The sequence below is a fragment of the Malus domestica genome, chromosome 07 (genome assembly GCF_042453785.1).
Source record: "Malus domestica chromosome 07, GDT2T_hap1".
Classification (NCBI taxonomy): Eukaryota; Viridiplantae; Streptophyta; class Magnoliopsida; order Rosales; family Rosaceae; genus Malus; species Malus domestica.
This window is the reverse complement of record NC_091667.1, coordinates 20,203,646-20,345,971: the sequence shown is the minus strand read 5'-3', so window position 1 is coordinate 20,345,971 and position 142,326 is coordinate 20,203,646. Positions and strand designations below refer to the sequence as shown.

The 142,326-nt window shown below is 39.7% G+C and overlaps 12 protein-coding genes, 1 long non-coding RNA gene and 3 other non-coding genes across 23 annotated transcripts; 7 read left to right on the top strand and 9 right to left on the bottom strand.

The window, feature by feature from the left end:
- Positions 1-35,947: 35,947 nt before the first annotated feature.
- Positions 35,948-36,568, bottom strand: LOC139197748 (uncharacterized). Its single transcript, XM_070825704.1, has one exon. The coding sequence runs from the start codon at positions 36,566-36,568 to the stop codon at positions 35,948-35,950; it is 621 nt and encodes a 206-aa protein (XP_070681805.1).
- Positions 36,569-37,779: 1,211 nt separating this feature from the next.
- Positions 37,780-42,321, bottom strand: LOC103401918 (AT-hook motif nuclear-localized protein 9). Of its 2 annotated transcripts, XM_008340644.4 has the most exons (6): positions 41,532-42,321; positions 40,560-41,088; positions 39,916-39,983; positions 39,017-39,148; positions 38,521-38,682; positions 37,780-38,199 (listed from the first exon to the last, which is right to left on the bottom strand). In XM_008340644.4, the coding sequence occupies exons 2-6, from the start codon at positions 40,978-40,980 to the stop codon at positions 37,969-37,971; spliced, it is 1,014 nt and encodes a 337-aa protein (XP_008338866.3). In that variant the 5' UTR covers positions 40,981-41,088; positions 41,532-42,321; the 3' UTR covers positions 37,780-37,968. The 2 variants fall into 2 exon arrangements, with proteins under 2 accessions (XP_008338866.3, XP_008338865.3); XM_008340643.4 differs by having other exon boundaries at positions 40,560-42,299.
- A 1,134-nt stretch (positions 42,322-43,455) lies between these two features.
- On the top strand, positions 43,456-45,382 carry LOC139197882 (uncharacterized). Its single transcript, XR_011583258.1, has 4 exons — positions 43,456-43,824; positions 43,925-44,014; positions 44,312-44,378; positions 45,196-45,382. It is a non-coding gene; the product is annotated as an uncharacterized lncRNA (long non-coding RNA).
- Positions 45,383-50,865: 5,483 nt separating this feature from the next.
- LOC103401917 (uncharacterized) lies at positions 50,866-53,697 on the top strand. Its single transcript, XM_008340642.4, has 2 exons — positions 50,866-51,175; positions 51,270-53,697. Exon 2 carries the CDS (start codon positions 51,579-51,581, stop codon positions 53,475-53,477), a length of 1,899 nt encoding a protein of 632 aa, XP_008338864.3. The 5' UTR covers positions 50,866-51,175; positions 51,270-51,578; the 3' UTR covers positions 53,478-53,697.
- A 5,410-nt stretch (positions 53,698-59,107) lies between these two features.
- Positions 59,108-62,407, top strand: LOC103425256 (receptor-like protein EIX2). 2 transcript variants are annotated; one of them, XM_029105704.2, is made up of 2 exons: positions 59,108-62,053; positions 62,187-62,407. In XM_029105704.2, the coding sequence occupies exon 1, from the start codon at positions 60,965-60,967 to the stop codon at positions 62,030-62,032; it is 1,068 nt and encodes a 355-aa protein (XP_028961537.2). In that variant the 5' UTR covers positions 59,108-60,964; the 3' UTR covers positions 62,033-62,053; positions 62,187-62,407. The 2 variants fall into 2 exon arrangements, 1 of the variants encoding a protein (XP_028961537.2); XR_011582775.1 differs by having other exon boundaries at positions 59,155-62,053.
- A 1,676-nt stretch (positions 62,408-64,083) lies between these two features.
- On the bottom strand, positions 64,084-67,358 carry LOC103425257 (uncharacterized). Its single transcript, XM_029105705.2, has 3 exons — positions 66,989-67,358; positions 65,156-65,210; positions 64,084-64,668 (listed from the first exon to the last, which is right to left on the bottom strand). The coding sequence occupies exons 1-3, from the start codon at positions 67,202-67,204 to the stop codon at positions 64,349-64,351; spliced, it is 591 nt and encodes a 196-aa protein (XP_028961538.2). The 5' UTR covers positions 67,205-67,358; the 3' UTR covers positions 64,084-64,348.
- Positions 67,359-74,497: 7,139 nt separating this feature from the next.
- LOC103431698 (uncharacterized) lies at positions 74,498-75,912 on the top strand. The gene is made up of 2 exons (XM_008369877.4): positions 74,498-74,752; positions 75,607-75,912. Exons 1-2 carry the CDS (start codon positions 74,639-74,641, stop codon positions 75,727-75,729), a joined length of 237 nt encoding a protein of 78 aa, XP_008368099.3. The 5' UTR covers positions 74,498-74,638; the 3' UTR covers positions 75,730-75,912.
- Positions 75,913-77,225: 1,313 nt separating this feature from the next.
- Positions 77,226-80,002, top strand: LOC103401948 (voltage-dependent chloride channel 1, chloroplastic). Its single transcript, XM_029105703.2, has 4 exons — positions 77,226-78,052; positions 78,397-78,564; positions 78,784-78,990; positions 79,564-80,002. Exons 1-4 carry the CDS (start codon positions 77,303-77,305, stop codon positions 79,738-79,740), a joined length of 1,302 nt encoding a protein of 433 aa, XP_028961536.2. The 5' UTR covers positions 77,226-77,302; the 3' UTR covers positions 79,741-80,002.
- Positions 80,003-80,422: 420 nt separating this feature from the next.
- Positions 80,423-80,496, bottom strand: TRNAV-CAC (transfer RNA valine (anticodon CAC)). Its single transcript has one exon. It is a non-coding gene; the product is annotated as a tRNA-Val (tRNA).
- A 10-nt stretch (positions 80,497-80,506) lies between these two features.
- Positions 80,507-92,639, bottom strand: LOC103431696 (serine/threonine-protein kinase 12-like). 2 transcript variants are annotated; one of them, XM_008369876.4, is made up of 13 exons: positions 92,503-92,639; positions 92,357-92,402; positions 91,824-92,057; positions 83,080-83,154; positions 82,831-82,911; positions 82,553-82,647; positions 82,224-82,344; positions 82,068-82,147; positions 81,857-81,919; positions 81,637-81,749; positions 81,468-81,553; positions 81,232-81,350; positions 80,507-80,878 (listed from the first exon to the last, which is right to left on the bottom strand). In XM_008369876.4, exons 2-13 carry the CDS (start codon positions 92,381-92,383, stop codon positions 80,737-80,739), a joined length of 1,236 nt encoding a protein of 411 aa, XP_008368098.4. In that variant the 5' UTR covers positions 92,384-92,402; positions 92,503-92,639; the 3' UTR covers positions 80,507-80,736. The 2 variants fall into 2 exon arrangements, with proteins under 2 accessions (XP_008368098.4, XP_028961535.2); XM_029105702.2 differs by lacking the exon at positions 92,503-92,639 and having other exon boundaries at positions 92,357-92,495.
- Positions 92,640-95,752: 3,113 nt separating this feature from the next.
- LOC103451739 (cytochrome P450 CYP749A22-like) lies at positions 95,753-99,304 on the top strand. Its single transcript, XM_008391162.4, has 5 exons — positions 95,753-96,096; positions 96,187-96,413; positions 97,153-97,385; positions 98,108-98,483; positions 98,570-99,304. Exons 1-5 carry the CDS (start codon positions 95,811-95,813, stop codon positions 98,996-98,998), a joined length of 1,551 nt encoding a protein of 516 aa, XP_008389384.3. The 5' UTR covers positions 95,753-95,810; the 3' UTR covers positions 98,999-99,304.
- A 19,533-nt stretch (positions 99,305-118,837) lies between these two features.
- On the top strand, positions 118,838-121,655 carry LOC103401911 (uncharacterized). The gene is made up of 2 exons (XM_008340637.4): positions 118,838-119,228; positions 121,263-121,655. The coding sequence occupies exons 1-2, from the start codon at positions 119,030-119,032 to the stop codon at positions 121,445-121,447; spliced, it is 384 nt and encodes a 127-aa protein (XP_008338859.3). The 5' UTR covers positions 118,838-119,029; the 3' UTR covers positions 121,448-121,655.
- A 1,844-nt stretch (positions 121,656-123,499) lies between these two features.
- On the bottom strand, positions 123,500-123,602 carry LOC114826211 (U6 spliceosomal RNA). The gene has a single exon (XR_003775132.1). It is a non-coding gene; the product is annotated as a U6 spliceosomal RNA (small nuclear RNA).
- Positions 123,603-123,736: 134 nt separating this feature from the next.
- On the bottom strand, positions 123,737-123,809 carry TRNAK-CUU (transfer RNA lysine (anticodon CUU)). The gene has a single exon. It is a non-coding gene; the product is annotated as a tRNA-Lys (tRNA).
- A 410-nt stretch (positions 123,810-124,219) lies between these two features.
- LOC139197747 (F-box/kelch-repeat protein SKIP4-like) lies at positions 124,220-124,894 on the bottom strand. Its single transcript, XM_070825703.1, has 2 exons — positions 124,497-124,894; positions 124,220-124,328 (listed from the first exon to the last, which is right to left on the bottom strand). The coding sequence occupies exons 1-2, from the start codon at positions 124,754-124,756 to the stop codon at positions 124,220-124,222; spliced, it is 369 nt and encodes a 122-aa protein (XP_070681804.1). The 5' UTR covers positions 124,757-124,894.
- Positions 124,895-125,487: 593 nt separating this feature from the next.
- LOC103401914 (beta-amylase 7) lies at positions 125,488-130,894 on the bottom strand. Of its 5 annotated transcripts, none has more exons than XM_070824765.1 (11): positions 130,441-130,894; positions 129,713-130,234; positions 129,220-129,501; positions 128,653-128,730; positions 128,240-128,443; positions 127,740-127,934; positions 127,323-127,487; positions 126,979-127,239; positions 126,456-126,674; positions 126,056-126,275; positions 125,488-125,814 (listed from the first exon to the last, which is right to left on the bottom strand). In XM_070824765.1, the coding sequence occupies exons 2-11, from the start codon at positions 130,169-130,171 to the stop codon at positions 125,777-125,779; spliced, it is 2,121 nt and encodes a 706-aa protein (XP_070680866.1). In that variant the 5' UTR covers positions 130,172-130,234; positions 130,441-130,894; the 3' UTR covers positions 125,488-125,776. The 5 variants fall into 5 exon arrangements, with proteins under 5 accessions (XP_070680866.1, XP_070680864.1, XP_070680865.1 ...); XM_070824763.1 differs by having other exon boundaries at positions 130,458-130,894; XM_070824764.1 differs by having other exon boundaries at positions 129,713-130,353; positions 130,466-130,882.
- Positions 130,895-142,326: the final 11,432 nt, after the last annotated feature.

Here is a 142,326-nt window from a genome sequence, read left to right as displayed (position 1 = left end):
CCAATCACAACACGACACGTGTCAATGTCAGAATGAAACTAGAAACTCTCTTCAATAAATAGAGATCATTCTCTCACAGTATTTCCTAATGTCATTTGTACTAAATCATTCACTAGTACTCACTAAAGGAGAGCTTGAACCTATGTACTTGTGTAAATGCTTCACAATTAATAAGAACTCCTCTACTCCGTGGACGTAGCCAATCTGGGTGAACCACGTACATCTTGTGTTTGCTTCCCTGTCTCTATCCATTTATATACTTATCCACACTAGTGACCGAAGCAATCTAGCGAATGTCACAAACTTAACACTTTCTGTTGTACCAAAGTCCTCACCGATTTTGTGCATCAACATTTGGCGCTGTCTGTGGGAACGACACTTATTCCCACTCTCTTCAGCTTTGTTAAGGTGGTTTCCACCATTCGTACACTCTCTTTTGACCAGGCATCCCTCTCCAACATAGGGAGCGAAGGAAGCCACAGCACGCAGAATGACAACCCTCTTGCACTTGGTGCGAGGCAACGAAAGAATGAAGGAAAGAGGGTTGCTCTTCAAGCTAAAGTCAATGAGCTAGAAGCTCAGAACAACAAGATAGCAATGAAGAATGAGGTCCTCTAGGAGCAGTATGAGAAGCTCTTTTAAACGCCCAACGAAACTAGGCGTACTCAAACACGCGAACTCGTTACCCTTGTGGACATCAACCATCATCTGGGTGCCCCCCAACATGAAGGGTCACCTTCCTTCGACATGGGTATCCCTGATGAGGAGCGAGCTAATCATCAGAACATTGATCAACATGAGACTTCTCTCAATCCAGTTACTTCGACCCGAAACAAGAGAAGTGAGGGAAGACACCTCTTTACAGAAGGAGTGGAAGGATCGAAAGCCATCTTTTGTGACTGTCGAGAATTCCTAAAGCAACGTCATGCGAAAATTACTTAACACACAAATTAAACCCTCTTGTATCAATTGTAATAAAGAATGTAAGTAGGGATCGTTCTGGACTGGGGATTATGAGAGCTAGCTAATAACCTCTAAACTAACTTAAAAACATAAAATTAAGTTTAAAACACCAAACTAGACTCAAAAGATGCAATACAAACTAAAAAGACTCAAAACTAGTTTAAAAGACTCAAAACAGCTTATAACAATGAATTAGACTCTAAACTGACCCTAGGGATGGTTTTGGACGAAATTAGGTTCTAACTTGACTCAAGACACTTAGAAACACAAATCAAAACAGATTTTGACTAATAAAACACTTTAAAGTAAAGGGGGATTTGATTTTGACGAATTTGAAAACAAAACAAACAGATTGTAAACTAAAACAGATTTTGGACGAATTTGGGTAAACTATGGATGATGGGCTAGCTAGAGGGTTCTTCTCCACACATGACATACTTGCACATAAACCAATTTTCAATTGTTCTTTCAATAAATCATGAAACTCAACACCCCAGGTTAATTAAGTCTGCTTAAATTAACCTTCAAGTTCTCCTTAAGTTATTGAATTGGATGGGAAAGCGCATACAACAATTCAAGCATTCATCAAAAGTCCTTTTCGTGAACAGCACAATAAAGATACAATTAAAGATCATTAAGCATTATGAGAACTTTAAGTATTGACGAGGCATTCGTTATAATGATGAGCATGAAACTCCTACCAAGAATTCATTTAACGCGATCGTTTATAAGCTACCTCCACTACTTGTGAATATAAGTTTGTAACTATTAGGTGAAACTCCTTTATACTCTAGCATCATATTCATGCATGCAAACTAAGTGTGCACTCTTAATAAACATACACGAATAAGTTATCAATCAAGTAGTTAAACAAATTGAATTCACAACTTATGAAACCACAACTGAAGGTAATCAATTCATATTGCAAGTATGTTCATGGCTTTGAATTCCCCCTAGCTAAGGGGGATTTAGTTCCTCATACTCACAAAGCAAAGATAAACAAATTTAGACATTGAAAACAAAAGAATGAAAACACCTAAAAACGCTCCAACAATCCAACTTGAATGGCAAGCACGTCCAAGGGTCCTCATTCTTCTCTTTGTTGTGGCACAAGGTGTGGTTTGATGGATGCATATGGATATATGGAAGGGAATGGCTGAATGTGTTCAGGTTGGATGGAGGTCACGGCAAGGAAAGGGAAATGAAGGTGCATGGAATTGTGTTTTTGTTGTGGGATTGTGTAGAATGGTTAAGAAGAAAAGACTATGCCTTGTGCCAGAATGTGTCTTCCTCCCTTCTCCCTAAACTGCCCCCCCAATGTGTCTTTGGATGGATATATTTATAGGCTAGGGAGAGGATGTAGTGGGTGGTGGTAATAAGTGGATGTAGTGGTAGGTGAATTTGTTGGGTGGTTGAAATGAGTGGATGTATTGGTAGGTGAATGGATGTGTTTGGTGAAATGAGTGGATGTAGTGGTAGGTGAATGTGTTGGGTGGTTGTAATGAGTGGATGTGTTGGGTGAAATGAGTGTGCTAAAATGGTTATTTATAGGGAGAGGATGATGCACAAACTTCAAAAATGGTTATTTATAGGGAGAGGATGATGCACAAACTTCAAATTTCGTCCATTCCTTTTGCTCCAAGCTTATGCTATCCATTCCATGCCCAAAAATGATCCAAAATGCACTTCTTTGCCATATTAACCCTTTGGACCTACAAACACACGAAAATAGCTTAAAATACTATAATAACTACGAACTAACAACATAAATGCCAAGAAACAAGCTAACTAAGTCTCATAAATATGCTCCTATCAAATTCCCCCACACTTAGCTTTTGCTAGTCCTCGAGCAAAACAAAACAAACAAAACAAAACACAACCTAGACCTTCATTCCCACATATTTTGGTCATCCTTACACTTGAGCACATACTTAATCACAGTCTACACTTACTAGTTCACAATTAACCAATTAAAACGATGTTTTGAATGTAGTAACATGCCTTAGAGAATTTGCTCAATTCCTTACAAGATACTCTCTATTTTCACACATATTTTCTGACTACACACCCTACACTAGTATATGTGTGAAGATTGATGTAAACACGAAAGATTAGGACTCACATATGTTATAACAAAGAAAGCAATTTTCTGGAGTTATTAAGCATGTTTAGATATGATCTCGTGAATGGAATGCTACTACTTAGATGCGAGAACCAGTGACACCATATGCTCATACCAATTTCGAACTCCACAAATTGAAACACACAACACTCAAGATTGAAGTCAAGGGTTGTAACAGGGCTTGGGGGTAATGGCTAACAAAGAAATGATAGGGATAATAAACGTTCTTAAAGCGATAGCAAGCAAAGCAATGAAATAGACACTTGGAAATCACTTTAGAATGTAGAATCAACTTTTAATTACAAAGGGAAGATTTATGCAACACTTAGGGCCGAATTCAATCTTTTGAACCCTTTCTTTAACAAACAACACTTTAGAGCTCTTTTTCATACTTTTTTTTTTCAATTCTTTTTTTTTTCTTTTCTACCCGTGCTTTATTAAGGACTTTGGCACACACGCACACACAAGAATCACTTCCCCCACACTTGCTTTCTGCAATACATTGATAAAAAAGGAGTTCATTTTAAGTCATGCTTTACTATGCTTCAAGAACAAGGGTATGGATGGTCCTAACACTAGGCTAGGTAAGGATAGTGTGGGTTAACAAAGAACATAGGCTTAACAAGGCTCAACGGGGCTAAACTTAAACACATAATGAAATAGGGGCACGGCAATTTGGCTTTGGTGGTCACTACACAATTTCTTCTTGAATATGTGTTATGCAAATCAATAGCATGCTTTGAATGAAATAGGCATGAGTTCTAGCATTTGGAACTAAATGATGAAACGTCTTCTAAGTAGCAACCAAGCAAAGAATAATGAGATCATACAACGACTTTAGAAAACAATGATGCACAGATTATTGACTCTCCAAATAAACATTTAGGCTCAAGTTTCACAAGGTTGTAGCGTTCATTTGAGTTCCTTCTTTCAAGCATGTTACAAAATCTGATTTTTCCTTTATGATTGCATGTGAATTCATAAATTATAACCACAACCAAGCATACACCAAAAAGTAAATCAAATTTTCATCCATGTTTATAACTCTCTTTAACAGTCATGTAATTAAAAACCAAATCTTCATCATTGTGTGGGAAGGTACCCTAAGACAAACAAACACACAAAAACAACTCTTTTTGGGTTTTTCAAAACAATTTTTCAAATTTTTATGAGATTTTCGGATTTTTATGTCAAAACACACTAAAACACTCCAAAACAGCATAAAAACACTTAAAAACAGCAAGGAACAACACTAGAAGTAATGGGTGATAAACTCCTACGAATTTCATGCAAAACAACTTGGTTACCCCCCCCCAACACTTAAATCGAACATTGTCCTCAATGTTTCAAGCATAAACTCACACAAACACAAGCATACAATCAAACAGACAGAGTGGAGTTTAAGAACGCAAATCTGGTTTTGGAGATAGATGATCTTGTTGTCTTTCACAGCTTTGATCTCGAACTGGTTCGGAATTTTGAGTGAGAGTTCCTTGGTTTCAAATCAGACTCCTTCTGCTGGGTTGATTTGATTGTGCAATCTGCATTCTTTTCTGCTTGTTTCTTCTGCACGGTAGGCAGGCACGAGGTAGAAGTGATGGTCTGTTTCTTTCTTCAATCTTTCCAAGTACCCACCTCTTGCTTTCTTTCTCCTTGTCCTTAGCTAAGGATGAATTAGCACATTGTCTCCACATGCTTCGAGGTATCATTTTCACTTCCCTTATCTGTTCCTCAGGCAGATGTGGTAGACGAAGAGGAAGCATAAGATGTTGAAGATGAGTACTCGAGAGCAGGGCTAGGTAAGCAATCAGGAAGGGGTTCCAGGCAGTCGGTTCCAGATCGGAAGATTGATACCAAGTGCTGGCTGATTGCTCTCTTTCTCCTTGTCCCATAGATGAAAACAATGACAATGAGAAAGACAGGAAGAAAGCATGATATGAGATACTCTTGCTTTCAACCTTCATGATATGAAATACTTTTGCTTTGGATGAGTTGTTTGCAGAGGTACCCCAAGGAATAAGGAACACTGAGTGACTCGAGAGTAGACCTGTAAACGGGTCGGGTTTATTGGGTTTGGGTCGGGTTCAACCCGACCCGTTAAGTTAAAGGGTCACCCGAACCCAACCCGTTAAGCTAACGGGTCACCCGAACCCGACCCGTTAAGCTAACGGGTCACCCGTTTCACCCGTTAACAATTATTTTTTTTTTTTTTTGCATAAAGTTTATTTTTTGTTATCAAGACTTTACTAAAATTACTAAAATATCCTCAACTAACGGATGCTAACGGGTGTTAACGGGTCCTAACGGGTCTAACGGGTTGACCCAAAGTGACCCGTTATTTAACGGGTTGTTAACGGGTTCACCCGTTAGCGACCCGACCCGTTAAGCATCCACCCAAATACAAATATTAACGGGTCGGGTCGGGTCGGGTTAACGGGTTGGGTCCAAAATGCCAGGCCTACTCGAGAGGCTTCGTTGGGAAGGCATTCTCAGAGATGACGGAAGGTTATTTATGTCTGCCTTGCTATGGAGGGTGAAGGTCGACATTTATAGGAAATAATAACCGGTACTATTCTTTCACTCTTGTTAACAACCGTTGGACAATTGAACAGTAAACTTCACGTGCTTTCTACTTCACCAGAAATCTTCGACAGATTGCCCATAATTTCCGCAAGGCTGAGTGTGTATGTGACAGGCGCTGACACATATGGAAAAGCAGATGCCTCTTCGATTTTTGAGCTTGCCTCTTCAAGTTCTGAGCTCGCCTCTTTGAGTTCTGAGCTCCATCGAATGCAGAGGTTGCATGTGACAAGTGTGGACAAATCTGGAAAAAAAGATTGGCCCGTGATTTCTGAGCAAGCCCAGCTTTTGTGAAAACTAGCACCTCTTCGATTTTTGAATTGGCCTCTTCGATTTCTGACCTCGCCTCTTCGATCTCTGAAATCACGTCGAGTGCTGATTTTTATAGAGGTATGCAGTACGTTTCAAAGAACACTTGAATTTCTGCTTGTAGAAACTCCCTTCTTGCACTTCTACGATCTTGACTTGTCCGACCTCTTCTTTCTTCAACACCTTTGAAAATGTCTGGCCCTTCCAACCGTCGTTTTGACTTGAACCTTGGTGAAGAGGCATCCATGCCTTCTCCAGACAACATATGGCGCCCATCCTTCATATCCTCTATTGGTCATCTTACCGTTGGGGATTCGGTAATGAAGAATGATATAACCGCTGCGGTGGGGGCCCGGAGCCTTGTCACTCCCAAAGATAACAGACTGTTTTTCAAACGGTCTGATGAGTTGGCTATTAAGGATTCTCTGGCTCTCAGTGTGCAGTGTGCAGGTTCTGTGTCTAATATGGCACATCGCTTATGTGCTCGAACCCGTCAAGTTGAATCATTGGCGGCTGAGTAATGAGTCTTAAACAGGATATTAGAGGGCTCAAGCATGAGAATAAACAGTTGCACAGGCTCGCACATAACTATGCTACAAACATGAAGAGGAAGATTGACCAGATGCAGGAATCTGATGGTCAGATTTTACTTGATCATCAGAGGTTTGTGGGTTTGTTCCAACAGCATTTACCTTCGTCTTCTGGGGCTGTACCGCATAATGAAGCTCCAAATGATCAACCTCCGATGCCTCCTCCTTCTGGGGCTCCGCCGACTGCTGAGGCTTCGCCGACTACTGAGACTTCTCCTAAGCAGCCTTTGTGAAGGCTCTCTCTTGTATTTTTCTGCTTAATGTTCCATTTTTTTATGAAAATGAATGTAAAATACCTTGCATATCTGTCAATGTTTCAAAAATAAACCCACACCAAAAACAATTAAACAAGCAACAAATAAAAATGACAATCATGGCAAAATAAAACTGCAGAAAATGGAAGGTTTTTAGGAACGCAAAACCAATCGTGGAGCAATTCAAAAATCTTCCTTATTTGAATACATGGGTTGCCTCCCAAGAAGCGCTTTCTTTAACGTCTTCCAGCCAGACGAAACTTCCTTCTAAACTTGGATAGGGCCCATAGCATGGAATTGATCCTTGAATGGAAGGTGATACTTGACGTGATCCGGCAATGATTTAAATTCTAGTGTAGGTGCCTGAATCATCAAAATCAGCAAGTTAGTATATAATAAAATCGAAGTTGGAGAAGATGGCTTACTTGTTTGCTCCAACACAAACTCAATTACGAACACCACATCAAGGATATGGGACTTGGCCAGATTTGGTGTTTTGAGAGTTATGACTTTTCCCGTGTCATAAAATCCAACTTCTTTGGGAATTTTCGTCTCAAGTGTATCTTCTTTGATGAATTCTAGACATTCCCCATCCACTTCTTGCTCTTGATTCTTTGGAAAGGTTTCGAATATGCCTTTCTCACCCTCTTCTTCCTTAGATTGCATGATCCTGCAAGGAATAAGGACATTTGGTGAAACGGGGTCAGGACAAATTGAATTTAGGCTCACCTTAGTTGTAGTGGATGGCATAGAGGGCATATGGGGCTGTGGCAAGGGTGGTTCTTCCCTTACCGTGGCCTTGTTATTCTCTTCTTCTTCAAGCAGCAGTTGTTCATCCATGTTTTGGCTTGGTTTGGATGTCTTGGGTTCACCTCCAACCTCCATAGCACTTCTTAAAGTGATAGCATCATGGATTTCAAAATCTTCCTTCAAATTTTCAATAGTTGAGTTGGAGAGTTCACTGTGCTCTTGAATTTGTGCCATGAACTTCATAATCTGCCCAATTTGCTTCTCCAATTCACCCGTCTTCTTGGCTTGATTTTGCATCTCTTTGTTTCGATTTTCTACTTCTTGGTTCAAAGAGGTGAGTAACTTATTAAACATATCATTATCCAAAGACGTACCTGAATTGAATTGGGCAGATTATTATGGTGGCTATGATGGTTCATATGGCCAGTGATAGAACTCATCTGATGGTGGCAAATATTCTTCTTGTTGTGAGCCCTGTGTCAACGAGGTTAGTACATCAAGAATTTCATCATAACTCATAGGCATACTTGAATTTGATTGGAATTGTTATGGAGGAGGTTGTGGTGGCTACATAGGTCTTGAATAGAACTCCTCTTCTTGCTGTCAATATCCATCTTGTTGGAATTGTTGAGGTTCTCCCCACATGTAATCTGAATAATTTCTCCAATCCAAATTGTAAGCGTTGGAAAACATGTTATCCCATGATTGGCTATGTCCTTGATAACCCCAAGCATCTTCATTCGCAACGAATTGAGAACATTGATGAGTTGGATATCCTTGCCCATAGGACACACCATATGTAGGGACACTTTGCATTGTGGTCCTTTCGGGATATTATGACAATTGAGAAATAAGTTTCGCCAATTGAGCTTGAATGGTAGCAAAATCCATGTCTTACTTCTCTAGTACCTGAAATCAAGGAAACAAAACTAAATCAAATATCAAAAGTAAAATAAACAAAAAAAAAAAAAACACAAACAGAAACAAAGTCAGTAACTAAAAACAAAAGACATGAAAATATACAAAAAGAAATAACAAGGGATTAGCAAAGTTGCTAATCCCCATACGGCGCCAAAAACTTGATGCGAAAATTACTTAACACACAAATTAAACCCTCTTGTATCAATTGTAGTAAAGAATGTAAGTAGAGATTGTTCTGGACCGGGTATTAGGAGGGCTTGCTAATAACCTCTAAACTGACTTAAAAACATAAAATTAAGTTTGAAACACCAAACTAGACTTAAAAGATGCAATACAAACTAAAAAGACTCAAAACAGCTTATAACAATGAATTAGACTCTAAACTGACCCTAGGGATGGTTTTGCACGAAATTAGGTTCTAACTTGACTCAAGACACTTAAAAACATAAATCAAAACAGATTTTGACTAATAAAACACTTTAAAGTAAAGAGGGATTTCATTTTGACGAATTTGAAAACAAAACAAACATATTGTAAACTAAAACAGATTTTGGATGAATTTAGGTAAACTATGGATGATGGGCTAGCAAGAGGGTTCTTCTCCACACATGACACACGTGCACATAAACCAATTTTCAGTTGTTCTTTCGATAAATCATGAAACTCAACACCCCAGGTTAACTAAGTCCGCTTAAATTAACCTTCAAGTTCTCCTTAAGTTATTGAATTGGATGGGAAAGCGCATACAACAATTCAAGCATTCTTCAAAAGTCCTTTTCGTGAACAGAACAATAAAGATACAATCAAAGATCATTAAGCATTATGAAAACTATAAGTATTGACGAGGCATTCGTTACTATAATGAGCATGAAACTCCTGCCAAGAATTCATTTAACGCGATCGTTTATAAGCGACCTCCACTGCTTGTGAATATAAGTTTGTAACTATTAGGTGAAACTCCCTTATACTCTAGCATCATATTCATGCATGCAAACTAAGTGTGCACTCTTAATAAACATACACGAATAAGTTATCAATCAAGCAGTTAAACAAATTGAATTCACAACTTATGAAATCACAACTGAAGGTAATCAATTCATATTGCAAGTATGTTCATGGCTTTGAATTCCCCCATAGCTAAGGGGGATTTAGTTCCTCATACTCACAAAGCAAAGATAAACAAATTTAGACATTGAAAACAAAAGAATGAAAACACCTAAAAACGCTCCAACAATCCAACTTGAATGGCAAGCACGTCTAATGGTCCTCATTCTTCTCTTTGTTGCGGCACAAGGTGTGGTTTGATGGATGCATATGGATATATGGAAGGGAATGGCTGAATGTGTTCAAGTTGGATGGAGGTCATGGCAAGGAAAGGGAAATGAAGGTGCATGGAATTGTGTTTTTGTTGTGGGAATGTGTAGAATGGTTAAGAAGAAAAGACTCTGCCTTGCGGCAGAATGTGTCTTCCTCCCTTCTCCCTAAACTGCCCCCCCCTAATGTGTCTTTGGATGGATATATTTATAGGCTAGGGAGAGGATGTAGTGGGTGCTGGTAATGAGTGGATGTAGTGGTAGGTAAATGTGTTGGGTGGTTGAAATGAGTGGATGTGTTGGGTGAAATGAGTGGATGTAGTGGTAGGTGAATGGATGTGTTGGGTGAAATGAGTGGATGTAGTGGTAGGTGAATGTGTTGGGTGGTTGTAATGAGTGGATGTGTTGGGTGAAATGAGTGTGCTAAAATGGTTATTTATAGAGAGAGGATGATGCACAAACTTCAAATTTTGTCCATTCATTTTGCTCCAAGCATATGTTATCCATTCCATGCCCAAAAATGCTCCAAAATGCTCCAAAATGCACTTCTTTGCCACATTAACCCTTTGGACCTACAAACACACGAAAATAGCTTAAAATACTAAAATAACTACGAACTAACAACATAAATGCCAAGAAACAAGCTAACTAAGTCGCATAAATATGCTCCTATCACAACGTCAAGACAATCCCATCCATGTAAACTTGAAAATCAATGACCCAAGGGTCTCTGAAAGACTCGATCCCTCCTATGTCCCAGGCCGGCTGCCAATTTAGGGAAGGGGCAAGAAGTTCTAGAGAAACACGAAGGTATAAGGACTTAGAGATGTTCCGACAAACATACCTTGGAAGTCAGTACGGCAAGTCCAGGGAAAAATCACATGTTCTTGATAAAACCTTCATACTTCCAAAAGGAGATGGAAATTTACGAAAGAAAGCTCCAGTGGTACATGACTTCACTCAAGACCCTCTTGTCCTACAGCTTCTTAAGGAAGTAAACAAGTTGAAGGCCGAACGACAAGTTAAGATACCTGATTGGGACCAACCTAGGCCTGGCCCTCTTACAAGGAGGATCCTCGACACCCCCCTCCAAGCTAAGACAAAGCAGAAGATTGGCTTGCAACTTTATACTGGAAAGGAAGACCCGATTGAACACCTTAACCTTTTTAAGTCCATCATGGCATACCAGATGCACACCGACAAAGAGCGATGTCTTATCTTCCCCTCTACCCTCTCTAGTGGAGCTCTAAACTGGTATTGTCGTCTTCCACCTGAGACGGTAGACTCATTTGAGGAATTAAGGAAACTATTTGTCTCTCAACACATTTTCCAGACCGATCGCTTGCACTCTGCAGATGACTTGTACACTATTCGCCAGAAGCCAGACGAGTCATTACATATGTATGCTGGCCGCTTCAGCTATGAGTATTCCCATTGTGCCCAGTCAGACGACAAGACTACCCTCAAAACCTTCACGGCAGGCCTACGTGACTGTTTCTTTAAGTACATGATCAATGCCAACACTTGGAAGACTTGCTCTGAGGTGATGGCACAGGCTTACAACCATGACTCTGCCGAGGCAAGGATATATCAAGGGAAACCCCTCACAGCCACCCCTTATCAGCAAGTAGGGAGTGGAAGTCAGATCCAACCAAATGAGAAGACCTCGACCTTCTAAACGGCAGTGGTGCATCCCCCTGCCTTACTTAATACTTCGCCAAGTCAATAGACATATCAACCTCAGGGCAAAAGGAAAGATTTCCATCCTCACCAGTCTCATTTTAGTAAAATGAGTAAAGGACACTATCGCGATAACCAAGGGTATCGCCACGATAATTCCCGCCCCCAGGCAATCAACACAGTGGGCCAAGCACGTGTTAGGACAGGCCCTACCCCGAGATATGAGACATACACACCTTTGAACACTACATGCGTGGCCACTTACCCCAGCATAGCATACCTAATACCTAAGCCAATGCTGAGCCAGTCGGGTTACAAGCCTATGAAGAACGCAGGCACGTTTCGCTGCTACCACAAGTATAACGGTCATGACGGTAAGAAGTGTATCACCATTCATGATCATATTGAAGTTTTGGCGCGTGAAGGAAAAATTGATCAATTCTTCCTTCACCCTTCAAGGGATAACCGTAACCAACGCCACATGAATGGGATATATTCCATAAGCGACGGCACACCCATATCTGAATCTTCCAACAGAGCCATGAAAAACAGCGAACGAGCTTGAAGGCCTAGTCACCAAGTGTTTCACGTGGAAGACATCAAGGGTGGCAAGTATCAAAAGCCTAACTAGGATCCAATATGTTTCTATCCTAAGGAAGAAAGAGGTATCATATACGATCATAATGACCCACTGATCGTGGAAGCTCACATAGCCAACTTTGAAGTACGACGAATCCTGGTAGACACGGGGGTTTCGGTCAATATCATGTTTGCTGAAGCTTTCAGGGCACTTAGGGGTGGTTTGGGAGTGAGGTGCTTAAAAAAAAAACACCCATGAAAAAAAGCTGTGAGGGTTTTAGGTGTTTGGTAAACCCAAAAAAAAGGGCTTACTTTGGAAGCTGCTGTGAGAATAAGCTGAAATCGAAGGAAAAAGCTGAAGCTGCTATTTGCAGCTTTAGAAAACTGGTTTTTTTTCAAAGCACATAGAGCTACAGTGCTCCTTTAATGAAAAGACCCACTATCAGACTGCTTTTTTTTTCAAAAGCACTTCTACAAAAAAGTTTACCAAACACTCTGCTGATTTATTTCACATCCGCTTATTCTCACAACACAGCCGCTTAATCTCACAACAGCTTTTTTTCAAAGCACAGCAATACCAAACCAGCCCTTAATGTAGCTGAACACTTGCTCGATCGCTCGATTTCTCCTCTAATAAGCTTTTCTGGTGATATCATGCAACCTTTGGGGAGCATACATTTACCTTTCACCATTGGTACAGGCCCTTATACAGCTACCATTACGACTAACTTCCTGGTGGTTAATTGCCCAACGGCATACAATGTCATCTTGGGACGCACAGGCATCAATGATCTCAGGGTCATGGTATCAACACATATGTTGTTGATGAAATTTCCAACCCCCTATGGCAATGGTTACATCAGAGGAGATCAACTTAGTGCACGATCATTGTGGATGTAAATTTCTTCCTCCTTGATCTTGGACAATTTTGCACCTACAAAACAATTAACACCTTAGGTTAAGGCCAAGAGCCTCACGCGCCCACGATGAATGGGGGGGCTTTGGCCGAAGAACCTCCGATGCCAAAGTTAGAATTTAGAGAGAAAGAGTGTTTAGAGAATTTTGAGATTTTTGCCAAAGTGTTGGAATTGGCTTTTTTGGTGAGAATGAGAGTATATTTATAGGGATAGGAGGTGGATAGGGTTTTTTTAGTTTAATTTAGGTTTAATTAGGAGTTACAAAATTGATTATTTGTATAAATGGGGTAATAAAATGGAGAAAGGTGAAAAAGGTTAGGAAAAGGGAGGTGGCCGGCCTCTTAGTAGTTTTAGGTGTGAATGGGTGTTTTAATTGATAATTAAGGGATTGATTAGGTAATTAATCCCTTAATTAATCAATTTTTAGGGAACATGAAAGGAAAATATCATTTAGCTAATTGATTAGCTAAATAATGGAATACAAAATATATAGAATAAATTAGGTTTTAGGAATTACCTTATAGAAAGGATTTGATGAAATAGGCTTTAAATTGTTACCTATTTTGGGCACTTTTGACTTGGTTTAGGGATGATTGCCCGCTGCTCGCGCGTAGGAATCCCAGTATGCCTCAAGGGTATTTTTGTCCTCTTTTACCCAAGAATCCATGTGTCGCCTTGCGATTATTTTTGGCTCCACAAATGCCCCCACACCTGTTGGGCTGCTCGTAGGAAAGGGCAGCAGGTGTAGAGATCATCTTGCTTTAGGAAACGTGGGACTGCTTCCTATTTTGATGTAGATTATCTCTTTAATAGGAAATTAGATCCTTCTAGGAAAGGGAAATAAATTTCTCTCAAAGCCTATTTAAGTCTACCTTAAGTGGGTTATTAATCAACTTTGGAGAGCAATTTATTCTACCCTACAAGAGAGAGATAGCTTAAAGGATATTTGTTCCCCTCCTCTAGCAATTTTCTACATCTTACCCGTGCAAATGACCGTCTTTCGTTGCTTTCTTCGTCTTCTTCATGTCGCACTAAGGTAAGAAAAAATTAATTTTCCTTGTCTTCTTCTTGGATGGTGCTACATCGTGGCAGCCGTCGAGATGGTGCGGCATGTCGGCTGGCATGGGCCAAGAGTCGGCTCGGCATGGGTCGATGAGGTATTGTGGCAGGGACCACTGCTTTAAGCTGCTCAACTTAGCTAGAACCAAAGGCAGCTTGTATGGCTGGGGCCACGGATTATGGCGATATGCCGCAGTGCTAGCTGAGTCACATGGCTCATGTCTTTTTGGGCTTTTAGACATGACGCGAGCTAGGCAGGTGATTGAGAGAAATGAAGAGGTTGCGGGCCTCATGAGCTGCTGGAATGTTGGGTTGAACTCCTCTGCTGGGTACCACGAATGGCATTGGCTACTTTAACTCTCTTCGTTAGGAGAAACATGGGCTACTCCCAAAATAAGAGGTGAATAGGATCAAGGCGGATGCATTGGCTCGTCCAATCACCGTTGTGGATCCTGTTGCAAGTAAAGGTGGGAAAAGGGATCTTCCCTGCCTGCTCAAAAGATGCCGGCTGAGAAAAAACCAAAGACTTCTTTCGCTGCTTATGCAAAGGATGAAAAGTTGATTGCTGCTTATAATCAAGTGATCCACTTCAAGAGAATCGTCGATAGGCTTGAACCCCAAGTGTTGGAACTTCAAGGTGTACTGAAGATCAACGAAAGTTTGAAGAAAGAAGTGGATGAGCTGCAGCGCGTCCATGTTGGTATTGGTGAAGTAGTTAGAGAAGTTGGTGCTCAGGCTGGAGCAGTCGGGGGTGATGCCGCTGCTAAGAGCTTCGCGGCTGCTGAAGGTGTGGCGACCGAATAGTCGTGGGATGTCCAGGCTGCTAAAGTGTAGTCATCTATGTAGCCTTTAAGATTTTCTTTGTTTTTCCTTATAGCTCTTGTTTTGCTTGAACTCATTCGGCCTTTGCTAGTCGTTTATAAACATGTTTTCCTTAGCTTTTCTTCATTTTTGCTTCTTTTGTTCATGCCCTAACCTTTAGACTTGATAGACCAGTGGCAAGCATGCTACTTTTTTATAAGCAGACAAGCTCGCGTAACCTATGAAGCCGTAGGTGTTGGTGTAGAACTTTGCAAAGTTGTTAGCCATTGGGTTGGCAGCCGGATGCCTTCCTTACAGAAGCAGATAAGTCCGCGTAACCATTAGGCTGTTAACCTTGACTTTCTCCAATTCCGTAGGTTGCGTAGTAAGTATCACAACCCTTTAGGACTTGGTGTAGGTTGTTCCACGCTTGGCAGAGGTGAAGCTTATCGACTACGTAGCATGTCGGCAATGGATAAAACTTCGTATATGCGTGCTAGCTTGTTTAACCTTTCACAAAAATGTGTGGTTGTATAAGTCTAGTGCGGCTTTACTGCTCGAAGGGCAAGCCGTAAGCAGTCTTCCGGAATCCGTAGGCTACCTTAGTGCACTCGGTAGCAGCTTTAGGATTCCAGGGCAGCCGTCCATCGGATGTACTGCGTAATGTGCCCTCTCCGTCTCTAGGGCCCGGTTCCCTACGGATTAGGCCAAGAGACCCAAAATCCTTCAGTTAGCTAAGCCTTGAAAAAGACCATTGCGACTACTTCTAGGAATCCCGGCGCAAGCCATCGTGCATCTAGTTATACTAGGGCAGCCCGGCTCATCCACGTCTGGATATTCGGAGTGTAGAGTTTATCCTCCCGTTCTTATAGAGCTGACCCATGTGGGTGTCGGGGAATTGGTTTACCCTCTCGCATTGGAGAGCAATTAGTTTACCCTCCCGCACTGGAGAGCATGGTTGGTCCTTCTGGGGGCGCAATTCCTACAGTAAGTCCCTAAGAAAGGCGCGGTCTTCTTTTGAAGTGCAGGAGTGATCAGTTGTTGTAAGCATGCAGCCAAGCCAAGTCGTGATTACTTCTGAATTCCTCATTGAAAAACGAGTTAAACGAACGAGAACTTATATATAAGGTAAGAACTGCATAACAACTGGATAATCCTCGGCTGGTAAGGTAGTGCCCTTCGAGCTGCTTGAGTCTTTAGGCTTTGATGTAGCGAGAGGTCACACATGGTACTTCCTCAGATTGTAGGCGTTCCACTGTTTTTCGATCTTTTTGTCGTTTTATGGTGGCGAGGGTGTAATTGTTCTTGCCACCTACTCTGCTGATCTTATACGGACTTTCCCAGATGGGATCCATATTTTTTTAGCCTTTTCTGCTGGCAGTGATGAAGGTTTTTCTTATAACCAGATCTCCGGGCTGGAACTGCCGGATTTTGGCCCTTTTGTTGTAGCTGGAGAGGAGCTGATGCTGGTAAGCTGCAATGCGAGTGATAGTCTGCTCACGCCTCTCTTCTGCCAGATCTAAGCTTGTGGCCATCTTCTTTCGGTTACTCATCTTTTGGTTGTGCGATACGCCCATAGACATCCTTGGAGTTCGTCTGGCCATTTTCTTTTCTTAATGGTGGGGGATTTCTTATGGCAGTCGAGGATCATCTTAGTGGATGCTTTGGCCCGCCTATTGCCTTGAAGATATCTTGGTGTAGACATGTGCTGCTTGATGCCATATTTTTTGAAGAACTTCGCCAAATTTTTGCCCACGAATTACGGGCCGTTGTCGGTGACCATGGATTAAAAGATGCCAAATCGGCAAATGATACTCCTTCATATGAAGCGCTCTATGTTCGTCTGAACCATGATCATCATGGGCTCTGCTTCTACTTATTTGGTAAAGTAGTCGGTTACCACGATCATCATGCATTTGCCCCTGGTAGTCTGGCTGGTGATTAGCTTGGACTCGGAATGAATAGAAAGCTTTTTCACCACCAAGTCTTTTGTCATTCGAAGGCCTGCTAATGGGGCTTCGTACTCTGCTTTGTTGTTAGATGCTTTGAAGTTTAGAATGATCGCCTGCTTGAGCATTGAAACGTCTGGGGTGGCAAGAACCACGACTGCTCACGAGCCTTCGTAGTTGGATGCGCCGTCGACATGCAAACGCTAGAAATCTCCATTGAGGGAGCAGGTGTGGCTAAAGTGTGCTCGGTTGCCTTCGGGGCATCGTTGGGCCGAGTTGTTGCGTTCATCAGAAAACTTTGCATCTACCAAGGTCTACGCCTTTATCATCGCCGGTTTGGATTCGGCGGAATAGTGCGTCATGATGATGACTGCTTGCGTTTGAAGGTAAAACTTAAGCTTTTAGGTTACAACAATTATCGCCAAAGTTAGCTTTTGAATTTTTAATAGCATCGAGGAAAGCTTTTGAACTGTAGAATACAGGTAGTCAGGCCCCCAGCTCTTCTTGCATGATGGTAGAGCTTATTGCTACTTTAGATACCATCAAACATGCGAATAAGTCATCCGCTGCTTCTAGGGAGGTGATGTCAGGTACTTCTTCAAGTTCTTGAATGTGCATTGGCAAGCCTCATCCCAAAGTGCATGCTTCTCTGCCAAAGAAAAAGAGTTTGCTAGAGTTAGATCTTCTTTCATGATCAATTTTTCGAATAGCGGGTGGCCTGCTGGAAGTCCTTTTTGGAAGGCTGCTCTAGCTATCGAGTCGTTGCGTCCGACTATTTTTGCCTTCTCTACTTTGAACCTCCTCACATAGTCATGAAGCCATTCCTTTAGGTTCTTCTTGACGTCGAACAAATGGTCAGACTTCTTTTTGATCGAGCGATAAGATGAATATTCTTTGGTGAAAACTAAAGAAAGTTCGTAGAAATTCCGGATGGATTGTGGCAGCAGGGTGTAGAACCAATCTTGCGCCTCGCCTTGTAGAGTGGTGGTGAATATCTTGCACATGAGATCATCGTTGTTTCGATAAAGGATCATTGCGCTTCGGTAGCGCTTTAAGTGTCTCTCCAGGTCTTCAACCCCTTTGAAAGATGTGAAATGTGGCATGCTGAACTCGCGTGGAAGCTTTGCCTGCTCGATCTCGTCCGTGAAGGGTAACCTGCTTATGTTGGTCATGTTCCGTCGTAGTGCCTCGTCGGTGACCTCGTTGCGTTGGAAATCATGCAATCACTTGGTCAATAGTCTCTCTACTTCTTCCTGAATTTGCCTTTGTTGAGGTAGTGGAGCTCTCGGCTGCCCCCAGCCATGACTTGCTGGTCTAGGCTGCTCTTCCATGTGTTTGGCTCATCTATGCCGTGGATGCAATGCATGTGGTGCGTTCCTAGCAGGCGAACGAGTTCTTCGCAGGCTGCCGGTTGAACTTGAGCTGGATTGAGTGACTGCTTATCTCCGTCCGTCGTGCTGCCTACTCTGATATGAGGTGGATGATGCTCCTTGTGGGCTTAGCAGCGAATTGACAATTTGTCCGGAAGGTTGCTCATGTTGACTATCGGAGTATGACCCCAACCGTGAATGTATGCTCATCCGTGGGCCTAGTCGAGAGTGCATGTTCCTCTGCGCGCTAAGACGGGAATGTACACTGCTCAAACGTTCGACTCGTGGCTGGTCGAGTAGCTGCTTACCGGGACGCTGCTGGAACGGTTCGTCTGCCCTTGTCCTACTTCGGGATACCTCGTCCGGGGCACGTTGGATCTTGATGCGTTGTAAAAGTTGATTCACCAAGGTTGTCGGTTGTGCAAGGGCGCTCGTCAACTCTATGACTTGTCGAGACAAGTGTTGTTCGCCATTTGGATTGGAAGAGCTTGGAAGGAATGCGCCTCCTTGGGAAGTGGAAGGGTGGTAGACTCCGGGCACGAGATTTGAGTTTGGAAATGTCCAATCCGTGAAAAAATATGGTGAGAATGCCCCCGGCTCGATGGTAGGTCCGGATGGTTAAGATAGTCTTGGGCTGACTTGGGCTGCTTGGAAAGCTACTGGAGCAGGATGGGCTGTGAGAGTGGGCTGCTCGACTGGAGCTGGCTGGGCCATGGGAGTGGGCTGCTCGTCGGGAGCTGGCTGGGTCACGAGAGCAGACTACTCGACAGGAGCAAGTTGGGCCGTGAGAGTGGGCTGCTCGACAGAAGCAGGCTGGACCACGAGAGTGGGCTGCTCGTCGGGAGCAGGCTGGGTCACGAGAGCAGGCTGCTTAGTAGGAGCAGGCTGGGCCACAAGAGTGAGCTGCTCGACGAAAGCAGGCTGGACCACTGGAGTTGGCTGCTCGTCGGGAGCAGGCTGGGTCACGAGAGCAGGCTACTCGATGGAAGCAGGCTGGACCACGGGAATGGGCTGCTCGTCGGGAGCAGGCTGGGTCACGAGAGCAGGCTGCTTGGCAGGAGCAAGCTGCTTAGTATATGATGCATGCGAATGCGAGGACCTCGCCACGGGTGGCTACCGAGGTAGCCATTGTGGTGGTTCCCATGGTGGAAACTCATGGTGGTGGTGCTGCTCCACTTATTGTCGCATTTAGCCTCACGGATCTCCGCAATCCCATTTCTTGAACATTAGAATTTTCACTTGTGGAATTTTCTAAATTTCTAGCCATTATATTTTGCTTATACGTTTTATCAAAGAACCTTTGCAAGTAAAAAATTCTAATAATAAGAACGTATGAAAAATATTCAAATGGACTAGAAAATAAAGAAAAAACCTTTTTGTGCGAGATTCTTCTACGAGTATGGATTTCAACTCTCAATGAAAGCATCAATTTGTGGATGCAAATTTCTTCCTCCTTGATCTTGGACAATTTTGCACCTACAAAACAATTAACACCTTAGGTTAAGGCCAAGAGCCTCATGCGCCCACGATGAATGGGGGGGCTTTGGCCGAAGAACCTCCGATGCCAAAGTTAGAATTTAGAGAGAAATAGTGTTTAGAGAATTTTGAGATTTTTGCCAAAGTGTTGGAATTGGCTTTTTGGTGAGAATGAGAGTATATTTATAGGTATAGGAGGTGGCTAGGGTTTTTTGGGTTTAATTTAGGTTTAATTAGGAGTTACAAAATTGATTATTTGTATAAATGGGGTAATAAAATGGAGAAAAGTGAAAAAGGTTAGGAAAAGGGAGGTGGCCGGCCTCTTAGTAGTTTTAGGTGTGAATGGGCGTTTTAATTGATAATTAAGGGATTGATTAGGTAATTAATCCCTTAATTAATCAATTTTTAGGGAACATGAAAGGAAAATATCATTTAGCTAATTGATTAGCTAAATAATGGAATACAAAATATATAGAATAAATTAGGTTTTAGGAATTACCTTATAGAAGGGATTTGATGAAATAGGCTTTAAATTGTTACCTATTTTGGGCACTTTTGACTTGGTTTAGGAATGATTGCCCGCTGCTCGCGCGTAGGAATCCCAGTATGCCTCAAGGGTATTTTTGTCCTCTTTTACCCAAGAATCCACGTGTTGCCTTGCGATTATTTTTGGCTCCACAATCATGTTACAACACTTCGGTCAAGCAACAGCACCTGCATGTGCCCAAGGAAACCCTTTCTATACATGACCAAGTCATAAAGACCAACATAGACGAAACCAACTTGGATCTTCACGGTGGCAATAGTCAACCCAACGATCCTCGAGATGACTTTTTCACCCAGCAAGCACAACCCGCTGAAAAGTTAGAGAATATCTCTATCTCAAAAGATTATCCGGATCGCATGGTGAAGATTGGCACCACCTTGTCACCACCCATTCGGTTGGCATTAATCTTTTTTTTACAGGAGAACACTGAGGTCTTCGCCTGGTCATACGAGGACATGCCAGGCATCTCTCCCGATATCATCTATCATCGCTTAAGTATTGACCCCAAGACCAAGCCAGTGAGACAGAAGTGAAGATCCTATGACGCTGAACGGTACGAGGCAATGAAGGCAGAAGTTGAAAAACTCAAAGGCATAGGCTTCGTCCGTGAAGTCAATTACCCAACGTGGGTAACAAATGTTGTCATTGTTAAGAAGAATCTGACCAAGGAAAGTCTCCTACTCCAAAAGGTCTTGTGGAGAATATGTGTCGATTACACCGGCCTAAACAAAGGATGCCCGAATGATAGCTTTCCTAGATAGACTTATAAACTCTACGGCAGGGTATGAACTCCTGAGCTTCATGAATGCTTACTTTGGATACAACCAAATCCTCATGAACCCTCCGGACCAAGAACACACAACCTTCACTGTTGACAGATGACTATATTGCTATAAAGTCATGCCCTTTGGCCTAAAGAATGTAGGAGCGACTTATCAAAGACTGGTCAATTCAATGTTTGTCGAACAGATTGGGAAGAGCATGGAAGTTTACGTTGATGATATGCTAGTCAAGAGCGAACACGCTGACCAACACATCACCAACCTATCTGAAACTTTCACCATTCTGAAAAGGTATCGAATGAGGTTGAACCCCAACAAATATGCCTTCGGCATAGACTCTGGCAAATTCTTAGGCTTCATGATAAGCCAACGAGGCATTAAGGCTAATCCTGAGAATATCAAAGCAATCCTCGACATGAAGGAACCGATAACTTCAAAATACATCCAAAGCCTTACTGGCAAAATGGCAGCCTTAACTAGGTTCATCTCTAAGGCCACAGACAGATGTGCTCCTTTCTTCAAAGCACTTAAGGGAAGTAAGAAGTACATTACATGTACTGATGAATGTGCTGAGGCATTCAAGAATCTCAAAGACTACATGAGTAAAGCCCCTCTGTTCTCCAAACCTGAGGTTGGTGACACTCTCATTATCTATCTGTCGGTATCGGCTTTAGCAGTAAGTTCCGTTCTCATTTGAAATTATGGTAATGTCGAACGGCCTGTCTACTACGCTAGCAAGGCCTTAAAAGATGCGGAGACACGATACTCCAACATTGACAAATTGGCTCTAGCATTGGTCATATCTACTCGAAAACTTTGCCCTTACTTCCAAGCACACTCCATCATCGTGCTTACCAATCATTTTCTTCGACAGATACTCCAAAGTCCTGACACTTCCAGGCGAATGATCAAATGGGCGATGGCATTGGGCGAGTTTGACATCTCCTACCAACCAAAGCTAGATGAGAAGGGCCAAACTGTGGCAGACTTCATCGCTGACTTCACATATCATGTTGACATTGTTTCTACGCCTAAAGAAGTGGTTTTATTACACTTGGAAGCTTAAAAAATAGAACCAACAGCCCCAGTATAGAGTCTATATGTTGATGGCTCGTCCAACTAACAGGGTTGTAGAGCAGGACTAGTCCTTACGACCCCTGACAAAGTGGCGATGGAGTATGCTCTTCGTTTCAAATTCAAGGCGTCGAACAATGAGGCTGAATATGAAGCCCTCCTAGTAGGCTTACGTTTGGCCAAACACCTTGGGGTTAAACGAATTGATATCTTCAGTAACTCCCAATTGGTGGTTAACCAGGTCACCAACAACTTTAACGCTAAGGATAGCTCCATGGCAGCATATCTGGCACGAACACAATTGTTGGTCAAGCACTTCCACTACCAGATCACCCAAATTCCTCAAGCGGCAAACAGTCATGCAGATGCTTTGGCTCGCCTCGCCTCAACCATGGAAGACAAGATTGGGAGAAAAATTCAGGTCGAATTGTTGGCAGCACTAAGCATCATGGCTGCGGAAGTGTGCAACTTACAACAGGGGGATAGTTGGATTACCCTGATTTATAGATTTCTTACTCATGGCACCCTTCCAAATGACAAAGTCCAAGCTAAGTAGATTCAATACAAGGCTACCCGTTACTTGATCATTAATGACCAACTTTACAAGCGGGGTTTTAACCTACCATACCTAAGATGCCTTACGCCTGCAGAGGCGGAAACTGTCATTCGGGAAAAACATGAAGGAGTCTGCGAAGATCATGCTGGATCTTGATCCCTAGCACACAAGGCTTTTCGCCAAGGATATTACAGGCTAACACTCCACCAAGATGCTATTAGAATATCCCGCTCATGTGATAAGTGTCAACGCTACGTAACTATTCCTCACTCCCCTCCCGAGCCGCTCACTCCTATGATCAGCCCTTGGCCCTTCGCCCAATGAGGACTTGATTTGATCGGCCCAATGCCTGCAGGGAAGGGCAAGGTTCGCTATGCAATCATTACAGTTGACTACTTCACAAAGTGGGCCGAAGTAAAACCCTTGGCAACCATTACTGAGGTAAAAATAAAAGACTTCGTATGGAAGAACATCCTTTGCAGATTCGGCATTCCCAATGCGATAGTCACTGACAATGTGCGACAATTCGACAATAATAAGTTCAGGATGTTCTGCTCTAAGTTCAACATCAACTTATGTTTTGCCTCCCCAGCTCATCCCCTGTCTAATGGACAAGTTGAAGCCATCAACAAAATAATCAAGCGAACTTTGAAAACCAGTTTAGACAAGGCTAAAGGTTGTTGGCCATAAGTTGTACACCAAGTTCTTTGGTCATACCGCATTTCGTATCGGACATCAACATGAGAAACCCCATTCTCACTTACCTTTGGTATAGAGGCAGTTGTCCTAGTTAAGCTTGAGCAAGCAACGTTTCGAGTCCAGAACTATGTGCAAAGCGAAAATGACAAACAACTTACCCTCAACTTAGATCTAGTCGAGGAACACAGAACCAAGCTCACTTAAAAAATGTCGCCTACAAGCAGCGCATCTCCAACTACTATGACTCAAGGGTCAAACCTCGTTCTTTCAAAGTGGGAGACTGGGTATTGAAGAAAAGATTACTCTGCGACAAAGTCCCGAGTGAATGAACACTTAGTCCAAACTGGGATGAACCGTTTGAAGTTGTTAACATCAGTCGCCCTAGCTCTTACAAGCTTAGAAGCTCCGATGGCAAGACCCTTGGCCATCCATGGAACGTTGATCACTTGAAATACTATTACAAGTAAACTCACATTGTACAGGTGTTAAGCTTCAGCCGTTCGACATCCTATGTAACGAAGACTATTTGGCATGAATTCAATAAAGAGGTGATTTAGACAACTCAGTCCTAATCCTCTTACATTCCTAGCAATGAAACACTCGGGTTCAAAGTTTCAACATGAATGCTTCCAACATGAAACAAAGTCTAAGTATATGTCAACAAGACTATACAAATAAACAAACAGCTGCACTGTATATTCGTTCAATCATACATTCCAACACATTCATACATAAGCCAACTGTGCTTTGAAAGGGTTACATACTTTGTGTCATTCAACACTTGCTACAATATGCCTAGACACATTGCCCTTATTCTCACCAACCAGGTAATGAAATGTGAAGAAGGAACTCATCTTTATGCCACCAACCAGGTGATGAAATGTACAACCCGTACTCTCCTTCATGCCACTAACCAGGTGATGAAATGTACAACCCGTACTTTCCTTCATGCCACCAACCAGGTGATGAAATGTACAACCCGTACTCTAATATCATTTGGCAACTTGCCATTCATGCCACCAACCAGGTGATGAAATGTACAACCAATACTCTAATATCATTTGGCAACTTGCCATTCATGCCACCAACCAGGTGAAGAATGAACTCATTTTCATGCCATCAACCAGGTGATGAAATGTACAACCCGTACTCTCCTTCATGCCACCAACCAGGTGATGAAATGTACAACCCGTACTCTAATATCATTTGGCAACTTGCCATTCATGCCACCAACCAGGTGATGAAATGTGATGAAAGGTGATGAAGGAACTCACCTTCGTACCACCAACCAAGTGATGAGTGGTACAACTTGTACATGTGAACTCTTAACATTCATAAATAATCAAAAACTCTCAAGCTTGACAACTCAACTAGGGGAGCACTTATGCCCAACAAGAGTTATAGTCACCAACAAAGTCTTATTGCAAGCCAACAAAAACTTCAGTGCATGGCATACGAAGATCAAGCTATTCAACCCTCTTGCATCTACTTTAGACATTTCCCCTCTGTAACAATGCAAACACCACAACTCGTACAAAAGCTTCATACACTCTTGATCAAGACAGTGTGAAGCAAAACCAATTTATGGTGTCAACAAGAGCTTCATCAATGAAGGGCAACCACAACTCTCAAAAGCTTCACACACTCTTGATCATGACAGTGTGAAGCAAAACCAATTTATGGTGCCAACAAGAGCTTCATCAATGGAGGGCAACCACAATTATCAAAAGCTTCACACACTCTTGATCAAGATAGTGTGAAGCAAAACCAATTTATGGTGCCAACAAGAGCTTCATCAATGGAAAATAACCATAATTCTCAAAAGCTTCACACACTCTTGATCAAGACAGTGTGAAGTAAAACTAATTTATGGTGCCAACAAGAGCTTCATCAAAGGAGTTCAACCACAATCCTCAAAAGCTTCACACATTATTTATCAAGACAGTGTAAAGCAAAACCAATTTATGGTGCCAACAAGAGCTTCATTAAAGGAGTTCAACCACAATTCTCAAAAGCTTCACACACTCTTGATCAAGACAGTGTGAAGCAAAACCAATTTATGGTGCCAACAAGAGCTTCATCAATTGAGGGCAACCACAATTCTCAAAAGCTTCACGCACTCTTGATCAAGACAGTGTGAAGCAAAACCAATTTATGGTGCCAACAAAAGCTTCATCAATGAAGGACAACTACAACTCATAAAAAGCTTCACACATTCTTGATCAAGACTGTTCGAAGCAAATTCCATTTTTATGGTTCATCCAAACCTTCGACTACTACAAGGTGTGGCTTACATCACAATCTCTTGCTCAACAGTGTGGAAGCAAAATTTGTATATGTTGTCTCTCTCCCACATTTTCAAATTTCTAGTTTCCAACAAAAAAAAAAAGAAATTGAGAAATTCAACAAAGCTTCATCAATGGAGGACAACTACAAATTCTCAAAAGCTTCACACTATCTTGATCAAGATAGTGTGAAGCAAAATCAATTCATGGTACCCAACAAAAGCTTCAACTCCAAAGCTTCACTTACAAAGCTTCAACTCCAAAGCTTCACTTACAAAGCTTCAACTCCAAAGCTTCACCTACAAAAGTTTCACCACAAAAGCTTCACCAACAAAAGTTTCATCAATGGAGGACAACTACAAATTCTCAAAAGCTTCACACTATCTTGATCAAGATAGTGTGAAGCAAAATCAATTCATGGTACCCAAAAAAAGCTTCAACTCCAAAGCTTCACCAACAAAAGCTTCATCAATGGAGGACAACTCCAAATTCTCAAAAGCTTCACACTATCTTGATCAAGATAGTGTGAAGCAAAATCAATTCATGGTACCCTACAAAAGCTTGACCCACAAAAGCTTGACTCACAAAAGCTTCACCCACAAAAGCTTGACCCACAAAAGCTTCACCTACAAAAGCTTGACCCACAAAAGCTTCACCTACAAAAACTTCACCCACAAAAGCTTCACCTACAAAGCTTCAACACAAAAGCTTCATCTACAAAAGCTTCACACTATCTTGATCAAGATAGTGTGAAGCAAAATCAATTTATGGTGCCCAACAAAGCTTCACCAACATAAGTTTCCCCCACAAAAGCTTCACCCACCACAAAAGCTTCACCCATAAAAGCTTCACCAACAAAAGCTTCACCCATAAAAGCTTCCCCCACCACAAAAGTTTCACCCACAAAAGCTTCATCTACAAAGCTTCAACACAAAATCTTCACCTACAAAAGCTTCACACTATCTTGATCAAGATACTGTGAAGCAAAATCAATTCATGGTACCCAACAAAGCTTCAACATCAAAGCTTCACCTACAAAGCTTAAAATATATATATATATATATATATATATATATATATATATATATATATATATATATATATATATTCTTTAGAAAATCAAAAATTCAAAATTCAAAAATTCAAAAAAAAAAAACAAAATTGCCTAGGCCTCATCTTCTTTGGGCCTAACAACTTTCATAACAAATATATATGAAGAACGAGTTTTGGGTTACCACTTAGAAAGGAAATGCCTCATTAGTCAACTCCCTCGACCGGAGACTTGAGGGACTCCTACCATATGCTACTGCACCTTAATACTCAGAAGTCTCACGACCACTCAGTGACTTGGATTTTTCAAGTCTCCAACAGAGAAGTTTTCCTCACTCGGGAAATTAAGGGAGCACTACCTCAACATACATGCTTCACTTTCAAAGCTTCAACATACAAGCTTCAACAAAAGAAAAAATTCAAAGAACTTAGTGAAGAAGGCCTTGGTGTATTTAACACAATACGTTGAAATGAAGCAAAGCTTGTTTATTAATATTTCCGATAAGTTACAAATATGTACATATACATGAATCAAAATAAACAAACAAGAGGGAGCCTTCACAAAGATTGCTCATGAGAAGTCTCAGCAGTCGGCAGAGCCCCATAAAGAGTAGGCACCGGAGGGTGATCATTCGGAGCCTCAGCACTAGGCAGAACCCCAGAAGGATGAGGTACCGAAGGTTAATCATTTGGAGCTTCATTACGCGGTACAGCCCCAGAAGACGAAGGCAATAAATGCCTTTGGAACAAACCCACAAACCTCTGATGATCAAGTAAAATCTGACCATCAGATTCCTGCAGCTGGTTAAGCTTCATCTTCATGTTTGTGGCATAGTCATGTGCGAGCCAATGCAACTGTTTATTCTCATGCTTGAGCCCTCTGATCTTCTGTTTGAGACTTATCATTTCAATCGCCAATGATTCAACTTGGTGGGTTCGAGCAAATAGGCGTTAGGCCATATTAGACACAGAACCTACACACTGAAAACTGAGAGCCAGAGAATCCTTAACAGCAAACTCATCAGACCGTTTAGAAAGTAGTCTGTTATCTTTAGGAGTGAGAAGGTTCCTGGCCACCAGTACAGCGGTCATATCATTCTTCATCACAGAGTCCCTAACGGTAAAATAACCAGCAGGGGATAAGAAGGATGGGCGTCATATGTTGTCTTGAGAAGGCATGGCTGCCTCTTCACCAAAGTTCAAGTCAAAAGGACGGTCGGATGGGCCAAACATTCTCATAAATGATGAAAGAGAAATGAGGTGCAATAAATCTCTGAAGTAAGGACAAAATTCCTACAAGCAATAACTCTTTGAATGTACTTCTTTACACAATTGGTGCCCTTATAAAAGAAAAGGCAATAGTTGGTTCAAAAATCGAAGAATCATCATTCTCCGGATTCCGAAGAGGCACCACTTTCCACACGCAACATCAGCTCCTCGGGTACCACAGATAACTTTGCCAAAGATCTCTGACAAAGTTTAGACACATAAATTTTGAAGGTCCAGCCACCCTACTATTACCCACAAGGGTAAAGGAACAGCACCACTGCTTAATAACTAGAAAATCCCAATGTGTGTCAACCTCCGTGCTCCGTGGCAAGGCAGACTGGCAAAAATGCCCAACCTTTACTCACATTCAAGAAAACACTCCCAACAAGATTGCTTGCTCAAAAATCAAAAAGGCACAGCTCTCCGAATCTCGAAAGCCAGACTCCCAATAGGATTACTTTCTCAAAAATTGAAGAGACACTGCTCTTCGAATCTCAAAAGTCAAACTCCGAACAGGATTGCTTTCTCAAAAATGGAAGAGGCACCGCTCTCTGAATCTCGAGAACCAGACTCCCAACAAGATTACTTTCTAAAAAATCGAAGAGACATTACTCTCCGAATCTCAAGAGTCAGACTCTTAACAGGATTGCTTTCTCAAAAATTGAAGAGGCACCGCTCTCTGAATCTCGAGAGCCAGACTCCCAACAGGATTACGTGCTCAAAAATCAAAAAGGCACCACCCTCCGAATCTCGAGAGCCAAACTCCCAACAGGATTACTTTCTCAAAAATCGAAAAGACACTACTCTCCGAATCTCAAAAGGCAGACTCCTAACAGGATTGCTTTCTCAATAATCGAAGAGGCACCGTTCTCTGAATCTCGAGAGCCAGATCCCCGACATGATTGCTTGTTCGAAAATCGAAGAAGAACCGCTCTCCGAACTTCGAGAGCCAGATTTCCTTAGATAAAGCTTGTCTGCAATCTTCACACGCAACATCAGTTTTCCAGAGACCACAGACCATTTTTTCAAAGTGCTCTGACAAAGTTAAAACACGTGAAGCTTGCAGCTCCAACTACATTGCTATAACCAAGAAAGGTAAAAGAATAGCACTACTACTTGTTGTTAGAGAGACTCCTATATATGTCAACCTCCATCCTCCACAGCCAGGCAGACCTGTAAATAAAAAAAAATGCTCAACTTTTATTCACATCCGAGAGGGCACTCTCAGCAGAGTTTCTCGAAATACTCAGCTTCTTTTCCTCCCGATAATACCTCTGCAAACAAGCCACACCAGAGCAAGAGTATCTCATATCATCAGGGTTAAAAGCAAGAGTATCACATATCATGCTTTTTCCCTGTCTTTTCCTTTGGCCTTGTTTTTACCTGTAAGACAAGGAGAAAGAGAGCAATCAATCAACACTTGGAATCAAGCTTCTAGTCAGGAACAGACTGCCTGGAACCCTTTGTCTGATTACTTACCTGGCATTGCTCTTGAGTACTCATCTTCAACATCTTATGCTTCCAGAAAAGATACCACATCTGCCTGAAGAACAGATAGGGCAAGTGAGAAGGATACAAGGAAGCATGTGGAGACAAGCGTAACAGTACACGTGTCGATACATCCACTACTTTGTCAACAGCAAAAGTATAAAATATCATCAGGGTCAAACGTACTCTAGATTTGATGGACTTGTTTTGACCCTCAAATTCTTGAGTCAGCCTTATACTCTGGAGGAAACCAGAAAACCCTCCAACCCAGTTTAAGAATAAGCCTGTGGAAAGTTACTTCTTCAAAAGCAAAAGTATATCATACCATCTCTTCTCCATTTGCTTCTGCTTATCCTTGTTGCTGTTTACGACACAAGGAGAATGCGAACAATCAACCGGAAGCCGAAGTCGAACCTCTAATCCAGGTTACTTGCTTGGAAGTCTGATTGCTTACCTTGTCTGTTACCTCCTTCGGCAAATCTCCTAGCTCGGCGACTTGGGGGACTCCTACTATAGAGTTTGTATCGCACTTGACCAAGCCCGAAACTACAAGTAAGCTTCAAGTGAAATTGATACATTACCTTGTGCATCTTCATCGGTTAAAGATACCACCCCTGGATGGAGGAAAAGTACTTCCAGAGAAGATGCCACATCTACATATGAGACAGATAAGGCAAATGAAAATGATACCATACTTCGGTACTTAGAAGTTTCGTGATTACTCAATGGCTTGGATCTTGCAAGTCCTCAACCGAGGAGCTTCCCTCACTCGGGAACTTAGGGGAGCACTGTTTCTACCATACTTGACAAATCCCGAAACTACTGAGCACCGGTCAACGTTATACTGTCAAGGACCCAGAAGAGTTTCCCTCCAACCAGGAGGCCAATCACAACGCGACATGTGTCGACATCAGAAGCCAATCATAACGCGACACGTATCAACATCAGAATCCAATCACAACACAACACGTGTCAATATCAGAATGAAACTAGAAACTCTCTTCTATAAATAGAGATCATTCTCTCACAATATTTCCTAATGTCATTTGTACTAAATCATTCACTAGTACTCACTAAAGGAGAGCTTGAACCTATGTACTTGTGTAAACCCTTAACAATTAATGAGAACTCCTCTAATCCGTGGACGTAGCCAATCTGGATGAACCACGTACATCTTGTGTTTTCTTCCCTGTCTCTATCCATTTACATACTTATCCACACTAGTGACCGGAGCAATCTAGTGAAGGTCACAAACTTAACACTTTCTGTTGTACCAAAGTCCTCACTGATTTTGTGCATCAACAGACTTATTTGTTCACAAGTGAATAACAAGCATCCTATTTATAATAAACTAAACCCTAATCTCTAAGCGAAAACCCAACTCTACTAGGTTGGGCTCAAATCCAAAATTTATTAGGTCATATTCAACCGAAAGGGGCTATGTTTAGCCCTTGTCAGATTATAGTCCTGCAAAAAATTATTTTTTAGTGAACAGTGTCACTCCATATTTATATACCATCTCCAACTGAAGAGGGCTAATTTTTTAACCCCTTTAATAATTTATTATTTTTGGTTTGTTTGGTTAATTGAATTGAACTACCATACTAAAATAAGGATTCCAAATATATTTTGAGCGCTACTTGAAGATGTGGCCATTTGAAAATTATTGAAAAAATTAAAGGAAATATTATTGGAAGAGGTAAGAGAGATGTGTGTATGAAAATAGTGTCTGAGGTGAATAGAATGTGAATAATTGAAATAAAATGAGATAAGATAATATGAGAGGGTGAAAAGAATGTGAGAAATGGTGTAGAGTCTTAGGTATTTATAGGAAAAACAAAATTAGAATTTAAATAATTTTTTTTAAATTTCATCTAAGAGAATAAAAAACCCAGATGGGCCCAACTGAATTGACTGACTAGCTAGCTAAGGATGACTAGTCTGTTGGTCATATGGCTACATTTTGCCCAGTGGATCTCAAGGTTTTGTGTCAAAAAGAGCTATCATTAAGCCTATGGCCCTATGGCCAGCCTGATTGGAGATGACCTTATTTTCCAACTCCACTCATCAAACTCATGTCGGTAACCAACATGAGTTTGCCAACAAGTAGATGTGGGTGTAGGCTCTGATTGTCAGACGAACATGCAGGCTCTGCTACGTGGACAGATAGACAGGCAGGCTCCGCTACGTTAGATCTGGCAATTTTTTACACAACTCGTTAACATGACACGTAAATGACACGAAAATAAGAGGTTTCGGGTCAACACGATAACTAATCGGGTCATTATCGGATCACACGATAATAACCCGCTAATAACGGGTCCTTAATAGGTTTACACGAGAATGACACGTGGGTAACCTATTTTGACAAGATAAGAAAAAAGTTATGATTTTAATTTTTTAAACTACTAAAAAAAACTTATTATAAAATACAATAGATATAATGAATATGTATATATTGTTTATTAATTATTATTCTGTTTAAGTTTTATTTAATTAATTATTTTTATAGTATATTATAGGCAAAAATTGAGATTAAAAATCATAAAACACATTAAAAATAAAAATATCAAGTAATTTAAAAATACCAAACACATTAAAAATAGTTATAATAATTAATTTACATGTGCAAAAAATATGAAAAAAATATGCAAACGCTCGTAGTCGCATCCTCTACCCTATGAGGATGGGTATATAATCGTTTGAATTTTTAAAGCCACACAAATTCTCATGAATAGTATTTTAAAGGGAGTTCAAAATAAACAGAATTCATTATCATTAATTTATAAGTCTGAAATATATGAAAGCATAATAAACATTCATAATTGCATCATCAACGCTTAGATGATGGTTACATGGTCGTTTAGATTTTTAAAACCCTCCAAATCTCATGAACAATGTTTTTTATTTGAGTGCAAAATTAATAATAATTATTGTAGAAGTGTGAAAAATGTAATCACTCGTAATGAAAAGCTTTACAACTTTCATGAAGGGGTCAACTTTGAAATTTAGTATGTATATACTAATTTAGTATTATATTTTACATTTTTTGGGTCAAATTATGTTTTTCATTTTCATTTTTATTGATTTAAAATATATTTTTCTTAACGGGTAACGGGTCGGGTCATATTACCTGATAATATTAACGGGTTGATTTCGGGTCGTGTCATATTACCTGTTTACTTTAATGGATATTACACGACACAACTCGTTAAGCTATCAGGTATGACACGAAAATGACATGAACACAAGAAACATGATATGAATGTCAGGTCTACGCTACGTGAATAGGCAGGTAGATTTCATATTCAAACACATGACAGATGGATACAGATTCAGATGACGGTTGGCAGAAAGATTCAAACAGGCAGGCAAATTTTGTTAGGCGGACATACTCTATTGCAGATTTTATTCAGTAGACAAATCCTAATTGTTGGAACCTCCAATTTCTCACATCGGCCATGAGGGAAGAAGAGAACCCATTTATATAGAATTACCCCACTCTAACTAACACCAAGACCTTTTGTGATAAAACCCCACATCTAAAGATTGGGCAAGTGCTAAAGTGAGGACTTTATCGGTGTTATTGGAATGGACCATCGGCCCATCGACTTGAAAAATTCTACATGTAGGCCAAACAAACGAGATTTCTATATCTCAACTACAGCAACGAACATATAGAAGCAAACACTATCACTCGAGTGGACACAAGTCCAAATACTCAAATGACATTCACAAGAAAGTTCCAAACCGATCACCAACACATGTGGGTGACGTTGGACAAATCGGCTATGGAAGCTGGTGGTTTGGTGCGTAATGGTGGTGTTGCGCAACAAGTCTGTTGTGGGCGAGAGTAACTGTTAAACAAGATCATTGATCTATGAGCGGGTAGCAGCAAGCGGATTTGTCGGATTTCTAGGCTGATTTAGGCAAGGTGTTGCAGGCTAAGGCGCAGCGCGGTTCTTCAAGCCTGAGTTTATGGTTCTCAGTCGTAGTTATGGTGCACCAAGCTTCGAGCAGTGGTGAGCAACGATTTGGTACTATTGCAGGTTGTCAAGCGTGGCGGGACGCGCCGGAGGTTTAGGGCTTTAGTTAAATCTCGGCAAATAGCAGACGATGGCTTGGTTTGGTGCAGCGTTAGCGTGGCTTGGTTGTAGCTTCAATTTTAGAAACTTTTTTTAAAATATTAAAAACTAATGACAACTAAATTAATTGACAAATCTAAACTAGACAAAAACAACCACAGGCAAAGCGTACGAATTTCAAATATAAGCCGATTAAATCTCAAAAAATAAAACATGCCCTGATACTAAGTTAAAAATAAACGAATGGACAAACAAACAAATATAATTAAGAATATTAATGAATTAAACCCTAATCTCCAAATGAAAACTTAATTCTAACAAGGTAGACTCCCACCAAAAAAAAAAAAAAAAAACCAATGTTAAATTTGTCCGTACACAACAAGCCTCTACCTCTCTTTTGACATCTTTAAGGTAGGCGGCGATGTGAGCGGTCCTTCAGAATGACAGAAAATACACAATGATAACATCCCTTTTGTGGCATTGTGCACTGGATGACGACGGTACAACACTGGAGGACCCTTCCCAACATCACAATTAGCGGTAACAGTTGCAGTGTGGTGGTCATGGGGGTGGATGAATGTGACTCGATTGAGGAATGTGACATGGCCATGACTATTAATCATCTTGTGTTAACATTACGGTCTAGTAGTATTCCTCTTCACTTGTAAGTAAGAGGTCTTAGACTCGATTCTCGCCAAAGATGAATTTGAACCGCATTATTATGGCTAACCTAGTGTGAGGCATAACTCACCCCCACCCCCCCCCCCTCAATGTAGATTATATCGTTTATCAAAAAAAAACATGTCGACAGCTCAAAGGTTGTTTGGAGCATTGGTGTTCCTCAAAACAATGGTGTGCCCTTAGAATAGTTCCACCCCATGCTATTAGGTTGGCACCCAACTTGAAAAATGAACCGACCTCCCCTTTTTTTGCTCCACCCCAGCCTAATAGGCTAGCACCCAGCCCAAGCCAAGCCATAGGCCAGCCCATAATCAATAGACCCATAGGACGGCCCATTTGACACCAGCGTGGCGTTTGAGGGCATTTGAAATTTGTTTTGCACCAGGCACATGAGAAGCACGCGCGACTAGGCGTGCATCGCTGATAAGAAATCAGAGGTGGGGCCCGCATGCACAGGCGCACTCAGAGAACAGATGGGGAGACTATATGGCCCATCCTAGGTTGTTGGATTTCCAACGGCTAGTTTTCTGAACTGTTGGATTTCCAACGGTAAAAAAATTTTGAATTTGACATCCAACGGCTAGTGACGTAGGCATAGCCTGTTCGATTTGAATCTTTTTCAAATCCAACGGGCCAGATTAATTAACTAAATTAAAATTTATAAAAAATTAATTAAAAATTATTAAAAATTGTTAAAAAAATACATAATTTTTTTTTTCTATAAATACCTAACCCTTATCATCCCCCTTACACCACATTTCAACATTTTCAAAACTTTCTACCAAAGCTTTCATATAATTTTTTAGAGAAAAAAATGACTACATGGAAGCTCATCAAAGATGTTACGTTGTGTGAATGCTGGGTTCACACTACTCATGACCCAATTACAGGTAATGAGATGGATAAGCAAGAAATCTGGAGTAAAATTACAAAAGCGTTTTGTGATGTACATGGAAAAGACGCCAGAAGTAGTCAAGGTCTTCAAGGTCGTTGGAAAAAACTCAATGCATCCCTTACTTGTTGGAAAAACGTTATCTCTCATGCTTCTAGTAATCTGAATAGTGGGACAAGTTTAGCGGATTAGGTAACAATATTTTTATTTATTTATATGTATTCCACTCGCATCAATATTTTAATTTATTTATTTATGTTACACCAGCATTTTATAATACTATCTTATCCCACATTTATAGACACTACAAGCACAAGCATTCTATAATGCGAAGAACCACAACAAATCATTCAACAAATGGGAATGTTGGTAAATTGTCAAAGATTGCCTCAGATATAGAATTGTGGCGAACAATACACATCATCATGATGGACTGAAGAGTCTCAACATCAAACATTCTAGCAGCAGCCCTGACAATCGTCTAACGAGCTTGCAGGATATCAAAACAACACTCCACATCCTTCCTACACCTCTCTTGACATTTTGCGAAGTGTTTTTCTTTTTCACTCTGTGGATGTGGCACTGTTTTGACAAACGTTGTCCACTTAGGTAAATGTGGTTTGCAAGGTAGTATGCTCTGTTGTATTTATCGCCATTAACCCAATATGTGCATCTCGGCGCTTTTCCTTGCAGTAGTTCGTCGAACACTGGAAATTGGACAAAGACATTCTGAGCTCCTAGAACACCAAAAAAAGCATGTCAAATCCATGTATCAAATGAAGCCACCACTTCCAAAATGATATTTTTGGCTCATTTTCTGTCGCCATAAGCTCCTTGCAATGCACTTGGACATTTTTTCCAAGTCCAGTGCATGCAGTCGATGCTTCCAATCATGTCAGGGAAGCCTCACATCTCACCCTTCCTCAGAAACTTTTGCATGTCCCTTGGCGTGGGTTTCTGGAGGTACTCATTGGTGTAGAGGGCTTCAATTGCAAAGCAAAACCGCATCAGGGACTCCAAAATAGTTATTTTTCCCATCCTCGCTATCTCATCCACTTGATCTGCAGATGCTCCATATGCAAGCATTCGAAAAGCACCCGTAATTTTTTGCTCAGGAAGAAGACCTAGAACATTAAAAGCATCCTCTTTTTGCACAAAGTATGGATCATGGTTGCAAATAGCACTCATGATTTTGTTGAACAAACTTCGTTGCATTCTAAAACGACGTCTAAAAACATGATAAGGGAATACGATGTTGGGAATAAAATAATCTTCCAAGAGATCTTTACCTCGTCTTTCCCTTTTTCTATCGAAGTTTGCGGCACGTCTGGATTTGGCTATCTGACCCACAACTTCCATGACACGGTGAGAATGTGAGGCCCTCTGCCTTCTATGGTCATCATCCTTATCCTTATCAGCCTCATCTCCACCTCCACCTTCCTCGAGATTGACCAATTCTTCCTGTTGTGCCAACAATCTTTTCTGTTGGTCTTCAAACTGTTTATATACTCTCCTTGAAGAAGACATTGTAAGAACTCAAGATTTGAAAAGGATGCAGAAGGATTCTGAGCTAAAAAGAATGATTGAGTTTGGAGTGAGGATGGATGTAGGGATGTAGGGTTTATATGGATAAAAAAAAAAAATTAAGGATGAGGTTCTGGACAATGCCGCATGGCACTACATGATTGGTTGAAAATCTTATCGAAATCTTGACTAAATTATTGTAAACCGATAGTGACACATGATGCGTCAGAATTGGTTGAAAATCTTATCGAAATCTTGGCTAAATTATTGTAAACAAATAGTGACACGTGGCACGTCAGGATTGGTTGAAAATCTTAGTGGAAATCTATTCACAAAATAGTACGTTCGGATAATAACACGTCGTGGTGTGACGAGATTGGTTAAAAATCCTATCTGAAATTAAAACTATTTTTTTTATTTATTATTTTATAAAAAATTAATAATATTTTAAATGGGCTGGGTGCCAGCGCATTTTGTAGGGGTGAAGATCGTTTGTGCCAACGCATTTTTTAGGGATGGAGATGCATTTAGTCTATTACTGTTAATTGAGATTTATCATTGTTCACTGAGTGAATTAAATGGGCTGAATGCTAATGCATTTTTTTTAAAAAGTGGACTTGCTGTTAGATATCACATGATCCGATGCTTGGTGCTCTGTTGCTTATGTTATCTTATATTTTGGGAATGTGAAATTTAAAAAATCGGAACCTCTATTTTGTTCTAATCGATTTCTTCTGTACTGTCTTTGCATGGGGTGCATACATGTTTCTGTTTATTCCTGTCTGTTTTCTTAGATCGACAAAGCATAACAAGTGTTGGGAAAGGTGGTTTCATCTTTTCTCCGTCCGCGGCCGAACTTTTACAAAACACATGAAAAGGTACAACGGTGAATAGGGGGAATGAAAAACAATAGAGGAGACGGAGAGAAGGTCCATCAACATAACATGCCAAACTGTCTAACAAGAAAGTTATTCACTGTCGATCCTGATTGAATCAAAAAATAAACATTCGTCACGGAAACAAGAAGATCAATGTAGATCAATGTAGACATTCCTTCACTACATGAAACATAAACACCATGTTGATCGAGAATGTGTGATCCTAATTTACGAGCATGTATGCCGACAAAGGGAAGAAATTTCAGTCTGAATCTCCCCTTTATTTCGCCAGAGAATAAAAGTTACCATGCCTAGAGATGAAAGTGAAATCATGAATGCTCAAGTTCAAGCTAAATTTTGATTAAACTAAAGAAATATAGTAGTACAGACCCAATGTCTATCATGGATAAATGAAGTTAGACGATCATCTGGCTTCTGTTTCCCAACATCGATGCTTCGAAGAAAAATAAATCCAACTAGCGATGAAACTGAAATGTACATACACTGACCGTGTAAACGAAATAGTTACCCTCGCATCAAATCAATGTCAACATGACTGTTACGCATATCCAGTGGCCGTGATGCCTGCCACGCGGCCAATGAAGCACTTTGGCTAACACTCTGATCTGGTTGAATGCTGTTTAGTGCAATCGAATTGTCAACTGTCTCGTGTTCCAAGTCTGTGACACCTTCTACGGCTTCCCTTTTCTTGTTCTTTGTCTTCGAACCACCCCATAGGAAGCTACCTACTATCACCTGGATTCATCCACCACGTGTTTCAGCCTCAAAGTTGGCAAGGGAAGGGAAAAAATAACTCCTTTAAGACATTTTCTTATCTACTAATGTAAACTCGTATCGTTCAGATGAAAATTACGCTGGCATGTTTCTGTTCTGGTGAAGTCACCACTCTATCCGATTACCATTTACGGTCACAGTAACAATATTTGTAAAGAAAACAGCACCAACCCCATAAATTTCTTTCCCCATTGAAAAGATTAACTATCAATTCATAAGAATGACAAAGATTTACTGATCAAACACAATAAAGAAAAGCTAGAGCAATGAAGAAGTTACTACCTGAACAGGGGTTGCTGCAATAAGCATCCCTCCTACTCCTCCACCAATGACACGACCATCAGGACTAGCAAGGGAGACGCTCAGACCGCCATTTCGGTTTCGGGAACCACCAATTTCAGTGAGCAAGTAAGAGCCTGAGAGACATATTATCTCAAACCGTCCCTAAAGAAGTCGCAAACCACAAGAAATAAACTCAAGTGAAGAAAAAAAGAACCAGAAGCTTCGGTGAAGAAAAAAGAATTAAAATATGCAAAGGAAAATGCATAAATGTGTCTGTCTGTGTATGTATATGCGCACGCGTGATTGTGTATGTAGGATTTGCTGAAAAAATTTACCACAAACATAAACGGATGTTGAACTCGGATTCCTTTTTCATGAATAACCTCATAGCCATAAACATTACCCCCAAAATTCCAAATATACAAGAAAATATAAGCCTAGAATTACTCAAACCTTCACAAAGGATCAAACTGACCAAGAAGTTCAATATTCATACCTCATATGTGACTGTACCACCAGAAGTTGAGGGCTGACGTAGCGTCACAGTAGAGACAGCACCGTTGGCTGACAAGATGCACACAGCTCTTGGCCCCTGCTGCGAAAACGCCATTATTTTTGTTGCAACATCCTGCAAGAAAAGATAAGCTGATATCAAGACAACAAAATAGATAACAGTAAAACCTAAAAAAGAAATATCTTCAAGAACTCGATTGTTTATAACTTAATATAGCAGTCATGACAGAATAACAATCACCCAAGTGAAACTGATGCACCTCAATGCTTATCTTTTTATTTTCCAATAAGATGTCATAGCCTATATCAAAGTCAACCACCTTAAAATCATGGCTACATCAAACTACCAAATTCAAGCTGACTCGCAATTTTGGCTCATTTGAATAATTGCTAGTCCTTTATATACTTGTGATGTGTAATATCTCTACATCTCCAATAGTTACTTATGCATAAAAAGGTCGTACCCAGTGCACAAGGCTCCCGCTTTACGCAGGGTCTGAGAGAGGTGAATGTCGGCTAGCCTTACCCCCATTTATGGAGAGGCTGCTCCCAAGTCTCGAACCCGAGACCTACCGCTCATGGGCGAAGGCACTTGCCATCGCAACAAGTGCGACCTCTCCAATAGTTACTTATGCATAATTAAATTATTACATTTATGGACATTAACCTATATACATAACTAAGCCGGCACAGGACTCATGAATCTGGCATCATCGGGTTTCTGAGCCACTCATTTAGTTGCAGACATAATCAGAATCTACACCACCACTTCTTGGCCACATTAAAATATCAATAGAGAACTCTTCATGACAAAAGAAGTAGGTTCTTGCATATATATGATTATATAATACATGTATATATGGATGAGTTTATTTGGCGTACTTCTCCCACTGCAATGCTGATAATATGTGGAGTAAATCCCATCCCAGCAGAACCAGACAGCAATCCGCCTAGCAAAACAATCAACCATTTGCAACATCATTTTCATACAAGAAGTTCCAATGCAGGGCAAGAAGCATAAATTTAAATCATGTAGGTAGTCCGCAACGACTTATTGAAAATGTAGTTCTTTTTACTACATTTATGTTTAAAATCAGCTTGTATAATTCCACATTTTAATGCCCTTGGACATGTACCAAATGCATCAAAATTTCCCGAATTCTGTTTGGCCATTAGAATCATCCTGTCTACTAAATGTTGCAATAGTTTTGAGATAGTTTACATGACAGTAGTGGGAATGTCAGTATATTTACTTCGGATAACAAGCATTCGAGTTATAGGCACAGACTTCAAGCCGCATCTAATATCAGATAGGCAGATAGTGAACTTTTAAAAGCAGATCATAAGACAATGTAAACGGACGCATTACGTTATTAGGATACCCTAACTTAAAAAAAGTTCTCTGAGATTTCTCTAAATTATGAATACCATAGGAAAAAAAAAATTCTTCAACAAGATATCACCAGCGTTACTAACAAATATCCCAATAAAGAAAAGTAAAATTGCCATTGCAAGTCGCAACTTACCATGAGACACTAATTGTTGCTTCTTCCCAGACCCTGGTGGCCGCCCTCTACCCCGTTTTGGGCTTGATGATACTGTACCAGGATTAGCAAATGCTGCAGGAGACAATGCCAATGAAACAGTCCCATCAGGTCCATATTTTCGAGGTCTTCCTCTTTTCCTTTTTAAAGATTCGCCTGGTGGCACCGCGGATGGTGCACCCAGATTGACACCATGCTGTGAAATAGCCGAAGAAGGCCCTACCGGCAATGTTGATCCAATGTTACTTCCTTCAATATTGGATTGAAATGCTATATTTGTATTAGATAAGGGATGAATGCCTGGTGATCCATGTATCCCAGATTGTGTTCCGGAACCAGTTATTCCTCTAGACGTAAAGTAAGAGGCTGACCCCGACAATGCCATAGGGTCCCTCCGATCCATGCATTTATTTGATTATCTTTCAAAGGCAACCTTGAAGCCCCAACTTTGCAACTCAATGCAAAATGCTCCCTCGTGCTCTAATACTCACTGTTCAGTACTAGGACAGCTCTATAGAAACACAAAATTCGGCAGAATGTGAACCCAATTTGCAAATACTAGACAAGTTTCTAGGTATCGAAAATTTGGATGCAGAATACTAACACTGAAATTACCACAAGATATACATTGGTTGCAAAACTGAAATATTATACATCTTTTCAGGATGTGAACATAACAAAACCGATAAATTGATCAGATTTCACAGATGAAGTTTCTAAAAACTATATATGGAATTAAAAGCTAGAACAAAAGAGAGAGAAAAAAAAAACCAACTTGGCTATATGCAAAAGAAAAGCTATGAAATTTAAGTAAAATTACAACTTGATTAGAGCAACAGCCACAAAACTTTTAACAACCAAGAAAGCAAGAGAGAAAAGGAAGTTCAAAATTCAAAGGCTAATAATAATTATGTAGGAGAAAAGACAAAGATGGAAGCTACTTTTACAGCTTACCAAACCAAGGTAAGCAAGAAAAAGGCTTCATGCTGAAGGGAAAGAGCAAGAGAGACTGGAAGGAAAGAGGTCCACTGTCACCAACCCATTATAAATCCTTTGACACCAAGCATCTTCAAAGGCAACCCCATAACCATATGCATCAAATCCAAAGCTCTAATATTTCAAACTTCAAAATTCAAAACAACCCCTCTCAAGAAAAACTATTATTTAAAAAAGGCTACAACTTTGAGTCAATGCCAACATGTAGGAACAAACCCAGTTCTTGTTTTGGCACTACAAAGTGTGAGAATGCAAAAGAAAAGATAACCCAAGTAAAAAGATGACAGACAGAGAGAGAGTCAAAGTGGTATTTTTTTCAAACAGGTTTAAAGGTCAGACTGGTGAAGAAGAACACTGTGTGCTTCTCTAGGTCTGGGACTAGGGGAAGGGTAAGAAGTTTGAATTGTGTAGGGAGGAAAGAGAGAGATTCTTGAAGGGGCATTAAAGGTCGAACTGTTTTTTGGGAAATGCAGGAAGGAGGGGGTCATTTGGTGTGTGTGAGAGAGAGAGCGATATTTACTACTGGGTCTAGCACAAGTCCTTATCTGAATGCATTTCTCTAGGATGTAGTTTACTCTCTCTCTCTCTCTCTCTCTCTCTTCCTCTGAGAAAAGCTGCTTATCTTTCTCTGTTCAAAAGCACCTCTCTCTCTCTCTCTCTTGTGTGTGTGGCACAAGTGGAATTGGCCCAATTGGGTGATGATCCCTTGCTTTGCCTTTGCTTCCCTTCCCTTGTTGGACTATTCAATTTCATGGGATAGAGTTTGAGAAGCAAACAAAAACTTGACAGCAAAAGCACTTCTCGTTTGGATAATACCGATTATTTATTCGAAAATAATAGGAAAATCATGATTTTAAATTATATTTTGTATGTTTTATATTGTGACAGTTGATAGTTAAATATTTTTATTAATAATTTAATTATACACTGTTACGACACATGATTTATAAAAATAAGTTCAAGTAAATAATTTCTATAGGATCATTTTTATTTAATTTTTTTCTACACTTAAATATTTTCTTTTGAAAAACTATTTATGGATTTTCTTTAATTTTAGATATGTATAAACTCTTTGAGGGAGTCTATCCAACGCGCAAGTTAATTTGTGGGGGATAAATGTGACTATGGAACCGATGTGTTTCCGTAAAGATAAATGATCATCACATCACATTTTTCTCTCCCTCCGTAGTTTAATTTGAGGGCCAAAATTAAAAAAAAGGTATGTAAAAGGAGGTGTGTAGTTCTCATTTTTCTTTGGTGTATATACACACTATGAAGTTCTAAATAAAGTTGGCCAACTCTTAACACGATAAATGGTTGCGGCACATAAAAAATTTTATATACAAAAATGTTGCACACAACTTAGTCTTTGAGTTAATTTTGTCCCTTTTTTATTATCAAAAAAAAGTCAAACAGTCTAAAATAATGCTAAATCGTAATGAATTGGTTTGCGAAAAGTGATAACTTACATAAACCAAGTCAAACCAACCACTTACATATAGTATAAGAAATGATTAATACAACATTTTTCTCTCCTTACACATCCCTGATTAAACATATTTATTTATGTTTTTTTATTCAGCTTGACTGCAGTAAATAAAGATGAGTAGGGCTAAAAAAGGTGTCAATGCTTGTCCCGAAATATTTTCTCGGAAGTGTGAAAAGACAAAATTGCCCTTGGACGTTTTGTGTGGTTGTGTGGTTTAAGTTTAAAAGTGAACTAATACATTAAGTCCCTAATATTTTGGAACCAATTAGGACTTAAAGTTGTTATGGTTTTGTGGTTGTTTGGAAGTCAAAAAAAAAATTGGACCACACACACACACTCCAACTCCCTCTCTCCCCTTCCCGTGTACTCTCCCTCTCTCCTCCCTCTCGATTCTCTTCTTTTTCCGTACGAACCGTACGGACAAACTCCAACCCTCACAAAACTTTGCAAATCGAACCTTTAGAGGCCATGTTTGAGTTCCTTGTAACTTTAGGATCTTAACCATACCATTTTTAGGACGTGAAAGCTTCGGGATCGTAAGAACCAAGAACCCCAAATTGAGGTATTGTTCATGCACACATTATTGTGGAGTTTTTGGGAGATTGCAAGGTTATAGGAAGCTTTAGAACGTCTTCACGAAGCTCGGAGAAGAAAAACGAAGTGTTTTGGACGTCGAGAAGTCGAGTTTGGCGAGTTTCAAGTTTTGGCCGGATTATCGAGTTTTCTCCGTCGAGATTCCGTGGATTTCAAGCCTTGAAATTGGTAAGACTTTGTTCTTCTAGTTACATGCTTCATTTTGGGACAAATTTGAGGTAATTTGGTTAAGAATTGACTGAGATATCAAGGTTTTTCGAATTCCCAGTTTTCCGGCGACGGCGACGATCACCGGAGTCGAAGGAAGAAGACGAGCGAATATTCCGTCAACTTTAACGGAATATTCTAACGGCGTCAGGTTAGTTTTAACGGTATATGCTATTATTTAACGGAATATTCCCTAACGCCGTTAGGGTTACCGTCAGTGTGCCTGGCACGTGCCCGCACGTGGGCGACGCGTCTGGCCGTGCCTTGGGCGGCACGTGACGACGCGTGGGTGGTCGGAAAAATTTTCTAAAAATTTGGGCATGTTTGTGGAGTCGTGTAGGTCACGATGGTATATTTATATACCTCATTTGAGCAATGTAAGAGAAGTCATTAGCTAGTATTGGTTATGTGTTTTACATTAACATTTTTATAGTTGTTTCGCATATAGGGAAGACTTATCCCGAGGATGAGTGCAGTCAAGGGCGACTCGGGGGCTACGACCCTTCGACATACCAGTGAGTGGGCTTTCGGTTTTCAGTATATATTTATATACTTGATATTTTCCTAGAAAATGTGTTTAAATGAAAGTATGCTTTGAAATGCCATGCATATAAATTTACATTTAGCATATGAATTAGTATATGATGCATAATATGAATTGGTGTTGTGGACGCTCAGGTAAGTACCAGGTGAGTTATGTTTTGTTATATGAAATATTGATAATATGAGATGTGATTGAGAGCTCATAAACCTGCACCCCGGGTGATTGTGATTTAGCTAGAGATATGGTTCAGGCCTGTTTATGATGTCACATCCGGCATCCTATGCTCATATTGGATCCAATTTAGGTGCACAGTATTGTCGTACAGACCATTATAGGTGGTTTCGACTCGTAGGTGACTAGCGATTTATCGCACATCTAACATGAGAGCGTAGCATTGAGCATAACTATATTACACTCAGTCTTGTCGTACAGACCCTTCCAGTGGTTTCGACTCGTGTGCAGTGTAGTGTCGTATAGGTCACCTGTAGTGAATCCGGCTAGATTGACTAATAAGCTATGAATTCAGCCGTACTAACTTCTGCAGGGGTTCCAGCCAATATGTTATTTTCCATGAATTTATTTTCAACTGAGTTACTTATTCTGTTTATACTTTGGCATGGCATACTTATGAATATGGATATGTGAAGCATGATTTGAATATATATATATATTCTATTTCTGGGAAAATTATACATGTTTTACGACGAGGGGTTAGAGCATTTAATAATGAAATGATTTTGAAAAGCTTTATTTTTGCCCACTCACACTTTCGTTTTGTGTCCCTCTAGGTTTTAGGTGGACTTGTTGTTGGTGGCATTTGTGGATCTCGGCGGTTCTGACAAAATATAATATTCGTAGGACCTCTTCTAGTACTGTATAACTAGTACTTGTCCTACTGGACTGCACCTAGACTTTCTACGCTCTGATTAGGTGTATTTACACTTGTATCTCATTCCTAGCACTTTCTGCTTATTAGTGCACATTAATTAGCTTTCGGTTTTTATTTATTCGTATATCTCTTACCATTATCGCTTCCGCACTGTGCACATGGTTACGTCACCCTCACGTGACGGTCAACATGCCCTGATTCGAGTCGGGGTGTGTCAAAAGGTGTATGAAAATCAACTCTCTATTAGTATTTACATGTTTCCTTTACAAGGGTAGTTTTTTTATTGTCTAATAACTAGAGATAACAGTGTTGAATTTGATGATTGATGAATATCAAAGTTGTTAATTTTTGAGTTGTAACTATATTAGTTACTAAAGGCTTGTTTGATAACCTTCATTTTCAGTTACTAAATGAAAATATATGTAACAAATTATGATATTTTTATTATTGTAATTCCTCTAAAATGTTGACAAAATAATTGAGCTTAGGTCCAACTCACTAGAACAAAACCGTTCAATACTTTGGTTTGTTTCGACTTCCTTAAAAACCTTTGACAAAATCAAACCAAATCAAACATTAATTATGTAATCGATCTAATTATGATTTTACCGTGAAACCGATCCAATTTAAATGGTGTCAACTAGTACACATACATCACCACTATTTAGAGTGCGTGAGCATTGGAAGACTAAAGTACAAAGGTGACCTCACTGAAAATGGGTTAGGGCCCGGTCGAGTAGAGGGCGACTTTGCATGTGACTGACTATGTAAGTGTGTGACTCATCTCTCTCATCTCACCACTTTGCATGCCCCAGGGTGGCCCATGCAAACTAGGATGAAAATATCTACTCAAAGAGTACTGATGGCACAAACCTATACACGTAGGACAATGGAGGCTGGAGAGCTCCCTATAAAGTGAATGTATGTGGAAGGTTTGTGCATGATGTGAGTGTGTATTTAGTTAATCCCTAAGGCTTTGGTTGCAAGGTTCATATACATTGTTGGTCTATTCTCTAATGACTTAAGTTTTCACGTCAACGTATAATTAGAAGTTTTTTTGTAAGTGGTCGTGAGTTATATTTATATTCATCACTTGTTTGTTAGTTTTTGAGAGGTCGCACTTGGTGCGATGGCAAGTGCCTTCGCCCATGAGCGGTAAGTCTCGGGTTCGAGACTTGGAAGCAGTCTCTCCATAAATGGGGGTAAGGCTAGCCGACATTCACCTCTCCCAGACCCTGCGTAAAGCGGGAGCTTTGTGCACTGGGTACGACTTGTTTGTTAGTTTTTAAACATAGAATGAGACAGAACCTATATGTTTCGTTTTACTTCAATAAATGCACGTGTTTCTACATTTCACTGGAACGTTATTCGGCATGAGTGGGAAAACGTAAACTTGATATACATTTTTGCTTAGTCACTTTTTTACCTTTCTTGCTAATTGCCCATTAATAAGGGTAATTGCCTAGCATTAGTCTAATGTGGAAATATCCACACTAATTCTTCATGTTAATCAGTCGATATAAGATATGAATAACATTAAGAAATATATATTAATGGAGCATCAACTCATGAACAAAGATGGGCTAAAAACTATTATACAAAGATTTGATATTAGAATTATCCCATACCAAAGTAAACTAATTTTATAATATAGTCAGACACTATTTTTATAATATTGGATAGTTGCACAGATTTTTGGAGGACTGTTTTATTTGGTCCATGAGCATGGGATCATGATCTCCAAAAGTGGATGTACCTTTTTTTTTAATAAACAAAGTGGAAGTACCTTGAACTCTGTTTTTAGAAAAATTCCAATTTTTAAATACAATTTTTTATTTGTTTTGGTGATTCTCCAATCAAGATTCGGCCAATTTTAGTGGGCCAAAAGGTTATGCGTGTCGTTTTCAATACCAATCATTAATCCAAAGTTTTTATGGCAATATTTTTTTGTTAACTAATTTTAATAAAAATAAAATATACTAATACAAAGTGAGGCAAGTTTAAAGACAATCCACAACACTAAAGTAAAAGTATAACCCACTACAAAAGTAAAATAAGAAAACAAGCCCCAAAAAAGCGAGCCCATAATAATGCCTAAGCCGCTAAACCTAGATTTGGAAACGAGAACTAGCATCCTCCACCAAATAGACACACCACCATTGTCGAGATGCCACCACTAAGAAAAAAAACCAACGAACTGAAAGGATGAATTGAAAATAGGGTGGGCAAGCCACCGCACTAAAAGCTTCCCATAATCCACCAAATAATGTGAGCACTTTAGTAGCTATCAAAACTCAAAGCACGCCTCCAACCGAAATCCATGAACGGAACTCGAGGAACTGAATTGTTGAACCAGGTGGGCAGTAGCTCACCGGTAGAAACAACAATTTGGAAAGAAAAGGCATGAAACTTTGATATGAGATAAGATTTGCCAACAATTGAGAAAGAAAAAAATCAATAAAAATAAGACAAGCTCATAGCAAAACAATGAGACATCAAGGGCCAAAGAAAAAAAAAGGAAAATGAAGAAGGTGGGGTTAAGAAAGAAGGAGAAGGGATTAGAGAAGAAGGAGATCGGGTTGCCACCGACCCCATCCAACATCCAACAGGAAGGGTCAGCAACTATAATAAGATTGGATTTGGGGATTCTTGACTTTGGGAGTAAGGGAGCGGCGCTAGGGTTCTCTCTTTATTGGCACCTTGTTTATATGGCAATATATAATGTTGATAAATACTTGCAAATTTGTAGGTTTTCCATGACATGGGTTAAAGTACATAGTTAGATTAATGTGTTCACTCTTGCACTCATATCTAAATCTTCTTCTTATTGTAAATTAAAGTAGTTTAGAATATTGTCTAATCAGTCGAGAAAATAATATGTTTTGAAATAAGGGATCAATTTCATTGAAGATGGAAGACGAATAATACAACGAAGCATCAAACGTGAGTCAAAGAGAAGCCAACAAACTACTTATTACAACCCTCAAATATCAAATCAAGAATAAAGGCAGAAGGTTTCTCAAACCAAGAGCAAAAATTGTCAAGATAAAGTGTGTAACAAACAAGGCAATGAGAAATACCATTGGCTTAGCAGTGAACATGAGTAAAAATATCCGCCAACGCATCAAATACACCAACCAAAGAAATGTTTGTAGAAGAAAGATTTGGATAAGAATTTTAAACAGTTCCTTTTCAAAGTAGATTGATATTTTCCCACATCCTACATGTCTTGTAGGTTCAAATTTCCTACCCTAAGGATATGTAATTAGATTTATTAATACGATGGTTCAATTTCTAAAATAATAAGTTACTTTCTTGAACATCAACCCTTCTGCCAAACAAAATGAGAGAAGGAATACTTGAGAGGGATAATGACCTAGGCAAAGATTATGTTGGTTGGTGGAGCTACCCTCAACCTATAGTTGTTGAAGAATAACTTGTGGATATTTGCTGAATTTAAAAAGAAACAAATAGAACAAAAGAATTATTTGTGTAATATTTTAAAGAATGAAACAGATGTTGGTTTTGACTAGGAAGTTGTACTTGCTATTTATTGGTAACCATGTCCTTTTAATGTTTTACCTAGTGTCTATATTTAGACAATAAGAGCATTCCCAACTAGGGACTCTATATGAGGTTAGAAAAGTGATAGATATAACCTAATTTAGAGCTTCGAATAATCTTTGGAGATTAAAAAATAATATATCCCAATAAGGGGCTAATATATCTTTATGGATTTATATGGGACTATATATTTTATTATGTAGTAATTTGATTACGTGGTAAATTTATTATTGTCTTAACTTCTCTAAACTTGATTTTTTGACGTGTTATCTTAAATTTTAATTTATAAACTTTTTAACATACAAATATTCAATTTCTGACAAAGTTAGATTTTATCACTTATGCACCGTTGTAGGTTCTCTTATCTCAATCTCATCCGTTGGTTTGTTTCTATGAAATCAGACAAGATAAGATTTCGTTTCATAATAATCGTTGGTTTTGATTATTTTATCTCAATCTCATTTGTTGGTTTGTTTCTATGAAATCAGACAAAATAAGATTTCATTTCATAACAATCATTGGTTTAACTTCTCTGATTGACACATTCTCCGAAATCAAACAAGATTTTCATTTCATAACAATCATTAGATTGGATTATTTTATCCCAATTTAGTTATGTTACTTGTTTATATTTTCGGTTAGGTCTCTAATGGTTCAAATGAAAGAGGGATACGAACCTACTCTTATGGAAAATAAACAGAAAAAGTAAATGGTTGATTTTTTATTTATTTATTTTTTTTTGATCTCGTAGTAAATGGTTGATTGCCTTAATAATCAGGGCATACTTTTGCGTATCGAGTTCAAGCTTTCCAAAATGCCCTTACTAGTAGTTGTAATTTCATGGTAATAGAACACTTGGAACATTTGGAAACAAGTATAAAGTATGAGATTCCTTTCTCAATTCATTTTTCATCACAAGAAGCGACACTGAGGGAAGGAGAAATCGAACAAAGGACCTCATGTGTAGGTCATGTAGAGATAAATGTCCTTAACTACTCAAGCTACATACCGCTTATTTACCCTATTTTTTAAGTTATTCACTATAAATAGGGCGAAATGGGAGATTTCGAAACTATTACAATAATTTAGAGGAGGGAAGAGTTTCGAACTCTAGACGCATGGGTAGAAACGCAACACTCTATCCACTAGGACATTAGAGGATTCTTTTAAGGACATTGGAAGTTTTGCAAGATTATCCAAACTTTTCTCAGAAGGGTTCACAGAAAAGCTTGTTCTTGTTAACCTGAAGTGGTGATCCATGGTAGTTCTTATTTGTTTACTTTTGAAATGCGCCGTGGATGAGTGATGAGATGGCCAACTTCCCACTTTAACGAAAAATTCAGTTTCAAGTTTGCCCGCTAATGTTTGTGGTTCTTCACTTTAGTCCTCATCCATCCTACTTAGGAATTAGGAGATGATTTTAAAAATAAAAAAAAAATTCAATTTTCATTCAAAATTTTTGGAATTGAATCGAATACAATCACAATTTTCTAAATTACAATATTTATAATTTTCAAAATCAAAGTTAATTAAAAAAACTTGAAATATAATGTGGAATTTGATATAATTAACAAGTTTTTGAATACTGTCCAACTTGATATACGTTTATCTATAACATAATTTGTAATAAATTAATTCCAATTTCTATTATAGTTTTTCAAATTTTCAGATTAGAAATTTTTTAGTTCCGATTTTTTTTTTGGGTCAAATGATAGATTGATTAGATTAGATATTAGATTAGGGAGCTGACGGGGTTTGAACCCACGCCGTAGTGTAAGAACAACACTCATCTCCACTACTGTAGTAGATGATCACTTGTTTTTTAGTTCGGATTAGAAACTTTAACGGTTGACAAGTCAATCTGCGGTTGCGTATTACGGGCTTTGTTTTGTGGCCCAAATAAACGTACAGTTCATGGCCCTAAAAAAGTATTCTTAGTTTTGGGCCGTAAGTGAACTCATGAATCGTAAAATTATATTACGAAAATACCACAACCTTCAAGATTCTTTCGTTCACTCCCCACGGTTCTGAGCTATTTCAAGGGCTTCCGTCAGAGCTAGAGAGGGATGTTGGATTGGCTCAATCCGCAGAGTAGAGAACCCAGAAGAAAGATTGTTAATATGGGTCAATCGGGAGGATTTTAATTTCTGGGTTTCGGGTTTTTGGAATCTGGGTCCTGCAGTTTTTGTTGTTTTCAGCTACGCCGAGCTGCCTCAGGTGCAAGTATCTGATCTCCGAAGTCCTGGCGTTGCGGATGATTGGCATCCAAAGAGAAGGAATACAATTTCTGATACAGAAATCGACCCATTAATCAGGTACTTATAAGGAGGACGAATTAACTTCTGATTTCTGGAAAAAGTACTTTTTGATTCTGGTAATTAATGAGATAATTTCGATTTTTCTGTTTAGGGTTCTTTTGATATCGCATTGAAATGTTCCTGTAATGTTCATTGAACTCCCTCGTCTGGGTAATATCGAATCGTATTGAATTCTGCGTGGTTTGGGTTTTTTGGGTGTGCTCTGTTTGGATGCTCGGAAAATTAGGTGGGAATTGGAAATTCAGTTTGGAACTGAGGATTTGGAGTTATTTTCTACGTGGGGTTATGAGTTTGAAGATTTTCGGCTTAGTTTTGGCTAAGAAAGAATTAGAGTGTTACTTATTGAGTTGAGTTAGGAGGATTGCGGTCTCCGAAATTAGGAAGGGTTAGTGCTATTGTTATGGCACTTGCATTTGTTTTGAACCTACGAAATATTTGGCCCTTTTCAGTACTGAAATCCGATGACTTGACAATATCGAATGAGTTAGTGCACAAACTCCGAATACCTGAACGCACGAAACAATTTGTTTACGCGGTAAGGGAGCCTGAAACTCAGTCTGTAATATACATACTTTCTGCTCAAAGTTTATCACAGTGGTCAGCATCGGATGCTGATTGTCTAATTAGGGAGATTAGACCTGATGCTGTCGTTGCCCAGGTGGGTCATTCAACTCTGACTGAAATTCAATCAGAAGAAAGTGTCTTGAGTGATGGTTTTGACTACTCATTTCCCACTTCATCGTTAGGAGTTCTCAAACGATGTTTTTTGGAGAAGGTTAATAAGGAGAGGTATGAAGATATTGCAGGAAACTTGGTTTTACAAAAGATTTTTGGGGTTGGTTTTCATGGACATTTTTTGGCAGCCAAGAGGGTGGCTCAGGAGGTTGGATCATCATTCTTGGTGCTTGAATTGCCATTTGTAAAAAGTTCTGGTGCGGAGAATACCCCGGGTGAACTTGAAACACTGAGCAAGTTCCAAGGTTTAGTTAGTAGTTTGGTTCCACAGAAAGTGGGTTCAGTTGCTTCATCGAGTTTGAGGAGGCTATACATAACCAATGATATACAGTCACAGATGGTTAAGTTATTATCCCCATATATTGATTTATCAATATCGAGGTTAAATCCATCAACTTCTGTTTCTGAGGTGGCGCCTAAAGAAATCCAGCTACAATCCAATTATGAGGCCCCACAGTTTGCTCAGTCGATTTATCCATTTCTTTTGGATCTACATAATATCTTTTCTGATCTCCCAGCAATGGGAAAGGCTTTAGCTTATGCGCAAAAGATGCTTTATGATGTGAACAGAGGTGAAGCTGTAGATACCAGTGTTATATCTGAAGTCTATGCCTTTCGGATTGCAGTCGAGGGGCTGAGAATTTCCCTGAATAATGCTGGTCGGCTTCCCTTTAATAAAATAAGGGATTCGAATTTAAATAAGGTTGAGTTTTCTGATCTTCCAGTTGAGGACAAGTCACATGCTCTGCTGGTAGAGGCACTTCGTGGCCAAACAAAGAAGTTCAAGACCATAGTGGCAGTAGTGGATGCTAGTGGCTTAGCAGGTCTTAGAAAACACTGGAACACTCCTGTCCCTTTAGAGGTCAAGGATATGGTCGGAGAGCTTGTTAATAATTGCGAAGGTGAGGGGGAAATGTCAAATGACACTGACAGGAAACGACTACTAACTGACAAACCATTGGTGGCAGTAGGGGCCGGGGCAACAGCAGTTTTAGGAGCATCTTCACTCTCTAAGGCCGCGACACTCAAGGTTCCTGCTTCAACCTTGATGAAAGTGGTGACGTTTAAAATCCCAGCTTCACTCAAACTCTTTCTAAGTCAAACCCATAAGACATTGGGATTTGCTCTTAGTAAAACTGTTGGCCCCTCAAAAGTGGTAGCTCCAGGTGTCAAATCAACAACTATACTGAAAGCAACTGCTTCTGCTGAGAAGATCCGAGCAGCTGCCCATAGTGTTATAGCTGCTGCAGAGAAGACTAGCTTTTCAGCCATGAGAACAGCATTCTATCAAATAATGAGGAAACGGCATATCCAGAAAATTGGTGTCCTACCGTGGGCTACATTTGGATGTAGTATTGCAACTTGTGCTGGTCTGGTTGCGTATGGAGATGGGATTGAATGTGCTGCTGAATCACTACCTGCAGCTCCATCAATCGCCAGTTTGGGTCGCGGGATTCAAAGTTTACACCTCGCTTCTCAGGAAGTGGCACAGAGAGATAGCACAAGCTTACAAAAATCTATTGAGTCCCTCATGTACAGGTTAAAGAAAGTCAGAACTCAGTAGTAAGAATGCAATTCTTATCTTATTTGTATGCTAGTCGTTGCCATTTACAACAATCTTTATAGAAAACCGAAAGAAAGTGTCTAGAGCAGGGGTTATTTGTATCGTCATTTGTGTTTTTCCTTGTTTTGTATCGGGAATCTGTTTCTAGAAGTAGATTGCCCGTACACAAATTTTGCAGGATTTTTTTTTGTGTTTTATGTAAGTATTGAGAGTTCTTTGAGTGGAGTTAGCTTAAAAAAAGAATGACAATGAATACATTTATATGCGAACAATGATTTGTTTCTATCTAGATTTGAGTAATGTCTTACTATAATAGTATAAACATTTCACACATGGAAACTCCATATGCTTCTACAATATATCGCGCTCTTCTCTCCAAAACAGGCACAGGATGAATTTAGCCATATGTTGTGTGAGGCAACTCCGGTAACCAATGGGCTTGCAAGCAAGTTACATACGTAAAGGCTGCTTGTTTGTTTGTATTAGATCGTTTTAATGACTAGGATTCTGATTAAGTTTTAACAATTTCTTTTCGAACTTGCTGTCTTAACCTCACACAGTATCCATCCCATTCTTCTCCCACCCTCACTTGTCATGGTTGTCAATGCTCACAAACCTAGCACTCACTTCTCTCTCACACGCATTCGTACTTAGCTTTGATGGCAACTTATATGTATTGTCCTATATAACATATATTAACAAGAGTAAAAAAATTCTGAACGTTTAATTTGGGGAAAAACAATAGTGAGAGCTGGTCTTTGTGTCCCAAACTAAAAGTGGAATAAACTTGGAGTTTGAAAATGCGTCCAATCCGTCAAAGAATTAGTGGCTTTCACTCTGATGTTGATTGGGATCTCAGAGAGACCGAAATGGATCCTAATGACATTGACCGAAATTTCTCAATCAAGGTGAGCTTTACTCTGCCTTTGGCTCTATTATTCATTGTTTTGTGCCTGTTTCTCTTTGCTTCAGTGTTTTTTGCTCTGTTATCGTTTCTGTATAAATACATTTCTCAATTCTTATATAGTGTCTGGTCGTTGTTAGGGAAGCAGCAGGTGCAGTTCATGTACAAACAAAGGTGCAGGCTGTGTACATGTAGGGATACTATCCCCAAAAAAGGTAGGTAAGGGATTTTTCGTTTTGAGTAGAACAAATCCATACAATGTAGTTCTTTTCTGTTTAGATTTAATTTGAGTATATATGGTGCTTAACGAACACCGTGTTGATATAGTTTAGGTAAAATCACATTCATCTTAATCATATACTTAGCGTGGTTCTGAACAACTTTTACTATCCTATGAACAAGTTTATCGTACAAGCGATATTGGAAAGAGAGGAGGAGAGAAAAGAAGGGGCGGGGTGGAATCGTTTAAGAATCTCATTTCGGTTTCTTTTTAACATGCAGTTCATCTTGAAGACAAACATTATTCTCATGGGTTTATGCATTTGTGTCTCAACATTTTGTGTCCAAAAGATTCATATCTTCACCACCTTTACAAAGATGCTCACTCATGATTTGTATCTAAACTTTTTTTTTTATTTTTTATTTTTTATTATTTTTAAATATTATTTTATAGTAAGGAAAAATCAAGATTAAATACTAAATTGTACCCTGGTGCACCTTATTAGTCGTAAAGTTAGCAAATGATTGAAAGTCTCGGCTTGTGTTGGCCGTTGGCCCCATTCCCAATCAATCCACACAACAAAATTCAATTCAAATCTCACCAATAAACTCCAACACCGTTGGCGGTGGGATTTAGAAAAATTGTGGAGTAAATTAATACGAGAATGATTTTATTGTTACTTAATTTAATACCCTTGACTCGTGGTATGTTTTTAAGGACGTAGAGTGAAAGAAACCCAGAAAAGTGAAGCTTTGTGGGCAATGACAGCACATGGGCAATTTGGTGTAGGAAGGGATGGAAAGACGGGACTCCCCTGGCAAAGATAGGTGATAAAGTGCTAAGATAAGACTTCAACCACGTGGTTGCTCATTTCTTTGACCAATAGGAACCTCTTTATGTGATTCAAGAAGTGGGTGGAATTAGCTTAACGAGACTATTTCGTCTATTAAGGAGGATTCCCCAAATACCTAAAATAAAGATGATCATAGAAAATGTGAAATAAGGGTTTTGAATATTGGATAAGAAGCTTAAAGGGATTTTGTGTTTTTTTTTTTTTGGGGGTCAACTGAAAAAGTGCTTTACTGGTTTTTTGGTGCGAATAGATTTTCTGTGAGCTGTGAAGCTTTTGCTTGCTGGGTTTTAAGTTTTGGTGATTTCAGCTTCCCCAGGTTGGTTGAGGTACTGAAAGAACTTTTAAGACTGTTTCGGGTTCATTTCATGATTTAGTATATTTCTTCAAGATGAGTAATTGGCCACAAGGTGATGAGGTGCATAGAGAGGGAAAGGGAAGCACTCCTTGCTTTCAAACAGGGCCTCGTGAATGACTACAATCTTCTCTCTCCATGGGGAAGAGAAGCCCACAAGCAAGATTCTCGCAAATGGTTAGGCATCCATTGCAACAACCGAACCAGCCATGTTACATTGGGATGGGATTGTGTGAATCAAGTTGACTCATTGATGTGAAATTTAACTTGACACACAAATTAAACCCTATTGTTGATAATTGTAGTAAACATGTAAGGATTGTTCTAGACCGGAGATTAACTAGGAGGGATTGTTCTAGACCGGAGATTAACTAGGGATGCTAATCAACACAAATAAGACTTAAAAACACTAAATTAGACTCTATAGACTCAAAATTGACTCAAAACACTCAAAACAACAACAAACAATAAAAAAAACTCAATTCTAGACCTAACAAGTGATTTTGACGAAAATAAACTTAACTTGACTCAAAAGATTAAAAGAAAACAGATTATGACTTAACTAACAAGACTTAATGAAAGGGGGATTGTTTTTTACGAATTTAAAACTTAAAACAAAAACCTTGCATAAAACACTTTAAGAAAACGAATTTGATGAATTGAAAAGGGTGAAAGGCTAGTTAGAGGGTCCTTCTCCACACATGACATATGCAAACAAACCAATTTCCAGTTATTACTTCTTTAAACCATGAATGACAACACCCTAAGTTAACCGTGATAGCACAAATTAACCATCAGATTTTCCTTATTTCATTGAATTGGACGGGATACGCATCACAACCAAATTATCCTTCTCAAGTCCACTAACTATGAAAAGCATGATAGAAAACATATCAAAGGTCATTAAGTTCTTTGAAAATCATAAGCATTGACACATTCGTAACTATGAAAAGCATAATACTTCTGCCTAGGATTTACTTAACACAATCATGACTAGTGACTTTTACTACTTGTGAATATAAGTTCATAATGATTAGGTGAAACTCCCTTATACTCTAGCATCAAATTCATGCATGCAAACTAAGTATGCATCCTCAATCAACATACATAAACAAGTTTTAATAACTCAGATAAGCAAATCACATTCAAGACTCAAGAAACAATAACCGGATGTAATCAATTCATATAAAGCATATACTCATGGTTTCGAATTCACCTCTAACTAAAAAGAAATTAGTTCCACATGTCTTTAGAAACTGAATTAAACATTAAAGCCAAAATTGAAACAAATTTAAAGATAGAAAGAACCAGGAACGTCCCAGCAACACCAACGGCAGATTCGAACCCTCCTTGGATTGCAAGCCACAGCACAAAGCTCCTTCTTCCTTCCTTGCTGCGTTACTCGATGAATCTCTGAGAAATTGGCGTGAATTGTGGTGTAGAATGAATATGGGGGTGGTGGTGATTTATGTGGCAGAAGAGTTATATTTATAGGGCAAACCCATGGCACAAGGCTGTCAAGGAGAAGGATTTGTCACAATTTCTAAGGGGAAAAGGATTGCACAATCCTTGAGGAAAAGGATAGGGTTTGGCAGAAACCAAGGGGAAAAAGGATTACACATCAAAAACCATCAGGAACAAGGATATAGGGTGCGGCACAACTAGGAAAAAAGGCTTCTAGAAAGGCTAAGGTGTGACACGAATGTAGGATAGGGATAAGGCTTCTAGAATCTGAAATATGTATTTTAAATGCATAATTATCCCTTATAAATGGCTGAAATTAGAGCACAAACTGATTTGGATAAGATAAGATAAGATAAGGCTAGATTAGGAAAGGATAAGATAAGATAAGGTTTGTTTGGATAAGATAAGGTTGGATAAGGTTTTGGATAATATCTCCTTTTGAGCTGATTCCTTATCTTCTTTGTCTTGGATTTATTTCTTCAACTCTTTAGCACATTCCTAGACGTCTTTGGTCTTCAAATTCGTCAATCCATCTTGCTCCACTCATAAGCTATCCATATGATGCCCAAAACTGCTTCAAAATGCTTCAAATTGCAGTTTCTTGCCAACTTTGTTATTTGGACCTACAAACACACGAAAATAGATTAAAACACTATAATAAGTAGAAACTAGCTATGAAAATGCAAGAAAATAAGTTAACTAAGTCGCATAAATATGCTCCTATCACTCATTTGATCGGAAAGGAGACTGGAAGTTCGTTGGTGATATTTGTGAGGTAAGACGACGAGTCCTAAAACTGATTGAGTTGTAGCATTTGAAGTATTTGGACCTTTGGGATATTAACTTCATTGTGAGCCAAATTCCATATTTCATTGCTTCTCTTAAGTTTAAGATATCTTAATCTCTCTTATGCTTCTTTTGGTGGTCAACTTCCTAGTCAGGTTGGAAAACTCAACACTGTTGCATATTATGATCTTACAGGTAATGACATTACGAATGCTGAAAATCTCAATTCATGTCTTCCTCTTATTTCTTGTTTGACATGTTTGGACTTGACTTGGAGCAATCTCATTAATGGTTATGAATGGCTGGAAGCAACTAATAAACTCCAGGTCTTAGGAACTTGGCATTGGCTGAATGCAGTCTTCCTTCTCTAATTACCTTAAATTCTTCTAAATCTCTTGTTCGTGTTGTCCTCTCTGACAACTAATTAACTGGCTTAATTCCCAATGTCATTGGAAACATGAGCTCTCTTGCATATCTAGATCTCTCTTTTATTTAACTAACGAATTTGAAGGGGGATTTCAGAATGTCATTTCTGGCGACTCTCCAGATTGACGTCTGGATTTCTCCTCCAACTTTAAGCTTTGGTTCTAATTGGATTCCTCCTTTCTAATTGCTTTACATAAATTTGAGGAGATTTTCACACCCTTTTGGAAAATAAATGTGAATTTGTTCTCTCAAGGGTTGAAAGATGGTTTTTGTGTTTTTTAGCCGGGTCCAAATAATGTGAATTACGAGTACAAAACAGGCTTCTAAAACATAAACGGATCAAACACTCAACACGGATTTGTGTTGATTGTTGATGCAGTCTTTGCAGATGTTATCAATGTTTTGAAGAGACGAGTCATCATGTATTAGTTTTTTTATATACTTGGATGCTCTTTAACACGATTGTTGTGTAGTAATTCCAGGCCACTTGTGTGGAGTGAAGTCAAGTCACACCTAACAATAATACATATTGTGTCGCTTTTACTTGTTTCTTCCACACGTATGGACTTGTGGACAAGAATACATATTGTGTCATTTTACTTGATTCTTCCACACGTCTGGACTTGTGGGCAAGATACATATTTTGTCCTTTTACCTGTTTCTTCCACACGTCTAGACTTGTGGATTGTTCTGATTGGATTCCTCCTTTCCAGTTGGATTCCATGTATTTCTTCCAGACGTCCAGACTCTCCACATGTATTTCTTCCACTTGTGGAGTTGTAATGATATTGACTGATCGAAACCCATTTCACCCGACTTTCTTTTTCATTACCCAACTTTCCTTTTCATCCCTTGGCCTTGGAGAAGCTAGAAGGTGCAGTAACAAGTCAAGTCAAGTGAATAAGTGGCCACTCGAGTTATTTGTAAAAGGAAACTTTATATTTGTATATATATACACTTGCAGTGTTGCAATCTTCTTCCAAATTAATTTCCGTTAACAGAGCGTAAATACTTTTTCTTCTTCATTGTTGTTGAGATGCAGGGCGGGGGAATTATGTGCTTCAAACTATTTCATGCTTCAATATTTGCTGTGTTAATTATGTTACAATGTTGCAACCATTCCCTATCCCTTGATTTCAATAATATTTCTTCTGGAGTAGTTGGCCACAGGGATATTGCTAAGGTGCCCAAGGTGATCAGGTGCATACAGAGAGAAAGGGAAGCACTCCTTGCTTTCAAACGAGGCCTTGTGGTTGATTACAGTCTCCTCTCTTCGTGGGGAAGCGAAGCCCAAAAACAAGAGTGTTGCATATGGGAAGGAGTCTACTGCGACAAATATACCGGCCATGTTGTCAAACTTGATCCCCGTGTAGCTCTTGGTGGTCGATTATCAAGTCAGGTTGGAAACCTTACCCACTTGCAATATCTCGATCTCAGCGACAATGACTTTGCTAGTGTTGAAAATCTTAATTCATGGCTCCCTCTCCTTTCATCGTTAACCTATTTGGATCTCAGTGGGAGCAATCTCAGTAATTCTTATGACTGGCTGGAAGCAATTAATATGCTCCCTAAACTTACAAACTTGTCATTGGCTGGATGTGGTCTTCCTTCTCCTCTTATTCATTCCAGTACTTTTTTTAACATAAATTCTTCAAAGTCTCTTGCTCATGTTGACCTCTCTTCCAACCAACTTACTTCTTCAATATTTTTATGGTTGTCAAACTACAGTACCAACCTTGTTATTCTCAAACTCTTTTACAACCAATTAACTGGTTCGATTCCCCATGTTTTAGGAAACATGAGCTCTCTTGCGTATCTTTATCTCTCTGATAACCAAATTGAAGGAGGGATTCCGAAATCTTTTTCCAGGTTATGTAATCTGCAACGATTGTTCCTTTACAACAACACTTTGGAAGGGTTGGTTTCAGAGAGCCATTTCTCCAATCTCTCCAGATTAACTCATTTGGATTTGTCCTCCAACTCACTAGCTTTAAGCTTCAACTCTAATTGGGTTCCTCCTTTCCAATTGGATTACATAGCATTGGGCTCTTGCAAGATGGGTCCACATTTTCCCAAATGGCTTCAAACTCAAAAAAATTATCAGATTCTTGAAATTTCTGATATCCTTCCAAGTTGGTTTTGGGACGGGCTGTCTCATTATCCAGAACAAGATTATTTATATATAGATGTCTCCAACAACCAAATTAGAGGAATAATACCTGACTCAGGATTTGAGTTTCCCTCATCTTTCATTATGTGAATTTGAGTAGGAACCAATTGGAAGGTCCGATCCCTTCATTCCTTTACAAAGTGTTGTTTCTCGATCTCTCCAACAATAAGTTTTCAGGGTTAATTTCTTTCTTGTGCCCAGACAAGGTTAGTAATTTAACCTATCTTGATCTCTCAAACAACAATTTACACATACAAATTCCTAATTGCTGGACAAATTTTGCAAATCTAGCCATTCTTGATTTGAGTAACAATGCTCTTTTTGGAAAAAATCCTACCACAATGGGCTCTTTATTTTCAATTCATACATTTGAAGCTGAATAAGAATAGATTTGTGGGAGAATTGCCTTCATCCTTAAAGAATTGGACAAGGCTAGTAGTCTTTGATGTTGGACACAATAATTTATCAGGAATGTTACCTGAATGGTTAGGGGTTGAGCTTCCAAAGTTGGCTATCCTTATCCTCCGTTCTAATCACTTTTATGGAAACATTCCCCTGTACTTATGTAATCTAAAACAGATTCAAATCCTAGATCTCTCGATAAACAATATCTCTGGAAGTATACCCAAATGCTTCAGCAATTTGACTAAATTGACAGAAATAGGAAATTCAATTCTAACTGTCCATCTTGAGTTTGGCGGTACCAACAGTAGGTTTTCCTGGCGCAGCGTTTATGAAGATGAAACATCCTTGATATGGAAAGGCATAATGTCCAAATACAAAAGTACTTTGGGGCTTGTAAAGAGTATTCATCTATCGAGCAATCAATTAACTGGGGAGATTCCTAATGAAATCGCTGATCTTGTTGGGTTGGTTTCTTTAAACTTGTCGAGAAACAATTTAGCAGGTCAAATAACTCCAGAGATCGGGAAGTTGCAGTCATTAGATTCGCTTGATTTGTCAAACAACCAAATACATGGTACAATTCCAACAAGTCTTTTTCAAATATCTAGCCTTGGTAAGTTGGACCTGTCAAACAACAACCTGTTTGGAAGAATTCCAATGGGGACTCGGCTCCAAAACTATGATCCCTCTGCTTTTGCTGGGAATCCTCTACTTTGTGGAATTCCACTTCAACAGTTGTGCTCTCCAGAGGAAACAAGTCCAGAGGAGCCACCCGTGTTTAGGGATCAAGTTGAAGACAATGATGGGTTTATAACACTGGGATTTTTTGTGAGTTTGGCACTTGGGTTTGTTGTTGGATTTTGGGGAGTTTGTGGGAGTTTAATGTTCATCAAGTCATGGAGATACATATACTTCAAGCTCTTGAACTGTGTATACGACTGGCTTTATGTGACGGTGGCGTTGATTAGGCGATGAAGAATGGTTTATGGGTAAATTGTAAGTACTCTTCCACATAACTATAGTGTGATGATATGGCATCATTGCTATCATGATTAATATGAATTTGGTCTGTCTAATTGTCTTTGAATTTGTAACTAATATATGCTGTGGTTTTTCTCAATATTTTCAGCTCGTGCATCTACCGTTCGCAAGCCATGCTCCCCTTCAGCCGGAGAAGGAGATAGAAGAGTGCAATTAGAAGTTATGATTTGGTGAAAGTGTTGTGCTTGATTTAGGGGCGTGTTTGTTTTTGCAATGATGTTATTCAGATTATCTTTGAGGGGTTAATTAGGTCCCTTTAATCCCCTTTTACTTAGTGTTATCATTTTATTATTAAATTTTCTTGAGAAACTTGCAGAAACTTATTAATCAAAGCTACAAAGAGAAAAGCAGACATATAGTTCAATCAAGATTTGATACATTAACCCTAAGAACATCCCAGCACCGGTCTTTCAATATCTTCGTTAAAAACCAAATCTTGACAAGATTAGAGGTCGCACCTGGTGCGATGGCAAGTGCTTTCACCCATGAGTGGTAGGTCTCGGGTTCGAGATTTGGGAGCCCCCTCTCCATAAATGGGGGTAAGGCTAGCCGACATTCACCTCTCCCAGACCCTGCGTAAAGCGGGAGCCTTGTGCACTGGGTACGACCTTTATACCTGCGTTGTAATATCCGATCCTATTTTTTTTAGTTGCTTGCATTTATTATATAAAATCCTGCATTTTCAGTCGTTCATCAGTTATTTTGTTACTTTGAAACCATGTTCGTTAGCGTCAAATTAAGACCAAGAAACACAATAACTTAGGGAAAATAAATCAAAACAAGAACCACAACCAAACTAATAATAAGCATGTACGTACAACAAAACAACTGTATTTATGCTTGTCTGGCCTCTCAAAATATAACCATTTGTTATATATACTCATTATCATAGCCTAACAAATTCAATATGAAAATCACGTTTGATAAGTACATCAATTATTAACCATACAATAATTCCACTAGACACCATGATTCATAAATTGACTTTCCGATGCACCAAGGTATTGAAATCCTAGTGGAGAGCCCATCTAACCTATAAAAATAGGGAACTTTAACGAAAAGTTTTCTGTGCTGTTCACTTTAACGAAAAACCACATTTTTACATTAAAAAATCTGTTTTGATACTATTCATTTTACCCTTTATTTTGTCCTTATCGTAAAAACTCAAAAGTTTTTAAGCCATTTTCATTAGTTTTCATTGTATATCAAAACCACAATTTTCAAAAGTAATGCAATGAACCTGGGATGAAAGTTAGTCCATTTGAAAGCAAGACAGTCAGCGCATGCTTCAGTAGGTGGAATGTTATGTTCAAAAAGATAAATATTATTTGAACAAGTGCTTGGTGCATAATCGTGGGGCTTGAGTTTGGGGCTACATCTAGCGTTTCTAATTCGTGCAATATTCTAATCTAATCTAAACAATGGGGAGTGGGATTCGACTTTGGGGGCATGTTCAAGGGGAGCATATTGCTTTAGCCAACTTGGCTACACCCACGTATGTTGGGGCAACAAATGGCTTGAATTAGGGACATTTGTCAGATTTTGAATGAGACTGACTGTGTCTAGTTGCTTTGCTTGCTAAAGGGGTGATTCAATGGGCACTCGAGAATTGTCGTTGGGCACCCAAGAATGGTTTATGAACAACTAAGAATTTGTCTTCATAGTCGGGAGTCCACAGAATCACCCTTGTGCAAAAGCATATGTTTAGAGAGAGGAATATCCAAATTTTGGGGCTCATTGTTGATTGTTAATAGACTCTTCTGCAACTGGAGCTGCAATGGAAAGAAACATGGCAGCAGAAGGCTAACCTTGGTCTAGGTTTGCACCTGAGCCCGCATGCGTGCTTGACACCCTGCAACTGTTTTAAGTTGATGTCCTTGCAGATCACGTCTCTGATGGCAAGATAATAGTATCGTATCTCCAGCGAAGATACTTCTCAGACAGCCCGTCACCATCCATTTTTTTTCCAATTTCTTCCAAAGAAATTCATCGAAAATATCACATACTAAACCGATCGCAATGTTACAATATGTCCACTGATCCTTTTTGAAGAATCATGCTGAATAACCCATTCTAATGAAAACATTACATCCTTTTGAATTGATCAAACCATCCATCAAATCCCCCTTTCTTCTCTATGATGGGGACCACGGGGTTGGATTAAAAGTTTTTGCCAGCACCCAGTCAATATGCTAATGGTAGGATTACATAACTGTTTCTAGCTGCCTTTAACTCAAAATGACTCCTTTGTTATTCCATAGTCTGAACTGTTTCTTTGCTGCCATTAGCTCGAAATGACTCCTTTGTTATTCCGTAGTAGACTGGTTCTTCGCCTACAAAGGTAATGAAATTCCAGCCGAACGCAGACCCACCAACAATATATGTCCCTTGAGTCTGACCATCTTCAGCCCGCTGCTTTTCAGCGGATACACCTGTTGGAAACTTATTTTCTGATGGCTTTGCAAAAGCCCTTGTATCTTGGGGCTTTTCACCTGGCACATTCTTACTTCTTGTTGCCGGAACTGTTTCTGCCGTCATCTGTTTGCATAGTTCCATCAGAAGTTTAACGTCTGAAATTTGCAACAAAGCGATAATTAGCACATCTCATGATCATTAAGCAACATCTCATGCAATTGGCACCATCATACAAAGCCTTGAACTCTAAAGTGTCCAAAGGAATCCAAAAACTGGAGCAAAGGAAGATATGGTGCTCAAGAAACTAAGGACAAAACCATGCGTCAATATAAGAAGATGAGTGAGATAGATATCTGCTCGTAAAGAAAGCAAAAGGCCAACCGAACGCCACTAATAGTATTCTAGGATTAGGCTGCCACCAATAAAACTATCACAGACTGGGTTTCAAGGGTGAAACTCGATATAATCATTTACACAAAGATTAATAAACCAAGCACACGAATGAATGTCGGATGTCATCATAACCACCGCATTGATAAACCACTTATTTTAAGATTAACAAATCAGCTCAGCTTTAGCATACAACTCAAGGGATAACTATTTGTCTGTGAAAAGATGGAAACAAAATCTTAATGAGCTTACATTCTTGAATTTCTTCAGATGACTTGCACGTTCGAAAGTCAGGGGTCCCGAGGACCTTCAAGATGACAAAAAAAAGAAGTTACTCCATGCATACTTCATATAATGTAGCAAACAAACGAAGCAGTTCAAAACAGCAGGATTTAGAGAAATTGACTGAGAGTGATTACATTGACAACCTTGATAGACGAAATCTGCAAACCAAGTGATTACATTGGCATACAGATTACATAACGATATAGCATGCATTCAACACATTACACTTGGTCTGCAGCCTCAGATAATCGAACACTATCTGAAATGTAGCACATAAACACTCATTTTGACAGCTTCACTTAATACAAATTAGAAACACCTCAATTCACTTGAAAGCATAAATCACTTGCCTTCATTCTTCACCTTATCCCAAAAATGATTACTAATAGTTCAAATATTACAATTCTGCACCGAAAATATTAAACAACTCAATCATTAGATTCATTACTAACAGCCATTTCCATCAAAAACGTTATTTACACAATTTTTAAATGCAGAGCTACTAAGGGCACCTAAAATTAGGGGTGGAAAAAATTCCCAAAAATCCCTAACCAAACCAAAAAAATACCGATCCCAAACCGATTTTCCCAAAATTTTCGGTATGCTATCCCGAAAAAATACCGAAATTTCGGTATGGGAATCGGGATTGTCTTCCCAATATTTCGGTATTCCCATACCGAACCGAAATATATATTTTTAATTATTTTATATATATACACACACAGAGATAATAATATATATAAATCATGTTGGCACAATAATGAAAAAATCATGTTACTTTATTTTTCATCCCTGCAACATAAAGATATGAAGGATTATGATATGTGTTATGTGTCATTCTATTTCATTGATAGGAGTCACATTTCCTGGAAGTAACACAAACACCAGTGTTAAAGGTGTTGAAGAAAGTAGAGAACATAAACACCGGAAGTATAATGAGTATTCCACATAATCACAGAAAGGTATATAACTTCTGTAATAGGTTTGCCTTCTAGTGTATTCTTAAATGGTAAAACAACTCTGTTTTATAGGTTATAAACTTATAAATGCATCTCAGTACTAAAAAAGAAAATATCATATAAAACTTATCTGCGGTTGCACTGGTGGTTGTTTAAGAGTTTAATCTTGCCTACTGATATCGTTTGATCAATTCATGCATTATTCCTTCTACCTCCTCAACTTCATGTCAGGTAACTCATCGGGAGTATGAAGTTGAAACTAGTAATGGAAGAACAATCACGAAACGAAGGAAAACAAGAAGCACAGTAATGTTTAAAGTATGTACCTGATTATTTCAATGAAAATACAACTACTATGGGAATTGGGAATACAGAATCACCAAAAGTCCAAAAATATTTCGGACTTCCCGATTGTCCCAAAATACCGAAACCATTTCAGGATTCCTGAAAATTGGAATTCCCGAAATTTTGGTTTAGGATCGGTCTTGAAATTGGGAATACCAAAAATTTCGATTTGAGAATCGGGACTAAAGTTTTGGTTTGGTATCCCATACCAATCCATCCCTACCTAAAATGTAAGTACAAGGCAGCACAGTTACAAAGATTATACATTTATTTAATATTTTAAGAAAAATGAAGTCTTTAGAAATGTTAAAGACATGCAAATTATGAATCCAAACAAACCCAAAATCCACAATTCAATAAAAAGAAAACCCTCTGATAAAAAATAAAAAATAAAAAATAAAAACAATAAAAGGAAAACCCAAATCACAAAAATCTTCAAAATTTCAAGAAATTCTCATCAAAATGCAAATTTTGGAATATGGGTTTTCAACTGTACCTCGAGAAAATGAGGGCGGACCTCTTTGAGGACGGCGCGAATCTTGTAGAGGGTGGATGAGTTGGAGAAATGAGCATCGTTTTCAAGAGGTCTCTTCTTGGACTTGGGAGGAAGAGAAGACGGAGGAGCCTGTGGAGGGAGGACTTCGGCGGAGCTCGGAGGGATTGGGAGGATTTCGGTGGCTGTGGACTCGGCTGGCTTTGGTTCTTCCTCCATTGGTGTTGTTTGTCTGCGGAGTTCAGAGTACTGTTGGGTTTTAAGTTGCACACAACAGAGTGAGAGACGCTTATGGTGTGTTTGGCTGTCAGTGTAAGCTTATGCGCTTAAAGCAGAACTACATACAAGGTTTCAAGAACTCATATCCCACCGTTACATTACATTAGTATTGTGATTTTTGTACTTGTAACATAAAGATATATGTAAATTTGTATCTACGTAGCGTTATACTAATTAGCACACCAGCTATAGTGGTGTCATGTAAGTTATTTTTTGTTTTAAATTTTCAGAAACAATTGTGATAAACAGCAAACCAAATGGTATTTTCTCATATTTTACTAAGATCAACTTGTTGCAGTCAATTGTAATCCGAAAAGGGTAAGGAATTAACTTTCTCTACTACTATAAATAAAGGCACAATGGGGTGGAATAACACATACCCACAATTACACATCTCTCTGGCCATAATTGTTCAATAAATTATGCCTACAACATGTTATCAGCATGCTCTTGATGCTGCGCTAACAAAAGTTTGATATTCAATTAGGGGAGTATTACGTTTTAATCATTCTTTTTATGATTAATTAATTATTTTATTGAATTGATCTACATGCTATTGATTCAATTATTTTTTTTGTGTTGAACGTGATACAACGCATTGGAGATGCAATTCCAGCTTTCCGATAAGGATCTTTTACAAATTCAAAGGCTTTTATTTGTTTTCTGCCAATCAGGTACGCTTAAAATAAAGGAAGATATTTGAAACGACCATGAAGTATGAAAACATTTCCCATGATGCATGAACCCCCTACGTTTATATTTTCCTTAGGATATATATATATTGTATTATTGTATACGTTTATATAATTGTCAATATATATACATTTGTTTCATGCATTGCGCAATTATATTTGCCATGTGAAAAATGTGAGTCAAAAGTATAAAATCAAATTAGAAGCAAATTAGGGTTTCTTAAACCCCAACAAAATCGGGAAAAAAAAAACAAAAGGGAAATCGGGCTCTGTTCCTAGACCCTGTTGATAAGCTCATATTTATATATTTTTTACATAAAATTCACTTGTCTTTTCTTAGTTAGTTCCTTATATTTTTGAGCTATTTACTATGTTTTTGTGTTTTGTGTGATTTATCAAGCAAAGAAAAGAAAAGTAGCACAAGTGAGATATTAAGTAACAAATTCGTCAAAACTGCATGTTCAGATTAGCTGACTTTGGAAGCATGTTACGAACAGCTCAGAATGAATAAGAGAATGAGCCTTATATGCTTGGAAAGCTACGGATGTCTATTTCTGGAGCAATTTACGGATTGTTAATATCATTTTTCTAGAAGAAGTTATGGACATTTTAACACTGAAAGGTTCAGAAAAGGGCTAAGCAGATTTGGCTAATAAAATGAGAAAGTAAAGGCACTTGTTTTGTGTTTTGCTTTGTCATCAACACTCAACAACAAATGGGGTTATGATTGCACTCATTTGGCTTTGGAGCAAGTGGAAATGCACAGCTAGAAAGAGAAGGCATGGCACATGCAAAAGAGAAACATGGACAGCTACACACATGCAAACTACACAGGTTTGAGGGCATACACACACTCCACATGGACAACACACACACAACAAGAAAGGCACGACATGGAGGACTTGGCATGGGTAGAAAATGGGTGGATTGTTGGCTGAAATAATGAAGAACATGTGTGTGCAAATGCAAAGGAAAAACACACACACATGGACAAAGGAAACACACACACATGGGCAAAGGAAACACACACATATGGGCAGAAAATGGGTTGATTTGTGGCTGAAATGATGAAGAACATGTGTGTAAATGTAAAGGAGAAACATGGCAGAAAATGTGTTTGTTTTGTGGCTGAAATAATGGAGGTCATGTGTGTGCAAATGTAAAGGGAAACATGGACATCATACACCCATACAAACTGCATATGCAAGGAATTGAAGTGGTCCTCTCCTTAGCCTATAAATACATCCACCATTCCCCTTCCTAAGGAAATTCTTGATCCATAAAAAAAAAAAGCTTCATTCACAAACACAAGTCCCTTGCCGTGAGCTCCATTCCATTTCATCCATACATTCAAACACATCTCCATACACTTCCATTTTCCATGCAGAGAAGAGAGGAATGACCAGAACCTTCAGAACCCAAAAAAAATAAAAAGGTGAGCGAAAGTGCCGAAGTGAAAGGGGGAAAGGAAAGAAATAATAGAAAATGAGGGAGGTACATCCCACGTGAAGAAGGAAGAAAGGTAGTAGAGAAATGATGGGTACGGCAGTATATCAAGATTAGGGTAGATTTAAAAACTAAAATATGAGTTTTACTCGAAAGTTGGAGTAGATCTAAAGAAGAAAGCAAAGCCACGATGTAAGTATGCTGTGCAAATATTATTATTATGGGCATAGTCTGAAATATCGATAATATCGACGAAATATCGAGGATGTTTTGGTTTTTTCGAATCACGGATATTTCGGAACATATCCATATAAAGGAAGGAAAAAAAAAGGAAAAAGAAGAAAAAAAGGGATTATGGGCATAGTCTGAAATATCGATAATATCGACGAAATATCGAGGATGTTTTGGTTTTTTCGAATCACGGATATTTCGGAACATATCCATATAAAGGAAGGAAAAAAAAAGGAAAAAGAAGAAAAAAAGGGAGGAAAAAAAACACAAAGGGGATTGAACCCCTCCCATTTTATTCCTCCAGCACCTTAACCACGATATATCACTTATGCTTTAGTGGTAATATGCTAAAATATTTATATTTATATGAGTGACATGTTAACAATTACATGCAAAAGTATTTCGGGGATTTATCATTTGATGAATACTCTTCACAATAAACTTACTCTACACATAGAGATGATGAAGATAGTGAAAAATTTGAACCTCATAGGAACTTTATGTGGTACTAAATCACTCATGTATCTTACCATGCAATGTATAAAGTGTAAAATATTGTAGTAAATCATTATATATAAATGATTATGGTGTGTTTAATCTTTTTTTCATTAATTACTACATATTTTCTACACTCACAGTGTTTGTCAGCTTGCTATATAATCAACTTAAATCAGTTAAATCCATCATGTAAGACATTTACTTCTAATTTTTTTTTGATAAACTAATAGATAATTGACTAAATAAACATTCTCCAAAGTTTTAATAAAAATTTCCAAGTTTTTCTTACAATTTCCATGGTTTTTATTCAATTTTTATCGATATCAATAATATCCCGATATTTCCATTGAAATTTCCATGTTTTTAGACTACCGATATTTCCGATATCATCTATATTTTATACCATGATTACGCCCTTCCATTTCATTTCCTCCTTTTTCCAGTTCCCTATTTTCCGTCTCTTTAAAATCATAATCTTAAGAAGAAAAAAAAAAGAGCTCAATAACAATTCATGATTTTGCAACCAATTTACTTCAGAAGAGCTCAACACCAATTAATACAATTTGGTTGCTAATATGAGCAATTGATAGGTTGATGAAATGTGGAGTTTCCTCAAAATTCAAGCCAACTAGTATCAGTGTGGGGGAGTAGGCAAAATCTCACACTGGATTAGCCATAATAATGTGGTTTAAATTCCTCATTAGCGATAATCGAACCTAAAACTTCTCATTTACAAGTGAAGAGGAATACCACTAAACCATAACATTAAGGCTTTTTAACCAAAATGGTTCCTGAGATTTGCATAACTCCTCACTTTGGTCCCTAAGATTTGAAATCAATAGAATTGGTCATTGAGTTTGTTCACCATCAATCATTTTGGTCATTCCTTGAAAAATCTCCATTAAATTACAAATAGAATGACCAAAATATCCTTAATTTTTGTCAAATCATTTTAGCCTACTGTTTATTAAATTGAGGGCATATTTGTCATTTTGATCATTATTTAACATAATTTTGCACGGAATGACCAAAATGATTGATGGTAGGCAATCTCAAGAACCATTTATATTAGTTTCAAATCTCAGGGGCCAAAGTGATATATTATGCAAATCTCATGAACTTTTTGGCTAAAAAGCCTAATATTAAGGGCTGGTTTGGTATTGATGTGCTTTGAAAAAAAGCTGCTGTGAGAATAAGCGGCTGTGCTGTGAGAATAAGCGGCTGTGAAATAAATCAGCAGAGTGTTTGGTAAACTTTTTTGTAAAAGTGCTTTTGAAAAAAAAAACAGTCTGATAGTGGGTCTTTTCATTAAAGGAGTATTGTAGCTCTGTGTGCTTTGAAAAAAAGCCAGTTTTCCAAAGCTGCAAATAGCAGCTTCAGCTTTTTCCTTTGATTTTAGATTATTCTCACAGCAGCTTCCAAAATAAGCCCTTTTTTTTGTTTACCAAACACCTAAAATCCTCACAGCTTTTTTTCATGGATGCTTTTTTTTTAAGTACCTCACTCCCAAACCACCCCTAAGTGGTCCAAGTATATCACTTTTAAACACACTTAACAACTTTTAATCGTGACTGTGCTGAGCATAGTGTACTCTCGTCATTTTGTCCTTATTAAACACATTTTAAAAAATTTGAGAACTAATAACTTGGAATGAAAATACATTAAGGATCAAAGTAAGGCAACCCAGAAAGGGGGATTTTCTTTAAATCCTTGACTAATATTTTTTAGCACAAAATCTAATAGGAAAAATGATCATTGCTAGATCCTTTTTCTAGGGATCCTGCAATTGTGTCTGTTCATCATACATCGTGCAGTTAATTTTCGTTAGGTACTATTTATATTTATATTTATATTTTAAATTTTAAATGATTTCTTACTGTACGATGTATGATGAATGGACACGATTGCAAGATCACTAGGATCCCTAGGAAAAGGATCCTCGCAGGCAGGATCCTTTTCCTGGTTTGAGGAGGCACTTGATACAATTATTGATTTTTGTAGTAAAACTACGTAATATTTTAGTGAAAGAAAGTCCTTTTTCTTTGATTGAAATTTCTGACAAGATTTTATGTTTTGTTTCATAAATATTGGACTTTCGTTATACATATAAAACAATATTTGGTTACTCAAATATGAGTAGAAACTCCTATTCAAAATTTCTTAAAATTGTTCGTTGTCAATTTATAGAATTTCATGTTTGTAATCAGAACGTACATAGTATAAATCGTCCTATAAAGATCGTTTTTACAAAAAATCAATTAAAACTAAAATCATTTAGTCATCAAACTGTTTAAAAACAAATGAACGCCATTGGTTTTACGAACCGTCTATGTATTTGCTACAATAGATTGACTAAACGACCTTAGTTTTAATTTATTTTTTGCAGAGATGATCTTTACATTGTGATTCATAGTATGAACAGTTCTGATGATAAGCACAAAGCTCTGTGATTAAGCACTAAGAGTTTTGAGTAGGAGTTCCTACTTATTTTTAAGTAGCCAAACATTGTTCATAAGAGCAGGAACTCTTACTCAAAACTCTTCGTATTCGAATCACAGAGCTTTGTACTTATGATTAGAATCGTTTATATTATGAATCACTTTGTAAATATCATTTCTACAAAAAAATGAATTAAAACTAAGGTCGTTTAGTTCATCTATTGTAGCAAATCCATGGACTGTTTGTAATGCTCTTATCAATTCTGTTCATCTGTTTTATACAGTTCAATAACTAAACGATCTTAGTTTTACTTGATTTTTTTTTACAAAGATAATTTTTATGTAGTGATTTATAATATGAACAGTTCTGATCATATACACAAAGTTCTAGGAATCGACAACGAACACTTTTGAGCAAGGTCTAAAATATCGATGATATTGGAAATATCGGTAGTCCAAAAACACGAAAATTTCAATGAAAATATCGGGATATTATCGATATCAATAAAAATTGAATAAAAAACACGGAAATTGTAAGAAAAACTTGGAAAGTTTTATTGAAACTTTGCAGGATATTTATTTAGTCAATTATTTATTAGTTTATCACAAAAAATTGGAAGGAAATGCATTGCATAATGGATTTAACTGATTTAAGTTGATTATATAGCGAGCTGACAAACATTGTGAGTGTAGAAAATATGTAGTAATTAATGAAAGAAATTTAAACACACCATAATCATTTATATATAATGAATTAGTACAATATTTTACATTTTATACATTGTATGGTAAGATACATAAGTGACTTAGTACCACATAGAGTTCCTATCAATGTTTAAAATATCGATGATATCAGAAATATCGGTAGTCCAAAAATAAGGAAATTTTGATAAAAATATCGGGATAATATCGATATTTTAGACCTTACTTTTGAGTATGAACTCCTACTTATATTTTGAGTAGCCAAATATTGTTCTATGTTTAATATATAGGGGTGCGTTTGTTGCACCAGACTATCTCGGACTGGATTAGCTGCAAGGACTAAGCTGGACTGGCTTAGACTAGACTAAACTGGACTGAATTAGTGAAGCGTTTGGTTCAACGCCGGACTAAAAATCAAAATAATATCAAACTTTAATATTACATTATTTAATACATATTTATTCATATTTTAATACATACTTATTAATATTTTATTATTATGCAACATTTTTCATTTTCTTAAGTACTCTCCCTCTCCCTAGAAACTTGTCTGCATTTCTCCCTCTTTGACCCTGTCACATTCTCTTCGTTTCTCCATCTTTTTTTCTGCAAAATTTCATATCCTTCAAAACTATTTTTACTGCAAGACGCAAAATTTTCAAGGGATTTTTTTTATCACTGTCCTGATTTTGCAGTGCGAGATCGCCGTCTTGCAGCTGTAGTGCGAGACCGATTCATCTAAAACAACCCATCAATCCTCAGCGTCGCCTGAGTCTGAGTCCCCGCCGTCGATCGATTCCTCTGAAACAACCCATCAATCTGCAGCATCGCCTCCACAGAAGGGCGAGATCGATTTGATGACGTAATCATCGATCTTCTACTGCTGTTTCTGTTGATGTGTGAAGGATGAGATCCATAGGTCTGAAAGCAGAAAGGGCAAGATCGACGAAGCTCGGAGACGATTAGAGGGCCGAACGAAACTGGTCTTAGCAGTCCGGCTGTTTTTGGAGGGCCTCGCTAAGACCCTTTAGCGAAGACTTTAGTGAACGCGAGTCCCTCCTAGTCCCACTAATGCTAATCCCTGCTGCTAACAAACACAGAATTGGACTAGATGTTAGTCTAGTCCAATCCAGTGAGGGCTAAGGAGGGCAAACAAACACGCCCTAGATGTATATAAAGGAAATTAAGAAAAAAATAAATAAAAAGAAATAAAATAAAAAAAAACCCCATTTTGCTTCCAATTCCTTCTACTTTCTTCCCTTCTCAAAAATGAAAAATCCTCACTTTCTCTAAAACCAACTCTCAAAAGCCTCCATCTTTAAACCAATCTTTCCAGAGAATCCGAGAGAAAGCGAAGGCAAAAGGATATGAACTCAAAAACCGAAAGGCTGGTGAGGAGGACGACCATGGTGGCCACTGTCACTGCTGCCTATTTCCTCTTGACTGCTGATTACGGCTCCGAGCCCAACGCTCTCGACCCTGTAAGTTCCTTTTTCTTCCCGCAATTTCATCTTCTGTAATCAAACTTTGATATTGTTGCGAAAAGGGTAGGGAGAAAAGGAATAATTAGTCTTTGGGTTGCGATTTAACTTCTCAGATGTGTAATTTTAGTTCACAAATATGGGGGTCTTTCGATTTCGGGTTCGATTTACAGTTGCTTGTTGTAGAATGAATTGTGGGTTATGGAATTGGACTAATTGGGTTTTTTGTTTTTTGGCTCTGCGTCGATTTTGTTCGTATCTTTTTAGCAAAATGATAATGTGAGTGAGATTTTGGGTAGTTTTCTGCTTGTATAGTTACCACTCTTTAATTGCAAAATTTTTAGTATTTGATTGCTCAAGATACTCAGAGCGATTTTTCTGTCATTGAGATTTGATTGTTTAAGACGAAAATGGTATTGTAAAAAGCTGTAGAAAATGTGATTTAGGAATGGTATTGGACTCCTAAGCCGTGTAGATTATCGAGCACTTTCTTTTTTCTTCCTTGAATGTACGGAGGAGCATTTTTAGTCAGTTAGGAACGATTGGGGGTGGCAGGGAGATCAAAAAGAGGTTAAAGTTAAAAGTAACAGCCATAATATTTGATAAAGACCGTCAGTAACCCGTAAGCTTTCGGGGTTGCCAAACTGTTTTTTATAGGCATACAAACTTTACTATGTCTTGCACATCAATGAAGGCATTTGCGCATGGAACTGTTACCCAACCTCTAAAATACCATGCCTGCTAGACTTATGAATTGCTTAAAAGCCTTGTCATTCCGTCATTAGTAATTAGTGATTGTCATTGGCTGTATAATAACTGTTTTGAGGTCTAATTGCACCAATTTGTGATGGCAGATTAAGAAAGCTATACAGTCTGCAGAAGGTTCTGTTAAGGACTTCCTTTTCAGATCAAAGAGTCCACCTCAGGAAAGCAAAATCGAGAAGCTGGGCGCTACTGATGCAAAGGACCGTCCTTAGTTTAATGGGCAGTTGACTCTGTATAGAAAGATCGTCGGTCTGAGAATGATGTTACAGTTCTGTTAAGTTTCTATGGGGTGATATTTGGACCTTGTGTACCTTTTGCAGAAAGATAGTTTCATGTTTGGTTTTATGTATGACATTCTCCCTGCTGCTGATATAGAACCCAACTCAGTGCGGATATGATTATGATGTTCACTATATTACGTGTTATAAATCGTACAATCCCGGGTTGAAGGACCCAATTGTCCAACATCGGAGAAATAGATTATCGTGGAGTGGTTAAGAGCTCTTAGCACCATTTCCTTACGAGCTGGTTTTAGGTGCAAATTTTACCCACACTCCTAAGAATTGGTATCAGAGCCAGGTTTCACTGTGCAATTGGCCTCAAACTCCGCAGGAAGGGGCAAAAGGGCTACCTTAGGGAAAGCGCCAATAAAGTGGTGTAGCGAATCTTAGCTCCTTCCTTCAGCTGGCTCCGCCCTATCTATTCATCTCTTTTTTCAAATGGATATTTAGGGATCGAGGGCGTTGGGGGTACAAAAGCGAGTGGAATGTTAGGATCAGGATCCTCTCCTGAGCAGATGGAGAGGATCCTCCTAACCAGGCCTATCGGGCCGTTCATTTTTTATCCAACAACTATAATTATTATAATTTTTAGACGGACCCCCTGTTACTAGCCGTTGGATAAAAAATGAACGGCCCGATGAGTCTGGTCAGGAGGATCCTCTCCATCTGCTCAGGAGAGGATCCTGGTCCGGAATGTTAGGACTCAATTTGTCTCACCTCGGAACAATATGATATCTTGGAGTGATGGAAGAGTTCTTGGGCACCCTCCCATTACGTGCCGGTTTTTAGTGACGGATTTTAGCCTCTTAAGAGCTAGTTTGGTATTGCTGCATTTTTTAAAAGAACTATTATGCTGTGCTATAATAATAAATATCTGTAAAACAAAGTTGTAGAATGTTTGATGAACATTTTTTGTGAAAGTGTTTTTAACAAACAAAAAAAACAGTATAAATGTGTGGTAAACTTTTATATAAAATTCAAGTGAATATGTTAAGTGACTAAAAAAGATATGATATTTAATGTGATATAATAATTGCCAAAGAGAATAATGCAGGAGCAAATGTTGCTATTTTGTAAAATATGCGGGGCTATACTCGTCATTTGAAATTTTCATTAGATGGGGCATGTTCACTATGCTTTGAAAAAATAAAACAATTTTGTTAGAAGCATGGTAAACCTTGTTTCTGTTTTTCTATACTTTTTTGTTGTCATTGATAGTAGTTTTTTAAATAAGCACTTTTTTTTTTAATTTTACCAAACATATTTTCAAAATTTTTAATAAGCTAATTGCTGTCGCAATTTGATGGACGGTGCAGATTAGCCTGTCACCCTTCTTGAGTCCCACCAGCATCCCCCCTTCCTAACTAAAAGCATCAAATTTTTAGTCCAACTAAAATTTGAAAATGTGTAAAAACCTCCTTCACACATAACCGTTATTTAACTAACTCATCCACTCCCTCCCTCCCTCTCCAACTAAAACTCCCTCCCTCTGTGAAACCCTAACATGCTCCTTCCTTCTTCCCTCTCCCTCCAAACCCTAGCTCCTCCAAATGCTGACACAATCCAGAAACCCCATCAAACTCTCCCCCAAAATCTCACTCTCTTCCAACTTGTCCACCCCCAACACTTTCCCACATTACAATTTCCAAACCTTCCCTCCGGACCAAAAACCCTCAAGTTCAAGCTCCTCTGCTCACAATCCCCAACCCCAAACCCTTCACCGCCATCATCTTCCTCTCCGGTCCAAACCCTGATCTCAATACTGCGAATCATACCCGACTGGGCAGACCGCACGCAAGAGCGTGGAATGAGACAGCACAGAATACTTTATGACCATGAGAAATGGATGCATCACAGAAGCTCCTACCGCCATCTCCGGCACTTGTTCTCAAGCCTTTCGTCAAGAGTCATCTTGTCTTTGATACCGCCGGTGATTGCTTTTACTTTGGTAGCTGTGGTGATTGCTAGCTATAATACAGCAGTTGCGTTGGACTTGCTTCCGGGAATTTTCCCGTTGTTGAGGTCCTCATCTTTGCCATACCAGCTCACAGCGCCGGCATTGGCGCTGTTGCTGGTGTTCAGGACAGAGGCTTCGTATTCGAGGTTTGAAGAAGGGAGGAAGGCATGGACTGAGGTGATTGCAGGGGCTAATGATTTCGCGAGGCAGATCATTTCTAGTGTTGAGACTTCGGGTGATGCACAGCTCAAGAAGGCACTTTTGCAGTATATTGTGGCCTTCCCTGTTGCGCTGAAGGTTTGTGGCTTTCGGATTTGAAATGTAGTCTTGTTAGAAACTTTGCATGCCTTATTCTATTCTATTTGGTTGTATTATACTTTTAATAGGCTGCAAATTACTGAGAAAAAGATGAAAGCACACGAAATTGATCATTGAAAAGTAATCCCAATGTGAATGTGCAATCGGTAAAGAAATGCACGGTTAACTATAACACGAGCTAGAGCCTAACCTTTTGTTTCGTTGATTTTTCCAAGCTGAAGAAAAAACATGATTCTGTTTCTTGTTCTTTCTTTGAAGCTGTTCTTTGATCAGATTGATATTGGTACTGCAATTATTTGATAGAGGTTAACTTTTAAGTGCAGTGTCATGTCATTTATGGCTCAGATATTGGACGAGACCTCCAAAATTTGCTTGAAGTTGATGATCTGCTAGTAGTTTTGAACTCAAAACATCGACCCGGCTGCATTATTCAGTTCATCTCCTGGAGCCTCCAATTGCTCAAGTTGGAGGAATCGAGGAGAATTATGTTGGTAATCCCTTCCCTTTATTAATAAGGCAGTCTCAGATTACTATTTTACTTGATATGTTTTTTTTTTTTTTTTCTCATGATCCTTCTGGTGCATAAGTTCAATCAAAATTACTAGTGACATAGTTTCTTGAATAAATTTACAGTAAACAATTGGCAGGTGTAAATCAATATTATTACCGATGAAGAAACTTAATCAGTATCTTACCTTATCATTATGCAGCAATCAAAGATCTCTTGTTTCCATGAAGGAATTGGCATATGTGAACAGCTAATCGGTACTCCCATCCCTCTGTCTTATACGCGCTTGACCTCAAGGTTTCTAGTCCTCTGGCATCTCACTCTACCTATTATCCTATGGGATGATTGCCACTGGATTGTGGTTCCCGCTACTTTCATCAGTGCAGCTTCACTGTTCTGCATCGAACAAGTGTGTTCCTTTCTCTCCCTGCTATGTTATGTTCCCTTTTCAGTGCTGCATAGTTCATATTTCTTCCTTTAATATGATTAGAAAAGTCATTCTTCGTGTAAACAGAATGGGACCAATGGTGTCCGACAATGGTTTTGATGAGACTGTAACTGAGGTCTCAAACAGATTTCCTGTGACCTTAGTCTTTTAATCTTGTATTAGACCAATAGAAAGGCACATCCGGGATCGCACTTTCACTCTGAAACTATCAATCGTTACTTCATATATGTTTCATTCTGGAACACCAGCTTTTACTGCTGTAATACATGTCTAGGATGACGAGAATTGTTTGAAGCAAATTGTGGAATTCTAAAAGTAATATCTAGTCTTGTACTGTTTCATTCTCCAAAAAGGTTAATGAACTGGATTCTTGAATGCTGATGGCAGAATATTCGAAAGAATCGTATCTGCTACTGTGATATGAGTTGCCTCTGCCTGATCACTTGTATGGGTATACTACCCTAAACTTCCGACAGCATTTCCACCTGAAATGGAATACTAATGCCACTCGTGTTCATTTTCCAAATTCTGCAGGTGGGTGTTCTGATTGAGGAGCCATTTCCCATGCTTGCCCTTGACGACCTTTGCAACTCAGTTCGAAACAACGTACAGGAGGCCCTTGCAAGCGAAAAATTAATCCGCGCACGGCTTGCTGCAAAAGGAAGGATCCAGTCTGAGCAGCAGTTTCAAAATGGGCAGCCTAGGCCTTAAGTCTTAGATGGATCAGAAAGTCAGCTGCAATTATCTTCACAAACGTTATACAGGCACCGAAACATAACTCCGCGAGTCTGCAGACCTACGACTTTCTTGCACTGTACATCATCTATACGGTGATTGAGCCTTGAGGTAGAAATTTGTAAATATAGAAATTATGAGAACCAAGGAACCTTATTAGTTTTGTCATGTCTGTTCCAGCACAAGATTATGTTTCATATGTGTATATATATATATATCATCATGTCATACTTTAGCTCTTCTTCTTTTTTTAAAACATGACACAAAACCGAGTGCAATGGCGTTCTAGGATTCATATAGCCGACCACACTTAGTGAGATTATGTTTTGTTGTTGTTGTTGTATGTAGATAGTTGGCCTCCCAATCCACTATAAATGATGAAGGAAAGAAATAAGTTCTTTAACCTCGTTGCAAGTTTTGATAGATCACATCACATGAAGAAGACATACAGGCCTATTTCATTTTGTCCTCTAAACTTTCAATTTGGTTCTGAGCACCTGTAAATTTTCAATTTGTGTCGACGTCTCTCAACTGCCAGCTTTATCAATTATTTTGTTAGACTGAGGGTTACTTTCGTCCATTTCGTACAATAGAAGCCTATGAATTTCAATTCATCTTAAAACTTTCCAATAAACAAAAAATAAATAAATAATATAAATGTCTGAGCCCGGGTTCGAACCGGGGACCTCTAGTGTGTGAGACTAGCGTGATAACCGACTACACCACCCAGACGAATCGTTGATTACCTTCAAACAGAAAATATATAATATAATGTTCGGTACTATTTGAAAGAGTTTGGAAAGGTAAGTTTATACAGAAAACCTGGTTCCAACCAATATTAACCAAAACATTAAAAAAGGTAGCTACTAATCTCGTAAACAAGTTTATACAGAAAATACCACATGCATATACATACACACACAAAAAAGAAGGATGAGCTTTCTTGACATGTATAAGACTTCCATAGATCCTTTAGGAAATGACACAAACACCGCTACACGTACCCATTTTCCTCTTGTTCTTTAACTTATCCTGAATCTCCTCCAGCTTCACAATAATCTCTTCAAACGTCGGCCGGCAATCTGGATTCTGGTGCCAGCATTCTTTCAGAAGCCTTCATTATACAATTAAAACGCTTAATTTCATAGTTGATTATCCTCACACAATAGCAGAAGCAATTTTTTTTTTTTTTAAAAGCACGACAATACCGAAAGAGCCCTAAACTTACTAGGTTTAGTTGCTAAATCTTGCTTGCATTGGTGGAATGAGTTTAGTTTTAGATGCAAGTTTGGAAACAAATTCGAGAGCAATGAGTTCTTAAGCGAACAATTTGTACATGCAGACATACTTTTTAACTGCATTTTCTCAGCACCAGAAACTAAACAAGTTTATATCTGTAAATTTTATTCTAATGGTTGTTAAAGAATCTGCTATGGCGAAATATTCAACTAGTCCAAGAACACTCACGTCCTGATTGGTTCGGGGTACAAATAAGAGTAGAGAGGTGGTCGAGAATCCTCATATGCGCGCTTGTCTGCAATTTTTTCTGGATCCTCTGCCAGATTAGGTGGTCCTCCGAGAAACATCTATAACAAAAAAAACATAACTGTGTATGACATTCTGAAAGGGCAACCTCGATATACCAGAAATAACGTTCGTGTTTGTTAGAAAGGCTTACTTGAGACACAAGTTTATAAGCTCACCTCATGTACTATGAGAGCGAACGAGAAGATATCAATACTTGTTCCATATGATTCTCGACGATAAACCTCAGGTGCCATATAACGATCTAGCAAATATGATTAGAGCAGATCAGAACAAGTACCAAAATATCTAGGGATACTTGATTTTGAGCAAAAAGACGTGTCTTACATGAACCTGTTCTTCCAGTCATTTTATAACCCGATACATCATTTTCCTGTGCAATTTTACTTAAGCCAAAATCCGTGACCTTGAGGCGCCCGGCTTCATCTTGTAAAACATTTCTATAGAACAAAGAAGAAGAATTAGCAGAACAAAATCCGTAGAGCTGTGCTAAGCTGAAAGTCGTGTATTTTGACAAAAATGCATTTACAATTTTTTCGAGCTGTACCTTGGTGTCAAATCCCGATGAATTATAGGGCGCGGTTTATGCTGATGGAGATAATTCATGCCTCTGTGATGCAAAGTTACTCAGTGTAAGTACGCATTATATACTCAACAGGCTTCCACAATCACTTATATTACATCAACACCGGTGAATCACAGTATGAGATGGAAAATTATATTACAGAAGCACATATCAGTAGTATATAAATGCGGACCTGGCGATATCTAGAGCAAAAGAAACTACAGTTTGTAGATCAAGTCTTCCTTTTCTCTTCAATATATCATGCAAACTTCCCTGGTGCATTCACATTGGTGTAAGAAACATGAACATGAATTTCAAAGGAAAGAAGTTAAAAGATTGAATTACTAACATTGCAAAGATACTCGGTAAGGAAGATCAAGCGGTCAGGGTGCTTCAAAACACCAAGGAATTGCACGATATTAGGGTGGCGCAACTTTTGCCACAAAGCGAGTTCCTTCATAAAGATATTCCTGCATTTAGAAAAGTTAGTTCAACTTTCTTGAATCGAAAAATAAAGAAAAAGAGAAACTTACAACTCTCTGAAGCTTTGTATCGAATTTATACTCATTATAAGCTTATGGATGACTTATTTTTACTTTAACTGATCTATTAATTCTGGCATCTACAAGATGACAACAAACCATCAGATCAAAGATATGCATAAATAGAGAAACTCACTTCACTATTGGATTGGAAGCAATGGACGAGCGGATTGTTTTAGCAGCAACTTCTGTACCGCGCCACCTCACTAAATAAATCTCACCATATGATCCCTGCATTGCTATGTAATTCAAGTAAATGCAGTATTGCGAACGGGATATAAAACCAAGAATGCGTAGGTCCAGAGGTTAGATATTTCACATATATATCCCTATTGAACAAAGTTAGAACCGAAAATGCGCTGAAGTCGATTCAAATTGATTACTGCCAGAAGAAATAGAATTAACAAAATTTACCTCTCCAATAAGTGCTGCTTCATCCATGTTCACCTCTCTGTGATCAAGTTCATAGCATGGAAGCTGGGAATCAAGCCCTACCTTTAAGATATAAACATTTTCCAATAAGTTCGTATATTCAATATGTAAGAATGCCTATATATTAATAATTTCAAAAGAAATGCAGTTTGCAGACTACATGGAAAACAAAGAAGTTGGTCATCTGTTAATCTTGACAAGACAAGTGTATGAATTAGGAAAGTTAATTACTGGATCTATTCCACCCTTAGCCTCCAATATCTTGCAAATCGCCTCGTGACTGAAGCTACGAGCATCTGATAGTGGCTGCAAAAGATCACTCATATCAGCAAATGCCTCAAACCATTGGTATTAATTCGACAACAGAGAGATTATGGTATAAGGGAAAATCCAGAAAAAGATATTTGCAACATCCGCAAAGAGAAAATATAATTTTTCTTTTGATCAATTTCTTTAACTCCGCCTATGTCTTACATGGCCGGTCCCAAGCCCGGATAAAGGAGGAGGGGGAGGGCGTCAGGTAGTCGACAGCCGGCACTCCATGATCACGTCGAATCCTTATGAAAATGAATCCAGAACAAAATCGCGCTAAAGCTAGGGCGTCACCCGTAAGTGGCGCGCTGTGTGGCCTGAGCACAGTGATAAGTGAGCAAGGGTCGCTGTATCTCCATCGGCACCCGGATGCAGTGTTAAATGAGCAAGGGGGCCATAGAAACTTCTTTTCGAACGACTCCACTCAAAGTTGTTTGGGAGCATATGCTCCTATTAACTTTACCCGGGACACACAAAAGAAGTACTTTGATCCTATTAGACGGGGGAGGGTGAAGAAGCTAGGACAGAAGGGTAGAGTTCAAGAGAGCAAAATGCGTTTAGGAACGTGGAATATAGGAACCTTAACGGGAAAATCTATGGAAGTAGTGGAAGTTATGGTGAGGAGAAGGATAAATATTATGTGCCTACAAGAAACTAAGTGGGTTGGTAGTAAGGCAAAGGATCTAGAAAACTCAGGGTTTAAACTTTGGTATTCGGGCACAAATAGAACGAGAAACGGTGTTGGCATCATCGTGGACAAGACCTTGGTACAAGATGTTGTAGATGTCAAGAGGGTAGGAGATAGAATCATGGCAATCAAGATTGTAATAGGACAAGAACTTATCAATGTGATTAGTGCGTACGCACCTCAAGTAGGGTTGGATACGAGTTCGAAGGAGAAATTTTGGGAAGATCTTGGAGACTTGGTGCAAGGAATTGCTCAGACGGAGAAGTTATTTATAGGAGGAGATTTAAATGGACACGTGGGCAGGGAGACAGGCAACTATGGAGGTTTTCATGGTGGCCATGGTTTTGGGGAGAGAAACGAGGATGGGGAAGCTATCTTGGATTTTGCAATGGCATATGATCTCTTCTTAGCCAACACCTTCTTTAAGAAGAGAGAAGAACATGTGATCACCTACAAGAGTGGGTCGTCAAAAACACAAATAGATTTTCTTCTAATGAGGAAAGGGGATCGTATAACTTGTAAGGATTGCAAAGTTATACCAGGAGAGAGCGTGGCTAATCAACATCGCTTGTTGGTGATGGATGTACATATCAAAAGAGTAAGACAAAAGAACAAGACTTGGAAGTGCCCAAGGACTAGATGGTGGAATCTAAAAGAAGAAAAACAAGCCATTTTCAAAGAGAAGGTAATCACCCAATGTGTGTGGGATAGAGAGGGGGAAGCTAGCCAAATGTGGGATTCCATGGCTAGTTGTATCCGAAAAGTAGCAAAAGAGGTATTAGGAGAGTCCAAGGGCTTTGCCCCACACCAAAAGGAATCTTGGTGGTGGAATGAGGAGGTACAAACAAAGGTGAAGGCTAAGAAGGAATGTTGTAAAGCCTTATACAAGGAGAGGACTGATGAAAATGGTGAAAGGTATAGAAAAGCGAAGCAAGAGGCGAAGAAAGCTGTCAGAGAAGCTAAGTTAGCGGCTTACGACGATATGTATAAACGACTAGATACCAAAGAAGGAGAGTTGGATATCTATAAACTATCTAGAGCAAGGGAAAAGAAGACAAGGGACCTAAACCAAGTGAGGTGCATCAAGGATGAGGATGGAAATGTTCTTGCTACAGAGAACGCGGTTAAAGACAGATGGAGAGGTTATTTTCATAATCTTTTCAATGAAGGACATGAAATGAGTGCTTCTTTAGGGGAGTTGAGTAACTCAGAAGAGTGTAGAAACTACTCTTTTTATCGTCGAATCCGGAAGGAAGAAGTGGTTGTAGCTTTGAAGAAGATGAAGCATAAAAAAGCAATAGGCCCAGACGATATACCAATCGAAGTGTGGAAACTTTTGGGAGAGACAGGTATAACATGGCTCACTGACCTTTTCAATAGGATTTTGAAAACGAAGAAGATGCCAAATGAGTGGCGAATGAGCACTTTGGTGCCTATCTACAAGAATAAGGGCGACGTACAAAATTGCATGAACTATAGGGGTATTAAGCTAATGAGTCATACAATGAAGCTCTGGGAGAGAGTCATTGAGCATAGATTGAGGCAAGAGACACGGGTTTCGGACAACCAATTCGGGTTCATGCCAGGGCGCTCAACCATGGAGGCAATCTATCTCTTACGAAGATTGATGGAAAGATATAGAGATGGGAAAAAGGATTTACACATGGTCTTTATAGATTTGGAAAAAGCGTATGATAGGGTCCCAAGAGACATTCTTTGGAGGATTTTAGAGAAGAAAGGAGTACGAGTAGCATATATCCAAGCTATAAAGGATATGTATGAAGGAGCAAAGACTGCCGTAAGAACTCATGAAGGACAAACCGAAAGCTTTCCCATAACTGTAGGATTACATCAAGGCTCATCCTTAAGTCCTTACCTTTTTGCGTTGGTAATGGATGAGTTAACACGACATATTCAAGATGATATTCCTTGGTGTATGCTTTTCGCAGACGATATAGTGTTGATAGATGAAACTCAGGAAGGGGTAAATGCAAAGCTTAACCTTTGGAGAGAAGTGTTGGAATCTAAAGGTCTTCGCCTAAGCCGATCAAAGACAGAATATATAGAGTGCAAGTTCAGTGCAAATGGAGGCCAAAACGAGTTAGGGGTGAGGATCGGAGATCAAGAAATACCAAAGAGCGACCGTTTTCGTTACCTAGGATCTATCTTGCAAAAGAACGGAGAATTAGATGGAGATCTCAACCATAGAATACAAGCTGGATGGATGAAGTGGAAGAGTGCATCCGGCGTGTTGTGTGACCGCCGTATGCCACTGAAGCTCAAGGGAAAATTTTATAGGACGGCAATAAGGCCGGCGATGCTGTATGGCACAGAATGTTGGGCGGTGAAACATCAACACGTACACAAAATGGGTGTAGCGGAGATGAGGATGCTTCGTTGGATGTGTGGGCACACGAGAAAGGATAAGATTAGGAATGAGGATATCCGGGGTAAAGTAGGAGTAGCCGAAATTGAAGGAAAGATGAGAGAAAATCGGTTACGGTGGTTTGGACATGTGCAAAGAAGGCCTACTGACGTTCCGATTAGAAGATGCGACTATGGGACAGAGGTTCAGGGCCGAAGGGGTAGAGGAAGACCTAGGAAAACTTTGGAAGAGACTCTAAGAAAAGACTTAGAGTACTTAGATCTAACGAAGGACATGACACAGGATCGAGCACAATGGCGTTCTAAGATTTATATAGCCGATCCCACTCAGTGACTTGGATTTTCCAAGTCTCCAACCGAGAAGTTTTCCTCACTCGGGAAATTAAGGGAACACTACCCCAACCTACATGCTCCACTCAGAAAGCTTCAACATACAAGCTTTAACAAAAGAAAATTCAAAGAACTTAGCGAAGAAGGCTTTGGTGTATTTAACACAATACGTTGAAATGAAGGAAAGCTTATTTATTGATATCCCCGATAAGCTACAAATATGTACATATACATGAGTCAAAATAAGCACACAAGAGGGAGCCTTCACAAAGGTTGCTTAGGAGAAGTCTCAGCAGTCGGTAGAGCCCCAGAAAGAGAAGGCACCGGAGGGGGATCATTTGGAGCCTCAGTACTGGACAGAACCCTAGAAGGAGGAGGCATCAGAGGTTGATCATTTGGAGCTTCATTACGCGGTACAGCCCCAGAAGACGAAGGCAATAAATGCCTTTGGAACAAACCCACAAATCTCTGATGATCAAGTAAAACCTGACCATCAGTTTCTTTCATCTGGTCAAGCTTCCTCTTCATGTTTGTAGCATAGTCATGTGCGAGCCGGTGCAACTGTTTATTCTCATGCTTGAGCCCTCTAATCTCATGTTTGAGACTCATCACTTCAGCCGCCAATGATTCAACTTGGCGGGTTCGAGCAAATAGGCGTTGGGCCATATTAGACACAGAACCTGCACACTGAACACTGAGAGCCAGCGAATCCTTAACAGCTAACTCATCAGACCGTTTGGAAAGTAGTCTGTTATCTTTGGGAGTGAGAAGGTTCATGGCCACCACCGCAGCGGTCATATCATTCTTCATCACGGAATCCCCAACGGTAAGAGGACCAGTAGGGGAGACGAAGGATGGGCGCCATATGTTGTCTGGAGAAGGCGGGGCTGCCTCTTCAACAAGGTTCAAGTCAAAACGACGGTCGGAGGGGCCAGACATTTTCAAAGGTGTTGAAGAGAGAAGAGGTCGGACAAATCAAGATCTTAGAAGTGCAAGAATGAAGCTTCTACTGGTGGAGATTCAAGTGTGCTTTGGAACTTAATGCCAGCCCCTATAAAAATCTGCACTCGACGAAGCTTCAGAAATCGAAGAGGCGCCTGCTCAGAAATCGAAGAGGCGTTTGCTTTCTCAAAAGCTGGGCTGCTTAGAGATCACGAGGGTTGATCTCAGAAATCGAAGAGGCGTTTGCTTTCTCAAAAGTTGGGCTGCTCAAAGACCACGAAGGCCGATCTCAAAAATCGAAGAGGCGCTCGCTTTCTCAAAAGCTGGGCTCCCCAGAGACCACGAGGGCCGATCTCAGAAATCGAAGAGGCACCTACTTTTCCAGCCTTTTCCAGCCTTGTCAGCACCTGTCACACGCACACTCAGTTTTGCGGAAATTATGGGCATTCTGTCAAAGACTTCTGGGGAAGTAGAAAACACATGAATCTTACTGTTCAATCACCCACTTCTCACACGCAACAATAGCTCATGGGTACCACAGATAACTTTGCCAAAGTTCTCTGCCAAAGTTGAGCACGTGAAGCTTGCAGCTCCCACTACATCGCTCTGACCAAGAAGGGTAAAAGAATAGCAAAGAAACAGCACTAACAAAGTTTAGACCCATAAATTTTGAAGGTCTAGCTACCATATTATTACCCACAAGGGTAAAGGAACAGTACCACTGCTGGATAATTGGAAAGTCCCTGTGTGTCAACCTCTGTGCTTCGTGGCAAGGTAGACTAGCAAACATGCCCAACCTTTACTCACATTCGAGAAAACACTCCCAATAAGATTGCTTGCTCCAAAATCGAAGAGGCACCGTCCTCCGAATCTCGAGAGCCAGACTCCCAACATGACTACTTTCTCAAAATCGAAGAGAGGGTAAAGGAACAGTACCATTGCTGGATAATTGGAAAGTCCCTGTGTGTCAACCTCTGTGCTTCGTGGCAAGGTAGACTAGCAAACATGCCAAACCTTTACTCACATTCGAGAAAACACTCCCAACAAGATTGCTTGCTCCAAAATCGAAGAGGCACCGCCCTCCGAATCTCGAGAGCCAGACTCCCAACATGATTACTTTCTCAAAAATCGAAGAGACACTGCTCCCCGAATCTCGAGAGCCAGACCCCCAGCATGATTGCTTTCTCAAAAATCGATGAGGCATCGTTCTCCGAATCAATCGAAGAGGCGCTCGCTTTCTCAAAAGCTGGGCTGCTCAGAGACCACGAGGGCCGATCTCAGAAATCGAAGAGGCACCTACTTTTCTAGCCTTGTCAGCACCTGTCACACGCACACTCAGCTTTGCAGAAATTATGGGCATTCTGTCGAAGACTTCTGGTGAAGTAGAAAGCACATGAATCTTACTGTTCAATCACCCACTTCCCACACGCAACAATAGCTCATGGGTACCACAAATAACTTTGCCAAAGTTCTCTGCCAAAGTTGAGCACGTGAAGCTTGCAGCTCCCACTACATCGCTCTGACCAAGAAAGGTAAAAGAATAGCAAAGAAACAGCACTAACAAAAGTTTAGACACATAAATTTTGAAGGTCTAGCTACCATATTATTACCCACAACTGTAAAGGAACAGTACCACTGCTGGATAATTGGAAAGTCCCTGTGTGTCAACCTCTGTGCTTCGTGGCAAGGTAGACTAGCAAACATGCCCAACCTTTACTCACATTCGAGAAAACACTCCCAATAAGATTGCTTGCTCCAAAATCGAAGAGGCACCGTCCTCCGAATCTCGAGAGCCAGACTCCCAACATGACTACTTTCTCAAAATCGAAGAGAGGGTAAAGGAACAGTACCATTGCTGGATAATTGGAAAGTCCCTGTGTGTCAACCTTTGTGTTTCGTGGCAAGGTAGACTAGCAAACATGCCCAACCTTTACTCACATTCGAGACAACACTCCCAACAAGATTGCTTGCTCCAAAATCGAAGAGGCACCGCCCTCCGAATCTCGAGAGCCAGACTCCCAACATGATTACTTCCTCAAAAATCGAAGAGACACTGCTCTCCGAATCTCGAGAGTCATACCCCCAGCATGATTGCTTTCTCAAAAATCGAAGAGGCATCGTTCTCCGAATCTCGAGAGCCAGATACCACAGACCACTTTTTCAAAGTGCTCTGACAAAGTTAAAACATGTGAAACTGGCAGCTCCCACTATCGTGCTATGACCAAGCAGGGTAAAGGAATAGCATTACTACTTGTTGTTAGGGAGACTCCTATATATGTCGACCTCCATCCCCAACGGACAGGCAGACCTGCAAAAATGCTCAACCCTTCATCATATCTGAGAGGGCACTCCCAACGAAGCCTTTCGAAATATTCAGCTTTCTTTCCCCCCGATAATACCTCTGCAAACAAGCTATACTAGAGCAAGAATATCTCATATCATCAGGGTTAAAAGCAAGAGTATCCCATATCATGCTTTTTCCCTGTCTTTTCTTTTGGCCTTGTTTTTACCTGCAAGACAAGGAGAAAGAGAGCAATCAGTCAGCACTTGGAATCAAGCTTCCAGCCAGGAACTGACTGCCTGGAACCCCTTACCTGATTACTTACCTGGCATTGCTCTCGAGTACTCATCTTCAACATCTTATGTTTCCAGGGAAGATTCCGCATCTGCTTGAGGAACAGATAGGGCAAGTGCGAAGGATACAAGGAAACATGTGGAGACAAGCGTAACATCACACGTGCCGATACATTCATTACTCTGTCAAAAGCAAAAGTATCCCATATCAGCAGGGTGGAACGTACTCTAGATTTGATGGACTTGTTTTGACCCTCAAATTCTTCAGTCGGCCTTATACTCTGGAGGAAACCAGAAAACCCTCCAGCTCAGTTCAAGAATAAGCCTGTGGAAAGTTACTTCTTCAAAAGCAAAAGTATCTCATATCATCTCTTCTCATTTTTCTTCTCTTTATCCTTCATGCTGCTGCAAGATGGGGAGAAGGTGAACAATCAGTCGGAGCTCTGATTGCTTACCTTGTCTGTCACCTCTTTCAGCAGACCCCCGAGCTCGGCGACTTGGGGGACTCCTACTACATGGTTTGTATCGCGCTTGACCAAGCCTGAAACTACAAGTAAGCTTCAAGTGAAATTGATACATTACCTTGTGCATCTCCACCAGTTAAAGATACCACCCCTGGATGGAGGAAGAGTACTTCCAGAGAAGATGCCACATCTACCTATGAGACAGATAAGGCAAGTCAAGACGACACCACACTCCGATACTTAGAAGTTTCGTGATTACGAGATCATTCTCCCACAATATTTCCTAATGTCATTTGTACTAAATCATTCACTTGTACTCACTAAATGAGAGCTTGAACCTATGTACTTGTGTAAACCCTTCACAATTAATGAGAACTCTTCTATTCCGTGGACGTAGCCAATCTGGGTGAACCACGTACATCTTGTGTTTGCTTTCCTATCTCTATCCATTTATATACTTATCCACACTAATGACCGGAGCAATCTAGCGAAGCTCACAAAAAGCGATCGTTTTCGCTACCTAGGATCTATCTTGCAAGAGAACGGAGAATTAGATGGAGATCTCAACCATAGGATACGAGCTGGATGGAAAGAGTGCATCCGGCGTGTTGTGTGACCGTCGTAGGCCACTGAAGCTCAAGGGAAAATTTTATAGGACGGCAATAAGGCTAGCGATGTTGTATGGCACAGAATGTTGGGTGGTAAAGCATGAACACGTACACAAAATGGGTGTAGCGGAGATGAGGATGCTTCGTGGGATGTGTGGGCACACGAGAAAGGATAAGATTGGGAATGAGGATATCCGAGGTAAAGTAGGAGTAGCCGAAATTGTAGGAAATATGAGAGAAAATCGGCTCCGGTGATTTTGAACATGTGCAAAGAAGGCCGACTGACGCTCCGGTTCGAAGATGTGACTACGGGACAGAGGTTCAGGGCCGAAGGGGTAGAGGAAGACCTAGGACAACTTTGGAAGAGACTCTAAGAAAAGACGTAGAGTACTTGGATCTAACGGAGGACATGACACAAAACCGAGTGCAATGACGTTCTAGGATTCATATAGCCGACCCCACTTAGTGGGAAAAGGCTTTGTTGTTGTTGTTGTTGTTGATCAATTTCTTTGTTCCTTTATTTTGATCATACAGTCTTAACCAAACAAATTGTGACAATCTATATATATATATATATATGGTGATCCTATGTCGTAGAAAATGCTTCAGTACTTCTTATGAGCCAAATCGAAAAAATTCACGCATCAATGGCAAAAACACTGTTGAACTTACAGTGCGGCCCCACCGATCTGTGGAGTTCACATCAGCACCTTTCTGAAGAAGAAGAGCAACAATCTCAGTGCAGCCTTCACAGGATGCCAAGTGAAGAGCTGTTCTCTTATCATAGTCAGCTAAATCTGGCTCCACCCCTTTCTCTAGCTCGCGCATCACTCCTGCTTTGTCACCCTTGCTCGAACAATATAGCAGCCGGTATGGACCTTCAAATCCAACCACCTTTTGAGACTTCTGCATGTTGCAACAGCAAGTAATGTTTTCAACATTTTTCTTACAATTGTTAGGATTTAAAATTCATGCACCAATAAAAAAAAACTAAAATTTGTTCACCAAAAAAATAAAAAATCACAAGCTCCTATCAGAAATCTATTAAATTTCAGTTGGTTTTCAGATTTTAATCCATCCCTCTATTTGTTTTCTTGGAAAATGAACGAGACTAAAACTAAAAACTAAAAATGAAATATTTTAAGAAACAATAAATTGAAAAAAAACCTGTTAGAGTGATGTGAAAAGATGAGAATCAGGATTACCTTAGATGATGACAAGCAATCTTCCATGGGATGAAGTTAGAAAACCCTGAAAGCAATTGGAAAATAGAGTGTGATTTTTTTTTTAAAATTTTTGTTTAAGGAAATTATAGGTTGGATTAGAGATAATGCAGCTGATTAATTAGTACGTTTGAAATGCATGTCAACACTTATGATGTTTCGGAGTCCTCAAAGCCTGTTAAATGTCTGTTTATGAGGTTTTAGAACGAAAGGGCAGGAGAGCAACCTCGTACTCTTCGCTCAGTTAAAGTTTGGATTTGGTTGACCTCTTGTTTGGTTACTGAGAAAGTTGAATAGGAAAATAGTGTACTTTTCTTGACCTATTTTCCCATGGTTTCTGTCAGAAGACAATTGGATCAGTGAGGTCCAGAGTTGCCAAAAGAAAATTGATACAATGTATTTTGTGTATAATATACATTTTCAAGGACGGCAAATACAAAGATGTCTACATTCTCTACAATATGTATCTTCTTCAACGTATTATATACGTTGTCTTTTTGGTTAGACTCAACCGTTGATATTGCCAAGATAATTCATACATCAATTAAACCAAATCGATCCAGCCGTTCATTGGACAATGTATATACAACATGTTTACTTTATTTATTTATTTATTTATTTTAATAAACGATATTATCAACACTAGAGGGTGGGGGGGGGAGTGGGCTAAGACCAAGGAAGAAAATATCGGTAATATCGGTAGTCCGAAAACACGGAAATATCGATGGAAATATCGATGGAAATATCGATATCGATAAAAATTACATGGAAACCACAGAAATTGTAAGAAAAACTTGGAAATTTTTATTGAAACTTTGCAGGATGTTTATTTAGTCAATTATCTATTAGTTTATCACAAAAAATTGGAAGGAAATGCATTGCATGATGGATTTAACTGATTTAAGTTGATTATATAGCGAGCTGGCAAACATTGTGAATGTAGAAAATATGTAGTAATTAATGAAAGAAGTTTAAACACACCATAATCATTTATATATAATGAATTAGTACAATATTTTACACTTTATACATTGCATGGTAAGATACATGAGTGACTTAGTACCACATAGAGTTCCTATGAGGTTCAAAATTTTCACTATCTTCATCATCTCTATTTGTAGAGTAAGTGTATTGTGAAGAGTAGTCAGCAACCATGGCAATGGTTTTCAAGAACCAAAACCCAAAAGTCAATAGGAAACCGAATACTTCGGTATTTTTCGGGATTACCAAACAAATGGGATTTGGAAACCAATCCCATATCGAAAATTTCGGTATTTTTTAGGATGGGATTCCCGAACTTCAAGATGGTTTTGGTTTGGGATTTTTCGGTTTGGGTTTGGGATTTTTTTGGTTTGGTTTGGGATTTTCGGGAATTTTTTCCAGCCCTACCATGTAAGTGACCAAATAAAAAATAGAAAAATTAAAAACCACATGCCATTGACTAAGTAATTAATTGACACAATTTAAAATATAATACCACAAAAAATTTGGAATACGTGCAAATTTGTTTCTTGTAAAAAGAATTCAAAACAAAACAATATATATAAATATAGTAGCATATTATCACAACAACATAAGTGATATGGTGGTTAAGGCGTTAAGGACTCAAATGGGAGGGGGTTCGAATCCCTTTAGTCTCAAAATTGAGACTTTTCAGAAAATTTTAAGAATTTTTGGATGTCGGTTTAAGAAATTTTAAGAATTTTAAGACTTTTCAGAAAACTACTTGTTAAAATATCGGTAACTCAAAAAAACAAAAATATCGGCGATATTTCGCCGATATTTTCGATATTTAAATCCTTGATTGATATTAAAAAGCAATGTCGAAATAAACTTTGTGGTTCTTTTTTTTTTTTAGAAAGAACCTATCAATAGCTTATTTTTTAGACTGAGTCAATTGTTCAATTTTTCTTTTTCTTTGACACTTCAAGTAGCCAAATTGATATTTTCTAGTAGGTGTCATCTTTTATATCTCAAACAATATCACAATAAAATTATAGTAATTATGAACAATGAAACCTAATAGTCTGCAATACGTGTGCGTCTATTGATTTTTTGTGACTGCTCTCCTCTTGATTTTGCCCTGAAAAGTACAAAAGAAAAAAAAATATTATAAATAAGAAATACCCAAATCTTCAAATTCCAAGTCAATATACTTAAATTAGTAAATATCTAACTTTAATCGAAGTCTATATCATTCTGATCAATTGAATTGTCTTCATATTCGGAAATTTCTCTTCAATTTCATGAATTTATAAATTAGGATTTACTAATTTGTGGAAAAAAAGAACAATAGGAAGAGAGAAGTAAAGTAGATTGCAGCGGGAGTGATGGGAATTCTGACACTGGAGTCTGGAACTGGAACTGTGGTGTGAATTGTGAAAGAAGAAAAAGGACAATGATTATCTGCCCTTTAATTTTTCATGCCCTTTCATGCCTTCCTATTTTATGTGGTCACGGTTAAGCCACGTTAACATTTTATATTATTTTTTATAAAGATAATAAAATTAAAATAAATAGTAATATAAAATATTAACGTGACTTAACAGTAACTACACAAATAAAAAAGCATAGAAGGGCATGGAAAATTAGAGGGACAATCTTTGTCCGAAGAAAAATGAGAGCAGCGATGGGATTTGAGCGTGAGAAAAGAAAAGTAGGAAGCAACAGTGATGGGACTCAGCGGTTGGGAATCAGCCATCAGATTTTTATATACATATTTCTTGATTGGATTAATATTTTTATATAATATTATTTTGTATATTATTATATTCAGCAAAAAATTATTTTTGCTGGGCACGTATCTGATGGCTTTTGGTCCCATTAGACCATCTCCAACCCTTGGGCTAAAAGTCAAATTTTTTAGCCCGGAAAATTTAGCTTTTAGCCCAGAAACATCTTTTCTGCTCCAACCCTTCTACCCTAAAATTTTAGCCCGGAATTATTAAAGAATGAAATTAGCCTAAATTTTTTTCTTAAATCAATTGTTTTAAAAAAAATAAATATGTAGATTATTGTAAATTAATTTTATGAACATTTTAATCTAAAAAAATTTAAATTCCGATAAACATTTCGCATTTAGCCCGGGGGGAAAGCTGGGGGGTATTTGGCCCAGAAATAGCATTTGGCATTTAGCCTAAAATTTTAGCATGGATTGGAGAGTGTTTGGGGGGGTAATTTGGCTTTTAGCCCAGGGTTGGAGATGGTCTTAGATTTTTATATATATTTTTTTTTTGTTTGATTAATATTTTTATATAATATTATTTTATATATTACTATATTCAATAAAAAATTATTTTTTGGGATCCCAAAATTTTGAACCCTGTGCAGTGGAACCTGTCACAGCCTTAAAAGCGGCTCTGGTTAACAGTACAGATTAAAGAGCAAGAATACTTTACAAAATATGGTCTGCTGATTGAAAACCCAGTTAACAAAGATGATGAGTGCTTTGGGAGGACAATTAGTCATTCTTCCAAGCTTTCTGTGTGTGTTCCTTGTCTTACTCCTCATCAAGATCTTTCATAAGCTATGGTGGACTCCGACTCGATTGCAGAAGCTGATGGCTTTGCAGGGGATCACAGGCCCTCCTTACAGACTTATCCATGGAAACACGAAAGAAATCACCGACATGATCAAGGAAGCAATGAGCAGGCCGAAAAATTTATCACACGACGTATTTTCTGTAGTTCAACCTCACATTCACTCTTGGACTCAGATATACGGTAACAAATGATCTTGATTAGTTAACTACTTTTTTAAATCGTAGTTTCGATCAAGATAAATTTGGTCATCTTTAGCATGCTAATTTACAGGTAAGAATTATCTTCAATGGCATGGTTCTAAGGCTCAGTTGATCGTTACGGACCCTGAATTATGCAAAGAGATATTGAACAACAAAGATAGAGCTTATCCGAAAATAGAGACCCCTTACTTTGACAAGAAGCTATTCGGAGATGGCCTTCTGACAACAACTAAACCTGAAAAATGGGCGAAATTGCGAAAGCTGGCTACCCATGCTTTCCATGGAGAGAGCTTAAAAGTAAGTTTTTACGGTTACAGCTGCTTTCTGTTAGCTATCCTACATCGGTCGCGGAAGTAAAAAATAATGACTTTAAATAGGATTATCTTACTCTAACTAATATCGAGATTTTTTATGATAAAATTACACATTTGACGGATTTAATAGGTGATAATTACTAACTTAAGGCAAGTATAGATATCGTTAGAATGGGACCTCCGGGCCCGTCGATTTAAAAATTTCAACATGATATTAAAGCCCTAGATACGGGCTCGTGCAAGCCAAAAGGCTTGTCACAAAGTGTGAGCTTGGTAACAAACCTAGACTCTTAACATATAGTAGCCTCTGAGTTCTTAAGAAACACTTCTTGGAAAGATTGAAAACAAGTTTAGATTCCAAAACACTTCTTGGAAAGATTGAAAACAAGTTTAGATTCCATCGGAGTCGATCTCTGAGTTTCAATTACCGATGTGTGAATCTCTACGTGTGAACCACTAAATGAGGTTCCACATGAGGTGGCATGTTGGCTATCCCGCGGAAAATAAAAAATAATGACCTTAAATAGGATTACTCGACTCTAAATAATACCGAAGCTTTTGTGATAAAATCTCATACCTAACTAACGGATGAGGCAGGTGGTAAATACGATATTATCGGTATCGTTAGAGTGGGCTACCGGACCTGTCGATCTAATAATTCCAACACTTTCATGCAAGTTGTAGGTAAATCTGCTAACAGAATGATTGTGTTGTTTTACTAGAGTATGACTCCAGCAATGGTAGCTAGTACTGAGACAATGCTGGAGAAGTGGAAAAGTTATGAAGGAAAAGAGATTGAGGTTTTTCAAGAGTTTAGGTTGTTCAGTTCGGAAGTGATCTCCAGAACAGCATTCGGCAGCAATTATATCGAAGGAAAGACCATTTTCGAGACGCTGGCGAAGTTAGGCGTCTTAGTGTTCAAAAATTCTCTCACAATCAGGGTTCCCGTATTCAGGTAACTTCCTGTAAAAGAAAAAAAAATTCTGATTACAAGAAGGGATGTGAAACATGCTCAATTTGATTTCACTATGTAGCTGAAGCTGACTCATTCGGCTTGTTATGCATAGAATCATACTTCTCTATCATGGTAATTTTTTCCACATATCTGTTGACGCAGCAGTGGAGTTATGGACTATTACTTCTTTTTCTTAGAGCATCTCTAGAAAAGATGTCGAAATATCTTAACAAATAATAACGGTAAAAAAAAAGAAAAAGCAGTAGCAATTTTTTTCAATCGAGAAGGTAAATCTGATGTGATATGATATGACATGGTATTTCTTTCATTTGCTGCCAAATTTGACGGCAACTTCAAAAAAAAAAAAATAATTATTAAATGCTTTTTATTAATTTTTTTTATTAGTTAAAAGTCTTGCCTTTTAATTTCTTTTCATTACTTTCATTACCAATGCAATGTTTAAATATTTTATACCCTTTAATTCATTTTCTTTCATTACCAATGCAAAGGAAATAAAAATGAAATTTTATTTTACGTTTAAAATTTAACATATTGGGTGGAAAACAAAACTTTAAAAGATATCAAAGTGCCACATAAGATATCAAATTTATTTATTTTTTTTTTTAAATGTGACATCTCCTTTTGTTCAAAAGAAAATAAAAAAATAAAAATTTGACATCTCCAAATATAGCTAAACTTTATTCTTTCATTTAATGTTGCAGTAAGTTTTTCAAAACCAGTGATGAGATCGAAGCAGACAAGCTAGAGAAAGGACTGCGCGTCTCCATAATGGAGATTGTTAAGAGAAGAGAAGAGAAGGCCACCGGAGGAGAAGGCAGCTTTGGGAGTGATTTTCTTGGATTACTTTTAAAGGCTTATCATGATACGAATGACGACCAGAGGATATCGGCGGATGAATTATTTGAACTATGCAAGGAGTTTTACCTTGTTGCACAAGAAACCACTAATGCTTTGCTTGCTTGGACTGTCTTTCTTTTGGCGCTCCACACGGATTGGCAAGAAGAAGTGAGAAAGGAGGCTGTGGATTTATTTGGCAAACACACTCCGAATGCTGATGGAATTGCCAAACTGAAAACGGTAAGAAATCCGAGAACTCAATCATAATGAGCTTGTCGGTTAAGTTTTAAACTCTGATTTGTTATATACTTTTCATTTTCATGCAGATGAGTATGGTGATCAATGAGTCTCTAAGGTTATATTCTCCTGTTGCTACTATTATAAGGAAAACCGAAAGGGAAGTTGAACTTGGAAAAGTCATTGTGCCCGCAAATCTCGAACTGATTGTCCCAAATCTAGCACTTCACCATGATCCTCAAATATGGGGAGAAGACCTGCAACTTTTCAAACCCGAGAGATTCTCTGAAGGGGTTGCTAAAGCAACTGACAACAATGTAGGCGCTTTCATACCGTTTGGATTGGGTCTTCGAAGCTGCGTGGGCATGAATTTTACAAATATAGAAGCAAAGATTGCTTTGTCAATGATTCTACAGCGATACTCCTTCACCCTTTCCCCGGGTTATGTCCACCTACCCTTTCATTATCTTACAGTCCGTCCGAAACGTGGAATTCAGGTAATGCTACACTCACTTTGAACTCCGAAGACCAGAATTGCCAAATATCTTGCACTTGGTTGGTAGTATGGAGTACCTAGAAATTGTAGCCTTATGATATGTGTTGACGTCAGTCTTTATTATAAATATTCTAGGAGAATATTTGGTAAGATTAGGATTTGTAATTGATACTAGTCCTTTGTAATTAGTTTCCTTATCTTTTCTAATTAGTTTCCTTATGAAATACGGTATGTGTGCCTATATATTGTAAACCCTTCAAATATTCAGCCATACACGTTTCTATTATATGATGGCTTAAGCTATAAGCAGTTTTTTTTTTCTTTCCAATTATTGTTCTCTTTCGTTTGTCAGAATTTTTTGGATAATCCGAGCAAAGTTTTTCTTTTTGTTTGGCGTACGCCGTAATATGTAACGTAATTGATAAGTTAACATGGCAGCACAAGGTTATGCTACTTCCGGGCACGGCTAAAATCAATACAAACTAGAGGTGACGGTAGTTCCATTAACATAGATAGTGTAGACTTCGAAATTTCGTAAATAAATGTTGACCGATAAATCAAAGTGTCAACGCTCATGTATTACATAAATTTTACACGTAGCGTGTGACTCAACGAAAATTGAAATGAGTTGGAAAAGTCATCAAATAGGACACGTGTCAACACCTGGCAGAAACGACTTATTTCATCTGGGATATTATATTCAAAATTAGGCATTGGAAAATTCTATAAATACAAGCTCATTTCATTCATTTAAAGGAACCAATTCATATTACACCTTGAAGCTCTGAAACTCTGAAGCTCTCAAGCATCCAGGTTCCCGAAGAATCAAGAAAGTGTTCTTCGTTCTTCGTTCATCGTTCTCCCAAGATCAAGCCTCGACGGCCCTTGGATCAACAATCATCCACCTTCAAGATCAAGCCCCGACGGCCCTTGAAGAAAGCGTTCTTCATTCTTCGTTCATCGTTCTTCCAAGATCAAGCCCCAACGGCCCTTTGGATCAACAATCATCCACCAATTCAAGATCAAGCCCCGACGGCCCTTGGATCAACCATCCACCAATTCAAGATCAAGCCCCGACGACCCTTGAAGAAAGCACCATCGTTCATCATCCGTTCATCCAAGATCAAGCCCCAACGGCCATTTGGATCAACAACGTCGAAAAATTCACACATCCAACCGTTCTTCAAGATCAAGCCCAAAAGCCCTTGAAGATCCGTTCATCACTGTTCTTCGAGATCAAGCCCAAAGGCCCTCGAAGATCCGTTCAAGCCCAAAAGCTCTCGAAGATCCGTTCGTCACTGTTCTTTGAGTTCAAGCCCAAAAGCCCTCGGAAATCCGTTCATCACTGTTCTTCAAGATCAAGCCCAAAAGCCCTTGAAGATCCGTCAATCACCATTCTTCAAGATCAAGCCCAAAAGCCCTTGAAGATCCGTTCATCCTCGTTCATCCAAGATCAAGCCTCGACGACCCTTGGATCAATCGCACATCCCACAAATCAACACCTTACGGAGATCGAATCAGAGGATCAAAATAGAGAGAGATTGTAACCCAAAACCATCAAATACATAATATTTGTTTGTGCACGTTGTTCTTGTCTCTTTCGTTTCAGGAATTTTCCGTGTTCACAAATTAGCACGCCCAGTGGGACCATCTCTACCTCTCATCTCTTTCTCCGTTCAAGAAATTCAAGCGCACTTCCAAAATTAATGGCATCAAGGAAGGCTCAAACTGTTCCCGCAACCGGCGCAAAGAACAAAAGCGTCCTCGTCGCAACTGGTGTCACTTTGGGCATCACGACTCGAAGCATGGCAAGAGCTACTTCTGCCGCCTCTTTCACCTCTGCATCAACTCTGCCAAGGGAACAAAAGCACCCAAGGCACGAGCCTTTGATCACCTTAGCCTCACTAAGGGCACCAAGGGGGGAAAGCCCAAGGAAATACTCTGAATCCATGCTCTCTGATGCCGATTCAAGCGACAGTTCAGCCATGCAAGTCATGACCATTGGAGCAACTTCAATCGATGAGCAGCTGGCTCAAATGAATGAAGCAATCGCAAGGCTAACCCGAACTGTGGAAGAAAAAGACTTGCAAATTGCAGCACTAGTCAACCGACTGGAGGCGTAGGATGGCGATAAACCCGACCCAGAGGATGATCCACTAAAGGGAGGAGCTGACGGAGACGAAGAACCCCCGGTGAAGAAAATCGATGGGAAGCCGGAGCCAGACCAAGCAGCGGCACTCATGGGATCTCTTTCTATCCAGCAGCTGCAGGAGATGATCACCAACACCATAAAGGCACAGTACGAAGGGAGCTCACATACCTCATTGTTCTACTCAAAGCCCTATTCCAAGAAGATTGATGCCCTAAGGATGCCAAGGGGTTATCAACCACCAAAGTTCATGCAGTTTGATGGAAAAGGAAACCCAAAGCAGCACGTTGCACATTTCGTCGAAACTTGCAACAACGCGGGGACGGAGGGAGACTACCTCGCCAAGCAGTTTGTGCGCTCGCTGAAAGGAAATGCCTTTGAGTGGTACACGGACCTAGAGCCTGAGTCCATCAACAGCTGGGAGCAATTAGAGCGGGAATTCCTCAACCGCTTCTACAACACCCGCCGCACTGTGAGCATGCTAGAGCTAACGAGCACAAAGCAGTGGAAGGACGAGCCAGTCATTGACTACATCAACAGATGGCGCACTCTAAGCCTCGATTGTAAAGACAGGCTCTCGGAAACCTCTTCAATCGAGATGTGCATCCAAGGCATGCAATGGGGTTTGCAATACATCCTTCAAGGCATTAAACCACGGACTTTCGAGGAATTGGCCACTCGCGCCCATGACATGGAGTTGAGCATCGCCCATCATGGGAAGAAGGAACCGATCGCCGACTACAAGAACGACAAAGTTCTTGGGCCAAAGGTGGAGAAGGCTACGTGGAAATCCACCAAAGAAGCAATGACAGTCAACACAGCTCCCGTCAAAATCCCTACACGAGGCAAGGCGATTCAAAACGAAGCTTTTCATGATCAAGAGATGCGTAGACGCACTTTGAAGGAGCTTGAGGAGAAGACTTATCCATTCCCCGACTCTGATGTGGTTGCCATGCTGGATGACCTGTTGGACAAGAAGGTGATCAGTTTGCCTGAGTGCAGACGGCCGGAAGAGATGAATCGTACCGACAGTCCAAGATACTGTAAATTCCACCGCTTCATCAGTCATCCGACAGAAAAATGTTTCGTGCTGAAAGACCTCATCATGAAGCTGGCTCAGAAAGGAATCATCGAGCTAGATCTTGACGAAGTGGCGAAGTCAAACTATACCACCTTCACTTCTTGCTCTTCCGACTCAAAGTTTTCACCTCAACCGCTGGGGGCATCGTCCAAGACAAGCAAAATTGAAGGATGGACTCAAGTCACTCCTAAGAAATTGCACAAGAAGCATACGTTTTCTCCACAAGTCCGCCAATCGGAAAGGGGGCAAAGCAGCTCTTGTCAACCTTCAAAGCAACGTGAACGTGTTGAAGATGATGAAATTTCGACATATAGATCGTCCATCCCCATCACGATGCGTGATTTCTTGCCCGAAGACTTCTTCAATCACTCGGTCAAGGCTCCTTGCTATGAAGATTGTGAAGAACGCCTCTCCAAAATTGCTTGACAAATTCACCAAAGCTCATTGTCCGCACGAGCCTAAACTGTAGGACACGAGGCTCATCGCCTGCACGAGCCTAAACTGCATGGCACAACGCTCCTGATCCGCACGAGCATAAAAGGCGACATCAACGCTCCTGGTCTGCACGAGCATAAAAGGCAACATCAACGCTCATTGCCTGCACGAGTTGAAACTGCAACACAGCACCAAATGCTCATTGTTCGCACGAGCCTAAACTGCACGAACCAAATGCTCCTTGTTCGCACGAGCCTAAACTGCATGAAACAAGCTCCTTGTCTGCAAGAGCCTAAACTGCAAGACACAAGGCTCCTCGCCCGCACGAGCCTAAACTGCATGGCACTAAGCTCCTGGTCTGCACGAGCATAAAAGGCAACACCAACGTTCCTTGCTGGCACGAGCTGAAACTGCTCCACGGCACCAAACACTCCTGGTTTGCACGAGTTTAAAAGGCAACACAACACACTCCTTGCCTGCATGAGTTAAACTGCAAACAGCACAAAAAGAAAATACCAAGAAAAAAAAAATGTATTTTGAACTACGTTTTGACTTGATCTCTTTGTTTGGAAGGGTACGTAGGCAGCTCGAACATTCAATTTCGAGTTCAGTCACATCAACATAAAAAATAAATGCTTTATTGAAGAAGGTCAATTTTATTACAAATTTATTTGCAATTTTCTTTGTACAAAATTAAATTACAGTTTCTTTAAAAAAAAAAAAGAAAAAAAAAAGAAACAAAGGAAGAAAAAAAGAAACATATATATATATATATATATATATATATATATATATGTATGTATGTCTCGGCCCAACACCAAGCTCCAGCACCAACAATGGTCCAGACAGATCCTATGGCCCATCCTCATTCAGCTCCTAAACCCAAGACCAAATATGGGCCCATCAACTTCCTCGCCCACCAGGCCTTAATCCCCGGACGACAAGTCGTCTTCTCCCAGCGCGCTCACCATCTCCGTCTCTCTCCGTCGTCTCCTCGATCCAACCTGCAAGTACCGACCTCTGGTTCCCACGCAATCGATTCGACTGGCCATTGTTTCTTTCTGTAAGAAATGTTTGAGAGAGAGAGATTCAATTTCTATCCACTGTGTATCTATGTGTATATGTGTGGTATACATCCTGTATGATCTGATTTGGGAATTAGGGCTTTGAAATTCGATTGCGTGGAGGAAAGAGTGGTAGTCGGAAATGGCTTACAAAAGAAGGCAGCAGGTTTCGTCGTCATTATCGACATCAAGCACGAGCTTTCAATTTGAAGAAGAGGAAGATAAATCTCGATACCCACTACCTTCTCTGCAGTCCGACGAATCGCTTGCGGCCAAAGCTATTCGAGACTCGTCGGCGCATCGCGACTCCTCTCTCTCCTCCGCTTACGCTGCTCGCGGTGCTCGCCTGCTCTCTGCAAGCCTCCCCTGCCCATCATCTCCTCCATCGAGCAGGAGAAGGAAAGCCGCAACGACGACCACGCTTCCTTGGTCCCCGACTACCGATCCAAGATCGAGACCAAGCTCTCCAACATCTGGGACCGCCCTGAGAGAGAAATGGCGAGGAAGCCGACATCTTTAACCTGCAGAATTTGCTAGAATCCTCCAACTTTCTTTCGTCAAACATTTCCGCTATAAAAATTAAAACCCAATTACAAATCCCGGCGTGGCTCTCTCCGGCAATACTTTGGTGTTTGTACAGAATGTGGGAAACTCTTGTAAATGAGTGGGAGGCTTATTAGAGTTTGCAGGAATCCGACCTGAAAGGCTTCAGCAGGACCCAACATTGAGGACTTGTGACTTCGCCAGATTGTACTCTGGTCCTGTCCTGAGTCTCTTTACAAAATACCAAACGCTGGAGTATCTTGATCTATCATACAATCAGCTTCGCGGGAAAATCCCTGAAGAAATGGGGGACATGATTGCGTTGCAAGTTCTTGAGTTATCCCACAACCAGTTATCAGGTGAGATTCCTGCATCACTTGGCCAACTCAAAGATTTAGGGGTGTTTGATGCATCACATAACAGACTGCAGGGTCATATCCCCGATTCTTTGGAGAACCTATCTTTCTTGGTGCAAATTGACTTGTCCAACAATGAGTTAACCGGATAAATTCCCTTTAGGGGTCAGCTGAGTACACTTCCTGCTACCCAGTATGCTAACAACCTTGGACTCTGTGGGGTCCTATTGCCCGATTGCCAGAGCGGCAACGACCAACCATCCACGACTCCGAGCGATCAGGATACAGGCAAACAAAGTCGCAGGCCATCAGTTGCGTCATTGGCTAACAGCATTGTCGTGGGGGTTCTGATTTCTCTTGCTTCGGTCTGTGTTCTGATTGTGTGGGCAATTGCAATGCGCACAAGGCGAAAGGAAGCAAAGGAGGTGAAGATGCTTAATCGTTTGCAAGCATCCCATGCGGCATGGAAGATTGACAAAGAGAAAGAACCCTTGAGCATTAATGTTGCAACTTTCCAAAGGCAGTTGAGGAACCTCAAGTTTTCCCAACTCATTGAGGCAACCAATGGCTTCTCGGCAGATAGTCTTATCAGGTGTGGAGGTTTTGGGGAAGTGTTCAAGGCAACGCTGAAAGACGGGTCAAGTGTTGCAATAAAAAAAACTTATACGGCTGAGCTGCCAAGGTGACCGTGAATTCATGGTCGAGATGGAAACTCTGGGGAAGATCAAGCATAGGAATCTTGTGCCTTTATTGGGTTATTGCAAAATTGGCGAAGAGAGGCTGCTAGTATATGAATTCATGGAGTACGGAAGCCTCGAAGAAATGCTCCATGGGAGAACAAAGACCCGTGATAGGCGGATGCTAACATGGGAGGAAAGAAAAAAGATTGCAAGAGGACGGCGGCGTGGAGCAAGTTTGTCTTTTGGGGAGCCCTGGGAATTAACGAGGTGGAGTCTGTTGGCTGTGCTCGGTGGTTGTGCTCACCTTCTCCTTCTGCCCATCAGCTTCAGCAGCATGTACAGCCCCTCCTCCTCTATCTCTTGCCTCGCAGCTACCAACGACTTCAACGACCGCCGTCAAACGACTAGCCGGTCGTGAAGCTCGAAGCACCATCTTCTCCGTCCTCCTTGCTCCGCTGCCTGCAAATTTCTCTACCCATCATCAACATTTATACAAAAAATATATATTAAAAAAATAGGATGGTGGAGCAAAGCAAAGTGGTGCATCTGGCACCACGTGAAAAAAACGGGAATGGTGGATCAAGCACCATGTGGAAGCAGACGAAAATAAAATAAAATAAAATTAATTAATTAATTAAATTAAAGATGGTGGATTCTTGGTGGCTAGCACCATGCAAAAAAAACAAAGGGAAAATGGGTTTTGGGATGGTGGATCACTCCACGTGAAGAAAAAAAAAAAAATATATATATATATATATATACAGCAAAAAAAAAAAAAAAAAAACATTAAAAGAAATAAAAGTCCATTTTATTTATTTTTTCTGGAAATTTTACATAAAATTGCATTCTACATACCAAAAAAAAAAAGAAAAATAATAAAATATATAAAATTAAAAAATTAAAATTTTTTTTTACAAATGTGCAAACAAACGGGAGGGAGTCTTTATTGCTCAGGTGGTGTCTCAGTACTCGGTGGAGCTCTAGGAAAAAGAGACGTCGGAGGTTGACTGTTTGAAGTCACACCACTCGGTGGAACTCCAGGAAGAAGAGGAGCCGGAGGTTGATCATGAGGAGCTTCATTACGCGGTACAGCCCCAGAAGACGAAGGCAAATGCTGCTGGAACAAACCCACAAACCGCTGATGATCAAGTAAAATCTGACCATCAGATTCCTGCATCTGGTCAATCTTCCTCTTCATGTTTGTCGCATAGCTATGTGCGAGCTTATGCAACTGTTTATTCTCCTGCTTGAGCCCTCTAATCTCCTGTTTGAGACTCATCACTTCCGCCGCCAATGATTCAACTTGACGGGTTCGAGCAAATAGGCGTTGGGCCATATTAGACACAGAATCTGCACACTGTACACTGAGAGCCAGAGAATCCTTAACAGCCAACTCATCAGACCGTTTGGAAAGTAGTCTGTCATCTCTGGGAGTGACAAGGTTTCGGGCCACCACCGCAGCGGTCATATCATTCTTCACCACCGAATCCCCAACCGTAAGAGGACCAGTAGGGGATATGAAGGATGGGCGCCATATGTTGTCTGGAGAAGGCGGGACTGCCTCTTCACCAAGATTCAAGTCAAAACGACGATCGGAGGGTCCTGACATTTTCAAAGTGTTGAAGAAAGAAGAGGTCGGACGAATCAAGATCTTAGAAGTGCAAGAAGGGAGTTTTCACAAGCAAAATTCAAGTGTGCTTTGAAACGAACAGCGTGCCTCTATAAAAAATCAGCACTCGACGGGATTTCAGAGATCGAAGAGGCGAGCTCAGAATTCGAAGAGGCCATTCAAAAATCGAAGAGGCAAGCTCAGAAATCGGAGAAGCATCTTGCTTTTCCAGACGCATCGGCACCCGTCACACGCAAACTCAGCTTTGCGAAAATCACGGGCAATTTGTCGAAGCACCGATCCCAGTTATCGAAGAGGCGCCAGTCTTTTTCAGCCGCGTCAACACCTGTCACATGCACACTCAGCTTGGCAGAAATTACGGACAATTTGTCGAAGATTTCTGATAAAGAAGAAAGCACGTGAAGCCATACTGATCAATCACGCATTGGTTGCTGACACGAGTGAAAGAACAGTACCTCTACAGGTATTAAGGAACTCCCTATAACTGTCCACCTTCACCTTCCATAGCAAGGCAGACATACAGAGCCTTTCTTCATCTCCAAAAAAAATGCTTTCCCAACGAAACCTCTCGAGTCATTCAGTGTTCCTTATTCCTTGGGGTACCTCTGCAAGCCAATGACTCCAAAGCAAAAGTATTTCATATCACCAGGGTAGAAAGCAAGAGTATCTCATATCATGCGTTCTCCCTGTCCTTTCCTTTGTCCTTGTTCTTTCCTACAAAGACAAGGATAAAGAAAACAATATGCCGGAACTTCCACTTAAACTTGGGTAAGGAACCGACTGCTTGGAACCCTTCCCTGATTGCCTACCTAGCACTGCTCTCGAGTACTCGTTTCCCACTGCTGCTGTACTTCCAAAGAAGCTGCCACATCTGCCTGGAGAACAGATAAGGCAAGTGAAAATGATACCTTGCAGCATGTGAAGACAAGGTGCAGAAGGAACAAGCAGAGAAGAATGCGGTCTGCACAGTCAACTCAGCGGAAGGAGTCCGAACTGAGGAACTCGAGAAGCTGCCATATCTGCCTGAAGAAACAAGCAGAGAAGAATGCAGCATGCACAGTCAACTCGGCAGAAAGAGTCTGAGATGAAGAACTCGTTTTGACCCTCAAATTCTTGGGTCAACTTACTAGGCGTTGTGGGCTGCACGTGCCGATTCACCACCCTTGAATCAAATCCTTAAAGATCAAGTCACCAACTGGAAGAATAGCCCATCAATCTTGAAGATCATACCGCTGACCAAACTGCTTAGGTGTGAATTAGAAAGATTGAACAAAGCAACAAGTCGTCACCTTCACCTCGTGCCTGCTTGCAATATGTTCGAGTCAACCTTCAAGAATCAAGCCTCAACGGCCCTTGAAGAAGCTTCCAGCCAAATTCGAAATCAAGCCTCGACGGCCCTAGAAGAAATCACAAGTCCGATTCAAGATTAAGTGTCTACCACCCTTGAATCAAAACCTAGTTCAAGAATAAGCTGTGGAAAATCAACAATTGGAGGAATCTAGAAAATCCTTCAACCCAGTTCAAGATCAAAGCTGTGGAAAGTCAACAAATCGCAACAAAATACGTGTCGATTCACCCACTACCAAAGCCAAAGATCATCTACCACATGAAGCTCCTTGTGGTCCAATTTCAACCTTCAAGATCAAGCCTCGACGGCCCTTGAAGAAATTTCAAACAACAATTCAAGATCAAGCCTCAACGGTCCTTGAAGAAATCTCAAGCCCAATTCAAGATCAAGCCTCAACGGCCCTTGAAGAAATCTCCAGCCCAATTCAAGATCAAGCCTCGACGACCCTTGGATCGACATCTACAGTAAGGGACTTCAAAACGCATCTCCTACACGTGACAAGCACATGTATACGACGTGCCTTGAAGTGGGGGCATTTGTAGACATCGAAATTTCGTAAATAAATGTTGACCGATAAATCAAAGTGTCAACGCTCATGTATTACATAAATTTTACACGTAGCGTGTGACTCAACGAAAATTGAAATGAGTTGGAAAAGTCATCAAATAGGACACGTGTCAACACCTGGTAGAAACGACTTATTTCATCTGGGATATTATATTCAAAATTAGGCATTGGAAAATTCTATAAATACAAGCTCATTTCATTCATTTAAAGGAACCAATTCATATTACACCTTGAAGCTCTGAAGCTCTGAAACTCCGAAGCTCTCAAGCATCCAGGTTCCCGAAGAATCAAGAAAGTGTTCTTCATTCTTCGTTCATCGTTCTCCCAAGATCAAGCCTCGACGGCCCTTGGATCAACAATCATCCACCTTCAAGATCAAGCCCCGACGGCCCTTGAAGAAAGCGTTCTTCATTCTTCGTTCATCGTTCTTCCAAGATCAAGCCCCAACGGCCCTTTGGATCAACAATCATCCACCAATTCAAGATCAAGCCCCGACGGCCCTTGAAGAAAGTGTCCTTCGTTCTTCGTTCATCGTTCTTCCAAGATCAAGCCCCGACGGCCCTTGGATCAACCATCCACCAATTCAAGATCAAGCCCCGACGGCCCTTGAAGAAAGCACCATCGTTCATCATCCGTTCATCCAAGATCAAGCCCCAACGGCCATTTGGATCAACAACGTCGACAAATCCACACATCCAACCGTTCTTCAAGATCAAGCCCAAAAGCCCTTGAAGATCCGTTCATCACTGTTCTTCGAGATCAAGCCCAAAAGCCCTCGAAGATCCGTTCAAGCCCAAAAGCTCTCGAAGATCCGTTCGTCACTGTTCTTCGAGTTCAAGCCCAAAAGCCCTCGGAAATCCGTTCATCACTGTTCTTCAAGATCAAGCCCAAAAGCCCTTGAAGATCCGTCAATCACCATTCTTCAAGATCAAGCCCAAAAGCCCTTGAAGATCCGTTCATCCTCGTTCATCCAAAATCAAGCCTCGACGACCCTTGGATCAATCGCACATCCCACAAATCAACACCTTACGGAGATCGAATCAGAGGATCAAAATAGAGAGAGATTGTAACCCAAAACCATCAAATACATAATATTTGTTTGTGCACGTTGTTCTTGTCTCTTTCGTTTCAGGAATTTTCCGTGTTCACAGATAGATTTTGGGGTTCAATGTTATTGCACCGTGTTGAATATTATACATTAGTTGAAATATGATGCCTCTGTGCCGACCGGAAAACAAAAGAATAAAAAAAGACGAGTATTTTAGGATTATGTATACTCACGATGAAAAGAAGGCAATGACAGGAGAAAACAAGAGTTTCGGGAGTGATTTTCACGGATTACTTTTGAACTCACGATGAAATTGAAAACCAGATGGTTTCGGTGGATGAGTGCAAGACGTTTTACTTTGCTGGACAAGAAACCATTAATACTTTGTTTGCTTGGACTCTGTTTCTTCTGGCACTCCATACGGATTGGCAAGAGGAATCAAGAAAGGGGGTGATGGAATGATTTGGCTAACAAACCCCAAATCCTGATAACTTTTCCAGACTGAAAATAGTAAGAAAGGGGGTGTTGGAAACATGTTTTCAGTTGAGATTAGAGATTCTAATTTGGGAATCTGTTTTTCTTTTTTATTCATGCAGACGAGTATGATTTTCTATAAGTCTCACAGGTTATATCCCCCTCTTGATTCCTTATTAAGGAGAGTTGATAGGGAAATTATACTGGGGAATGTCAGTGTGCCTAGACAGGGGAATGTTATTGTGCCACCTAATGTGGAATTGGTTTTCTCAAATCTAGCATTTCAGCACGATGCTCGAATTTGGGGAGAAGACAAGCAACTTTTCAAACCAGAGAGATTCGCAGAAGGGATCGCTAAAGCTACTAACAATAACATAAGCACTTTCATACCCTTTCGTCTGGGACCTCAAAGCTGTGTGGAGTTGAACCTTGCAACCATCGAAGCAAAGATTGCTCTGTCGATGATTCTACAATGCTACTCCTTCACTCTTTCCCCAGGTTATGTCCACTTGCCCTTTCTTTATTTGACACTGCGGCCACAACATAGAATTCAGGTAATGCTACATTCACTTTGAACTGTGAAGGCTGGCATTGCCGGGAAATTGATGCCTTTCGGATTTGCTACTCAGTGCAACTAATGAAATTGTGTCTATCCGTTATCATTTCAACTTTTTCTAGCTATCGAACTCATTGGTATGTGTTTAGACTTTAGAGTAACCGCTGTGTATCATCAATGGTAAACTATACTTAATTAAAGACACAAAGCTTAAACATAATATGTAACTAGTAACTGCATTAGGATAGGTTGGGAGAATACATATGGATAAGCAGTTCAACAGAAGCACAGTACTAATTACTACTGCTCCTTATTTATCATATATAAGTCCTAATGTCTCAGCCATTAGTGAGAAATAGTAGATTTTTTTATTTGCGCAGATCTTTGAAGTAGGCAGCAGGGTTACTCTCAAAGCTGTCTCTCGAGATCGTATAATCTCTTCCTGGCGCTTTCATAGAAGCCCCCGTCCCTCCCGCTGCTTTGGCTCCTCCGCCACCGCCACCGCCACTGCCACCAGTTGCTCCACCGGAGGATTTGTTACCCCCCCCCAGACCCAGCATTTTGATTCCCTCCAGAGCCCTTGCTGCCTCCCATTTTCTAGTACAAACTGCTTTTACTTTTCTTTTGCCTTTTGTTGATTTTATGACTTGCATGAAGGGTGCATGGCCATATATATAATGCACTAATTTAAAGATTTGATTCTGGGAAGATTAATTCAAGCATCGGAAGTGTTAGAGTACGTTGGAACATGAAGTCAAAGCTTGAAAATGAAGGATAATAAAGGACGGTAGTATTAAAAGTTAAAGTCTGCCATTTCCCAACAAGAAATGCATAATACGAAGCTTGAACACGTAATACAAAGACTCCTCCTTTGAAATGCCTTTTTCTTACCAATAATTAAAAAAAAGATAGTGTTATTCACACACTCATTTTTATCTTCTTCACTTCCTTGTTAATTTTTTGTCATGATCTTGTTCAAATTATTCGATTTGACGGCCGAAATTTGAGAAGATTATGTGAGAAGTAAAAATGAGTGTGTTGATAGCACTACCTCTAAAAAAAAATATATGTTCAAGATTGCCTTTGGATGGACTAGTAGTGCAATCTGATAAATAAAAACATTAATGTATTTGACAGAAAAACTTAAATGTTTTTAAATCATTGAAGCATTTTCTCAAGTAGTACTTTGTTATGCTTCTTTATAAAGTTTTCACAATTGTTTTTTTTTTCTTTTTTCGAATGTACTTAAATTTTTAATAAAAAAGTTCAATGCATTTCTTATAAAAGCACTTCTAGATAAAACGCTTATGAGCACAAGTGCTTCATAAAAAAAAAAAAAAAAAAAAAGACTCAAACGGGCCCATAAATGGCAAATGACATAACAATGATTTATGTACACATTTGCTTGATTCATATATATAATGCACTAATTTAAAGATTTGATTCTGGGAAGATTAATACAAGCATCGGAAGTGTTAGAGTACGTTGGAACATGAAGTCAAAGCTTGAAAATGAAGGATAATTAAGGATGGTAGTATTAAAAGTTAAAGTCTGCCATTTCCCTACAAGAAATGCATAATACAAAGGTTGAACACGTAATACAAAGATTCCTCCTTTGAAATGCCTTTTTCTTACCAATAATTAAAAAAAAAAAATAGTGCTATTCACACACTTATTTTTACCTCCTTCACTTCCTTGTTAATTTTTTGTCATGAACTTGTTCGAATTATTCGATTTGACGATCAAAATTTGAGAAGATTATGTGAGAAATAAAAATGGATGTGTTGATAGCACTACCTCAAAAAAAAAAAAAAAAAAAAGTTCAAGACTGCTTTTGGATGGACCAGTAGTGCGCTTCATAAAAAAAAAATATGTATATATAAAAGACTCAAACGGGCCCATAATGGCAAATGACATAACAATGATTTATGTACACATTTGCTTGATTCATTTATTTATATAAAATGGCACATTTTACAACATAAGAAACGGTGGACAGAGATTTGTGAATCGGTTAGTGTTTTTTTTTTTTTTTAAATTTTAACAAACGATATTATTTACACTAAGAGGGAGGGGTGAGCTTAGCTTCACAATGAGCTAGTAATAATATGGTTCAAACTTGTCTTTGACGAGAATCGAACTTAGGACCTCTCACTTTCAAGTGACTCAGTTAGCTAAGAGTACTTACCTATGCACCCAGTTCGATTTCCTCCCCTAAATATACTCAGTTAGTTAAGAGCAAGGAAGAAAATATCGGTAATATCGGAAATATCGGTAGTCCGAAAACACGGAAATATCGATGGAAATATCGGAATAATATCGATATCGATAAAAATTACATGGAAACCACGGAAATTGTAAGAAAAACTTGGAAATTTTTATTGAAACTTTGCAGGATGTTTATTTAGTCAATTATCTATTAGTTTATCACAAAAAATTGGAAGGAAATGCATTGCATGATGGATTTAACATTATCAAGTTGATTATATAGCGAGCTGACAAACATTGTGAGTGTAGAAAATATGTAGTAATTAATGAAAGAAGTCTAAACACACCATAATCATTTATATATAATGAATTAGTACAATATTTTACACTTTATACATTGCATTTTTTGTTCTTCTCTGACAGAATTTGGTCTTAACGTGGAGAAGAAGATAAAGTAAGCAGATTTTTTGGTTCTTCTCTGACAGAATATTTGGTTCTTCTGAGCAAAGTCACTTCCAATTCTTTCATACAAAACCGTGTGCCACACACACACATCCTCAAAGTTTTTTTCTTTTTCTCTCGGATAACACACACACACATAACCATACACACACACACACACACACAAAACCATGGTTTTATACAAAACCATGTGCCAAAACTCTCTCGGATAACACACATACACACATAACCATACACACACACACACACACACATAACCATACACGTGAACACACACACACACAAAACCATGGTTTTATACAAAACCATGTGTCAAACCGTGTGCCACAAACACACACACACACACACACCCTCAATGTATTTTTTTCTTTCTCTCGGATAACACACACACACTTCTCCCTCATTCCACACACACACACATGCACACACCCTCCATCTACAGAGATCGGAGATCTCTCTTCTCCCAAACACACACACACAGATCGGAGATCTCTCTTCTCCATTCTCCGATCTCTCTTCTCCCAAACACCCACATACAAAGAGAGATCTCCGATCTCTCGATCTCTCTTCTCCCTTCGCCGTTGATCGTGGCTCTGGCGAAGTCGGAGTTGGCTCAGTCGTCTCTGGCGGTGCGCCGCTGAGCAAGGATCACGTTCAGTCATCTGGTTCGTCTTCGTCTTCGTCAGGTGAGATTCCATTGAAACCCTAAACCCTAAACCGACTTCACATATGTTGAATCGTTTATGCATGCGTGAAATCTGAAGTTTATATGTGAAATTGATGTTAAAATTCGTGTTTTTGCAAGGTTTTTGGGACGAAATCGGCCCGGGAATAGGCACACCGTCTCCGGCGTTCTTCTCCGACGTCGCCTCGGAGTCCGATTGCACCAAACTCAAAAAAATTTCGCCGATATTTGGCCGAAAACCATTCAGATACCACTTAGAATATCCATCACCTGAAAAACCGATAATATCGGCGATATTTCGCCGATATTATCGGCATTTTCTTCCATGGCTAAGACTCAGAATGGGCTAGCAATAATGTGGTTCAAATTCGCCTTTGGCAAGAATTAAATCTAAGACATCTCACTTACAGGTGAATAGGAATAGGGGTGGGTTCTAAAAACCGAAAAAAGCCGGACCGAACACTGAATTGAAAAAAAAAAAAATCTAAACAGAATTGAAAAAAACTGAATTGAATCGAAATCCTATGGTTTGATTAACCAAAACGAATTATTATATATATATATATATATATATAATATTATTTTTTTAATTCCCACCCCAATTCATAAGCCCAACTATAAACCCTAGCACAGTCTCTTTTGTTTTTGCTCAGAGAGCCGCATGCCTTCCCTTCTCCTCCTCTCCATCTTTATTTCTTTCTTTTTTGTCCATGTTTCTTCTTCTTTTCTTTCTCCCCAGACCTCAACCGCATCTTCTTCTCTCTTTCTTCTTTCTTGTTTTTTTCCTTCCTTTTCTTTCACCATAGACCCCACATCTTCTTTCTCCTCACCCCAATTTCGAATCTCACCCACTGACTCCATTGTGACATTCCACATCGTTCAGGAGAGTGGATCATGTAAGCCTTATATGTATATTCTCATCTCTACCTAGTACGAGGCTTTTTGGGAGCTCACTGGCTTCGGGTTCCATCAGAACTCCAAAGTTAAGCGAGTTCGCGCAAGAGCAATACCATGTTGGGTGACCCACTTGGAAGTTCTCGTGTGAGTTCCCAGAAACAAAATCGTGAGGGTGTGGTCGGGGCTCAAAGCGGACAATATCGTGCTATGGCGGAGTCGAGCCCAGGATGTGGTGGGGGCCCGGGCCGGGATGTAACAATTTGGTATCAGAGCCAATCCCTGGGCGAAAGTATGCCGACGAGGACGTCGGGCCCCTAAGGAGGGTGAATTGTGACATCCCACATCACTCAGGGGAATAGATCCTATAAGCCTTATATATATATTTCTATCTCTACCTAGCACAAGGCCTTTTGGGAGGTCACTAGCTTCGGGTTCCATCAGACCTCCGAAGTTAAGCGAGTTCGCGCGAGAGCAATCCCATGATGGGTGACACACTGAGAAGTTCTCGTGTGAGTTCCCAGAAACAAAACCATGAGGGCATGGTCGGGGCCCAAAGTGGACAATATCGTGCTATGGCAGAGTCGAGTCCAAGATGTGGAGGGAGCTCGGGGCAAGATGTGACAATCCTCCTCGAAATTCTAGAGCTCTATTTCTACGCTTCCTGCTTGATCTCCAGTAGATTAACTCCGTCTATAAATCCTGACGCTGCTGCTATAGCTGAGTCTACCAAGCGGTGCCTTGCAAATTTATTCAGAGATTTATGTGGAATTTGAATTTAGATTTCTCAAATTTTCATATGCTTTTAGGTCTTGCTTATAGAAAATTATGCATGCATGCTTAGATTTGTGGAAAATTAAATGTTTGGGACTTTTGTTTTGGTTGATTAGATAGAGATACACTTCTTTATGAAAGATTTTTGTGATATGAAAATTAGTATTCTAAAACTTGGATGAAACCTAGAGTTTGTACTTTTTCGATGATTGAATTTGAAAATTTGTTTGCTTAACGATAAGGTCAATTTATTGATTTTGTTATGCAATCCATGTATCTAGAAACAAACTAATTTATTCTAGTTGAAATTCAACTTAAAAAAGTTGCAGAAGAAAAAAAAAGGAAGAAAAACCGAACTAAACTGAAACCGAATCGTAAAAAACCGAAAGGAAACCGAACCGAACAGTAATTTTGGTTTGATTTCTGGTTTCTGTAAAAAACCGAACGGAACCAAACCCACCCCTAAAGAGGAATACCACTATTGCATTGAAAATTTTCTCATATGCACTCAATGAGACTCTAATATATAATGCACTCTATGTATGATTATAAAAAATAATGAATTTTTTTTTATGATTATAGAAGGTTTCCCTATTTATAGAATTTGAGATACATTTTTGGAATGCATGCGACCATTCATGAAGAGTCAAAAGTCGCAACTCTTCGTTAGGACATACATATATTTCCACCAAAAAGCATCACATGTAATTTCTATTCAATTAATAAATTTAATATAATAATAATAATAATAATAATAATAATAATAATATTAATATTAATATTAATATTAATATTAATTTTTCCAACATTTTCAGTATTCTCACATTTATAAGGAAGGTAATCAAGTCTTTGATGCCCTTGCAAATCACAGTTCCTATTATACTAGTCTTGTTTGGTGGGATTCTCCTCCTAATTTCATATTGTCGTATCATCATTGTGATTCAGAGCTTCCGCACTACCACTTTAGATAGCTTATCTTTTGTTGGCCTTGTTATATCTTGTATTGTTTGTCTGAGGATTTGTTTATTATGGCTGTTATTTATGGTCAGGGTTAGGCTTTGTGTCATCCTTAATTGATTTTAATTTCTTCTTTTTTAATAAAGCTACCTCATTGTCACTTCCCATGATAACAATGCTGGAGTGGGATTGACTTTGAGGTTTTACCAAAAAAAAAAAAAAGGGTTTGATTCTCATAGATGATAAGTTTGATACCAAATTATCATGACATGTTCACTATAACTTTGCCCAAATATTTTACCCCTTAGTGTAAATTAGGGATAATGTTAATCACATACCCATTTTTATTTCCCACGCACACTTGTTAATTTTTTTTGACATCGATCTTCTTTAATTCATTTGATCCGACATTTGAAAATTAAGAGGCATCTATGAGAAGTAAAAATAGGTGTGTAGATAACACTACCGTAAATTAATGGTTGTATTTTTGGAATGCTAAATAACTATTTTAAAAAGGCTTATCAATTGATTTACCTCCTAAAACTGCCATTTAGTCTCACTTTACCCTTTAAAACTGGTTTTGTCTCACTTTGCTCCATGAAATGGACATTTTCATCTTATTTCACCCCATTTTCATCAAACATTAAATTAAAGGGTAGGGTGGACATTTTATTTTTAATACAGGTCTTTACCTCCAACTTGCCTGTTAAAACAATCTGAATTCCATTTTCAATAATTCTGATGTAAGCCCCTGCTTGTCTCTCTTGCTGATTGGTGTGGAGCTGTAACTACATCCGTTGGTAAAAACAAATAAAGGGTTTTGTTTCAAAATCTAATTCAAGCCAGTCAATGAATTCAATGGCTGCAACTACAGTTTTGCATCAATCCGCAAGATAGATAAACGGGGGTTCAAATTAGAGATATCAAAAATGAATTTGAGATTGTTTAAGCAAACAATTTGGTGGTAAAGAGATGTGTCAAAAATAAAATGTCTATACTACCTTTTAAGTTAGTTTTTATTTGACGGAATAAACGAAAATAAAGTGAACTGAGACTATATAAGACAAAAATTATAGTTTTATGGGGCAAAAATAGACAAAATCAGTTTCCGGCAGTAAAGTAAGACTAAATAGCATTCGAGGAGGCAAATCAATTAATAAGCCTTTAAAAATAGAACTGAAAAAATATTGTTTGACTTTCCAATGAGAGATTTTTCAATGTCTAACATGAATACATACGTCATATGTTATTATATAAAGTAGAGAGATACCTAAAAAATAATGGCTTAAATGTTAAAATGGTCCATGTGTTTTAGTCATTAGGCCGATTTAGTCTATGTGTTTTCAATTTTGCCAATTTGATAATTGTGTTTATCTTTGTTAGCCAATTAAAGACATTTCCATCTAATTTTTGTAAAAATAAATTCTCAACTCTTCGATCTCCTCCCTAACATTACCCTATCCCTTTTCTATGTCACAATCTTAATCATTTTTCAGATTGGAAGTTTGATTTCTTATATATGTTATCTCTCATTGATTTGCATTTTTCTGTAAGGAAAAAAGGTAATTATTTCTCATATGAATTCTTTAAAAGGAAAACTAATGAAAAATAGCTTGAAAACTTTGAGTTTTAACGATAAGGACAAAATAAAGGATAAAGTGAATAGTACCATGTTTGACTTTTTAGTGTAAAAATGTGGTTTTTAGTTAAAGTGAACAGTACCACGAGCTTTTCGTTAAAACTCCATTTTTTAAAAGAGATTGAATGAAATGTCTTTAATTGGCTAACAGAAACAAACACGATGACTAAATTAGTCAAATTGAAAACATGGAAACAAAATTAGCCATATGACTATAACACAAAAACAATTTTAATATTTAAATCAAAAAATAATTTCTCTATACTTATATAATAACATATAACGTACTACCAGAGTACATTTTTTAAAATCTCTCCTTATTCCTTATCGACGGAATTGAAAAAACCCGATGGCAAAAAGAGTAGGCATACGGAAAGAAGAATTTCAAATTTTGAAAAAGCCCTGACCTTGGGATAATACAAAATTACCCTCCAAAACGAAACCTCAACCTGATTTCACGCTCTCACTCTCACTCACCCCTCTGCATTAGTGCATTTGGAGGAATGGCGCTGAATTTAAGCGGATCCGATCTGGAAGATGAGGAGCTGGAGCGCCAAGTGCAGGAAATGGCGAAGAAGATTCTCGAGTACAGAGCCACTTTACCAGACCAGCTCAAGAATACCTTCGCCTCCATTCTCGCTGCTCACCGGCCCGCTTTTTCGGATAGGTCGGGTCCTGGGACGTCCGGAGCTTCGAGTTTAGGTACGTTTCTTTTAAGTGGTTGCTGGGTTTTGCATATTTTACTGAATTATTTTATAATGATTGCCGTGTTCTCAGATTGATATCGTTTGCAACTTTCTAAGGTTTGTTTGGTAGCTGAGAAAATTCTAGGTTTGAATAGAAATGAAAAGTTGGGTCTTTTTAGAGATGATTTATTTGGGGTTCTAAGAAATTTCAGAATCAAAATTGGGTCTTTTTTTTGTTTTTGTTTTTTAAAACGACAAATTATAATTTGTAGTGTATTTATTTTCATATTATTTTGGTTTGCACAAAAAATAGAAGCTTGGTAGTGGAAAGAGCCCCTTTGGGAGTTTTAAGTTAATTCCCAATTTTAGTGGCTGCAAAGAGATTTGGATGGATTGCTGTGTTTCTGGGACAATAATTATATGGATTGGAGTAATTGAACTGACGTAGTGTTTGAGGCAATCCATCTTTTTTATGGTAGTGATCATACTAGCATATCGGCGCTCACACACCAGACATTGCTGATATTGATGTTGTGTGTCTCGGTTGTGGAAATGCTTAGTTGAGGGATAAAATTCCTCTCTCTTGTGTTGTTCTCAGTGACGAATGGAGTATTGAATGTTGCTATCTATGTTGCATATAAATACTGATGGGTACATGTTATTGAGGGCAAGATTGGTGGCGTGTCTACTACTCGTATAATTTGTTCTTGATAGTGACTATATAGTTTACTTTCACTAAACCATTCTCCGTTTTTATATAGACTTAGTTCCAAAAGTCTATGGTATTCAAATGGAAGGAACTCTTTCATTTGATACAGCATTACTCAACACCCAGAACACACGGATTTAGAAAACACAGAATTATACTTGCCAGAATTAAATGTTGTAGAATATAGGCAGCTAGAAGAGATTATAGAAGCTGAAGTAGAATTAACAGAAATTAATTTTGAATTCACCAATTAGCACAGAAAGACTTCATCAGAAAAGTAAGAAAAAGTAAGCAGAATAGAGATTGAGAGAGAGAAGTGGAGTTTACCAGAAGTGGGCGCAGCCATTACCAACTTTGTATTCGGCAGCTTTTGCTGAATGTTTCTTCAAGGGTGTTGAGTTGGGGGACGTACTTCCATTCTTGAGCTTTTTGCGGAACAAGCTAAAGAACTTGTACCTTTATTCTTCTAATATTTCGTCTTCGTATTGCTCTTCTATCCAATACTCCAGAATTGGATAATAATATGCGTCTGATTTTACAAGACAAACCTAAAGAGATAGAAGCTCATACGAGAGATTTATTAAAAAGAGTTGAGAATCAAATAAATCAGTTAGAAAATAGAATAGATAGTATTGAAGAAAGTCAGAACAAATTACAAAAGACTATAATAGATTAGAGTTAGAATGAATAGAGTAAACAATTTTACCATTTATCTATCTTACATAGATTGGTCAGATAGAAATAGTTTATTAGTATTAAAAGAAAGACTCTTAGATCAGCTTTTGCAAATTGAACAAGTTAGAGCAATAATGAGAAGGCCGGAACTTGTAAATAGATTAGTAATTTGCCAATGAAGCACTAAAATGTAGATGATGTCTCTGGTTATGTAGTTGAATACACGGCTATGTTGATAGAAAAAGTGATCACATGTTGACACAGGTCGCAGTGAACTTTTTTTAGAGATGGTAGCAATGTTGAGTCAAAGATTACAGTGGGTGGAAAATGATATGGAAGCAAATTGGTTGTTGTTTCAACTAGGTTTTGTCTCCTTTCACTGTTGGTGCTGCTAGATTAAAGTTTCAAAACAAACATGTCCAAGAAGTTGATACATTGCCTTGTCCCGGAAGATCGGTGCTTTCTGTGAACGTGGTGTAGGATTTCTTGCATCTGTCATCGGAACCTTTCTTCTTGCTTTCCAATATCACCTTGAATTGAGAATGCCTAAATGCTGTTTGTTTTCAGTGCTGTTTTATTCCCCCAAAATAAGAAAAAGCGAAGTAGCATGGAGTTTCGTTTTCTCAAGGACAAATTTCCAATTCTAATTATGTGTATATTTTTCAGATGCAGGGCAAGTTGCTTCTAATAAGGCAAGATTACTGGCTGATGGAGGTCAGACTTTCGAGAAGATGCGACTGCACAAAGATAAAGTTCCCAGCAATGTTGCTGCCTTGCATATTGTTTTGAAGAGGGCGGAAGAATGTTTCTTTAAGATTGACGAATTAGATCCTCCAAAACCGAACGTCTGAGAACAAGGGGACTAGTTGACCGAGATTGCAACCCTTTAATGGCTTCTATATCTGCTGTTGATTGATGTAGAATGACACAGATGTTTTGAATTTGGTCATATTTGATTCGTACAATCAAGCAAGACGATGTTTAGCGTGAATGTAATTACCGAAGAAAGCGTGCTTTGAATTCGAAGTTATACCTTAATACGTTGCTAATTTACCGGAAGGCTCCTCTTTCAGGTATCCTGACCTCTACAGTTGACTGGTTAACTGCAATAAGTAGCTGCATAATGCACATATTACGTTTTGAGGTAATACACTGGAATTTCATTGTTCAAATTCAAGAAGAGATTCTCTTCTAGGGTTGGGGCTGTTGCCTTCAAGAATGATGAATAGGGTTTTTCGGTACTTGTGATCGAGGAGTAATGTTATTAAGGCACACAAAACTGATCCCATCCTTGGCGCTCTTTTATAGCGCGTTTACTAATCCGTAATCAAATTGAGAGGAATTGAATTGAGGAGGAATTGAAATGAGGTGGAATCAGAATCAGATTCCTGTTGAAATTATTTACTAAAACTGTCCGGAATCGGAATACAATTCCATAAAGTTGTTTACTAATTTCAGTAGAATCGGAATATAAACCAGTATGATTACTAAAATGCCCTTGTCTCAAATCAAATATTTTATATACTTTTTTTAATAAAATTTGATATATTATATAATAGTAAGAAAAAATAAAATTGCTTTTTTATTCCCTTATTCCAAAATATTAAATTTGTATACAAATTTATTGTATTACTAGTATTAATATATATAATTATTGTTTTAACAATATTAAAATATTAAACACCTCTATGCAAATCTTATCTAGAATTATTAGAACCATGATTCCTATCTTGCTCTTGGGTTATGGCGGCTAATTGCTTAAACATAACACCCACTTCATCTTCCTCATCCTTCCCTGAAGGATACATGTGACATCAATAATGCCCTTATTCAAACCCAGTTGAATAAAACATTCCTCCTTTCTCTGCAATTCTTCGTATCTTTTCTCCCCTGCCCACACCTCCATGTTCCCCACCCATCCTACCCCATAGCCACCGCCTCTTCTACCTGCAAAGTATTTCATAATTTTTTGGGTTTTTTGAGTGGTTGCTTCCACGGATTTGTGGGTTTCGGTCTTGGCTTGAATTGCTTATTTTCAAGATTTGGGTGATTGATTTTTGAATCCGGTTTGGGGATAGATGGGGTTCTTGAGCTGGTGGGTTGGGAAGTGAAGCACGATCGCACGGGGAGGTGGAAGGTGAAGCGAAGACGCATGAAGGCAGAGTGCGCACGAAGCGGTGGGGAGCGGTGGACTTGTTGTGTTGAGTGGCTGACTTGAAATTTTGAAAATGTTAAGAGGGCATAATAGGTAGAAAAAATGCATTCCACATTCCCTTAGTCTCCCGGAACTCAAATACCACCTTCATCTAAGGAGTCCAATTCCTCCATTTTGGGGAGTTGGATTCCTTATTTCGTGTGGGACCCACCACTATTTTGATTCCTCCAAAATTAGTAAACGCTTGAATACTCCGTAATCGGAATTCAATTCCTTGTTTTGATTACGATTACGGGTATGTAAACACGCAATAAATACATACAACATTTAGGCATTACCTTTATCAAGGTGTAACCAACGAGGCCCTGTTCGTAATCGAATAAAGTTGTGTCACACACAAAATTGAGAGATTAATGTCGTTTCGTTGAGACTTGAGTCTAGTGGTATTTTATTTCACTTGTAAGTGAGAATTCTTAGGTTTAGTTATCGTCATAGACAAATTTGAACCTAATTATTATGGGTTCATTGTAAGGTAAGGTTTAGCCCACTTCTTCACCGTTAGTGTGAATAATATCAAATTCAAAAAAAAAAAAAAAAAAGAGGCAATTAGTTAATCAAAACGAGATTAAAAAACTTTGGCGAGAATCAAACCAAATTGTTATGACTAGTCCATTGTGGAGTTTATATTATTATGAATATATACAAAAATTTCAATTAGTTAGACAAAACATATTCACAAAATTAAAAAAAAAATTTGGACCATTTCTCGATTTATGCGTGTCATCCTTGCGCAGGGGCCATGCTAATCTTCTCTGTATCGTTCCAATTTTATCGGATGTCCCCGAAGGGACAACACTTTTTGCAGTCTAATTGAATATAAAGCAATTAATACCACTGCGTTTGCTCGATGTGGGACACCTCCTCCACCACTTTTTGTAAAACGCAGCGTATTTGTCGATTAAAAAAAGTTAAAAATAAAAAGCAGCGCCCACCGTGGGGCTCGAACCCACGACCACAAGGTTAAGAGCCTTGCGCTCTACCAACTGAGCTAGACGGGCAGGTTGACAACTCCACTTACAGAAACAATATGGCATGTCATATGTTGTACAAGTATAGTGTTGACACAAATTCACAGCTTCAAATTTTAAGAATGGTAATCCAAAAGACCTTAATAAAATTGAATTAAATTCATCTTTATGAGACGTCCAAATACATCAAAGCATGTACTTGGATACAAGAATGGTAGTTTCCAAATATTCCTTGGGATACAAGAATTTCAAATCGATAAACATTTGCAGCCAATTATATCGTTATCTGAACTAAGTTCAGGTACTTAATTGACAAGTCCCTTTCTCACATCAAACGTGACTCTGCCAAGCCCCTTTCCCACAACATAACATTTCTTCCCAACAGCTACGAGCTGACAGGGCGGTCTAGTAAGCCATGCTCCTTCTCCAACATCATCAGCCTAGTTCCTCAACTCTGATCCAACACAGAAGGTTCCGCCTATGACAACTGCTGGACCTCGCCAGCCCGAAACCACGTCAGATTCCGCGTGCTGCCATGTCCCATTGACGGTTCATAAACAACAGCGTGCACATGAGCAGTTACGGCACAAGTGAGCGTAAACCTTCCCGTCCATGACCACAGAATCCTCAATTTCAGGAACAATGTTTGTCATCAAATATTTCACAAGAAAAATAGCACATTCACAAATTAAATGAACCAAAGCTCTTAAGATTTACCATAACAAACAAAATGAGCAATCAATATGCTCACAAAGTTGGAGCAGGTGAAATATATATGAAGTTTGAACCTGAATTCGAGCTTCACCCATGCAAATAACTACGCACCTAGCGGTGGACAAGGGAGAAGCTTCACCCCAAGCGTTCAGGGAAGCATCATAACTGTAGACCTCATCTGTAGCATCTTCACACCAACCGCAACCACCCAACAAGTAAACTTTCTTTCCCGGAACTTCAAAACCCATTCCCTTTCTCTTCATGATGCGAGGCGGAAGCCCATGAACACAGTACGTTTTCTGTTGTACTTGAGGTAAGATTATGAGATTCCACTGTGGCTGTTATAATGAACCAGGATGATTTCTTACCTTGGACAACTGCTGCTTTGGATAACTTGTTCAAATCACTTTTCTGGTAAAACATAGTACGTTTTTTGTCCAACTTTCTTGCATTTGATAATTCATTGCTATGTACTGATAGAATTCAGATTGTACCTGTATCTTTACCTTGAGATCAGGTAATGGTTGAGAAAGAATTATGGAAGTTCTGGCGAAGCAGAGGATAGAACGAAAAGAGTCCCTTGTCCGCAACCACAGGAGGAGCGTATGGACTCCTTGTAATACATCATTAAAGAAAAGGAGGGAAAGATGGGATGACTTCGCAGGGCGGCTTTTCGATGTAGATGAGTCCGGTGACATGGTGTTCAAGAAGTAATAACTTTGGCGAGTAGGAAATATGGTCTGAAGAACGTCGATAGCTGTTCCATGAACAATCCTTTGGGGAATTCTTTTTTTTTTTTAAGTGCACCGATATATTTTACACTAAGAAGAGTGGGAAGTTCGTCAAAGCATAATACTGAGTGGCTCCTTTTGGGAATTCTTTGATTCTTGTCAAGCATTCTCCGTTGGGTGGCCCACGGTCAGTAGCTGCTAATGGCGGTAAAAGAACAAGTTAAGCAGCTGCAATTTGGAGAAAAGCACTTCCGCAAGCAATGTTTTCTAATAGCTACAAGGATTTTACATTTAAATTACTTTTACATATCAATCGTGATCGCTGTTCGATTACAAAATAGTTGAATCTCGTCGTTAGCCACTGTCATATCGACTGGTATAGGTAACTGACTAATACTAATACTAATATCCGCATCTGGAAATTAATGAGCACAACAATTTTGGGGGCTATGAAAATTTTCTTCTTTCTCTAAGAAAAGAAGAAAATACACTAACCGAACAAACCTCTCCCTTCAAGAGGATAAATAAAACACCATCTGGCGAGACTTCGTTCTACTTGCTATATACTTGGTGATCAACAACAGCTTCCCCTGCAGTGAAATTCAAAGTTACAACTCATAACCGTCTTCAGAAAATCGACAGCAACAGCTATGTAAACTGGTTCTGATTTTTTTTCATTTTTTCTTTTTTGTTCTCCAATATGGAGCAGCTTTTATACGCGCACATATCGTTATTTTACGTTCCCATACTCTAGTACTAGATCAAGAATGCATAAAAAAAAAATCAAGAATAATGCACTGATCAGATGTAATAAAACTAAAAGTGTCTTACCGTGCATTCTCCTAACGAATCGCTCAAATTCCATGAAGTTTTGTCTTTCCATTAGGAGTGGACTGAGCCTAAGGTAGGTAAAAGATGACAAATGCCTTCCATCTGGATCAGTCAAGGGCTTGGAATTATCCAATATCTTGTTGTAGCTGATACGATCATGACAAGCAAGAGCGTTCTCACTAGAAACTGGTACGCAAACATCCCACGCAGCATTCAGCACCTGAAATGGTAGATTATGGTATTATCGCAAAAGACTTCCACCGCGAACATGGATGTATTGTTCAATTTAGGGTATATCTTTCACAACAAATCCCAGTAGTTTCCAAAACAGACAGATTCTAATCAAGAAAAGTGTTGAAGCTTGGCACTCCATGACTTCTCAGATAAATTTGATGCTTACTTGCCAAAATAAACCCTCAGAATCTCCCAGTGCCTCTTGGAATTCTTCATGCTGGTCTAACACGTGCAATTCAGTACATGCTAATTTTACAGTAGCTTCGTGCTTCTTTAGCATCGTCATGATTGGAGCATAACCATCACGATTGCATGAATTATAGAAGCCTGCAGTCAATTCAGCTGCATGACTGGCTGTCTTGTACCAGCAGTGAAGACCTGATAGCTGCTTAACAATTAAAATACAGCAAACTGACTGATCAATCCATAACTAGCCAAATTACTTCTAAGGTTGCAAAACTTTCAACACTCAACAATATTAGGCATGCATAACAGTCTTCGTTCTAGATTAAAACTTGAAACTTAGAATTCAACATGGATAATTTTGTCTTCGGTATTATTTCAATGCTTTGGCCACATTTGCAAGGTAAGTTCCTAATTATTTTTTCTATGGTTTTAATCTTCTTTCAAATATCAGATCTAAAACATTCATCTTTCATTTATGTTCAAAATGATGGAAGCTGACTCACCTTTGCAGCAATGCAGGTTCCGTCAAAAGCTAACTTTGCTAGAGAAAGCACCCGATCACCATGATCAACTAAAACTCGAGAGTACCAGTTAAGGAAGAACCTGCCATAGTAGCCATCATAATCACCGCCTTCGGAAAAGAAACTGGTTTCATTTGGCCGGGAATTATAAGAACCTGCATTATCTGGACCTCTACCCCAGAAGGAGTGTCCCTTTGCTTCTGCTGCCTTTCTCAAACTTTTCAGCAAATATTGATCGTAACACTGCAGTTTTTTTAATGCTCAGGCTGATGAAATCGACAGACCCATTCACTTGTAAACAGATATAACATTATTCAACAAGTTACCTGAAATTCACCGACACCGGGATATCGCCAACCATGCTTTACAGGACAAGATGGGTATCGCAATTCCCCACACGGACCTAGTCCAACTTGAATCATGGAAATATTACCATCTTTAAAGTACTCGTCAAACTCTACACGGAAGCTTCTCATGCAGTCAAAGTATACCTATATCAGCAAAAATTAGCATCTTGACACTGAGTATATAGGACTACCATTCAAAAAATGGTACAATATTATAGTATAACTGCCATCTGTAAAGGCCATTAATTGAAATTCTCCACAAAAAAAAAAAAAAAAAAAAAAAAGTTTTTAGATCAATAGGTGTAAATTGACTTACAAAGAATACAATCACTACCAACCAATTTTTATTGCAAGCAGAAAGACTAAGGTCTCATTCATCATATGTTACTGTAATACCTCAACAGCTGTCCGGCCTCTTAGAACTCGTTCCTTGTCAATTCCCCACGAAAGGCATTCAGGATTACGTCTTCCCTCTCTATCGGTGAAAAATATGTCAGGGTTGCTTCTACCAATTTCAGCCACCCAATGAGGCAGTGGAATACACACATCATCACCAACATTGCCTCCACATTCATGAAATGACATCACAACCTTAACATAGAAGTTGCCCATCAGACCCAAATAAATTTCAGAAGAACTAACAAAAGCAACCATGTCCAAATGATTATAATCTCCAGATTTTTTCAGCAATGGTTAATAGTGAGTGAATTCAGAGCATGAAAGGGAAGTGATTTACTTGGTTCCCACATTGTAAGACAAAACAAAACTTTGCCAAGCATTACAGGAAAACCATGGAAAGGAATAGGATAAAAATGACCACAAAGATGGCAAAACAATTAACCACTTGTGTTGTTAAAGCTTCTGCAAGTGAAAAAGCGTATTCATATAGAACAGACCTGTAGCTTCAGCTTAAGCTCGCGCACCATCTGAAAGAGCCTCCTGTATCCATTCCAGTTATACTCCTGTGGAGCATGTCCTTCTACTATTCCCCACCAGCAATCAACCATAACCCCATCTACATTAACTGATTTCAAAACCCTTAGCTGCTTTAATAGACCATCTGGATCAACCAGCTCACACTTCATATTAATGACACCAAGCTGCCACCAAAATAAAAGACATGTTAAAGAGCATACAGATTAGGGACTAAGCTTAAAAACAACCGGTATCTGTCAAGCAAAACTCGAACTCCTTGACATGGCAACCTCTAATGCAGGATACAAAGTAGAAAAGCAAAACTATTGAAAAGCAGAAAACCAACAATTTAACTGGCATAGTAAAAGAATATTAGGAAAGTTACAGAACTCACTGGTAGCATTATATAAACTGGAATGTTGGCGGTGCTGGAGAAATCGCGTTCTTGTAACTTCAGGGGTATGTCAACAATCTACAAAAAATAATTAATGTGCATTGAAGGATGTGACACTGCCCAACTTAGGAAGCTATAACTTAACTCAAGTATACATTAATAAAATTTAAACGAACTATATGAGAAATAGAATTTCACTACTTATGGGGTCCTAGTAAATTGCAATGTGGTTATAAGTATAAACGAAGACAGTATAATGCAGAGTCATGCCTCCATACATTTGCTAACATAGGCTACTGTTATTTATGCTATTTAACACCTGATGATATGTGATATCAAAATTAACCTAGATGGTACAAAAAATGACCATATAAAAGTATTCAACAACTGCATACCAAGAGATATATCCAGAAACCCATACCACCGTTGAAGTCTCAACAAATACGTCACACACATGATGCTATGACGGAACGCACAAAGCATGATGTTATGGGATAAAATAATTTTTGATTTTTTATATTTTGGTAGGCAAAGAGTCATAGACTGTAGGATTTCTTGTTATAGTACCTGTTTGTCACCAATATTATCCATGGAGCCACCTATAAGAGGATGACTCTCTGTTTGACATGCTCCTTCTCCCACAAGGGATGAACTTTGGGACCGAGCACTTGAGGGGAGATCATAAGGTGATAAACTGGGCAAATAAACACCTTTGATGTTACAAGCATTAAGCTCCCCAGGGCTCTGATAGCTAGAAGTACCTCCTTTAAGGGAAGCAGGAGTATGTGGGGACACCATTTGGGAGGATGATGTCACTGGCGCAGAATTGACACCAGCCAGCCTTGCACCCTGTAAAAGTTCAATAGAAAGATTCCCATTTGGGGTTTTTCTGAAATTTGTTAGAAATGAAAATCATAATAAGATGCATTAAATGTCATCCACAGGTTCATTAAGGAAGCCAAAACCAAACATGCACTCATGATCTAAGATCAGCCAATGCATGAACCACATGAAGATCAATTTTTTTCTTTTATAGGAAGACTGCTTGAGAGAGAAGTACCTGAGATTTTGAAGGAAACGTTGTTCCATCTGGAAGAACAACCCAGCCAGCTTCCCTAGCCAAAGCTGCAATTACATCATTGATATCAGCCCTAACTCTAAGATTATAATTTCCATGTCTCCGCAGCCCTGCTAAGATCCTCGCAGTGATAGCCCTGCGCTGCCGTTCTCTTAACTTAGTTCTCTCTTTCTCTTCTATCGGTCTACACCTCCTAGCTCCTCCCCCTCCTGGAGTCCCCACTTGTTCTTGAAATTGATGGTGCTGTTGAAAACGGTTATTATTATTACTTCTTGTTGGCATTTCCCCATCAACGCCCACCATCATTTGGGCGGCATCAACATGCTTCTCTCCATCTTCATCATCTTCTTCATCGCCATCGTCCTCTTCTTTCACGTCCATCTCCATTTCTTCGTCATCATCTTCTTCACTTGTGATTAACTTCTGAAGACCCGAAGCCATAATCTCGTTATTCCGTTTATCCTACACTTTAAGCCCCCTGATTATCCTAGATTTTAAAATTAACTATATTTTAAAATTACAGAGGCACAGAACCTACTGAATTGACTTGTTTACACCTATTTGGCTCTAATCAGTTGACTCAAATTTTCTCAGCTGCCAAACAAGGCGCTTCTTCTCTATTACTTTCCACACAAGTCACAAACAAGAAAGCGTTTAAATTTTCTCATAAAAAGCTTTCTCAGAATCAAAACATGACCAAAAAGCAAAACTTTTCCAAATTGTGAACTGAATTACCTTCTAAAACCAGCTGGCACGACCGAATTCTAGCAAAATTGACTCCACATTGGCCGGAATTCTCCATTTCCTCTTCGAATTCCACCTCCTCGTCTTCACTCAGAGCTCCCAATCCAACTTTTCTACCGGATCCAACTTCTCTTCCGCCATTCAGAAGCCCTAGCTGCTTCACCGGGTTCCGTGGTCGAATTTTCCGGCGACCGGAAATGTATCGTACGGCGTCGTCTCACGAGGAGTAGGCCAGGGCTCCGAACAGGAAGGCGGAGGGGGTCAGAGATGGGCGGGTCGGGTCGGGCGGGAGAGGGTTGGGGAGGGGGAAGCGTGCGAGCATGCGAGGAGGGGGGCGCTCAGGGGATTCTCACGCGTGCGAGGTGTGAGCGTGTTTGGGGGATTTTCTGGCACGAACGAGGCGTGCGTGGGTGTAAGCATGCGGAGAACGGGTGCGTATCACGGTTTGGGCGTGAGGCGTGACACGTGTCGCACGTGCCGAGACCGTGGGCTGTGGAGACGCCAAGGACACGAGATTTGGGTGTGTCCTGATGTGTGGAAATGGGATCACGTGAAGTTGCAACTTGCTGGACGGTTGTCAAAGCAAATGGTAATGACTCTAGGCTGTTACGTGAACGATTGTTATCTGTTGATCATGATATCATTAGATGATTATGATGTTTGAGGGTGGGCGATGGTTACTTCTAAAAATAATTTTAAAAGGAGAGAAAAATGAGTATTGTCAAGTGCTGATAACAATTATGTTTATCAATTGAATATGACGTTCTAAAATGGAAGGTATAATCACATAATAAGCTGTTGAACATTAAGTTTGAGGATGATTAGCATTTATCCTTCGTTATATGACATTTTAGGATGGATTATTAGTTGTAGATCATGATACACTAGAATGATTATCATTATGAATCTTTCTTGACTTTTTCTTGTTTTTTTACATTTCAAAGTTTATTTACGTTTCATTTTCTGTTTCGTGGGAGTCGGTGAAAAACTCACCTAGGGTTGTTAGGGCATGCCCTAAGACGTGCTGAGGCAGTCGAAAACTTACTTGAAATTTGTTGGGGACCTTGAAGTTGAAGGTTGGGCTCATTGTAGTGGCTACTTTCTAGTTTTTCTTAAGTTTCAGCGGCAACACCTTCATGAAGAAGACGACCGCGAAGAAGTTAAAATGTTTATTTATTTTTTCTTAAGACTTGGCTCAAAACAACGTCGTTTTGGTTGTCTTTTTATTTTTTTTCCAAATGACTTGGCCCAAGGTGACGTCGTTTTAATTTTTTTTTTAAAATACAAGGCCAAGTCTAATTTTTTTTAAAAAAAAAAATTTATAACCCCCAGCTGATCCCTTTCTTCCCCATCGTAATACCTGATCACAGTTCACCCAATCCCATCCCCATTCCACAGTTCCCCAATTCCTCAAATCCTAAATTCTCAATCCAATCCTATATTTCAATTTTACCTAATTAAGGGTGGCAAATCGGTCTAGGACTCGTGGGGCAGGGTTAGTTCATTCGGTTCGGGGCGAGTACAAGGCATGTACAAATTTTGTAAACTCAAAATGGGGTGGGGTAGGACGGGTCTATATAATCGGCGGGACGAGGTGAATCCCAAATATTTGAAAAAAGGTTCCCCGACCTGGACCATTTCCCCCTTCCATAATTCCATTACTGCATTCTGCATCATTCTTTCTAGTCGCTGACCTGACTCTCTCATCATTTTCAAAGACTCGAACTCCAATTTGACTCTATTATAGATTCCCAACTCGAGCCTCGACCTCGAGGCCTCTCTATCCCAACTTTGACCACCACCATATTCTCCTTTTAACTCTAACAGGTTCTCCCTGACGATGAACGCACTCCCAGCTGCATCGCCCTCGAGCTCTCGCTTAAGTCGCTAGATCGTTAGATCTCTCAATTTGTTGTTTTGTGCGTTCGTCGTCGTTTGTCTCTTCTTCTCCTCATGAAAGTCATCCACTGCCGAGTTCTTTTTCTTCTCTTTTTCTTTCTTCAAATTTCAGTACTCCACCAAACCTCTAATGTTATCGAAGTACAGAAAAGCTTGACACATAAGTGTTTTTGGGGAAATTGCATAAATGTTTTCCACGGGGGCCTGTAGGATCCGTAGGAATCGGTTTGTTTGAAAATAGCTGGGTTAGGTCTGGTTTCAGTTTTGAAAATATGGCGATCTGCCCCACCCCGCCCCGTTTCATTTTCAAAAGGTCCAGTCAGGTTCCTCCAAATTGGACCTGGCCTGACCCATGCCCACCCCTAACCCTAATCAAATACTTTAATTTATTTCAAAATTCTCCACACCACCACGATTGTTTCAAAATTCAAGTAAGTTTTTTAGTATTCTAATCTCAATTTGGTTTTATTGCTTGTTTGATTGTTGATTAATTGTTGGGAAATTGCTAGAAATGACCCATTTTCTTTATCTTTGGACTCAGATAGGACAAACCAACCATGCACACTTCATGCACAGCATGCATAAAAGCAAAATGTTGAAAATACCCACATATAAAATAGTAAAAACTCATAGCTCATTGCGTCATTTTTCTAATTTTGAAGAAAAAGCTGCGAGTGTGGAGCCTAAAATAATCCCAAAAATTCTAGAGGCGACACGTGGACTTTTGCTCAAGAAAGACAAGATTGCCCTCATTAAATGGGCAGGCTTCTCAGATACTCCCACGCATAGCTAACACCCATGAAGGTCTCAGCAGCTGAATACGACTGCCCACAGCTCAGCTACCCTTGACAAGGAAAAGTCAAAGCATTAAAGTTAAGGATTAATTACCCAAATCCTATATTTAATACATTCCCAATTGAAGATTGACTCCAATCAAGTAAGTAATCCTAATTTAAATCAATTAGGGATAATTACTCTATCATCTCAAGATATTATTTCCTATATAATATCCTGAGAATATTTCTCCATAAACGTTGGCCAATAGGATGCCATGTGTAGGGTAAAACCCTAACATTATGGCCGACCCTATCCCTATAAATACCCCATATTCTACCAAATTTCATGAGTTTTCGCTACCCTAAAAAAGCCCTAAACACTTTATTCTCACAAAGAAACTGACTTAGGCATTGGAGATCATTAGCCTACCCCCCCACCTCATGGGAGCGTGAGGCTTAGATGCTTGATCAAAGGTGTTAATTGTTTTGCAGGTGCATTTTCATCAAGACTGAAGATGGCGGAAATTTACATCGACAAATTGGTGCTTTCATTGAGAGTTGATTCAAATACTCGAAGAAGCCTCTTGCATTTGGTTTCTAGAATTTTCTATTACGTTGAATTTCTCACACGTCGTATCAATCAATTTTTTTGTAGAAAAGTTTCTTGATCAATCCTTGGAGAAAGGATAAAATGGTAGTAAATTCAGAAACCACGATGAACGGAACCCCGTACATACAAGGATTTGGATCGAAGAGTGGAGACGAGGACGTAGCCCAATGACGGAGATCCATAAGGCTCAACGTGATGACAGGAGGAGCCCCACCATCGTGGAGTAGCGTCACCACCACTACCGTGACCCAGCAGCCACCGCAAGGCCACTAGGCCACGACACTAGCTTTTGCAATGTTGCCCTTGCAGTGGCCCAATTCCCAAAACCTTGGGCAGGAGGCCCAAATCCATTTATTAACCCATGGGCAGAGGGCCCAGGTTCATGGAGAAGCATGCCGAGCCTAGGAGGCCTAAGCCGTAACAGCTCAAGCCACTAGCGAAGCAGCACCAGCTAGAGCCCAGCCAGTAGCCCAAGCAGCCACGACTTAAGCTCAGCGCCGAGCCATTCCTGTTGTAGGCGTAGCCCATGCCCAAGCTCAGCGCATGCCCAGTGTCAGCAAACCTACGCACGACCCTATCATACCTCCGCGCATGTGCCAGCTACCCAGCCAGGTTGGCCCACCCCGCGACCCCCTCCGATGACCTGACCCGAGGCCCTATCCAACCCGAGGCTCCCTCCGATGATCCAGAGTCCGACCAACGATCTCATGATCGATTCAGGGTTATTTTCACCTCACTTTTCTGTAGGAATGCCCGTTCTGGGCTCAAGTTTTGTACCAACAGTCCATTACACTTCCACTACACATAGAGATGCCTATTATACAGACTCTTCCAATCTAAATAGCGAGCATCACCTGCCCTAACATGTCACAAATTTGACGAGCACCCTCGCGAAACAGACTATTTTGGTGAACTAACTCCTCGAGGACATCGAAATACAGCGCACCTTAGACGAGGTGTCCCGAAGTAAGATAATGGCAAAAGAACGTGACTCAACCAGCCACGAATTGTGCGTTCGAGTAGTATGCACTCTCTTTTGGGCCATCGGGGAAACGTTTTCTTTCGCCTAAATACGCAGAGAAGGGTTTATTCCCAACTCGGCTCATGAGTCAGTGTTCATTCGAGGTTAGGTCCACATTCTGACGAGCATTTAGGACATTTCAGGAGAAGTGTCCACACGGGGTTAGGCTCACAAGGAGATCCTTATGCGAGGTATCGGAGTAGGCAGCCGCATGACGGACAGAGAAGAGCACGAGAGTAATCTAGCTCAAGTTCTACTGGTAGCCCTAGCCTAGCGCCATGGCGAGCAGCACATAACAAACCATGTACACCATGATCGCGACACAAACTAGCAGGACATGTCGAAGAACAACATGGACTAGCAGGTCAACACCGGGGGCAGCTGGAGCTTCCACTACCCCCACCAAGTGTAAATCCAGGAGGATATACAAATGCTCATAACAGAGCAGCTACGCGGATTTTAGTGTATTGGCACTACCGATGATGCCTTTCGTAAAGATGTAGCCAACCTGAGCAGGTCACCGTTCACAGGTGAGATTGAGTAGATGGAGCCACCGCAGAAGTTCAGCCCATTATATTTCACCTTGTTAAAAAGAGATGAAGATCCGGATAGGCACCTGATGCACTACCGAAGCGTCATGACCCTGTATGTCAATAATGACGCTTTCATGTGCAAGATTTTTACCACGACTCTCCAAGGCAAGATGTAAGACTGGTTCTACACTTTGCCGCCACGATTAATTCGAAACTCCGCACATATGTCAAGAGGTTCAAGGCGGAGAAGGCGAATATCGTCAGATGTGATAACAACATTGCATGCTCAGCCTTCCGAAAGGGGTTCTCAGTAGATCACCAGTTTTTTGAAAAATTGATCATGGGTGAGAACTTGACCTTGGCAGACTCTTATGCTTTGGTAGAATAGCACTCCCTCTGGGATGAGGCCAAGTGCTCCCAGAAGCCACATGAGCAGCCCCGTAAAAACGCAGAGCCAACACAGAAAAAGGCGCGACGCCCAAGATATACACCAAGTTCTCAATCCTGATCAACCAGATTTTCGCGACCTCAAAGATAAACTGAGGTTCAAGCTGCCGCCACCTATGAGAGGAAACCCCTCCAACATGGACCAGACGAAGTATTACACATTCCACAGAGGTCCCGGGCACATAGCAAACTACTGCACCACAAGGAGGAGGTACATTGAGCAACTTGTGAAAGAAAGCAAGTGCGATTAGTATGTCGACAGGCCAGCTGCCCAGCCTAGGTGAAAAGTAGGCGCTGATGTCGAACCCTTAGCCAAGACAATCTGAATCAACAAAATCTTTGCCGAATCCTAACATCTGGGGGCCACCAACAGCTTCAAGAAAAGGAAGATCCAGCAGGCGAGATCGGTATCTTAGGTTCAAGCCATATATGTTGTACCTGGACCAATCATCGGCTTCACTGAGCAGGACGCGGAGGGAGTACACTTTCCTCACGACGACGCCTTGGTGATTTTTTTTCAACTGGCCCATGCTATTGTTGATAGAATTATGGTGGACAACGGCAGCTCAATCAATATCTTGCAACTGTCAGTCATTCAAAAGATGGGCCTGGAAAGCAAGATCAAACGCAAAGCGGAGGTCTTGACCGAATTCAACGGACTTACCTCAACTATCATTGGCACCATCACACTCGACGAAACCTGCCCACCGATTGTCTCATCATAGACCTTCATGATCGTCAGCTACCTATCTCTCTATAATGGGATATTGGGTCGACCATGGCTGGTGAAGATTGGAGTTGTAACCTCGATCGAGTACTAGACAATCTGATTTCCCATCTTAGGAGGAGCAGTTGGAGAGATCAAAGGCGACCAGGCCATGTCTAGAAGATGTACTGTACAAGTTCTAAAGGAGTCGAAGTAAAAGTCTTTCACCCCAACAGTAGCAACTGAAGTGCAGAAAGACTACTCTACCTCCGCTAAACAGCAACTACAACTGGCAGGTTAAAAAAATAGTGTCAAGGTCGACAATGCCCTGGAAGATGAATCAAGATGAAAACCTGAAGAGGATGCCGATGACATCATTCTTGACCCCCACCAGTCGAAAAGAACGGCTAGGATTGGCTCACGTCTGAGCCCGATGGAGAAGGAAGAACTCATAGTTTTCCTTAGGGAAAATCGTGAAGTTTTTGCATGGTCACCCTCTGACATGCCTGGTATTGATCTAGCAATAGCCTGTCACAAGCTACATGTTGATCTCATTGCCAAATTTATGATCAAGAAAAGATGACATTTCACACCCAAGCAAGTAGTGATTATGAAGGTAGAGATCGACAAGTTACTGGAGGTCGAATTCATTGAGGAAGTGGCACACTCAGCATGGCTAGCCAACGTTGTGCTAGTGAAGAAAAAATACGAGGGCATATGAAGAGTATGCGTGGATTACACAGACCTCAACAAGGCGTGCCCTAAAGACAACTACCTGGTTCCCCGAATCAACTTGCTCGTTAACTCAACATCTGGGAACCAGTTGCTCAGCTTCTTGGACGCATACTCAGGCTACAATCAGATTGCCATGCACGAGCCTGACAAGGAGAAAACTGCATTCGTGATCGAGTGAGGCATATACTACTACAAGGTGTTCAAAAAGTAGATCGGAGTAACCATGGAAGTCTACATTGATGACATCATGGTGAAAGGCAAGCAGCGGTCAGACCACATCGGTAACTTGGCATAGACTTTTGACATGCTCCAAGAGTACAAAATGAAGCTCAACCCAACCAAATGCACTTTTGGCGTCTTTTCAGGCCGATTCTTAGGGTACCTTGTAACCCAGAGATGAATCGAGGCTCATCCAAGGCAGATCAAAGCAATCCTGGACATGAAGTCTTCCAAAACTCTGAAAGAGACCCAAAATCTGACCAGACAAGCAGCCGTACTCAATCGTTTCCTCTCTCGATCCACCGACTGATGCAAACCTTTCTTTAAGGCAATAAAAAAGGTGCAAAAGGACAAATAGGATGACGAGTGCGATAAAACATTTCAAGACCTGAAGCAGTACCTGACATCACCTCCATTACTATCCAAGTCGGAAGCAGCGGATAACCTATACATCTATCTGGCAGTATCAGAAGTAGCAGCGAGCTCTGCCTTCATACGAGAAGAGTTAAGGGCCTAACTACCTGTATTCTATACATCCAAAGCTCTCCTCGATACGAAAACCAGATACCTGAAAATTGAAAAGCTAATTTTGGTGCTAATTGTTGCAGCTTGGAAGCTCATAGCCTACTTTCAAGGGCATCCGGTCATCGTCATGACCCAGTACCCACTGCGATTAGTTTTGCATAGTCCATACACTTCTTAACGAGTGATGAAGTGGGCGTTGGAACTTGGCCAATGCGACTTAATATATCAACCTCGCACGACGATAAAAGCCCATGCATTGGCGGACTTCGTAGCATAATTCATCCTAAAGCTGAAAAACACAGCAACTCAGCCTGGAAGTGCCCTAAAGGCAGTTGAGCACGCTGTAGCCGCACCAGCCCCACATGCAGGAGATTTTTTGGCATTTGCACGTCAATGTATCATCCAATTACCAGGGATCAGGAACAGGCCTAGTTTTTACTACCCCAAACGGTTCGATGCTCGATCAGGCAATCATTTTACGCTTCAAGGCGTCAAACAACGAAGTAGAGTATAAAGCCCTACTAGTAGGTCTCCGATTAGCTGATCATTAACCAAACCTCAGGGGAGTACGCAGCAAAGCATCCAAGGATTGCCCGATACCTTGAGAAGGTACAAGAGCAGCGAACAACTTTCTAGGCGCACACACTCACTCAGGTTCCGGAGCAGAAAATGCCCATATAGATGTACTAGCAGGCCTAGGCTCTGCCTTAGACCATCAGCTCAAGCGCTCTATCCCAGTTGAGTACTTGGAGAAGCTAAGCATAGATGAGGAACTAGCAGTTGAGGTGGCGTCAATCAACACAACTCTAAATTGGCAAAAACCCATCATCAACTACTTAGTCAACGGAACCCTGCCTGTAGACAGACTAGAGTCTAGGAAGCTCCAAATGAATGCAGCACACTACTACATGTGGAATGACATGCTCGTTCGTAGATTCTTCTCAAGACTACATCTTCACTGCCTCTCACCTCCTGACGACCTGAAGATTCTTAGCTCAATCAATGAAGGCTCTTAACGCTGGCTACTAGTGGCCAACCATGCATCAAGATGCCAAGGAGTATGTACAAAGGAGTGATAGCTGCTAGCGCTTCAAGCCCATGCCCGCACTACCTTCCAGTGAACTCTACCCGTAAACGAGCCCTTGGCCATTCATGTAGTGGGCGATTGACCTAGTAGGACCAATGTCATCTGCTACTAGGGCAAAGGCATGATGATCGTAGCGACCGACTACTTCACTAAATGGGTCGAAGCCTAACCTATAACTACAACTACCCAGATAGACATAGAGCGATTTATATGGAAGAACATCATTTGCCGCTTAAGCATCCCACACTTCATCGTCACCGACAATGGTCCGCAGTTTGTGGGCAAAGACTTTGCGAAGTTCTTCGAAAAATATGGCATAAAGCAACACATGTCCACACCCAGTATCCGCAGGGTAACAGACAAGCCGAGGCATCCAACAAGACTATCCTCGACTGCCTCAAGAAGTCATTTTCAAACAAGAAAGGGAAGTGGCCAGACGAGCTCCCCGATGTTTTATGGATGTATGACACCACCAAGAGAAGAGCAAACGGTGAAACTCCATTCTCCTTGGCATATGGCTATAAGGCGATCTTTCATCTTAACGTCATGGTGCCAAGCATCAGTACTATACTGCTGAATTTCGAGCAAAACAAGAAGGAGATGACCACAAACTTAGATCTGGTAGAGGAGGAGCGCGAGAAGTTTATTACCCGCATTGCGGCCTATTAGCAGTAGCTCCTCTCCAGTTACAACAAGAGGGCAAAAATCCTGCTGTTCCAGCCAGGAGACTTAGTCCTCAGAAAAGCCTTCATCACCATCTGCCAGGAAGGCTCCAAAAAGATGGCCTGTCGCTAAGAACTTGTAGGTGGGTTTGTCTTTCTTTGGATCCTGCTGCGAGTAGGCGGAAGGGGCACTACATCTTCACCACCATGAGTGACAAAGAAATCGACAAGCAGTGGAATGCCTACAACCTGATAAAGTACTACATGTGACTTCCCATCATTCCTTGGACCCTGTTCGCGACGAATAAAGTTCGAAGACTCAAGTAGCTTGATGAACAATACCTCGCATGCTGAGGATTATCACTTGTTATGCCATTACTGCTTACCAGCAAACTTAATAAATTTCTCTATTTTCAATGAAAATTGAAGGAATTATTCAGAAACTTGGGTTGAATGCGTAAACAAACTGACCACCCCTGTGACAAGTAGAAGACATCCCTGCCATTGCAAAGATGGCATGTTCTCTCTAATTAGGAGATGGTAAACTAATCTGGAGTATCCAAACGTGGATGGGTGGCACGAATGCTCAATTTCCCCTGAATGCAGCGACTACATGGGTCAGACGACTCCCTTAATTAGCGAAGATAGTTTTTCCCTCGGAATAGACTTAGCCGACTAAAGGATTCAATTTTACAGGATCCTAGGTCTCTAATCGAAAAAGACACTAAATGCAGGATTCCTGGCCATGAAAAAGTTTACATGACTAGATGGTCTGTCCTCGACGTGCAAGTCTTCATGAACATAGCTTGGTTTTAAAGTGTTGCAATACTAGTTAAGCGATCTACGGAATCAAGTTACAACTCAGAAGGATAAGGCCTCAGAGGCGTGATTCTACCTACACTTTACGCCTAAAATACCTCCGAGAGCTAAGGACGACGCTTGAAGTGGTCACGCGGGTTGTTTGCTTCTATAAGTAAGACTCCCAGCTGACAACCCAACTGCTGGTAGCCCAATGCAATTCGTAAGCTGAAACTTACACCTGCTATGACTATGCAGACCCGTTTGCTTATTTAAAAGCAGCGTTTTCGACCGACGATTTATGGTTTAAGTTTTACATGAGCTAAAGCCGAAATATGATTATAGCAGCTATGCGGATTTTCTCTGCTTTTTATAAGAAGCATGTGTCCGACCACCGGCTCTATAAGTTAAAAACTTCCTAACATGCCTCCGGAGGGCCAAAGCTCAAGAAGCCACTAAAGCTGAGGTACAACTGTAGTAGCTACGGGGATTTCATTTGCTTTCTACGAGAAGCAAGTGTCTGAAAGATGACTCAATAAGTTAAGAACTTCACAACATGCCCCAGAAGAGCTGAAGCTCATGAAGCCACTAAAGCTGAGATTCACGACTATAGTAGCTACGTGAACTCACCAACTTCCTACGAAGATAATGAGTTTGGCCGCCTGCTCTATAATTTAAAAGTCTCTCACCTTTTTTTCCTTTTGCAGGTAAAGCTTTAGAAGCCCCAAAGCTAAGACTAAAGCCTAAAGTGACAATGTGGGATTGACTACTCTATCGAAGTAGCCAGCACAACCGCCCGTCCTACGACAAAGTTTTGCAGGTCGCCCTAAGCAGGCAAAGCTCCCAAAGCCCCGAAGCTGAAACTAAAACCTAAGTGACGACGTGGGATCGACTGCTTTGTTGAAGCAGCTCACCCAGCAGCCCGTCCTACGATAAAGTTTCAAAAAAGACATGATGGGATAGAAGGATTGAAGTAGAGCAAGGAAAGCTGTTTATTAAATTTCTAGCAAATTGGTAAACTGGCTCGAAGGCTAACAAAGTTCGAATAAACAGAACGAAAATGAAAAGAAGAAAATTCCTAAGTCTAAACAAAAAGACTACTCATTGGCAGCTTGTGCAACCACTGGTCGCTCAACTGCCACGCCTTCAGCAGTTGCGTTGCTCCTAGCAGCCAATGCTTCCATCAGCTCATCCTCAGTCGCCCTACCTGGATTGCCTAACCCTTAGCTACTTCACCAAAGGCAGCCTCAAATGAGAAATTAAGCAGATCAACTGGAGAAATAGAGAAAGTCTTGAAGTCTTTCTCTGAAAATTTATAATCTGACGACCTGCCCTAAAAATGGTCTACACAGCCACGCTTGTAGAAATCGGTCTACCAAGAAACAAGCGCCACTTTGTGATCGACTTTCTCATTTTTTAGTTATACATTCTCCTCAACAAGCCTAGTGTGAGCACCTTACAGCTCATCTAGTTCATTTCTCAGGTTCTCGCTAGCAGATAGTGCACCTTGTAGATCCATTTCCTTGGACTCAAGCTTATTGGCAACCTCCTTGAGACGAGACACTTCATCATGCATGAAGATAAGCTTCTCATCCTTGGCAAAACAATTAGATCGTAGCTCTGAATTAACACGCTTAAAGTCTTTCACCATCGGAGAAACACGACTAACTTCATTCTCTATAGCTTCCAACATCGACTGAGTTGCACCAAGTTTAGCCTTCAAATGAGCAACCTTCTGATGATCGATTTCGAGCTACATAGAAGTGGGGGCAGAGACATCAGACCCCTTCAAAACAGCAAGTTCAGATTCGAGCTTCTCGATCTTTTCACCAAT

Excerpts from the sequence above, each read along its gene's own strand:
- LOC103401917 (XM_008340642.4), top strand. The coding sequence starts at position 51,579 with ATGGCACTTGCATTTGTTTTGAACCTACGAAATATTTGGCCCTTTTCA.
- LOC103425257 (XM_029105705.2), bottom strand. The coding sequence starts at position 67,204 with ATGGAGGAAGAACCAAAGCCAGCCGAGTCCACAGCCACCGAAATCCTC. Across the intron at positions 65,211-66,988 it reads TCCGCCCTCATTTTCTCGAG|GTCCTCGGGACCCCTGACTT; the intron begins GTACAGTTGAAA and ends GTCATCTTGAAG. Across the intron at positions 64,669-65,155 it reads ATCTGAAGAAATTCAAGAAT|ACGTTAAACTTCTGATGGAA; the intron begins GTAAGCTCATTA and ends TGCAAATTTCAG.
- LOC103401914 (XM_070824765.1), bottom strand. The coding sequence starts at position 130,171 with ATGGCTTCGGGTCTTCAGAAGTTAATCACAAGTGAAGAAGATGATGAC. Across the intron at positions 126,675-126,978 it reads GAACCTGCATTGCTGCAAAG|CTATCAGGTCTTCACTGCTG; the intron begins GTGAGTCAGCTT and ends ATTGTTAAGCAG. Across the intron at positions 126,276-126,455 it reads CTGAGGGTTTATTTTGGCAA|GTGCTGAATGCTGCGTGGGA; the intron begins GTAAGCATCAAA and ends CTACCATTTCAG.
- LOC139197747 (XM_070825703.1), bottom strand. The coding sequence starts at position 124,756 with ATGAAGAGAAAGGGAATGGGTTTTGAAGTTCCGGGAAAGAAAGTTTAC. Across the intron at positions 124,329-124,496 it reads TGCTCATTTTGTTTGTTATG|CGTCAATGGGACATGGCAGC; the intron begins GTAAATCTTAAG and ends TTGTTTATGAAC.
- LOC103451739 (XM_008391162.4), top strand. The coding sequence starts at position 95,811 with ATGATGAGTGCTTTGGGAGGACAATTAGTCATTCTTCCAAGCTTTCTG. Across the intron at positions 96,414-97,152 it reads TCCATGGAGAGAGCTTAAAA|AGTATGACTCCAGCAATGGT; the intron begins GTAAGTTTTTAC and ends TTGTTTTACTAG. Across the intron at positions 97,386-98,107 it reads ATCAGGGTTCCCGTATTCAG|TAAGTTTTTCAAAACCAGTG; the intron begins GTAACTTCCTGT and ends TTAATGTTGCAG.
- LOC103401948 (XM_029105703.2), top strand. The coding sequence starts at position 77,303 with ATGCTCCTTCCTTCTTCCCTCTCCCTCCAAACCCTAGCTCCTCCAAAT. Across the intron at positions 78,053-78,396 it reads CCTTCCCTGTTGCGCTGAAG|TGTCATGTCATTTATGGCTC; the intron begins GTTTGTGGCTTT and ends TTTTAAGTGCAG. Across the intron at positions 78,565-78,783 it reads AATCGAGGAGAATTATGTTG|CAATCAAAGATCTCTTGTTT; the intron begins GTAATCCCTTCC and ends ATCATTATGCAG.
- LOC103401918 (XM_008340644.4), bottom strand. The coding sequence starts at position 40,980 with ATGGATCGGAGGGACCCTATGGCATTGTCGGGGTCAGCCTCTTACTTT. Across the intron at positions 39,984-40,559 it reads GCAACAATTAGTGTCTCATG|GCGGATTGCTGTCTGGTTCT; the intron begins GTAAGTTGCGAC and ends TTGTTTTGCTAG. Across the intron at positions 38,683-39,016 it reads GTGGTACAGTCACATATGAG|GGACGGTTTGAGATAATATG; the intron begins GTATGAATATTG and ends CGACTTCTTTAG.
- LOC103431696 (XM_008369876.4), bottom strand. The coding sequence starts at position 92,383 with ATGGAAGATTGCTTGTCATCATCTAAG. Across the intron at positions 82,148-82,223 it reads TTACCGAGTATCTTTGCAAT|GGAAGTTTGCATGATATATT; the intron begins GTTAGTAATTCA and ends TGAATGCACCAG. Across the intron at positions 81,351-81,467 it reads TCGCTCTCATAGTACATGAG|ATGTTTCTCGGAGGACCACC; the intron begins GTGAGCTTATAA and ends TTTTTGTTATAG.
- LOC103431698 (XM_008369877.4), top strand. The coding sequence starts at position 74,639 with ATGAACTCAAAAACCGAAAGGCTGGTGAGGAGGACGACCATGGTGGCC. Across the intron at positions 74,753-75,606 it reads AGCCCAACGCTCTCGACCCT|ATTAAGAAAGCTATACAGTC; the intron begins GTAAGTTCCTTT and ends TTGTGATGGCAG.
- LOC103425256 (XM_029105704.2), top strand. The coding sequence starts at position 60,965 with ATGCTCTTTTTGGAAAAAATCCTACCACAATGGGCTCTTTATTTTCAA.
- LOC103401911 (XM_008340637.4), top strand. The coding sequence starts at position 119,030 with ATGGCGCTGAATTTAAGCGGATCCGATCTGGAAGATGAGGAGCTGGAG. Across the intron at positions 119,229-121,262 it reads GTCCGGAGCTTCGAGTTTAG|ATGCAGGGCAAGTTGCTTCT; the intron begins GTACGTTTCTTT and ends TATATTTTTCAG.
- LOC139197748 (XM_070825704.1), bottom strand. The coding sequence starts at position 36,568 with ATGTCTTCTTCAAGGAGAGTATATAAACAGTTTGAAGACCAACAGAAA.